General features: G+C 33.1%; 14 protein-coding genes and 1 long non-coding RNA gene across 18 annotated transcripts; 7 read left to right on the top strand and 8 right to left on the bottom strand.

Annotated features, from left to right (window-relative positions):
• Nucleotides 1-5702: 5702 nt before the first annotated feature.
• LOC126664576 (uncharacterized) lies at nucleotides 5703-6499 on the top strand. The gene is made up of 3 exons (XR_007637453.2): nucleotides 5703-5856; nucleotides 5994-6121; nucleotides 6247-6499. It is a non-coding gene; the product is annotated as an uncharacterized LOC126664576 (long non-coding RNA).
• An 853-nt stretch (nucleotides 6500-7352) lies between these two features.
• Nucleotides 7353-10024, bottom strand: LOC126680638 (transcription factor MYB8-like). Its single transcript, XM_050375788.2, has 3 exons — nucleotides 9620-10024; nucleotides 8771-8900; nucleotides 7353-8360 (listed from the first exon to the last, which is right to left on the bottom strand). The coding sequence occupies exons 1-3, from the start codon at nucleotides 9753-9755 to the stop codon at nucleotides 7730-7732; spliced, it is 897 nt and encodes a 298-aa protein (XP_050231745.1). The 5' UTR covers nucleotides 9756-10024; the 3' UTR covers nucleotides 7353-7729.
• Nucleotides 10025-24270: 14246 nt separating this feature from the next.
• Nucleotides 24271-25188, top strand: LOC126674262 (uncharacterized). The gene is made up of 2 exons (XM_050368689.1): nucleotides 24271-24957; nucleotides 25057-25188. Exons 1-2 carry the CDS (start codon nucleotides 24271-24273, stop codon nucleotides 25186-25188), a joined length of 819 nt encoding a protein of 272 aa, XP_050224646.1.
• Nucleotides 25189-31682: 6494 nt separating this feature from the next.
• On the bottom strand, nucleotides 31683-33194 carry LOC126665050 (zinc finger CCCH domain-containing protein 20-like). Its single transcript, XM_050357731.2, has one exon. The coding sequence runs from the start codon at nucleotides 33140-33142 to the stop codon at nucleotides 32027-32029; it is 1116 nt and encodes a 371-aa protein (XP_050213688.1). The 5' UTR covers nucleotides 33143-33194; the 3' UTR covers nucleotides 31683-32026.
• A 10715-nt stretch (nucleotides 33195-43909) lies between these two features.
• On the top strand, nucleotides 43910-50119 carry LOC126677919 (uncharacterized). Its single transcript, XM_050372736.1, has 6 exons — nucleotides 43910-43992; nucleotides 48345-48582; nucleotides 48662-48794; nucleotides 48875-49174; nucleotides 49263-49370; nucleotides 49663-50119. The coding sequence occupies exons 2-6, from the start codon at nucleotides 48347-48349 to the stop codon at nucleotides 50095-50097; spliced, it is 1212 nt and encodes a 403-aa protein (XP_050228693.1). The 5' UTR covers nucleotides 43910-43992; nucleotides 48345-48346; the 3' UTR covers nucleotides 50098-50119.
• Nucleotides 50120-56472: 6353 nt separating this feature from the next.
• LOC126681420 (uncharacterized) lies at nucleotides 56473-61789 on the top strand. 2 transcript variants are annotated; one of them, XM_050376970.2, is made up of 11 exons: nucleotides 56473-57056; nucleotides 57502-58355; nucleotides 58454-58813; nucleotides 58899-59069; nucleotides 59149-59694; nucleotides 59765-59881; nucleotides 59991-60015; nucleotides 60127-60256; nucleotides 60345-60468; nucleotides 60755-61272; nucleotides 61434-61789. In XM_050376970.2, exons 2-11 carry the CDS (start codon nucleotides 57729-57731, stop codon nucleotides 61627-61629), a joined length of 2814 nt encoding a protein of 937 aa, XP_050232927.1. In that variant the 5' UTR covers nucleotides 56473-57056; nucleotides 57502-57728; the 3' UTR covers nucleotides 61630-61789. The 2 variants fall into 2 exon arrangements, with proteins under 2 accessions (XP_050232927.1, XP_050232921.1); XM_050376964.2 differs by having other exon boundaries at nucleotides 59991-60256.
• Nucleotides 61790-62047: 258 nt separating this feature from the next.
• Nucleotides 62048-64460, bottom strand: LOC126674254 (uncharacterized). The gene is made up of 2 exons (XM_050368677.2): nucleotides 62646-64460; nucleotides 62048-62544 (listed from the first exon to the last, which is right to left on the bottom strand). Exons 1-2 carry the CDS (start codon nucleotides 64458-64460, stop codon nucleotides 62113-62115), a joined length of 2247 nt encoding a protein of 748 aa, XP_050224634.1. The 3' UTR covers nucleotides 62048-62112.
• Nucleotides 64461-76429: 11969 nt separating this feature from the next.
• On the top strand, nucleotides 76430-80191 carry LOC126664811 (RNA polymerase sigma factor sigC). Its single transcript, XM_050357371.2, has 7 exons — nucleotides 76430-76782; nucleotides 76887-76975; nucleotides 77056-77598; nucleotides 77688-77918; nucleotides 78776-78916; nucleotides 79012-79212; nucleotides 79637-80191. The coding sequence occupies exons 1-7, from the start codon at nucleotides 76683-76685 to the stop codon at nucleotides 79916-79918; spliced, it is 1587 nt and encodes a 528-aa protein (XP_050213328.1). The 5' UTR covers nucleotides 76430-76682; the 3' UTR covers nucleotides 79919-80191.
• Nucleotides 80192-82573: 2382 nt separating this feature from the next.
• On the top strand, nucleotides 82574-96627 carry LOC126678510 (uncharacterized). 2 transcript variants are annotated; one of them, XM_050373407.2, is made up of 22 exons: nucleotides 82593-83689; nucleotides 85003-85118; nucleotides 86400-86608; nucleotides 87388-87507; nucleotides 87621-87749; nucleotides 87832-87957; nucleotides 88814-88869; nucleotides 88946-89045; nucleotides 89127-89244; nucleotides 89670-89879; nucleotides 90315-90651; nucleotides 91469-91562; nucleotides 92184-92292; nucleotides 92764-93035; nucleotides 93207-93334; nucleotides 93504-93738; nucleotides 94149-94337; nucleotides 94479-94756; nucleotides 95249-95462; nucleotides 95574-95816; nucleotides 95948-96036; nucleotides 96127-96627. In XM_050373407.2, the coding sequence occupies exons 1-22, from the start codon at nucleotides 82854-82856 to the stop codon at nucleotides 96272-96274; spliced, it is 4356 nt and encodes a 1451-aa protein (XP_050229364.1). In that variant the 5' UTR covers nucleotides 82593-82853; the 3' UTR covers nucleotides 96275-96627. The 2 variants fall into 2 exon arrangements, with proteins under 2 accessions (XP_050229370.1, XP_050229364.1); XM_050373413.2 differs by lacking the exons at nucleotides 95249-95462; nucleotides 95574-95816; nucleotides 95948-96036; nucleotides 96127-96627 and adding an exon at nucleotides 94906-95190 and having other exon boundaries at nucleotides 82574-83689.
• A 536-nt stretch (nucleotides 96628-97163) lies between these two features.
• Nucleotides 97164-99526, bottom strand: LOC126666343 (glutamyl-tRNA(Gln) amidotransferase subunit C, chloroplastic/mitochondrial). Its single transcript, XM_050359367.1, has 5 exons — nucleotides 99402-99526; nucleotides 98218-98550; nucleotides 98086-98141; nucleotides 97555-97606; nucleotides 97164-97439 (listed from the first exon to the last, which is right to left on the bottom strand). Exons 2-5 carry the CDS (start codon nucleotides 98415-98417, stop codon nucleotides 97364-97366), a joined length of 384 nt encoding a protein of 127 aa, XP_050215324.1. The 5' UTR covers nucleotides 98418-98550; nucleotides 99402-99526; the 3' UTR covers nucleotides 97164-97363.
• On the bottom strand, nucleotides 99051-112529 carry LOC126666341 (calcineurin-binding protein 1). Of its 2 annotated transcripts, none has more exons than XM_050359364.2 (19): nucleotides 112259-112529; nucleotides 112107-112181; nucleotides 111888-112007; nucleotides 111758-111798; nucleotides 111387-111598; nucleotides 109324-111212; nucleotides 108062-108277; nucleotides 107312-107965; nucleotides 106956-107191; nucleotides 106633-106843; nucleotides 106339-106494; nucleotides 104386-104543; nucleotides 104113-104305; nucleotides 103498-103889; nucleotides 102555-102735; nucleotides 101888-102108; nucleotides 100423-101086; nucleotides 99812-99893; nucleotides 99051-99690 (listed from the first exon to the last, which is right to left on the bottom strand). In XM_050359364.2, the coding sequence occupies exons 1-19, from the start codon at nucleotides 112259-112261 to the stop codon at nucleotides 99554-99556; spliced, it is 5841 nt and encodes a 1946-aa protein (XP_050215321.1). In that variant the 5' UTR covers nucleotides 112262-112529; the 3' UTR covers nucleotides 99051-99553. The 2 variants fall into 2 exon arrangements, with proteins under 2 accessions (XP_050215321.1, XP_050215322.1); XM_050359365.2 differs by having other exon boundaries at nucleotides 99812-99890; nucleotides 112259-112528.
• A 2383-nt stretch (nucleotides 112530-114912) lies between these two features.
• Nucleotides 114913-115664, bottom strand: LOC126664943 (oleosin Ara h 15.0101-like). The gene has a single exon (XM_050357579.2). The coding sequence runs from the start codon at nucleotides 115534-115536 to the stop codon at nucleotides 115093-115095; it is 444 nt and encodes a 147-aa protein (XP_050213536.1). The 5' UTR covers nucleotides 115537-115664; the 3' UTR covers nucleotides 114913-115092.
• A 5402-nt stretch (nucleotides 115665-121066) lies between these two features.
• Nucleotides 121067-123520, top strand: LOC126676194 (serine/threonine-protein kinase Aurora-2). Its single transcript, XM_050370386.2, has 10 exons — nucleotides 121067-121085; nucleotides 121178-121226; nucleotides 121468-121584; nucleotides 121797-121943; nucleotides 122047-122142; nucleotides 122293-122388; nucleotides 122493-122589; nucleotides 122708-122825; nucleotides 122947-123019; nucleotides 123108-123520. The coding sequence occupies exons 2-10, from the start codon at nucleotides 121191-121193 to the stop codon at nucleotides 123207-123209; spliced, it is 882 nt and encodes a 293-aa protein (XP_050226343.1). The 5' UTR covers nucleotides 121067-121085; nucleotides 121178-121190; the 3' UTR covers nucleotides 123210-123520.
• A 1663-nt stretch (nucleotides 123521-125183) lies between these two features.
• LOC126665606 (ATP-dependent 6-phosphofructokinase 6) lies at nucleotides 125184-130923 on the bottom strand. The gene is made up of 13 exons (XM_050358444.2): nucleotides 130731-130923; nucleotides 130580-130626; nucleotides 130443-130482; nucleotides 130290-130352; nucleotides 130058-130195; nucleotides 129601-129759; nucleotides 129420-129473; nucleotides 128707-128775; nucleotides 128454-128583; nucleotides 128118-128383; nucleotides 126819-126867; nucleotides 126517-126671; nucleotides 125184-125602 (listed from the first exon to the last, which is right to left on the bottom strand). The coding sequence occupies exons 1-13, from the start codon at nucleotides 130842-130844 to the stop codon at nucleotides 125432-125434; spliced, it is 1455 nt and encodes a 484-aa protein (XP_050214401.1). The 5' UTR covers nucleotides 130845-130923; the 3' UTR covers nucleotides 125184-125431.
• Nucleotides 130924-133237: 2314 nt separating this feature from the next.
• Nucleotides 133238-140883, bottom strand: LOC130014672 (carotenoid 9,10(9',10')-cleavage dioxygenase 1-like). Its single transcript, XM_056104902.1, has 13 exons — nucleotides 140827-140883; nucleotides 140589-140717; nucleotides 140386-140493; nucleotides 138394-138675; nucleotides 137931-138110; nucleotides 137651-137729; nucleotides 137429-137510; nucleotides 135542-135604; nucleotides 135309-135447; nucleotides 134436-134775; nucleotides 134261-134325; nucleotides 133976-134137; nucleotides 133238-133547 (listed from the first exon to the last, which is right to left on the bottom strand). Exons 1-13 carry the CDS (start codon nucleotides 140881-140883, stop codon nucleotides 133422-133424), a joined length of 1812 nt encoding a protein of 603 aa, XP_055960877.1. The 3' UTR covers nucleotides 133238-133421.
• Between the last annotated feature and the right edge of the window lie 765 nt (nucleotides 140884-141648).

Raw genomic sequence — 141648 nt, 5'->3', positions numbered from 1 at the left:
ACTGAGCAATACGATTCAGAAATCTCTCGTCCTACTTTCAAACTGGCTTGATGAATATTTTTGTTATTTGACTTAACCTAATTTTCCCACACTAAACGTGATAATTTATAAAAAAATTACTACTGAACAACACAACTTATAAGTGATACGCATATTTTATATAGGTTTTTCCTAGTATTTAGTGTAGCATTATTGCATATTTTTTAGGATATTATGCTTGAAAAGGTGTTTGTTTTGTAGGTTTTTGCATATGGAGTGAAGCGGAGCAACTCATAGAAAATTCGTGAAGTTCGGAGCAAAGTGGAGAAAGCTGGAATTTGTGCGGAGTTCCCTAAAGTTGCTGAGTTCCTAGAACTAGGCAACATTGAGGAACTCGGCAGGAAGGCATTTTGACTTCCTTCCGTGCTGAGTTCTCAAGGAAGTTGATGCTAGACACTATTGGGGAATCCGACAAAATTCCCCTACGAGTTTAAAAGTCTGAAATTCTTTTCCAATTCGATTTTGGACCCGAATTCAAATGCAATTATTGCAACACATAAAGGACTTCTCCATTATATAAAGGTATCTCAAAACTATGTATTATTACTTAATTTTCATTGTTTTTATATTTACAAACAATTTATCTTTAGGTTAATTTCGTTTTAATGCTTAGAATTATTTTTCAAGAGTTAAACCTTCGAAGCATCGATTCGAAGGCTTCGTGTTCCGAATAATTTCAGATTTTTATTTAACTATTTTTATTTCAATCTCTTATGTTAATTATGTTTATTTATTGTTAATTGTTTATTTACTTTAAGCATGTCTAGCTAAATTTCTTGACTTGGAATGTTGTGAGTAGTATGGATGTTAGGTTTAAAATCTGAAAACTAACTTTATATCTTTCTTTGTTAATGAAATTCTTTGTTATTGATATCAATGCTTGTGATTATTTGATCAACAATCTCATGAACTTATATTGAATTTTGAGGAGGGAATTTAAGCAATTTAATCGGAAGAGATAATTAAGGCATAATTACAAAATATGAGCGAGACCACCTTGTTTGAATTATGCGGTGTGTGTGGATAATTTGTTCTTAATGCTATAGGTATAATTGTCTGTTATTTTCTATCATTCTGTAAGCCGTGACAGTAAGGATAGTTCGGGGTATTGAATTATAATCAATAGGCTAGCAATAGATAGGAATCATGAGTTAGCAACCTTCGATTTATCCGCCGTTTGCATGTAACAACTAAAATTGATTGATATAAATTAGATTTGTAAGATATCAACAATTCATACGAAAGCAATATGCTGATTTGTTTGTCATTATTATTTATTCTTCAATTTATTATTTTTTGTTGTTGTTTTTATTAGTTTTAATTAAAATTACAAAAAACCAATTTTTGTTAGTTCAAATAATTCTAAATTAACTATTTTGGTACTAAATTCAATTCAGTGAGGATCAACTTTTTTATCATTTTATTACTTGTTTTATCGACATTATTTGAACAATTTTAGGCAATAATTTTGTAGAAATTAGAGGCTTACCTATTGAACAAACTTGGGTGATTTTAAATCTTGATTTGTGCATGATTTAGCTTTTTGAAATTCTTCAATCTTAAAAATGGGTGGTAGCCATTAGTTTTTTATGTATTCATTGCTTAGGCTGTGAAAGAGAAAAAGAAGATGTACTCTAACTCTAAGTTATGCTATATACATTTGTTTATCTGTCATGTTAGATTTTTAAAAGGACACATAATTTTTTTCTATTTTCATGTAAAACTCTATTATTTTTAGTGATTAGCACGGTTCGTTTCAGTCCGGTTTTGAGTGCAAATTACGGCATATGAACTAAACCACCTCGACATACAAAGTAATTTTATGTAGCATTATTTACTCTTTTTTATATATTGGTAAGCGTGATACATACGTATATATAAACGTAGAATGTAAAGCTTACCATAGTTTTGATTTTCTATTTTTACTAATTAACCATTTCTCTTATCCTTTTAGTTTAACTACGATGAAAATTTTAGCGGTGTTTTCCTGCCGTATTAGAGAAAAATTGTTTTGCATTCCATAAAGTCTTCTTGTACTATAATTCATATGCTATTCAATTTGAAATACTAAGATGATGCACTGTTCGTTAAGAGAATTTTGATGTCTTTAATATGGTAGATCCCCTTAGGAGGGTTTAGATATGCATCTATTAAAAGTTATGGTTTGGTTTGAGCTTGCATTCGAATTGGGGCTGTCGAGAGTGCATACAAAATTGTCAAGTGGTCGTAAGTACAAGATTTTTTTGGATATAAGTCATGATTGCAATATCTTTTCGAATCATATATTGAAGTCGATTCATGTTAATTGTTTTAGAGAATGTACAAGAAAATGGTTTCTTATGGTTACGTATAAAATGTTACTATTATTTAGAATTTGATCATTTACTCTTTGTGAGGAATATATACTATTAGAAGTAGCATCGATTAGCTATCAAAGTTTAAAGCAGGTATTTGGCCTAATGTTGTTTATGTAAACATAGATGGTGCTTTTTAGATGGGTTCTATGAATATTGTCCAGAAGCTTGTAAGCAATTGGTTGGGTGCTTTGTGAAGCCTGACTCTGTAACTTATAATTGTTTTATTAATGGATTTTATAAATTTGGTAATGTTGTTTTGGCTGAAGAGTTTAAAAATGAAATGTTGGAGTACGAAACTGGAGGAAATTACACAGGTGACGCTCTTTTATTCAAACTTTATAAAAATACCCACTCAAAATTTTTAATTATAAGCGTGCTCTTTTTGTGGTTTTCTCTTTTCAATTATACGTTTTTTTAAAAACGTCGGATCATGTCAGTCTGTTTGGCCATCTCCTTCTTCAAGCGGCAGTTTTTTTCCAACATCCTTGTAATTTAATTCTGCTTTCAGTGACAAGATTTCTCTTAGAAAAACCATGTCGATGTCTCCAGCTCCTATTGTTGAGGTTGAGGCCGTTAACCCAGAAGTAATTGGTCATATCTCTTCTCTCTTTAAGAAAGAGGATGAACATGTTGTGGAGGACATGAAAGACGGCGAGGGTTACGGCAACGACGAGAATGATGATGATGATGGCGATCTGAAGGATGATGATACCCCCAGTGCAAATGGGAGCTCAAAGCAAAGTAAAACAGAAAAGAAAAGTCGCAAAGCAATGTTCAAGTTTGGGATGATACCATCAATCACATCTTAATTTTTTGAGTTTCATCGACCGTCCTCCTATTTTCGCATATATAGACCTACCCGAAGAGAAAATTATGAAAATTTATTTGATGAAGAGGGTGCATAAAAAACCAAAAAGATGAAGATCTTAGGGATGGGTAAATTACTATGATGACAACTATTATTTTGAAGTATTATTCACATATATTAATATTGATTTTGCTGATGAAATTATAAGTGTAAAATTTGATTTTAATTTTTACAATAGACAATAGATCTCAGTATTACAAGTTTCCAGTAGCATACATTACTGCCAATAATCAAACATAATAATTTGTCCTATATATATTTCTCATAATTTTTTTACTTATTTGATGATGGCAAGAGAGCATAGATATGTTGTTTTCTTTCTTTAGTAAATAATATAGCTATGCCATATGTACAATTCGAAGTTGAAATTTTAGTCTTCCATCTTGGTAACCATAAAAGAATTCTTATAAATTATGCTCCAATTTTCAGGTGTCTAAAAGGAAATAGTTAGAGATTTGAGCTGCGTACTTTCTTCAGAATTTTAGAATCGTGCAAGGGTGTAGTTGCTACGCTTTGGAGTTAAAAAGGGTTGTAATTCAAAGATAATTTTTTCATTGATGAACAACATAAACAAGCTGATGACACTAGAGTTGAGATTTGAGATATTGATCTAGTTATGACACAAATATGAATACCGAGAAGCAAGGTTGTTAAGTCACTTGAGGCACATAATTGAGACCTTGTTAGTGCTATTATGGAGCTTACTAGACAGGTGGTATAAGATTAATTAGTATTCAACCATTTTTATCATGAACACTTGTTTTATGCATGTTCTTGAAATAGTTAGTTAAAAATTATTGTCAATTAGCTCGTTGAATTTTATCTCTTTTTTACCATACAAATGATATAAATAAAAAAGTTTATATATTAAAAAATAATATTTATAAATACATTTCAAAGGCAATATATTATAAGATGTAAATGAAAAAATGAAAAAGGAAATATATGTTTAAATTAAATTTGATTCAATTTCAATTTCAATTTTAGTTGCTTGTTGTTTTTTGTTACTCGTTGGTTGATTTTTTATTACTTGTTGGTTGCTATTTTTAGTTGCTTTTTGATTGCTCTTTTGTTGCTTTTTGATTACTCGTTAATTGATCATTGTATGAGATATTGTTTATTCTATTTTATTAGGGGGGGGTTAAATTATAAAAAATAAAAAAATTGAAGTTAATTTTAACAATTTTAAAATTTTATAGGGGGTCATGACACTCCCATGCCTCCCCCTATCTCCGTCACCGTATATGTAAGAAGTCCAAGAAACTGATCCTAATGTGAGGCCCTATGATATTCTGGCAGATGGTCATTCATGGGTGGCGAGTTTAGAGGAAGTTTTTAGGTTATGTTATAAAATGAATAAAACGGAGGTGTTACTAAATACTTTATGTATAATTCAATTATCCACGGGCTTTCAAAGGAAGGAAATGCCTTCAAATATTTTTTGTCATAAAGGGTCTATGCAGAAATGATTGTATAAATAAAACTTTTAAATTTCACAAGAAATTTTTTGATCAAGACATTGTATGTTTTTTTCCGATTAATTCATTTGGATATTCTTTGATATGTATTTTTGCATAATGTTCTTATCAATTACTTATGCGGAACCAATAATTTAGCAAGAGTTAAGCAATTGCAGGCTAATATATATGTTTGTGGCTTGGTCTAAAATTTGAAAGAGTTTTATTATATTATTCATGTGATTATAAAATTTAAAATAAAATAAATTAAAAAAATTAATTGATAAGCTTTTAAAAGTTTTATGGTTAATATGTAAATTTTATAAACATAATATTTTTCATTTATTAATTAAAAATATTTAATTTCTATTGTTTAAAACATTTTTATTTTACTCATATTTATATTATTTTAAATGTTTAATTTATTTATATTCGTTAAATTATCATATTTGAAGTTAGAATTCTTTTTATAATACTATATCCATAAAGTACATATTATATCAATTATATCAATTATTATATTAAATAATATTTCAAGAGAAAAATTAAAATAACATTAATGTTATGAATATTATTAACATTAATTTTAGCTTCTTTAAAAAATTAATTTAAAAATTAAATTACTAAAAAACATGTAAATTTATTTAATCTCACGTGCGCAACGCGCGGACATCGACCTAGTGGATAGTAATGTGTGATTCCTATTCACTACAACAAAAAGACTATTACGACATTATTGTAGTAACATATTTGACAAATATTGCTTTAAATCATAAAATACTGTTAAACTAACATTCTAATAAATGACACTGTAAATAATATGTATTTTTATATGTGTTTTAGATTTTAAAGGTGATAACTTTTCAATTTTATTTGAAATTCTAATTTCCCGCCTAATTTTCCTCCTAATATTTCTCCACTTTCCTTATCTTTAAATAACCTCCATATTTTGTTATCAAACTCATCCCACGTCTACAAGTTAACCATGTACAACATGTCTCTTCTTTTATGTTGTTTATTTGAATCTATTTTTCAATTGTTTTTATTTTGATTTTCATTAACTCTTTAATTTTGTACTTTTGTTCCAACTCAGATCCTTAAGTGAGGCCGCAAATTGCTACAGAGGTATTTGGATGTAAGCAATTTTTTCTCTTGGATTTTGTTTGTGTTGTTGGTTATGTAAATTCAAGAAGATAACACATAAACTATCAAATGAGTCAGACTGATATCCTTTTATTTTATCAATCAATGTTTTTGAATTTTTTTTTGTAGGAGGTTGATTCTGCAACATGATTTCATATTATTGGAACAGTGATCAACACAGTAGAAATCAATTTGATAATTTAGAATAGGCATTTGTTGTTTCTTAGAATCTAATGTTTCTTTTGTCAGGTAACTAGGTAAGTATTTGTGAGTTTAATATTTTCATTTTCCATAAATTCAGTTTTATTGGAATTTAATACTTAATCTCTTATTTTTATTAATTTTTACTGTCTCTTAAAATTGTTTTTTTTTATTATATTAGGATCGAAGACGACGAAGAAGTTCATCAGAAGACAATTGAAGAAATTTCTAGAAGAATAACTCCAATTAAACTGGAAACGAGAGACGACCATATTTTATAGGAGGAAAATAGTACTAGATAGCAACTCCTAATCAATTCCGAGTTCTACTGAATAAAATTCAATACATGTTTTTCTTTTTTCATTGTAATTTGTTTTTATTTTGTAAAAATGTATGTCAAAATAAATAAACCATGATTAATTTATTATATTAAATATTTATTCTATTGATTGACGTGTTTTATTTTTATTTTTATATTTATGAATGAGGTGTGTGATCACTAATATTTGAAATAAAGAAGGAAAGATTACTATGAATATTATCATAGTACACAAAATATGATAACATTGCAGCAATATATTTTTTAAAATAATGTTAAATGTTGTAAAAATTATTATAGCCAATGCTAATGAATTAATATTGCAACACTTTAGAAATATTATTACAATTGTGTTCTAATAATATATCATAAATGTCACAATTAATACTTTAAAATGTTACTATAAATGGCAACAAATATTTGCGTAAATATATGCGTTAAATGTCATTTAAACACATAACGACACCGGAAAATGTAATATTTTAGGGACGTTTGTAAAAAATATTGATATAGACTTTATACGACATTTTTTTAACCTTAAGTAACATTTAATCAATGTCATAATAGACCATTTTTGTTGTAGTGATTAAACTCTAGTCTAATAATAAGAAACAAAATTTAGCATAGGAATTGAAGTAGATGAGTTGGTAAGGCACTCTTCTAGTTTAAGTGAAGTCGCGGATTCGAACCGTACTCATGTATGCGGCCGTTTAAAATTTGGGGCCAGAGCTTTACCTCCCGCAAGGGACCTACCCGGCTCGAGTGTGGATTAGTCTGACTGTGGAAGGTTTAAAGGTGCAGTCTCATAGTTGAGACCCGTTCAGGACACCTTATATACCTTGTACCAAAAAAAAATATCAAACTAGTGATGCTAAGAAAAAGAGAAGTGTAGTAGTGAAACTGAACAAAACGCACATGGAAGGTGATGCAGTAAAATGAGTATTCAAAGGCATATTACAAGATAAGTGTGAGAAAGAATCTTTTATTGTGAAGTTTGAATAGGCCATACCATACATGCAACTTTCATGACTACTCAACCTCACCAACAAACCAGCAGACATGCTGATGCCATTTTCCCCCTTACTTTACCTTGATTTCAAGTATATAAAACCATACCTTAAAAAAATACATTTATCTTTTAATACATAATGTAATTCCCATATCAATTTTTCCTAAAATCAGTTACTTGAAAGTGATAGTACATGTTATCATCATAAGTAAAGCATCCCAACCCATTAACTCTACATCATCATCTATTATTAATTAATTACACTAATGTTGGATTTCATTCAATAACGCTACGTGTCACACTGTTTTCTAGGTTCATGTAAGAATTTCTCGTGGATCAATATTCAGCGGAATCGTTGCGAAAACCACTAAAGTCTTGATAGTAATTAGCTGAAGGAGCAACTTGATCAATATGATTACGTTCTTCTTGAAACAAAAAGCCATTGTAATTGAGAGGATCAAATGGAAAACTGAATCCTGAATCCAATAATTTGTTATTATGATCCATAACAATAGATTTAGATGAGTCTGAAATGCTTGAACCTTCTTGAGATGGTGAAACAATGTGATTATTTACCAAATTCCCCCCCAATTCAGACATGTCCAAGGCTCCAGGTGGCAGAGAAAACTGAATTTGGTCATCTAAATTTAGGGTTTGATGGGTAGTATTGGCAAAAGGGTAATCATAAGGTACATGATCAGATATGATAGGCAATGTTACTGAAGTTTGAGTCAATGAATCCCAAAAACTGAGACTGGTACAATTAATTTGATCAGATTTTTGGACACAGGGCAGTGTAGAAGATGTTGAGGAAGAATCTGTAATATTGGTGTAATTAGCAGAATCAATATTCTTGTTTTGTGGGCTTGTTTTTTCTCCAAGTAGCTTCTTTTTTAACTTGGTATTCCAATGATTTTTCACATCATTATCAGTTCTTCCAGGCAGATGAGATGCTATTAGTGACCATCTGATCCAAAAAAAAAAAACAAGTTGATGAAGCATTATTAATTATCTAATTCAACTTGGCAAATTGATGAAACGGTAATTATATATAGCATCGTTTAATGGTAGAAATAGGAGTAATTGCAAAACAAAAATCATGATTTTTATTCCGATGTCCGGTCAATATTACTTTTTTATTAGAAAATTGTTATGTTTCGAATTATAAAATAATGATAGTCCGTATTTTACATTGCTAAAGTTCGTATTAAAATTATAAAACACGCAAATTTTAAAAAATAATATATTTAAATTTGAACCTTATTCTATCCGTTATAACTAAATAGATTAATATATATAGACAAGCAACATTTAATTACGAATAAAATAAATAAATTAGATTAGATGATCTGAATAAACATAATCAGAGCAACTTGCCTGCTTCCCATTTGACCATAAAGAGTGAAAATGATTTTGTCTTCCTCTTCAGTAAAACCTCCATGTTTGATGTCTGGCCGGAGATAATTCAGCCACCGTAAACGGCAACTCTTCCCACATCTTTTAAGGCCTATGAATTCAAGAATAAGCTAATTGAGATGTGCATAAATTGAGAATACAAAATTAGGCAATAAGTAAATTACATTTATATACACAGATTTTTAAAGTAATCAAGATTAATTAGTGCTAGCAATAATTAATATCTTGGAATAAAAGTAATGTAAAATCAAGACTGTCAAAGCAGGGGCGGAACTAGGGAGGGTCGAGGAGGGTCGGCCGACCCTCCTCGCCGGAAAAAAATAAAAAAAAATAGATTTTTGGAATATTTTTTGTGTAACCGCCCCTAGAAACCGTCCCTACATTTGTTAGGGGCGGTTTTTCATCTGTAGGCTACTTCTGTCAATTTACAATTTTGAACTGTTTTATAGCCGTTTAATTTTTTTTAAATAGCCGAACGTGAAAATTTCGACCCTCTCAAATTGGAGTTCTGGTTCCGCCACTGTGTCAAAGTCAATTAATACGCAGAGGTTTGTTCTGAGAAAACCTGCAGGTCTTCTTGAGGTACGGACATTAAAGTATATCAAAAGTACTCAGTAACAAGATCACTGGTAAGGAATAATAGAAAATATGTTTGTATACTTGGTCAAAGTAAAAACAGGAATATTTCAGAAACATGCATATGATAGTGAAAGAAAACTGAAAAAAGAAAAATTAGACCTAAACTTCCATTAAAACAGTAATTAAATCTGGAGTATGAAAAAAACAAATAAAAAGAGAGAGTAAAAATACCAGCTTTGTTGGGCAAGGCAATCCAGTTACCAGCAGTGCCGTGAGTCTCAAGGTATCGTTTGAGAGTGGCATCTTCTTCAGGAGACCATGGCCCTCTTTTCACATTAGCTTTGTCACAGCATGGAGCTCTACCCATATCTTAATTAATTTTCAGTTTGCTTTTCAAATGTTAAATATGAAAGAGACAGAGAAATTAAGAAGGAACAAAAATCAAACAATTAGAAATTGACTTTGTGAGGACTTTGGTTGAACGTGTCTTTGATTTTCTACTACTACTTGGGATTATTTAATCAAGCTTATTTGTTAAGATAGTGTGTAATATTTATAGTATAGTAAGCTTGGACGCAGTCAAACTATCACGTAACTCTTTATTCTTTTATTGACTAACTAGCTCTCTCGTACAGAGAGATTAGAACAGTCAAAAAACATTTATCTTACCAAGAGTTTTTACCATACAATTTCTGTAATGACAATCTTTAATTGATAATAAGAACTTTAAAATATTAATTTCAATTATAATTATTAAACTTATATATAATTTATTATTTTTTATAAATATGAATTTGGCAAAACAATTTTTCATATCTACAACTTTGACCATTTTATCAAGGCCTAATTACTTAAAAAAAACCACCTTATAACATTTATTCGTTTATACCCTGACATAAAAAAAAGTTTATTTGTACCCTTTTTTTGATTTTTCATTTTCGTCTCTACCTAAAGAGCTAATTTGACCTCTTTTCATTTGGAAAAATATTCAAAATGATCCTTTATATTTAGCTTATATTCTAATTAAACATTAATATTATTAATCATCTATAATGTGTTCATCCTTTAATTAATTTAATTGTCAAAAATTTAAATTTTAGGGTAGAGATGAAAACGAAAAATCAAAAAAATGGTACAAATGAACTTTTTTCTACGTGAGGGTATAAACGAATAAATATTATAAGGTGGGATTTTTTTAAGTAATTAGGCCTTTTATCAAATATATCCCAAAAATATAATTTCGACATTCTGTTCTGCTAATTTTACAAACTAGTATAAATATATTCAAACTTCAAATTATACCTATTTTCTAGATTTAAGTTGTTGATTCTATAAATAATTGTTTTCCGCAATTCATCTTTAATTTTAGTTTATTAAGGGTTATTTTAGTTTAAAATAAAAATTATATGCCCAAAAATAGGTTTAAATTGATTGTTGAATATATTTGTCCCAATTCATAAAATTGGCATACAAAATGTACAAATTAGTTTTTAAAGATATATTTGATTTGACAATATAATTAAAATTTTGAATATAAAAAATTAGTTTGCCTTTAAATTTTGAATATTTTCAATAACCTATTAATTATTATCATAAATGTATAAAAAAAATATATATATAATATTTTTTTTCGTTTCATATCGTTTCCATTTTTTTTTCGTTTCATGTCGTTTTCTATTTTTTTATTTCCTTTTCCGTTCTACTAGGTTATAATATGCATCTAAACATGCGTTGGTTTTAGTTAGAGGTGTATAAATGCTATTAGAATGATGATATGGAGACATAAACAAGAACAGTAAAACCAGAGGACGCCATAAATTACTGAAGCAAATTTGAATGAAGCTACTTGAGGAGTTGGTTCCATCTTTTCTGCCTTTATTTGGTTTCTTTTCTGCCTTTATTTGGTTTCTGTACCAGATTGAAAAAAATACAGCATTTCATATAAAAAGCCCGAAAAATAACGAAATGAGGCCCAACATAATAAACCCAATTAGCTGAATTGAAACTAGAAAGCCCACTGTTGAGAAGCATATAAATTTGGATTTTTCTAAAAGAGAAAATTAGATAAAACACTCTATTTTTCTAAAATAATGTAAATTATACCTCAACAAGAAAAATATAGAGAAAATACCTCACCTTTTCAGCACTTTTATTTTTTTACTCTATAATCTTTTTTTATTATAATAATACTTATTTCTTATTATTTTTTACTCTAACCATTTTATTTTTACTTTAACATATATATATCTTTTTTTTTCTCAGATTTATTTCTCTCCCTCTCTCTCTCTCTCTGTTTTTTCTTCTTCTCCATTTTTTCTTTTTCTTCTTCTTTATTTTCTTTCTTTTTTTATCACGCCGTCGTCGTTCCTGCAACGATCAGCCATCACTCCGCCGTTGCTCCACCTTCGCTTCATCTTCGCTCCGCCGTCGATTCGTCGTTCTTCCATATTTTAGCGATTTTTTTCTTAACTCGTGGTGATTATTACGATTTATTTTGACTCTCAGATCTAAAAAAATTATTCTTGAATTTTTTCCGTATAAGATCTGAAAATTTGCATTAAAAACGATTTTCTGATGAAAAAATGATTTTCTGCAGAAAAAACGATTTTTTGCAGAAAACAACGCCTGATTATCATATAGTTATCACTATGACGTTATCATAACATTATCATAACACTGTAGCAAAAAACGATTTTCTGTCAAGAAAAGTGTTTGATTATCATATCGGTATCATTAACGTTACTATGCCTATATCATAATATTATCATATCAATATCATAATATTATACGATTATGATAATAGTATGATAAGGTTTATGATAATAGTATGATAAGGTTATGATATAGTTATGATAAAATACGTTATGATAGTGTTATGATAAAGTTTATTATGATAATGCTATGATAATAGTATGATAAGGTTAATGATAAAAGGTTACGATATAGCTATGATAAATTACGTCATGATAATATTATGATAATATTTTATGATACTGTTATGATAAAGTATATTATGATAATGTTATGATAACTTTAATAAAAATAGATGAAAATAGTATGAAAAGCTAACGATAATAGTATGATAACGTACGAAAAATAATTTTTTACAGAAACATTATGATACCGAGATGATAATGTCACTGATGCTTTTATGATAATATTATGAAAAAAATTGTGATACCGATATGATAATATCACTGATGCTTTTTTAGATCTAGATCTAAAAGAACAAATTGCGAGATAAAAATAATGATACGTAAATAATTGGAAATTTTTAAAATAAAATTACAAGATTGAAAATGAAGGAAAATTGAAAAAAAGTGAAAGTGAAAAATGCAGGAAGTGGAAGAATAGGGAAAAAAGGAAGAAAGAAAAAGAAGAAAAATGGAAGAAGAGAGAAAGAAAAAGAAAATAAGTGGAAAGAGAAAAAAAGATAGAAAAGAAAGAAAGTGTCAAGTCATGCATATCATATGTTAGAGTAAAATTCTTAACCTTTTGCCACGTAGAGTAAAATATAATATCTAAAAAGTTGTGATGTAATTTTCATAACTTTTCCGTGTTGAGGTATATTATCATATTATTCTTGTATTTTAGGTAAATTTGTAAGGAGCCCTTTCTAAAATGTACTAGCTATTTTGTTTTTGGAAGGGTTATCAACACACCCACGAAACAGTGGGCGACAAAAGAGTTAAAAACAAAAATAACTAAAAATTATTGTAGTAAAAAATCAATAAAACAAAAAACATAATTTTCATTATAAGGGATGCTACGATTCCTAGCCCGTTAGAAATCAATTGCTTTGCAGATAGCCAGAAAAACCAAGTTGTTAAACACCCGTTTGTTTCTAACTTTCTAAAGATTCCAAACTCCAAAATACCAAATAAGCTTCTAAAGAGTATGATGTCTGTCAGTCGCCAACAAAATCCAAAGTAAAAAAGAAATTCTCGAGAGAGAAAAGAGTCCCCCAACAAATTTTGCAGTTAGACAAAATAAGAGACCAGAAAGTCCAGGCAAAATTGCAGTGAAGAACCATGCAAATCCTGGATTCATCAATGTTAATTGCTTTGCAGATAGCCAGAAAAACCAAGTTGTTAAACACCCGTTTGTTTCTAACTTTCTAAAGATTCCAAACTCCAAAATACCAAATAAGCTTCTAAAGAGTATGATGTCTGTCAGTCGCCAACAAAATCCAAAGTAAAAAAGAAATTCTCGAGAGAGAAAAGAGTCCCCCAACAAATTTTGCAGTTAGACAAAATAAGAGACCAGAAAGTCCAGGCAAAATTGCAGTGAAGAACCATGCAAATCCTGGATTCATCAATGTTGCAAAGAGTGCAAAAGAATTGGTTTTCTTGAAGAATTCAACGTCTAACAAAAGCCGCATTCGAATTACACCAATGGAACCGTGATACTTCAGAACCGTGCATGAATTTGAGAAAAAGTGGTAGTTTGTGCATGAAAATGAGAAAATTTAAACTGCGTGATTAAAATGAGAAAACATGTAAAGTTGGTGAATTTTTATGACATTAACCCTAAATTAAATAATAATTTGATTATGCTTAAATACGTGGAGATTATTTATAAATATCCTATTTTTCAAATTTAATTTCACCTTTTTAAGCCATGTTTTCATAACTTCTCTCTCTACCTAAATGAGAAATTTAATTTCAAAAATAACTCCTATTAATTAGGGTTTCCTTCCTTAACACTCATTCTCTCATTTAATTTCTCCAACACAAAAATATCTATCTCTACACCTTAGATGTACGATTTTTTTTTAGATCTATGATCACGTCGCCGTCGCTGTCGTCATCGCCATGATTCTTACGGTTGCTTCATCATCGTCGTCCTTTTTCATTTGTTTCATCGTCGTCACCATCTTTTTTTAGAGGTTTCATCATCGTCACCGTCTTTATTCAGTGGTTTCATCGGCGTCACTGTCTTTTTTCCTATTGCTTCATCATCGCCGTCCTTTTTCTTGGATTTTTTAGATTTTTTTAAGATTTTTTGTGATAATTTAGATTTTTTTATAAATAGATCTATTGTTTTTTTTGTTTATAAAATTCTTCTATTTTTCATATAATTATTTTGTTTTTCTTTTATTCAAGATTTGTTCTTTTATTTGGATATTACTGATTTTTGTAAACAATAAATTGATTTATGATGTATTTGCAGTGTATTTATGGTGGATCTATATTTTAGTGTATTTCTGTTATTTTTTTGGTGTATCCACGGTGTTTTTCTAGTATTTTATAGTGTATTTGTGGTGTTTTATTGTATTTTTGCTACTGATTTTGTACACAACAAATTAATTTATATTTTTATGATGCTTTATATTGTTTTTACACTAAAAAAACATACAAAAACTCCATAAATACACTATAAAACACCATAGGAAGAACACCAGAAAAACACTATAAAAAACACCATCAGAAAATACAAAAAAATCCATAAAAGAAATACATAAAACGTAAAAAATAAAAAAAATTGAAATTAAAATTTTAAAACATGTATCTCAGATAAAAAAAATGTATGACATATAAATAATTTTAAAAAAAATGCTCATGTAATTATTGTTTCAAAAAAAGGTATTCTATGAAATTTCCTCAAATACATGGGCTTCGACTGGTATATATTTATGTATTTATATAATTGAAGGGACAAACAGATCCATATCATTGATTCTCAACAAGTAGATTTTTTTCATTTATTATCATCAAATAGAGTATTTTCATCAATTTTTGTATTTTTTAACTCACTTAATGAGTGTTAAAATCTACTCCATCCGTCCCGTCAAGATAGAAAAAGTAGCTACTTTTTTGTCGCATAAAGATAGAAAAAGTAGTGTTAGTTAACTATAAAATTATTAAAATACCCTTACATTAACATTAACTAATTTAAAGTTTCAATGTTTGCTTTTTATACATCTAAAATTCTATTGGCTAATATTTATATAGTGGCTTTGGGTTGTGTGAATCACTAATTTATTATAATTTACTTCAAGAAATTAAAAGGACAATTTATAAAAATTATCACAAATTACCTATAATTAACTACTTTCTTAATTCTTGTGAAATAGCTACTTTTTCTATTTTTACGGGACGGATGGAGTATATTAACTTGTAATCTATATATCATAGTTTTCTAATAACTTCTTATCTCTACAAATTATTTATTTTATTGAATATTAATCTTTTAAAGATAAAATTAATCTATAATTTTGACAAGCTCATATTTATATAGAATATTTATTTAATTTTTAATAAATTAACACTATAATTTATTTGATTTTTACCCAATATAATATTAAAAATAGCTAACACTTTTTAAATCATTTATCAAAATTATATATATATTTTTTTTGATAAATGATGATTAGATTAGCTCAACTATAAGAAGTGGAAGGCAAAACGTTGAAAACATTAGCTCGAAGCAAAAAAGGCTAGTGATCTAAATACATAATTGCTATTGTAATGAAAACTAGGATTGTAAAACTTATAATTATTTACACAAACAAAACACAAGTTTGAAAAGTCTTGTAGCTTTTTCGTGAACTAAATTCTTCAGGGCCTTCTAAATCTCCAAACACTAAAAAACCAAATGGTATTCTAAAGATCTCGATAATGAAAAGTCGATAGCTTTAACCATTGATAAGAAAAGCTAAATACATCTAATGGAACCGGACACGCTTGAATGCCAATTTTGCGTAACTTATTACACCAAAAGACTCTAACTGCTTAACGTATGAGCACCCGATTCAGAACACGAGCTCAGAGAACAAAGGTCGGACTCAATTATAAGCCTATCAGAAAGAATCCTGTTTGAATTTCTTTATTTATGTAGCAACCCAACAAAATTTAGGAGGAATTTTATGCTTCCAAATGCCATGAAACTCGGTCATTAAATGAGATGAACCTGCATATAAGAGTCTTGTAAAATCTGCTGAAGTGAAGCCTGCAGCTTTTCCTCTCCAAACAACAAAATCCAACTGATTAGAAGATGTAGACACAATAATAACACTATCAACAATGGGACCGAAACTTTATGCTTCTCCAATTCTCGGTCGTCTTCTCTAAGGGGATGTATGAGGAGAACCCGACATTGCTTCTAACATAACAGCCAACGTGACATCTTTATTCAAAGCTAAAGTGAAAAGCTGAGAATGGGAACAGTTGGGAGGATGAGATTTTTTTCATTTATTATCATCAAATAGAGATTGATTTGAAACAAAATGAAAGTCCGTGCCTTTAAATAGCAACTTTTAAAAGTCATGATTAAAATGAAATTTCGTGTAAAGTTCGTGATTTTTTTAGGAATTAACCAAAAAAAAAAATAACATTCCCGCTAATATTGTTATCCACAAGTCTGATAGTATCAATAATGCATAATAATATTTTTGAAAGCAATTCTAATTTATAAATTTGTTTTTCTATTAACAAATTTTACAGTTTTAAAACAATAAATTTAATTTAAGTATAGGAATTTCTCTATGTAGCATTTTGTCATTTATATGAGTAAATATTCAAAATTGCACACATTAATCAGGGTTAATGACCATTGTGTGTTTCATTTGCTAATTATTTCTCAAATTACCCCCAAAAAATAATAAATTCTCATTTAGTATCTTCCAGACCGCGGAACTGTTCCGCGGTTTGTGTAAACCGCGGAACTGTTCCGCAGTCTGGCTTACGTGGCTTCTCGCTGGCCAATCAGGGAGGAGCCACATGGGCAAAGCAAACCGCGGAACACTTACGCGGTTTGCTTTGTCCAACGTGGCAAACCGCGGAAGTGTTCCGCGGTTTGCTCCACCTGCGTCCAGGTGGAGCCACGTGTGCAAACCGCGGAACACTTCCGCGGTTTACCCCAAGCCGCTTAAGTGTTCCGCGGTCTGCATGACACAAATGAAGAAAAAAATTTAATCGGGGGTTAATTTAAAAAATTTTCTTAATTTTATAAATAAATATGTCATTAACCCCATTAATCAATTAGGTGCTTAAGTGGGGTCAAAAACTTAATCTAGCAAATTCACTTTGGATAACTATTACTTAAAGTAGGCACTTCTATAGTCATCATTTAGAAGATGAGGATTAAAGTTTTCCTGATTAGGGACAGCATATTTCCCTTGAAGAATACAACTCCCTCATGTCCAAACATACCCTTCTATTCCATTAAAGAGCACACAAACCAAGAAAATTTAAGAGAAGCCATTTTCATGGTGATATGTTTAAAGAATAAAGGCAAACAGTCGGAAAACAAAAGCCACAAATTTGTGGAGCACGCCATTAACCTTTGGTTCCACTTTCAACAAAAGATCATTTTGCCCCCATAGGTTGGCACATAATATCTAAGGATGAGTTAATAGCTGATAATCTAAATAGGGGCGAAACAACCTTTAAAAATATACACCCGACCCTCTAATAATTAATACATATAATAAATTAAAAATTTATTAATTATTGAAATTATTAATTTATTGAATTTGTATAGTAAATTATAAAAGATATTTTAAAACATCTATATTAATTGACCTAATATTAATATTATATTATAAAAAAACTAACTAAATACAACAATCATTCAATTTAAAAGAAATTATTTTATATTAATTTAAAAAATATCAATTGGTATCCAATTAAAAAATAATTTTTAAAAAGTTGTATTCATAAAGTAAAATAATTTTTAATATTTTTTATACTAGAGATACTTTACTTATTTTAATTTGTTTATCTAATAACTTCTTTAAAATTTCTCAAAAAGAATAAAAAAGTTATAATTTGATGGTATTTTAGCTTCCACTTTATGAATTAAGGTTAGTATTGCCTCAAATAAATCATCAATCGTTATATATTTATTTAAAAATATCTCTCTAATAATTAATATCCATATAGAATATATTTTAAATTTTATTAATTATTAAATACTAGAATTATTAATTATCCGACGTGGAATGAAGTTGGTTCTCTCAATTTCTATTAATTATTAGAATTATTAATTTATTAAATATTAACTATTAGAGGGTCGACTGTAGATATAATCAGTTTTGATAAAGTGGAATAAATCAGGATATTTAAAAGTCAATTTCGGCTTCGGCTGAAGACACTTTCAATCCAGAATTGCCTCATCTCCTATATCCCAAATCAGATTTACTATCAAAAACTGCCGGGATTAAGTTATAAAGCACATTGCTTGCAAAAAAATTAGGAATACCACGTTAGCCAATGGGCTGTAAAAAACTCTCTGACGAGAAAACATGCACACACCGTATCATCCGTGCTCAACACATATATCTTCCACCAAAATAACTGAACTGGTCAGCTCAGCCTACAATATAGGAGCATACCTACGTGAAAGAATAAGTGAAAAAAAAGTACTCTATATAAACCACTTTATTTTTAAACTCTAAAACCTTTGAAAAAAAATTCTAAACCTTTAAAAAAAATTCCAAAACCTTTAAAAAACAAATTCTAAATAAGAGTTGAAATTTTCCAACCCCTGTTGATCTTTACTAGGGGTGAGCAAAGTTTTGAAAAAACCGACCAAACCGACCGAACCAGTGAATTTTAGTCGGTTTGGTTTGGTGATAAATTTTCATTCGGTCGGTTTGGTCAAACAAATATAAATTTTTGGTTATCGGTTAACGGTTCGGTTAAAAATTTAAAATTTACATTTTAACCGAACCGACCAAATACTTAAAATTTTGAATGCTTATTATGAAAAGTAGGTTGATATATTTTTTGAATTTAATTCTTGCTATGGTATATTGTTTGGATTTGTGAGAAAATGCTTCATTTTTTTCTAATTTTCATAGAATTTAATTATTTGAATTTGTAAAAAAAATTAATTGATCTTTAAAGCATATGTAATTGAAAAAGTCTATAAATACCCAATTTAACCGAACCGACCGAACCGACAAAAAAAAATTCGGTCGAAACAGATTCGGTTAATGTTCTTTGTTCGGTCGGTTCGGTCAAAAATATTACAACGTTCGGTTTAATCGGTTTGGCCATTTTCGGATCGGTTTTGACCGAACCGACCGAATGCTCACCCCTAATCTTTACTGACTCTGCTCAACCCTCAATCCAAACATAGTGATAGGGTTAATCTGGTTCACATTTTGTAGCCCGACATTTTTCCATCTATTCATCATAAAACTTTGGAGATGATAGAATATATGTTCAAAACCTATCCCCGAACAAATTACGACATTTTTCCATTTGCTTTCTTCTCCATTAACTTTTGATGAATGGAACTTCGCAACTCTATTTCTATCGCTCAACGAAGAAGGATGGTAGCACGATTATGTATTGCCGCCGCAAATAAACATTTCCATGATTTATTCTCTTTTCCTTCTTTTTATCTACCTCCCTCTTCACCTATTTCATTCAATGGCTCATCTAGGAAACTTATGGATTCAATCATTTTTAATCTAAAATTTTGGTGATGCGAGATACTTTCCATACCTTTCACTTACCACTGACTTCACACTTTTCACCCCTTCCTTTCCAGAATTATATTCAACTCTATCTTCTCCATATTTCCCACTCCATTTTATACACAATATTATTTTTTTTTGATTCATGATCTACCGCGATACATTCCTCAACCCGTTCTTCATTGTCTAAGCCTTCATTAACTAATTGTAATTTCAGACATTCTTAGCCTTTTTCTCTCCATATAATTTTTAAAAACGGCTTATGTCAGCTCTAAGAACTTAACATGCGCGGAGAGAAACTAAAAAACAATATTTTTTAATATTTTTCATAAATATTGAAACTTCACATAGTAGTATTGTTCTATTAGTTACATTTTACGTTAATTCCATAAAAAAATCACGAACTTTATACGAATTATTTTTTGAATCACAACCTTTAAATTAAAGTTGGTATTTAAAGACATGATCTTTCATTTTGTTTCAAATCTATCAACAAAGTAAAATTCGGTGTATTTTTCTGACAAAAAATTATTAATCCTAAATACTCTAGCTGAAAGATAATAATATTTATTGTCAATTTATAATTTGGATCTTTAATTAATGGTTTAATGAAGAACTTAATAAAAAACAATACACTAAAATGATAGATTTGAAAAAAAATAAAAGGTCATGTTTTTATATGACAACTTTTAAAGATCGTGATTAAAATAAAATTTCGTGTAAAAGTCGTGATTTGTTTATAAAATTAACTCATTTTTTATGACAACATAATATAGAAGTCACACAAAAATACATCACTTACAAAAGTAGTTGTATGAACTATTCATTATATTATTAACTTTTCCTTCTCTCTCTAAAAAACTCTCTCCCTTCTCTCTAAACACATCTCAACTTTTTTAGTTTGAGGAGGTGGTTTCTGTTGCAACTGCTATTTCGGTTTACGCCATGATGTGTTTTATTAATCCAATCTCTCTATACAATCGTATCTCGTGAGCCATTAGACATTTTTGGTGGGGACAGCTAAAAGATGAACGAAAAATTTGTTGGATATCATGGCAAAAAATGTGCCAAAGCAAATGGGAGGGTGGTTTAGGGTTTAAAGATTTAACATCGTCCACTCAGGCTTCGATGGCCAAACAATGCTGGAGAATTCTTCAACACCCACAATCATTACTATATCAGATTTACAAAGGTAAATACTTTCACAATACTGATATCCTCCATGCTCCAGTAGGTTACTGACCTTCATGGGGTTGGCGAAGCCTCAAGTGGGGTTTTGAATTACTTCACACAGGTCTCAAATGGCACATTAATAATGGGAACAATATTAGATGCAGATCAGATGCATGGATCCCAAATTCCTATCCCTTTACACCTCAACAGACTCCAAATCTGGACATGGCTCCTCAGTATGTGGCGGATCTCATTTTCCAGGATACACGCAACTGGAACGCACAATTGATCACACAAGTCTTTTCTCCAGATGACGCAGCTAAGATATTATCTATTCCTCTACCATTGTGATATCCCGTATTTTTCCGTTTGGTTTCGGCGTTGTTCCGTCACCGTATTGATCGGTTTTGGTGTTCGTTGGGCTCCGTGTGTTCCATGTTATACTTTGGGTTTGATCTGTCGTTGCCGTTGGGCCTTATGCAAGTTTTTGTATTTTTATAGCTTTGTGCAGGGAGGCACGATGGAAGGCACGATGGGTCCATCGCGCCTGCCATCGTGCCCTAGGCTTATTTTCATGCTGCTGAGGAAGGCACGATGGAAGGCACGATGGGTCCATCGCGCCTCGCATCGTGCCCTAGGCATTTTTTCCATTTTTCTTAGGAAGGCACGACGGAAGGCACGATGGGTCCATCGCGCCTCCCATCGTGCCCCTCTGTCAGATTTGATATTTTGACCTATAAATAGATCATTAACTCGATCTAACCTAACTTTTCACTTTTCTAAAACCCTAGAGCCGCCCTAGCATCTGAGATACTCTATTTTCCTTCATTCCCTTTGGTTTAATCATTCGGTAAGCGATTCTAATACTCCTTTCTTCGATTAATCAATTCCTTATCGCGTATATCGGCTCTTAACTTATTCGAACCTTTTTCCAGCTTATTGTGGATATTGATTTACTGTTTCCTTTTGATTCGTACGCCGATCTCGAATCATTACGGTATGTGTTGCAATCCTTTAAGTTTTTGCGTAGAGATTCGCGTGCTAATTCGATAGATTGTGTTCTATTGTGTTGTACCTATATTGTGAATGATTTGATCTCTGAAACGCTTAGCCGAATCTGTAATAGGGTGTTTATGATTGAATTATCATGCTATAACATTTAGATTTAAATGTCAATTGTTGGGTTCAAGTGCTAGTTGATTTCGTATGTTAATTGGTTGTTAAATTGCTGTTTTAGCATTGTTATTGATGGCTGGAAATTCATGTTTTGGGGCTGATCTTATGTGTGTGAATCAATGGTATATTTTTGACATGCTTGGTAAATCATAGGTTGATTATATGGCTTATAATGCATGATTTCACCTTGTTGTTGTGTTGATTAGTTTTTAATGATCTAGTTGCTGCCCACTATTGTGTTGGGGCTGTTTTGTATCGTTCTTGACATGTTGGCATTGCTTTGTTTGTGTTTTACTCATTCGTGTTGATTATGCCTGTAGACAAGTTATTGCCATGATTTGATTATCGTTTCAAATCTGAGTTTGACGTTTAAATGGATGATTTAATCCTTTTTGGTTCATTTAAAAGAAGTTTAACATACTTGTGTTAGTATGATGTATAAATTATTGTAAATCTTGATTGGGCATGTTTAATGTTAGAGGGCATGCTAAGGTGATTGTATATTTTATGTTGGCCGTTTGAACATGTTTTCCCATTGAGGACTTTTGTCGAGAACCTTATGAGCGTTATGATATTTTGGTTATTGAGTTCTTATTGAGTTCCTTGTTTTCAAAATGGATTTCATAGTTTATCAAAAGATGACCTAAATATTAAACTCTGGTTTTACTCTGGTTGGATTTTGGTTCGGGTTAGACTTGGGTCGCCCGATTTGTGAGAAGACGCCTTGCAATTGTTGTAACTTGGCTGACTCACCATGTTGGTTTTAAACTTGGTTTATGGATTTAACTAAGTTATCTGAAATGGATTTTCGGATCATGTTTTCAAAGTGGGAACTCAATTTGACTTAACTGATTGTATGACTTTGGTGACAGTCCGAGTAAGTATGATTATTCCACGTTAGTTTATGCTTTGGCATTTTGACTATATATGTATAATGGCGTTATGATGGTTTATACGTTGGCTTGATTGATATATGTGCTAGTCGTATGTGGTGTCTAGTACTCTCTAGAGTTAGGGGATGATATTAATTATTATATATATTTTCTTAGACCCGTCGACTGCTCGTGCTTCGGAGTCGGATCAGGTTTAGTTGCTTGTCAAGTTTTCACGTGGATTTGCAAGCAGTGAGTTTATATTTACTATTTACCGCTTTATTAAGTAAATTGTTATTTTAATATTAAATATATATACTGTACGTATATTTCGAACTGTTTTTATATTATGGCTCTTACTTGGAACGTGCTACCTAATGGGCATCATTAGGACTGCGTGCGCACCGGTATTGATCTGGGTAAGGTATATATGGAAATGTGGTAACTCGGTGTGAGCATAGCTCTCGGGACCAGGTAGAGTAACTCGGTGTAGCTCAGCTCTCGGGACTCTGGTATAAGTGTGGTCAGTGGTAACTCGGTGTAGCTCAGCTCTCGGGACCAGACCTATTGGATTATGATTATTATTTAGAATTGTGGATTAGGGTTCCAACTATTATCTGTAATATCGTTATTAAATGTTTTAAACGATTTTAAAAGGTTTTCCACTTAATAAATGTAGATAGTGGTATAAACTCATCTCAGTATATCTGACCCCGTTGTTTTCCCAATTTTCCCAGGGTTATGATCTGAGAGAGTCTGGTGATCTCCGCATTTACTTTTCTTCGGAGGTTCCATTTATTTTTGATAAACTGTAAAACTGTTTTATTCTTAGACCGCAGTAGTAACTAGACGTCTTTATTATTACTGTATATTTTGTCGGATTGGTTCGACTAGTTATATTGCTTTGGCATGATTATAATACTTACATTGATTTATGATAAATCTATATTAGTCTCGGAATTGGCTAAGCATGTTATATTAATTGTGGAATATTATAACTGCTAGATTTAGGTTGAAGTCTCGGTTGCCCCCGAGCATTGGTTTTCTGCAGGTTTATGTGTTTATATGTTAATTGAAAGGCTAGCTACGGGTTTTGGTACTACATTACCCATACCCTAGCGCCGGTCGCGATTCATGAAAATGGGTCGTGACAACCATGCTGGCCTAGACCAGACAAGCTTATTTGGCATTACACAACGTCTGGACAATACACGGTCAAATCTGGTTACTATATGGCACTTCACCAGGGTTTTCAATCTTACACATCCATAAATCCGGTCTTGGGCAAGAAAGATTGGCAATTATTATGGGGCCTTAAAATTCCACACAAACAAAAAATATTCATCTGGCGATGTATTCATGATGGAATTCCTTCAGGTCAAGCCCTACATAACAGATTGCAAATTGACGATTCATGTGCCTTTTATGGAATGAAGGAGGATCTTATGCATTTACTGTTTCATTGCTCTCGAGCCAAACAGATTTGGTTTGCCTCACCACTTACTCTTAGATTTACGTGGGATCCAACCTCTACATTTGCAATGATATGGAAGCAGATTTGGAAATCAAGAAATAAGAAGATTTTTGAAAGCCAAGATATACCCACAAGTGTTACCATTAATGCTGCTAATCAAGACTGTCAAGAATTCCATGATACAATTTTGAAGACAGATTCAAGACTTATATCGCCATTTACTCGTTCTCCAACTTATCCTTCAGGATCAAATTCCACAATTCCTGAAGGATTTATTAAACTCTCTTATGATGCAGCGGTTAACTCTCAAAAACGTTTTGGATGCATTGCAGTAGTGGCGATAAGCTCTCACCAGTCACGACTCCATAAGTTCTCAGCAGTTTTCCGTTATATTTGGGACCCAGGCATTCTGGAATGTCTCGCGCTTCGAGAAGCTATGAATTGGGCAATTTTGCAAGGATGGAAGAATTGTATTTTTGAAGATGATGCAATCCAAATATCCAAATATGTTAATTCACATTCCTGCCATTCAACTGTTTTGTAGGGTATTTGCGAAGACATATGGCATCTTAAACGCTCCTTCACATCTACAATATTCAGATACATTCCAAGGCAGGAAAATACACTGGCACATCAATGGGCTCAAATAATCAAAGCTGCTCAACATTTTCTTTAAGTTCTGGTCGTATTTTTGTATTGTTTTGAGTTTTTTCTTTTGATTTTTTCTGCTATCTATCTCTGTTAAAAAAAAGGAGCTGGTTTTCCGGCCATTTTAGCCGGAAAACCACCTTCTCCACCATCTTTTTCTTTCCTTTATTTTGATTTGCTCTAATAATTACTCCATGGTTGGAGTTAGGGGTGAGCAACGGTCGGTTCGGTCATCGAACCGCCAAAAATTCAAAACCGTTCGGTTTTTTAAAAATTTCGGTCACCGAACCGCATTAACCAAATTATATCAAAACCGTATTAACCAAACCGAAATATTACGGTTCGGTTCGGTTCGGTCGAAAACCGTAATATTTTTTGTATGGTTTTTAGAAAGAAAAAAAAACAGTTTTTTAGAAAATAAATAAATAAATGGAAAAATTTAACCTAGAAAGTACGTGTTCTTTAAATTAAATCTATATTTATCATTTTTTATTATAAAATTATAAAATTAGACAAGTTTAATATATAAATGTGAGTATATGAAAGTACAAAACAACGTAATTTTTAAATACGGTCGGTTCGATTATTACGGTTATTTTTTTGTAAAAACCGTAAACCGAACCGAATAGTCAAAATTTTAAAAATTCGGACCGTAACCGAACCATATTTTCAAATTATATTTCGGTTTGATTAATTCGGTTCGGTTATTCGGTTTTGACCGTTTAATGCTCACCCCTAGTTGGAGTGAGTTGTGTTTTTTTGTAGGTTCAATTTTGAAAGCACTTAAAAAATCATGTTTGATCTTGATTTTTTGAGTTGAATGTTAAGGATTTATGGTCCAAACTTAAAATTTTGAAGTCGTTTTGGCTTGCATGTCAAAAATTTCTTGTTTTTCTTAAGATACATGAACCTTTAAATATTGGAGTTTTTCTTCCATATTATATTGTTAATTTGTTGTTTTTGTGGTTTATTTTAATATTTAGTTTTATGTTGGTAATCTCTATCTTTTAGATATTCTTGAAGAACATGGATGTAAAGGTTGAAACCTTAAAAGTTCAAGCGGTTTCTCGGCATAATCGATCAAGTTTCAAATTAAGACACTCGCACCGGAACTCAGTTTCGTGTTGGATGCCAAAATGGCAAAAATAGCGGGATTTCGGCTTAATTTTTTTTCCCAATTATTATCATTTGCTTGTATTTTTATTTGTTTCATATATTTTTAGATTAGGGTATTTGAAAGACCATATATTTTTTTATTGTTATATGGCTTTCATTATTTTACTTTAATCTTGTTTTTCAATATATCTATCTTTGATAATAAAAAAAAGTTATTCATTATAACTTTTGGTGAGAAATTTTAATAATTATTCCTAATTATGATTACACTAACAATAATTCTTTTTAGGATAAATCTAACCAGCATCAACCAAGCTGAGCTAAATTCTATCTTGACCGCATCCTGTCTTCGGAAGAAGAATAGAGAGTTTCACATTAAATTGTGACTAAATTCGGTACTAAAAAACACTTTGGTCAATTACATACAAGTGGCCCTAAAAAGATAAATTTAAAGATATTCATGAGATAAGGACTACCTTATCAGTTCAACATCCACATCACCTATCTAAATCTCATCAGATAATACTAATTTAATTAAGGTGTCAAAGTTTATTATCCGCTGCTTAAATTTATCCGCCACCTCATTGTGCCTTTCTTACTATACAGATTCAAATTAATCTCATTCCAAATTCGAAAACTTAACTAAAAGTAGCTAAACTCACGAAGTTAAATTACAGAAAAAAAAATTGGCACATCAAAATACAATTTCTTTTTGGCCAAATGTCGTAAAAAGGCCAAATCTTTTACAAAAATTTCACAAAAGTCCTGACCTTTCAGTTTTGTCGATTTTGGCCAAAAACTGATTATTTGGTTTCACAAAAATTCTGAACTTTTAATTTTGTCGATTTTGGCCAAAAATGGATTATTTGGTTTCATAAAAGTCCTGACCTTTCAATATATGTGCATGTTAATTATCAAAAAAAATATGTGCATGCCACGTAGTCGCCACATAGGCAAATTGAAATCAAATTGAGAGTTGGCCACAATTGAAAACAAATAATCTGTTTTTGGCTAAAATCGACAAAATTGAAAGGTCAGGACTTTTGTAAAACTTTTATGAAAGGTTTAGCCTTTTACGACATTTGGCTTTATTTTTTGATACAAATTTGCTGAGTTTGAAGCCATAATTGCCACATAGGTTGATGAATTAAAAAATAATAGTGTTTTGATTTGTCAAAAAGTGAAAGTTAATGTCAAATTTTATCATGTTTTAAAGTTCACGTTATAATTACAAATTACACTAAAGTTCTTCATTTATATTTGCAACGTGTCAACCTACGTGGAAGTTACTGAAATCCAACGTGTTATTATACGTGACAATTTCGGCTTCCCGCTCAGCAATTTTACATCGAAAAATAAACAACATTTTGATTTGTCAAAAATTGAAAGTTGATATCCGAAATAACAAGTTTAAAAGTTTATGTTGTAATTACAAATCACGGAAAAAGTCGTGATTTAATTTGCAATAACTCCTATTAAAAAGGTATCTTTTTGGTTATTAAAAGTTAATAGTTGAACTTTTAATAACCGAAGAACTATCGATAAGTTATAAGTTAGAAACTAATGTAGCTATATTTATTAAACGTTAAAAGGCTGAAAAACTATCGATTTTTTTTTCAATAGCATCCCGACTTTGTAAACGGTCAATTTTACCCTATTTTGAATTTTTGACTTTCAATAGCACCCCGACCTTATAAAACGGTCAATTTTACCCTATTTCGTATTTTTGACTTTCAATAACACCCCAACCTTGTAAAATGGTCATTTTACTATTTCGTATTTTTGATTGTCAATAACACCTTAAATCATCAAATTGGACTCTTTTATTTAGCACTTATTTGAATTTTTTTTTAAGTTAATTAAATGACTTATTTGAATTTTTCCAAATAAAAAAAATATGATATGACTTTTACATTTAGTCATTTTGAATATTTTCATCATTATATTAATAAAATTATTTAACTTTTTTAATTTAAGGTACTATTAAAAGTCAAAAATACAAAATAATTGCTATTGGAAAAAAAATAAAGGCGATAGTTTCATGAGCCTACTAGTATTTATTAAAGGGTTAATTCCATATAAAATCACCATATTTGCACGTTTTTTCATTTTAATCACGTCCTTTAAAAAGTGTCAAATAAAATCACCACCTTTCATTTTTTTCAAATCTATCACGAATTTGAAAATTCAGTATATTTTTGTTGACTCGACAACCGGAATCAACAAGAAAAGAGTAAGAGGAATATATTTTGTGTGTTAATAGGGCAGATTAAAATATTTATTTGAAAGGAAACGACATCGAATTTTACTCATCGATGATAGATTTGCAAAAAATTAAAAGGTGGTGATTTTATATCGGCGGATCTCAAGGAATTCGGCCACCTTCCTTATACATTCAGGTCTTCCATAGGGAGTCCGGTATAACCTGAGAGTGGATCTCATGTGACTCGGCTCCATTACTAGTGTAGGATTCAGTATCCATCAATACTCGAACACCTATATGTAAGTTCATTTGATCTCTAAAAGTTTGACATAAAAATAAAATTTATAATTTTGAAAAGAACGCTCACATTTTAAACTAATTTTAATTTATATTTACAATTAAAATTAATATCAAGTCATATTGATTTAAAATAGACAAATAGTTATTATTTTTATCTAAAATCAAAAATATCGTTGAATTAATTTTCTTTTAATTCCTAAATTTTATTTTAAATTTAGATATTTTAAAGTATTAATAGAAAATTCATGTTTAAATTGATTATAAAATTTAAAGATCTGCATGGAGAGTTTTAAGAATATTTAAAACACATCAATATATTAAAAATAAAGAATTTCAAATTTTAAAACGCAATCCTAAATAAGAGTTTTGAAGATTGAGTTTTGAAAAAAAGTTATAAATTTTTATGATATCTTTTTAATCAAATACTCCCTCAGTCCCATGAAAATAGGCAAAATATAATTTGCACATAAATTAAAATATATTGGTTAAAGTAGTTATATTTTATTAATTTTCAATAATAACTTTAATTTAGTTATTTAAATATTTTAAATATTATTAAATTATATTATAGGAAATATAATAATTGTGTTGGAATTGTAAGTAAATTTTGAAAAGATAAATTTGTTATTAATTTTTGTATTGTATAAAGTGATGATTAATGATAATTTATATAATATAACAAAAGTGGTTGAAATTGATGAAGGCTAATATTGGTATTATTCTAATTAGTATAGTAACTTTGTCTATATTTTGGGGCGCCTAAAATAGCTATTTTGTCTATTTTTATGGGACGGAATGAGTAATATTTATTGATTAAATAAAATTATATAAATGTTATTCATTCAAAATCCCATAATTTAAATTGTGTTTTAATTTACAATTTTTATATTAAATTGGAGAAAGTAAATAAATTTTATTGTTTAATTATCAATTAAAATAATTTGAAAATTCTTCATATATTACTCCTTCTGTTTCTCACGTTATATTTTAAGAATTATTTATAAAATATATGATTTTCAAATTTATTTAAACTTTTTCCACCAATCTTTCAATAATTTTCATCGGTATCTTTTTTACAAACATATTTACAAAAATATACGATTATATATAAAAGGCTTAAATCCATTTTAGGTCACTTTATACACACACAACTGCACTTTTTTTCTCTCTACTTCTCCTCCTTTTTTTTTCCGTTCGTCTACTTCCCTCAACTCTTTTTTGCATTCGTCTATTTCCGCCGCACATCACTTTTTTCATCTCGTCGTTGCGCGTCTTCCCGTAAATTTCTCGTTGTAGTTTCCTCGTTGTTCGTTTTTTCAATAGATGTCTCATCGCCGCGATTTTTCGATTAAATTTCTCGCCACTGCGTTCCTTACGACAGATTCCTTGATATCGTTTTTAAATTTTTTATATTTTTTAGATTTTTTGTGATAATTTAAATTTTTTATAAATAGATTATTGTAGATTTATTATTATTTTTTATAAAATTCTTCTATTATTCACACAGTTATTTTGTCTTTCTCTTGTTTATATATTTATTCTTTTACTTTAATGCTACTGATCTTATAAACAACGAATTGATTTGTGATGTAATTACAGTATTTTTATGGTGTATTTACATTATAGTATATTTCTTGTGTTTTTTTAGAATATATGTTTTTCTAGTGTATGTTTGGTGTTTTTCCAGTGTATTTATGATGTGTTTGTAGAATTTATAGTGTATTTACAATATTTTGACGGTATAAATTATAAAAACACTACATAAATACTATAAATAGACTGTATATAATAGATACACTAAAAAAACACTATAGATTCATTATAAAATAACATAGTTACACTAAAAAAATTATTTAAATTGTAAAAATACCATAATTACATCAACAAACACGATTAAAAAAACAAAAAAAAAATATCAGAAAAAAAAATCTATAAAAAGAAGCATAAATCAATAAGTAAAAAAATATATCTTTAAAAATAAAAAAAATAAAAAAACAAATACAATCTATAAATTTATTTAAAAACAATATAAAGTTAAATATGAAATATAAAATAATATACTACTCCCTCCGTCCCACTCTAATTGACAAAATATGGAGTTTTTGGTGTCCCATTCTAATTGACAAAACTAACATACTCTCTATATTTAACAAAAAAAATATATTCACAAATTATCAGAAATTTATTTAAATAATAAAAATATTCTCTTTTGGAGTATAAGAATATTTTTCTGTTTTTGGAGTATAAGAAATTTTCTCTATATTTAACAAAAAAAATATATTCACAAATTATCAGAAATTTATTTAAATAATAAAAATAATTTTATATTAATATAAATATATTAATAAATACTCTCTTTTTTATTAATTAAAAGTAAAAAAAGGACAACAGTTAATGTCTTTTAGAATTTATAATTGATAATTATTTTAGTATAAAATTCTTAAAAGAATTGACAAGATAAGAAATTAGAAAAGATAATTCAGAGATAGATAAACAGGAAAAATATCTTTTGAAAAAAAAAACATGGGAGTACGTTCCAGCTCTTAAATATCTTCTCCAAAAGAAAAGACTAACAGTCTGATACATACATGCAGTGACGGATCCATAAATCTTTTATAAAATTGATAAAATTGTATCAAAAAATTATAAAATAAATTAAGTATAATTTTTCTAATAAGATCAGTACTATAAATCTCAAAGTCAAAAAACCATATAACTATATTTTTAAAAAAAATTAAAATAATAAGGTGGCCATCACTTGCATATATGTATCTACTGTTCTACAGGTCAAATAATCCGCTTAAACTGATTGGTAAATGGAATGAAATCAACCCAAAAACAATAATGTTGAAATAAATAAAATTGCAGTGATTAGACATAAAACAAGCCAAGAAGAGCCTGAATTTCCGAAAACAGAAAAATTAGAAGAAATGATACTAACAAATTGAGAAATACAATTCGACAGACAAATTGGATAATTTAAACAAAGCATATAAACCGCCGCTACCCATTTGCAGCAGTTCTCAGAAAAACTCCTCTTTTGTCTGTACACAAAAACAGAGATTCTTCAAATCTCTCCCCCCATGAACTACTACTATTTACAGAGGAATAGCAAGTAAATACAGTAAATCCGAATTCGCCTTCATATATTTACAGCAGTCAATTCAAGATATAGAATAGTTCATCCCAAAAGCAACCAAAATTAATTAATTTACCCATTACTAATGAAAAATGCTTCAACTTCACTTTATTTCACCAGCTCAGATACCCACCCGACATCAGGTGCAGATGGAGCCGGGTCAACTCGATCCAGTGAGTTCTCCTTGGATAGTTTTGCATAAATCTTTGCCCTTAAATCTCTTCCAGACTCCACCCTCTCCATCACTGGTTCTTCATCAAAGCTAGAGTCCCAGAAATCCAGCTGACCTGGTCCGACCCGGGACATCACCCGGGTCGGGGTAGAAGGCAAGCTGTAAAAATTGGGTCGAAGAGATGACACACCACGGGGCGACCCAAACCCATTCTGCATGCCCCAGGAACCATGTCCCAATTTCATTTTACCCAGCTGCATACTGCGCATAGAGACAGCAAGCTCACCGGGTGAATTAAAGGAGCCAAATGAGCCGCCAATCACTTGATGGCTGCTAGGTGAAATTGGTGGAGAATCTGATGGAGGAGATGATGGTGGCGAAGCCAGAATAGATGTAGGAGAAGACCCGAATGATCCAGCCTTCGTCAAATACGACTCCAAATGATGCCTCAAAGGCGACCCGATTTCCATATCACCCGACCCGGATCTGGGGCTCGCCTGAGGCAAAATCCGAAGCTGATCTGGTGTATGCGCGAAAAAACAAACCTGGCGGCGACAAGCCGGGCCATCTTTACAAGGTTGCGTACGATACCGAGCGGGATGCAGCCAGCACTCGAAAACTCCATGAGCGAACTCACAAGTGTCACCTTTCCTGCAACCGCCCTTCCTAAAGTCCGGACAAGCAATACCGGAGTAATGATAACGGCGAGGATCTCTCCGGCGAGCCTTTTCTCCGGGATGAGCGTACGGACATTCAGTCCAGTCATGTGACCTGCCACGTGCGCACCTCCTCACCTTAAACTCATACATGCGGAACTGATCACACGAATAAGCATCCACAGGCAAGTCAAAGTCATCGCTGGTTAGCGAGTCGGACTCGTTTGACGGCAAGTAACGGTGGAGAGCGGTTAAAGAATCAAGGAAAGGAGAAGAACTGGCGGCGTTACTGAATGGGGATGGTAACGGTGACGTTGGCTCGTCGAAGAATGGGTCCCATGATGGGATTTGGACGGTCGGATTTGAAAGCCGAGGTTGTTCTCCGATCATCATCATATTTGGGACATAATCTAAAAAATTGGTGTATGGAATTATGAGAAGAGATAATGGGTGGTCTCTAGAAATATAAACTGTTAATTTTAACTATGGTTAGTTTTTTTTTCTCTTGTTTGTTAACTGCAGTGTGTGGTTAATGAATGAAAAATTTACTGCCGCCTCCGTTTTGTTTCACTATAGTTAAGGTAACTAGGGTTTAATAATAGTGATGTTGAATGTGATAAAAGATGATGACAAACGTATCCTCACCGTTGATTTCAATCATAGTGAATAAAAAGGTCTCTTCGTGGTACAATCATGGGTGACTTTGATGGAAAAATTGGGTATAGGCTTGTGACAATATAATAATAAAATGGATATTGAAACCGACGGCTTACATTTGGATATTTTAGAGGTGATTTGGCATATATCGCGAGATAGTCGTGATAAATATCGTGAAATAGAGGAGAAGTAGCATGCAGGATATGAGAGGAAAGAGGGACAGGTGGAAGAGAGAGGAAATAAGTGGCAGCCATGCGGAAAAGAGAGTATTTTTGAAGTGTTGGTTTGTCATGAAATCCCTGCAAACTTTGAGAACCACTAAACCATTTAGCAGTTAGGGTCCCACCAATTAATGGTTATTGAATACTGCTGGTGCATTCTAGCCCCTTCCCCTTCCTAATGCCTTATCATACGCTGCAATTGGAGATTTCCATAAATAAATTATTAAAATATACAATTTTATTATGTATATTTTAATTTAATTTATTATTTGAAGAACAAAATTTAATTGAACAAAGGGTCAACGCGCCTTCTAAACTTGTGTCACGGGGTTATCTAACCCAATTTATACTTTTTTGAGCAAATAACCCCAAAATTCTTCATTTTCAGGTCAAGTAACCCCTAATTGTATTTTTAAAACGCGTAAAATACAAATCGGAGGTGAGGGATGCAAAAAAATAATTAGATACATCCCTAATTGTTGCGATAAAATTATCTTAAATCTGTTTTTTAAAATAAAAATATAAATTATGCAGTTATTTGACTCAAAAATAAAAAATTTTGTGGTTAATTGCTCAAAAAAGTATAAATTATATTATATGACCCCGTATCACAAGTTCAGAGAACGCGTTGACCCTTTATTCAAATTTAATTCATTAAACTATATGATTTTTCATTAATTTTTTTTGTTAAAGATTAGTATTTCTTAAAAATAAAATAAAAACTCTTTAATAATAATGAATGCGTCATTTTAAAAATAAAATAATAATATCATAAAAATAGTTCACATATAGGAGTCTTAAACATTAAATTGACTGGCCAATTATAATTACAATGTCAAATTAATATTTAATTTTAAAAAATAAAAATAAATAAATAATATTATCCAAAACTACTCAACATTTCAATCACAGAAAAAATTATAATGGATTTATAAAACTGACAATAGATTAAATTCTGATGGTATGTTCTCGTAGGGGCGAAGCAACCTCGCCGAAAATAAGTGTTGCTAAGTCAAACAAACTACCGACCTAAAACCTAGGGGTCACCGAGCTACAAAGTACGAAGTCGAATCAAGGAAAGTTAGCACCTTGTGCCAGTATTCAAAAATTAAGTCAAAAAATATGCGGACGCCAAGTGATGGAACTAATCCTAGGATCTCGGTTTATCTGCAAATCGAATGGGCCGAGATACGACACATGATTCAGCCCGAAATCATACCTCAGATTACACACGTACTTAAGTGATTATTACGACCACAGAAGATTCTCTGACAAGTACAAACAGAATGTCCTCCGCGCGAGGCGCACCTAACAAACTCCTCCAAATGCGGAAGAGCGTGCCACGTAAGCATAACAGATAATGGGGTCCTGAAGAAGGTTAGGAGGACAGCATGACAAAAGTTTGCTCGGGTTAAACTATAAAAGCAACCTTACGTGCAAACCCTAATACTTGAGCGTCGGAGTGAACTCCTGACGACCCCACCGGAGTTCCTTCTGACCTCTATTTTCTAGTGTGTGTCGGTACCCCTGAGCACGAATTTTTTGACAACAAGCGTCGTATGTGGTGTTGTTTGGTGTGGTTTTGTTTTTTTGAGTTTTTCCAGATGGAGGAGGATGGTGTGGTTGATAGGTTGGGAGTGACAGATTTTGATGTTGGAACCACCGAGATTGACGGTGTCACTACAGTGAACCGTAGAATACCATGTTGTTTGGTGGAGTTGGTATTACACCACCACTATAAATAGCCAAGTGGGTAGCACTTTTGCTTCAGGAATTACTGGTCCTCTTGTGCCTCTTTATGGCATGTATGGACATCACATGACTTTTCTTGTTATTTTTGAAACAAATCCAACATTGTTGCATACACCATAAAGCCATATTACCCCTCAAAGTTTCTTACACAATACTTTGCCACCCACAAATCTTGTTTGTTCCGCTCATTCTGTTACGGTTACAACCCCAGGCGTCACCTAGTCAGCTGTTGTTCCCTAAGAAGTTTTACAATCTCAGGAGTACATGGATTACTTAATGAGGCAAGTGCAGTCAGCTCAGCAAGTTCAATAAGCTCTGATTGGCTCAGTATAACCCAACAGCTCCCACTTTGTCACAGGCCGGTTTTGCTCCTCCGGTCAATCAAGGAGTAGGGAAAACAGCCACTCACCGAGATGTTCAGGATGAAGGAGGTGAGAATAGATATGTACCCCCCGAGAGAAGGTGTAGCTCGAATTGTGAATCAAGGAGAGAATGTAACCCCTCCGGCCAAGGATTTGCCTGATCATGTGGTGGATCCCCTAGCTGTGGGGCATGGAGATGTGTTACCCCCTAAAACGGTGCGTAGAGAGCATGCCAGAGTATGCATAGCTCTGGAGCAGATTCTAAATGGAAGAAAACGTTGAACGGGGATGCCGCTCGTAAAGTCAGGGCTGAGTTGAACAAGCTGAAGGAAACAAAGGGGATTCCAAACTTTTTAGACCTTGTGGGATAGGCAGCCCACTATCCAAGGCCATTTGGGATGAGCCCTTTCCAGATAAGTTCAAAGACCCGCCCATAGATCGGTATACTGATCCAATGACACATCTAAGTTGAGAACAAAGGATCACTTTACCCCCCGAACTTGGCGCAAAGTATCAAAAACGTCCAAATTAGCAAAACAGGATCACTTTTACCCTGAACTTGTTAAATTTAGTACAAAAAGCCCCCTCCCCACTCTCACCTCAGAGAGTGAGATACACTCTCCGGTTTTAATAGTGGTTTTGTTTTATAGGGTGGTTTTTTAGTGGTAAAAAGGTTTAAAATAGTCCTAATATTTATTTCACAATATAAATTAATACCTAATAAATTAAAAAAATACAATTTAATCCTTTTAATTTTAAAACTTTATATAACAAATTGACCCCTAAATTTTATATATATGACCAATTAACTCCCATATTAATTTTTTAACAAAAATATTAAAACTTTAACAAAAAAAAATTTAATTTTTTTTATTTTTTTTTAATCATAAACAGACCCATGGGTCTTGATGAACAGACCCATGGGTCTATTTTTTGTTCATCAAACTGATGAACAAAAATGTTCATCAGTTTGATGAACAAATCTGTTCATCAAAAGATGAACAGAGTCGGTTCATCTTTTGATGAACAGAGTCTGTTCATCAAGCTCAGGCGAGGAGGAGTCCTCGCCTGAGCTTGTTCGTAGACACAAACGGGTTCGCCTGAGGCGAACCCAGATGCAAACGCATCTGGGTTCGCCTCAGGCGAACCCATCTCTGTCTGGGTTCGCCTGAGGCGAACCCAGATGCGTTTGCATCTGGGTTCGCCAAAGGCGAACTCAGATGGGTTCGCCTGAGGCGAACCCAGATGCAAACGCATCTGGGTTCGCCTCAGGCGAACCCATAGCGAACCCAGATGCGTTTGCATCTGGGTTCGCCAAAGGCGAACTCAGATGGGTTCGCCTGAGGCGAACCCAGAAATGCGTCTGGGTTCGCCTCAGGCGAACCCAGACAGAGATGGGTTCGCCTCAGGCGAACCCAGACAGAGATGGGTTCGCCAGAGGCGAACCCAGAACCGGCGAGGGGGAGACATCAGAAAATTAATTTTTTTTTGTTTTGAAAAAGTTCGAAAAAGTCCCTGAATTAATTAAGAGTTTAATTTTGGTTAATTAGGTTTAATTTTGGTTAATTAGAATTTAATTAGAATAAATTATTAATTTATAAAACTCACTCTCCAATTAAGGTGCCACATCAGCGTAAGGGGTTTTTTGAGCCGGTTTTGACAAGTTCGGGGTAAAAGTGATCCGGTTTTGCTAATTTGGACATTTTTGATACTTTGCGCCAAGTTCGGGGGGTAAAGTGATCCTTTGTTCTCTAAGTTGATTTCAGGTTTCCATGGGAGTGTAGAGTCTCTTGGATGTAACGGTGTGCAAAGTTTTCCCGGCCACCTTGAAAGATGCCGCTAAAAAATGGTATCATAACTTGAAGGAAGTCTCCATAAATAGTTTTCAAGAGCTTGCTATAGCTTTTAAAACCCATTTTGCGCCGAACATTCAAAGAAAAAAAGATCTAGTGATTTGAAGAAGTGTTTTCAGAAGTAAGGAGGTAGTCTGAAAACCTTTGTAGCTCGTTTTAACGAGGAGGCAATCATGGGGGAGGATCTGAATGATGATATTGCAATTGACGCCATGAAAGACGACACGACTATGCAATCATTTAGTGTCGGATTACCAATCCAGTTGGCACTTACACCGAGTTGATAACCCGAGCTTGGAATTATATTAAACTCGATGAGAGGCAGAGGAAGGCTAGTGTGCCAGGTGCTCCGGTAACGCCTAAGCAGCAAAACTCACCTGGGTCTTGGAGAAATCAAGATCGGTACAGGCTAATGAACAAGTCGTCGGGATATCAAGGAAGTAATAAATTGGGTTGTAACAATAACTACCGCTCAAGTTTGGAAACAGGGGTTAAACCGAGTTTCAGTATTGAAGGAGGGGCGGAGGGTTATTTAGACCGAGGTGGGGTGGTTAGATAGTATGTTCCCTTCAACGCCTCGAGGGGACAAATTTTGTTGTGGATAAGAAACAATAACGAGGAAATTTGTTATCCCCCGAGGTTGGTGAAGGAAAGGGATCGATCTAAGTACTGTGAGTTTCATGATGGCCACAACCATGAGACTGAAGAGTGTGGGCGATTGAATAGCGAGATTGACAAATTGGTATGCCAGGAAAAGTTAAAACATTTTGTTGCCATGGGGCATGCCCGGGAAGGAGGGGAAAACTGACATAACTCAGTGAGAACAGAACACATGGTAGTCGAGAAAACGCCCCACCAGCCAAAAAAACACAAGTGTCAGGAGTAATCAATACCATCTCGGGAGGAACCCCGGAATCCAAACTGAGTAAGAGAAGAAAGAAGAAGAAGAAACTGGTTATGTCGGTTTCGGCAAGAGTTCAATGGCCAAACATAATTTTCAGTCCGAAAAATGCTAAGGGAATTGATTTCCCTCACGAGGATGCCTTAGTCATATCGGCTATTGTGCAGACCAAGTGGGTGAAGAGATTATTGGTGGATGATGGCAGTTTTGTCAATTTTTAACTCTGTCTATGTTCTTGGAGCTACGAGGATCAAAGGCCGAGCTGAAACCAATCAATGTACCTTTTTTCGGTTTCGGAGGAGCTCCAGTTTTTCCGGAGGGAATGGTCGAACTAGATTTGGAAATGGGAGTCGAGATATCTCAGAGTGATGGCAAAGAGGGAGTCATGGCGGACCAACACGGAAGGTCAAATCTTTGTTTATGATAGTTGATATGCCTTTGGTCTATAATGGCATTCTCAGTATATATTTATTGACGAACAAAGGATCAAAAAACCCCCTCAACTTGTCACCAAATATCAAATATGCCCAAGGTCGTGAAACCGGGTCAAACAGACCCACTACTATGTCAAACCGGATCAAACACGCCCTTCCCCACTCTCACCCCCGCGTTTGAAACACACTCTCCATTAGCAAATAAAAAAAAGTTAAAAATAGTCCTTAATATTTATCTCATTCGTTAATTTAATACTTAAAATATTTTAAATATCTATTTAATCCGTGTAATTTTAAAACTTCATTTATCATTTAAAATTGTATTTTAAATTGCAGGGATTTTATTGGACTTTTATTATTTTTATCAACCCTAAAACTAAACCTGATACCTGATATTTAACCCTAAAGTTGAAAGCATAAAACTACCGCCGCCACCACCTCATAACCGTCTTCTTCCTCGCCTCCACTCTAACATCGACTCCATATTCTCCGGCAGAATCAGTAGACCCGACTTCATCTTTTCCGCCATCTTTTCACCATGCCGCCAGATGGGACGACCCCGACCCAAACTATCACCGCCACCACCGCCGTTTCTACTACAGCCAGCCACCAGCAAATCAGTTTTCTCCTCTTCTTCTTCTCCTCCTTTTGTTACAGTTATCATTCCTTCATCATTGAACAATCTGGAGCTGGAAATCACAGGTGAAGACAAGGCCGCAGAAGATCTCGTCGTAGTGAAGGAATTGACAAAATTGCAGATGGCAATCTTAGATTAGGTTTTTACAGAATTGCAGATGGTAATGACGAAGGTGGTTGTACTCAATGGTGGAGGCCGCCGATGGTGGTGAAGGCAGTGGCACTGCATTAGGTTAGGTTAATTAGGTTAGGTTAGATTAATTTGATTAGTTAATTAAATTTAATTAGATTAATTAAGTTAATTAAAAATAAAAATAAAAATCCATTTAAATTATAATTAGAGGTTTAATTAGGGTTAAGTATAATTAATTAGGTCAAATTATTAATCTTACTCTCTTTTGAGGCCAAAAGGGTGTTTTTGACCGATTTTCGCAACTATTGGTGTTTTTGACCCTAAATCGCGAATTTGGACCTTTTTGATACTTCGTGTCAAGTTGAGGGGTTTTTTTGATCCTTTGTTCATTTATTGACATATAAAACCATGGTTGACAGTGTCACGACCCAAATTATTGAGCCGAGACCGGCGCTAGGGAATGGGAGTGGTAGCTCCAAAACCCGTAGCAAGCCTAAAACCACTAATAATTTTTCGCGTTTAAAAGTATAATATTGTATATAAAACATTTTCAGAAAACTCTTTTAAATAATATAATTATAGATATTAAAATATCATATCAGAGTTTACATTAAAATCAATCATTTGAAGTCAATTCACAAATCTGCTACTGACTCCTATTGACTACTGCAGCTCTAGGACCTCATATTTGTGCAAGTCCAACGACTTCTGGCACAATGAATATGGTTTGTCTGATCCGACTTCTATACCTGCAAACATCAGAGTGAGGGGTCAGTATTTGGGAAAATACTGAGTGAGTTTGCAAGTTACTAACGGTATTATTAAATTTACAACATCGCATACTCAGAATATAATTCATGGCTTTTCATTTCATAACTATTGTACTTAACCTCATCCTCTTGACATCGATAGCGAAGCCAACCGATGTATCTTACATGCCTGACATCGATAGCGAAGCCAACCGATGTATCCTATATGCCTGACATCGATAGCGAAGCCAACCGATGTATCTCATACGTCTGACATCGATAGCGAAGCCAACCGATGTATCTGATATGTCTGACATCGATAGCGAAGCCAACCGATGTATCTGATTCAACTCACACAAACCAATCTAATATCTCATGCAGACCATAAACATCACCACAAGGTTGATGTATCAAAACAATCAAACATAACAAAAGCTCATACAAACAAATCATATAAATGCGATGTATTGATAGTACTAATATTCATAATATATGAAAATAACTTTAATAATAACAATACGCGAAAGTAAATTGCCACTCACAGTGACCGCTATTCCTTATATCCAAACGTAAGCTCCTGGAGACTGGTCCGTCAATCCTCGTCGAGCTTCTTGGTTCATTATACTCGTAGTCCGTTACATCTATCATAGGATTCTATCGTTAAAACATATACTTAGAGAATCCTATTCTTAAAAACTGCACTAGATACCTAACACGACAAAAGCACGAAACATAACTGCCGTGCTCTAAACGTATCCTTCTCTATAGATCTCTATTCATATCTTGATTACTCACCATGCTAATGTTCATTGCTATAATGTCTTATTAATATTCATTTTAAGACATTTGTTAGAGTTCTACACCCGTATCATGCCATCGGAAGCCAATTTTCGCTCCCGGAAGTTCCCTGGAGGTCACGATCGAAGTAGGGCACGTCGTGCTAGCTTGGCACGTCGTGCCCCTCATTTTTCATGAAGGGCACGTCGTGCCCTTCCTTGTGCACGTCGTGCACCCCTTGTGGTGCACGTCGTGCACCTCTGGTGGTGCACGTCGTGCACTCTTGTGGTGCACGTCGTGCCCACGACGTTTTTGACGTCTCTGGACCATTTCCGATGCTCCAAAACCCTCAAAATTCATCCTAAATCATACCCAAATCATCTTAACACAAAATCCATCAAGAATCGTCACAAAAACGATGAGAAACGACATGATTTAAGTGTTTCGATGCAAACGTAACAATTTTACTTAAAACAGCCCTCTAAACCTCGATTTCAGTAACCAAAACAACAATATTACCTTGATTTGAAGCTTGAGTATGATAGAGGATTGAATTCCGAACAAATCGATATAAAGAACGTGCAATTCCGTCGAGGAACGAAGAAACGACATCGAACTGAAGTTGATCGTCGATTTTTCCTTCACTGATGCTATCTCCTTCTGCTCCTTTCCCTTTTCTGGAATCATCTGATTCCTTTATGTTATATATATATATATATATATAGGTTGGCTAATGGTCCACTTTGATCCTTTATTTCTTGAACTCAAACCATTTCTCTTTTAAACTTTATAATTTAACGAAATGGTTAAATTACTCTTTTAACTCAATTACTAACGTATTATTTATATTCAAATAAATAATACTAACACAAGATTATTACTTTTCATCAATAATCTTCTAATTGCTATTCTCGATATTTAATTGGCTAATTTGCACTTTGGTCCTTGAACTTTTCAAAAGTTGCAATTTAGCCCAAAACGCATCCGCGCCCAAATTATAAAAGGTCTCCGATTGACCCGAGATTTTTACCACATATACTATGAAACATTTTGCGGACCTTGGCGAAGTAATTTCCCTTTTTGGGACTTAAGTGGTTAAAATACCACTTTAGTCCCTGAACTCTAATTTGGGACTTTTCTTGACATTTTTCCTTTTAATTCAAATTCCAACTTTAGAATTGGAATATGATATTAAATTCCGCATAATTACTTTCCCAAAACCGACCTACTAGAAATCCTTGTTTTTGCGACGGACATTTGCGACGGAATTATTTTCCGTCGCAAATTACTACTTTTAGCGACGGACTCTGCGACGGACACGCGTTCCGTCGCAGTTTCCCTTGAATTTGATGGCGGGAAAGCTCCCGCCAGATTTGCGACGGAAAGTCCGTCGCAAATCCGTCACCTTTTTGGCGGGACCATTCCCGCCTTTTGTTTTGCCATGAAAATTAGCGACGGACATTAATGTCCGTCGCTAATTTTATTTGTTGAATGAAACGCGTCGTTTCATTCAACGTATTTGCGACGGCTGAAGTAAGCCGTCGCAATTTTTTGCGACGGACTGTATCGTCCGTCGCAAAAGGTGCTTTAATGAAACGAACCGTTTCATTAAAGCACCTTTTGCGACGGACGATACAGTCCGTCGCAAAAAATTTGCCCTAAAGCCCGCAGCGCCTTCTTCTTCGGCCATTTCTCACTCTCTTATCAAAAATTAAAACCTCCGCCTCCGTTCCCTCCAAGCCGCCACCGTCGGTCCGTTCCCTCCTCGCCGCGCCATTCTCTCCGCCGTCGTGCCGTTCCTCCTCGCCGCGCCATTCTCTCCGTCGTTTGCTGCTCGTCGCGCCTCTTCTCCAATTTCTTCCATTTTCCGGCGGCTCCTCCCCTTTCTCTGGCTCCGTTTCTTCCCCTCCTCTCCGGCGACCTTCTGATTACTTGAGGTAAGTTTTTTTATTTATTAAATCAATTAATTTATATAGATTAATTAATTAATTTAGGTTTAATTAGGTTTAATTATGTTAATTGTGATTATGTTTGTTTAAATTAGGTTAGTTTAGATTAAATTATAATATATTTTATATTTAATTTTCTGTTTTATATTATTTAATAATTAATTAATTTTTCTGTTTTTAAATTATTTCATAATTAGATTAATTTAATGCAAATTATGTAGAATTCATTTTTAGTATTATTAAACTATAAAATTAATTATTAAATTAAAATTTAAGAAAATTAGGTTAAAAAATGTTTAAGTTAATTATTATATTAATTATAGGTTATTTTAGTTTAAGGGTTAATTTTGTGTTTTAGGTTAATATGGTTAATTTTATGTTTTAAAAATTTTGTGTTTTAGGTTAATATGGTTATTTTGCGTGTTAATATTTTTATTATAATTGGTTGATTAAATTTAGATTAATTTAATGATTATATTATAAGTTTTTTAATTGTTAACAATTTGTTAGTTTGTTGTTTAATTTAATTAGTTAATTGGACTATATAATAATTTAAGCTAATCAATACTATTTCAATTATTTGCGATAAATTTGGTGGTTTTGTGTATTGTTATTTGCTTGCAGGACTTCCCTGAAAAATGGGTGATGCTCATTTTTAGGGGAAGTGCTGCCGAATTTTTTTTTTAATTTTTTTTATTAATACGTGTTTTTATTTACTATGATAGGTCTGACAGTTGCTGATAGCCCTTGATAGTCGCGCACCGTTGTTCCGAGTGATCCTGGTGTTTCACACCTTGTGTTTGCGGTTCTGCCCTTCAACAAGTAGGTTTTATCGCTTATTTTGATTTATTTAAATAATAGATTTTATTTACGATAATCAACCTAAATAAACCTCGATTTTATTCCCACCGAATAAAATCGTAAACCTAGCCGTAGAGTTCCCGTCCCGTGTGTTCAAGAGATTGAACGACACGGGATTGTACAGTTTGTACAGTTCGCAAAACTTGTGCTTCCGTAACTCGATCACGAAAAACCATATATGTCTAGTAGCGGTAGAAAAATATTCGGTTGTTTTCTAGCGTTTGTTCTCCGGGTGGATGTTTAGTATATGTTTTGTAACGCTTATTCCTCGAGGAATATATAATTAGCGTTACAACGCATATACTAAATATCGCACTAAAGGAGAACGACGCCGGAAGGCTGCCGAATATTTTTCTCCGTTGCTAGGCATATATCGTGGCCGAGTTACGGGGCGCCTGTTTTGCGAATGGGATAGGGCCCTACCTTTTCAGCAGTCAATTACATTGACTTTGCTTATCTCGAGTGAAAACCCCACCTCTAATTATCCGCGCTACAGAAATGGAGACGGATCGCAGTTGGATGTACAGGAGCCACACAAACGGGCTGCTAACCACAGGGTATAAGGAGCATGTGAAGGAGTTTGTCCGGTTTGCATTACGGCATCCGGCTTGTATGAGTGGGGTACAGATAAAATGCCCCTGCCCTAAGAGAGGTTGTCGAAATACAAGCTATCGGGATGTCGATGAGGTGGAATTCCATTTATTGAAGAATGGGTTTGTGAAAGGTTACCAAGTATGGGTTTTTCATGGCGAGGGGAGCGTTTTGAACCCCCCTCCCCTTGCACAGTTACCGGAGCAGGATGTTGAGTTCGACTATGAAGATGAGGGGCCAGGTGAGTTCAGTTCCGCTCAAAGAATGATTCTTGATGCGGCCGGTCCAGAAATAACGTTTCCTGAAGATGAGCTCCCGAATGCTGAAGCTCAAAAATTTTATGATATGATGCGTGCGGCTGAAGAAGACATATGGCCTGGGAATAGCAGACACTCTCCATTTTCTGCATCTGCTAAAGTGATGGAGATCAAGTGTCGACATAAGGGTTCAGTAGCTTTAGTTGACGACGTATGCGGATTGATACAGGAGCTGCTCCCGGAGGACAACAAGATGCCAACGAATTTTGCTAAAATTAAGAAGCTGGTCAAAGGTTTGGGGTTGCAGGTTGAGGTTATTGACTGTTGTTTTTATAACTGTATGATTTATTGGGGGGAGGACGCGGATCTAACGCGCTGCAAAGTTTGCAATTATGCGCGGTGGAAACCTGTGACCCACGGAAAATCCACAAAAAGAAAGGCTAACGTGCCATATAGTAAAATGTTCTATTTTCCAATAACTCCGAGGCTACAGAGGTTGTACGCTTCGAAAGCCACTGCTCGGCATATGACGTGGCACGCAGACCACGAGATGGATGGTGATACGATGTGCCACCCGTCCGACTCTCCGGCTTGGAAACGTTTTAGTGAACTGCATTCTGAGTTTGCCGATGAAGGGAGAAATATCAGATTAGGCTTATGCTCCGATGGGTTTCAGCCATTTACCAATTTTGGGCAGCAGTATTCCTCGTGGCCGGTCATTTTGACGCCGTACAATCTCCCCCCAGGCATGTGCATGAAGGATGAGTTTATGTTTTTAACGGTTTTGGTACCGGGGCCTAGAAACCCAAAACACCTAATGGATATCTTCCTACAGCCGCTGATTGCAGAGTTGAACCAACTGTGGGAATGTGGAGTCCAGACATATGACGTTCATAAGCGTCAGAATTTTCAACTAAAAGCGGCTCTTATGTGGACAATAAATGACTTTCCCGCTTATTCTATGTTGTCTGGTTGGAGCACTGCTGGTAGAAAAGCATGCCCGTACTGCATGGAAAACACCGATGCATTCACACTGGAAAAAAGCGGTAAACAATCGTGGTTTGATTGCCATCGCAAGTTTTTGCCTCCGAATCACCAATTCCGTCGAAATGTTACTGATTTCCGTAAGGGGAAACGAGAGGTCGGGAAAAGGTTTGCAGGGGTGAGAACTGGAGATGAACTGTTAGCAGAGATTGATCGACTGGGGTTTAAGAAGGCATTTGAGCCTGGTGCGAAAGTTACTAATGCATTACTGTCAAAAGATCATGGGTGGAATAAAAAAAGTATCTTTTGGGATTTGCCTTATTGGAGAACGAATGTAATACGTCACAATCTCGATGTCATGCACATTGAGAAAAATGTCTTCGATAACATTTTTAATACCGTTCTCAATGTCCCCGGGAAAACAAAAGACCATGCAAAATCTCGTGAAGAGTTGAACGACATCTGTGATCGGCCAGGGTTAGCTAAAGATCCGGCAACTGGGAGATTTCCAAAGGCAACGTATGCTTTGGATAGGGATTCAAAACGAGTTTTGCTTGAGTGGATTCAGAAAATAAAGTTTCCAGACGGGTACGCGTCAAACTTGTCTAGATGTGTTGATCTAAAGGGGCTGAAAATGCATGGAATGAAAAGTCATGACTGCCATGTTTTTATGCAACGACTTCTGCCAATCGCTCTTCGGGAGCTACTTCCGAAAAATGTGTGGGAGCCTCTAACAGAGTTAAGTATCTTCTTCAGGGAGTTAACTTCCACGTCACTGTCACAGGAAGATCTAAACCGTATGGAAACTGAGATCCCAAAAATCCTGTGTAAGTTGGAACGTATATTTCCACCCAGCTTTTTTGACTCTATGGAGCATCTTCCCGTGCATCTTCCGTATGAAGCTATGATGGCAGGACCGGTTCAGTATCGCTGGATGTATCCATTTGAAAGGTAATCAATTAGTCATGGTTTTTTCTCGAATCCATCTGTTCATATTACTAATATTAATATCCGGTTACAGATATTTGAGGAAATTGAAAAAAAAGGTCACTAATAAAGGCAGGGTCGAAGGGAGCATTAGTAGTGGATATCTGCAAGAAGAAATCGCTAAATTTGCATCCTATTATTTTGCTGAAGGCGATCCGATGTTACCCGTGCGTTTGGGAAGAAATGAAACTTGTGATATGGATATCGATGAAGATGCCGACAGACTGGGAATTTTTAAACCTAAGGGAAAGCCGTTGCGTGGTAGCGGCAGGAGATATCTTGAAGACGATGAGATCATCGCTGCTCGGACCTATGTTCTTCTGAATTGTTCCGAAATCGAAGATTATCGAAGGTAAGCATTTAAATATAGTGTAATATTTCACATATTTGCTAGAATTTGATTTAGTTTGGGCCTTTTCCATTTAAAGGGTTTTTGTGGCCGGATTGCGCGAAAGGAACAGTGACATAAGTGAAACAGAAATTGAAAGAGTGCTTGAAAGTGATTTCGCCTCTTGGTTCGAACAATATGTACGTATCTTATAACAATGGACTTCCATTTTAATAATAAGGTTTATAAATCTTACAAATTTCTAACTCCCCACAGGTGAAAGATCCAACTGTCTGTACTAATCCATTTATTCTGAGTCTCGCAAAGGGACCGTGTAGAAAGGTCACCACATATAAGGGATACTATGTAAATGGCTTCAAATTTCTGACTCAGGAATATGGGCAGGATCAACTTACAATGAATAGCGGTGTGTGCGTAAGGGGAACAGAATATGTTGAGGGTGAAAATGACTTTTATGGAGTGCTAACGGACATAATTGAGTTAGAGTATCCAGCTCTACCAATGAAGCAGACCGTCATTTTCAAATGCGAATGGTTCGACCCTACGGATACAGGCACAGACACTACCAATCGATACAACTTGGTAGATGTTAATCACAGACGCAGGTACAATAAATACGAACCGTTCATTTTGGCAGAACAGGCCGACCAAGTTCACTTCCTTCCATATCCAAGTAGAAAACGGGACAAAGTAAATTGGTGGGCAGTTTGCAAAATTAAGGCACGATCAGAACTTGACATGCCCGATGCAATTATCCCGGCCTTTCAAGATGACATTGAAGAAAATCCCCTTATAGTTGAAACGGACGACAATCCCACAAATTTAGCTGACCTGAATGAGGTGGCGGACGAAGATGCGTTGCAAATCCCTCCTGCTGAAGATGAAGAAGAAGAATTTCCGCCATCCTCATCAGACGAAGATGAAGAACAACTTGACTGACGTATTTGATATTTTTGCAGTTTTTGTTAGTTGTATTCATTTATTATTGTAATGAATTAGTTATATTATTAAATGTATTAATTAATTTAAATATATGAAATTGTTAACAATTAAAATGTATTTTTTTATAATGTATTTTTCTGTAATGTTTTGTTATAATTGTTAAATTGTTATATGTGGAACGAAACATATTTTAATGTCTGCAGGTATGAGAGGGCAGGGTGGTTCAGGTGATCCGACTAGAGGTCGGGGACGTCGGGGTAACCCAGCTAGAGGTCGTGGTCGGGGTAACCCAGCTGTGCGTGCCCCTGTTGAGGATATCCCTGTTCAGGATCAGCAGCAGGAGGTGGAGGCGGCACCCCCCGTTCAGCCCCGACAGCCAGGAGAGCCCCCTGCAGAGCTGGATGATCAGGGGAGGGCACTGTGTTTCCCAGACGCCAGCAGGTAAGAATGTAAATTGTTAGTTTAATTTTTTTTATCGTTTTGCTATAGAAAGTAATAAAAGTTTGCTGTAACCTCGCAGGGAGAGGCTGTTGAACTCTGGACCAATCTCCCGATCTATGCGGGAGATCTTTAGAAAGTGCTGGTTCGCGAATGGGCGAGCCTGGCGGTTTCTGACTCCAGAGCAGAGAGATTTCTATTGGGAGGAATTTAAGGTAATAAATTGTTAATTTTAAAGTTTGATTTTAGACTAACGCAAAATTACTAACTCAAACTTGGTGTTTATGTTTTGCAGAAGGAATACTGGTGGGATACGGCGGATTACAGCGACGACGTCATCAAAGGTGTATTCATGACGCATGCTGCCAACCGATACAAGGACGTTATTCACAGGATGAGAGACAAGGACGGCAAACATACCTCGATCAGCCAAGATATCTGGGATTCCTGGCAGGCCGTCTGGGCGTCAGAGGACGAGAAGAAGAAGTCCGATGTAGCTCGCGCTAATCGGATGAGCGAGCCTGCTGGAGCCGGTTCCGGACCAGTACGCCACACAGGGGGATCCCGTTCCGCCATCAGACATATGGATGTGTTGGTTTGTTTCTAGAATTCTTTTTTATTTACAACTATCTTTTATTTTCTGATTTTCTGATGAACTAACAAATTGTTTATTATTCTTTTAGGCTGACGAGCTCGGCCGCAAGCCTACCGCAACGGAGCTGTATACTCGGATGCACTCCACGAAAGCTGACAAGGGTGTCATGGTAGACAAGAGGGCCCAAGACATGAGTGTAAGTCATAAACAATCTAATTTTAGTAGTTGTTTTACTTTACTCAAGTGTTAGATTAAATTAGTGTAAAATGTGTTTTAATTTAAATTGTAAATGTTAGATTAGGTGTGTTAACAGCCGGTGGGTTGTATATGAAATCTATATGTTTGCAGGATGTCCCTGAAAAATGGGTGTTGATCAAATTATAGAGGAAATGCTGCCGAATTTTCGTTAGGATTTATACTTACATTTCATATGTTATACGTTTTAATTAGCCGTTATGTGATATATATGTTTTTCAATCTTTTTGTAGGATGCAATTGCTCAGAGACTTGCTGCTGCATCGCAGCCGCCGACCGGAGAGGGTGGTTCGTCTAGCACAGCAGAAGTCGACGAGACGCAGCTATTTCTAGATATCGAGGGCGTCAACAAGAAGCGGCGTGTCTACGGGTTGGGTTCAGCGACTAGTGCGTACGTGGATACGACGACGTCTAGTAGGGCGAGGACCAGGTCCACACAGTCACAGCGAACTGAGGAGGAGATCGAGCGGCGTGTGCGGGCGGGGATCCAGGACGGACTGCGCCAGATTACCACTGAGGTGGAGGATCTCCGTGCCCAGCAGGCGAGAACCAATGAGAGGATGGCCGAGATTATTCAGGCCGAGATGGCGAAGATGATGCAGACTCTTCCTCCGCAGTATCGCCCACCCCCAGGTCCTTCAGACGATGACGACACTCCGACTTCGTAGTGTCACGTTTGTATTTCTGACATTTTGTATTTTGTCACTTTTATACATTTTGTGTTATCTTGTTTTATATATTTTCTTACGATATGTAAAATATAACATGTTTTTATATGAAATCGGTCGTTTTTGGAAATTGAGTTTTAATGAGAGTTGCAAATAATAGATTTTACAGATTTTAATTGTCGTGAATTGAATAGGAAAAACGGACGGAAAATAGATAATTCTGACCAAACTGCGACGATATTTGCGACGGAATTGGTTCCGTCGCAAATATTGACAATTTGCGACGGAATTAATTCCGTCGCAAAGTTTGATAATTTGCGACGGAATCAACTCCGTCGCAAACTTGTACCCTTTTGCGACGGAACCGATTCCGTCGCAAATTGTCAATATTTGCGACGAAATTAATTCCGTCGCAAAATGGTTAACTCCGTCGCCAATACGTCTCCCTTTTCATTTTTTGGGAGACGACATTGGCGACGGTGTATTTGGTTATGGCGACGGGCTTGCCGTCGCCATATTTGCGACGCTCTGGTCGCTAATTTTTTAGCGACCAGAGGTTTTGCGACGGACCTGTTCCGTCGCAAATCCGTCGCAAATGCACATTTGTGACGGATTATGAGTGATTTGCGACGGAATTGTCCGTCGCAAAACCACTGAAATCCAGTAGTGATTAGGTTAGGTTAATTAGGTTAGGTTAGATTAATTTGATTAGTTAATTAAATTTAATTAGATTAATTAAGTTAATTAAAAATAAAAATAAAAATCCATTTAAATTATAATTAGAGGTTTAATTAGGGTTAAGTATAATTAATTAGGTCAAATTATTAATCTTACTCTCTTTTGAGGCCAAAAGGGTGTTTTTGACCGATTTTCGCAACTATTGGTGTTTTTGACCCTAAATCGCGAATTTGGACCTTTTTGATACTTCGTGTCAAGTTGAGGGGTTTTTTTGATCCTTTGTTCATTTATTGACATATAAAACCATGGTTGACAGTGTCACGACCCAAATTATTGAGCCGAGACCGGCGCTAGGGAATGGGAGTGGTAGCTCCAAAACCCGTAGCAAGCCTAAAACCACTAATAATTTTTCGCGTTTAAAAGTATAATATTGTATATAAAACATTTTCAGAAAACTCTTTTAAATAATATAATTATAGATATTAAAATATCATATCAGAGTTTACATTAAAATCAATCATTTGAGGTCAATTCACAAATCTGCTACTGACTCCTATTGACTACTGCAGCTCTAGGACCTCATATTTGTGCAAGTCCAACGACTTCTGGCACAATGAATATGGTTTGTCTGATCCGACTTCTATACCTGCAAACATCAGAGTGAGGGGTCAGTATTTGGGAAAATACTGAGTGAGTTTGCAAGTTACTAACGGTATTATTAAATTTACAACATCGCATACTCAGAATATAATTCATGGCTTTTCATTTCATAACTATTGTACTTAACCTCATCCTCTTGACATCGATAGCGAAGCCAACCGATGTATCTTATATGCCTGACATCGATAGCGAAGCCAACCGATGTATCCTATATGCCTGACATCGATAGCGAAGCCAACCGATGTATCTCATACGTCTGACATCGATAGCGAAGCCAACCGATGTATCTGATATGTCTGACATCGATAGCGAAGCCAACCGATGTATCTGATTCAACTCACACAAACCAATCTAATATCTCATGCAGACCATAAACATCACCACAAGGTTGATGTATCAAAACAATCAAACATAACAAAAGCTCATACAAACAAATCATATAAATGCGATGTATTGATAGTACTAATATTCATAATATATGAAAATAACTTTAATAATAACAATACGCGAAAGTAAATTGCCACTCACAGTGACCGCTATTCCTTATATCCAAACGTAAGCTCCTGGAGACTGGTCCGTCAATCCTCGTCGAGCTTCTTGGTTCATTATACTCGTAGTCCGTTACATCTATCATAGGATTCTATCGTTAAAACATATACTTAGAGAATCCTATTCTTAAAAACTGCACTAGATACCTAACACGACAAAAGCACGAAACATAACTGCCGTGCTCTAAACGTATCCTTCTCTATAGATCTCTATTCATATCTTGATTACTCACCATGCTAATGTTCATTGCTATAATGTCTTATTAATATTCATTTTAAGACATTTGTTAGAGTTCTACACCCGTATCATGCCATCGGAAGCCAATTTTCGCTCCCGGAAGTTCCCTGGAGGTCACGATCGAAGTAGGGCACGTCGTGCTAGCTTGGCACGTCGTGCCCCTCATTTTTCATGAAGGGCACGTCGTGCCCTTCCTTGTGCACGTCGTGCACCCCTTGTGGTGCACGTCGTGCACCTCTGGTGGTGCACGTCGTGCACTCTTGTGGTGCACGTCGTGCCCACGACGTTTTTGACGTCTCTGGACCATTTCCGATGCTCCAAAACCCTCAAAATTCATCCTAAATCATACCCAAATCATCTTAACACAAAATCCATCAAGAATCGTCACAAAAACGATGAGAAACGACATGATTTAAGTGTTTCGATGCAAACGTAACAATTTTACTTAAAACAGCCCTCTAAACCTCGATTTCAGTAACCAAAACAACAATATTACCTTGATTTGAAGCTTGAGTATGATAGAGGATTGAATTCCGAACAAATCGATATAAAGAACGTGCAATTCCGTCGAGGAACGAAGAAACGACATCGAACTGAAGTTGATCGTCGATTTTTCCTTCACTGATGCTATCTCCTTCTGCTCCTTTCCCTTTTCTGGAATCATCTGATTCCTTTATGTTATATATATATATATATATAGGTTGGCTAATGGTCCACTTTGATCCTTTATTTCTTGAACTCAAACCATTTCTCTTTTAAACTTTATAATTTAACGAAATGGTTAAATTACTCTTTTAACTCAATTACTAACGTATTATTTATATTCAAATAAATAATACTAACACAAGATTATTACTTTTCATCAATAATCTTCTAATTGCTATTCTCGATATTTAATTGGCTAATTTGCACTTTGGTCCTTGAACTTTTCAAAAGTTGCAATTTAGCCCAAAACGCATCCGCGCCCAAATTATAAAAGGTCTCCGATTGACCCGAGATTTTTACCACATATACTATGAAACATTTTGCGGACCTTGGCGAAGTAATTTCCCTTTTTGGGACTTAAGTGGTTAAAATACCACTTTAGTCCCTGAACTCTAATTTGGGACTTTTCTTGACATTTTTCCTTTTAATTCAAATTCCAACTTTAGAATTGGAATATGATATTAAATTCCGCATAATTACTTTCCCAAAACCGACCTACTAAAGGCTTCTTCACTTTAATTTCTTGAAAATTATTTCCAATATCGCCATCCTGGCGAATTAGGACTGTACACATTGTCCAATTAAATACCTAAATATTTTGGGGTATTACAGACAGGTCAACCGGAATACCCATAAACTGAAAAAGGAGTCGCGTCTAAATATCCATAAAACTCATTTTGCTATAAACACTCTTTAAACCCGTTGAACTGGTCGGGTAATCATTGACTCGGGTGAGCCGGATCTGGTTAAATAGGGTTTAAAAGATTATTCTCTTTTATTTTTTAATAAAAATGAAAGGAGTGGGAGTCGAACTCACACCACAACCAACATTTGCTTAATATTTAACCATGAACTAACTTAATTTTTATGTTTGATGTTTCTTTTTATACTCCCTCCGTCCCACTTTAGAAGTCCCATTTGACTTTACACACAGATTAAGAAAACATTAATTATTCTTGTCTTTTCATGTTTTTTCATGTTTTGCCCCTATTAATGATAGTGGAATTTTCCATAAAACTCTTTTAAGATAACTAAAATAAGGGTAAAATGGGATATTCAATGGAAAAATATTGTAAAAATAGTAATGAGACTTTTTAAATGGGATATCCCAAAATAGAATATGGGACTTCTTAAACGGGACGGAGGGAGTATAATATATTAGCTTATTCCATTCTCCCAGTTGTATTTGATTTATTTATAGTATGAGAGTTTAATATTGGTTGAATCTTAAATTTTTAACCCTTTATAATACGAGTTTAATTTCAAATAAAAATTGCTTGAAGTTTTAGACTTAATTTTTTTGATAAAAATGTTGAGTTTATTATTGTAATAACATATTATAATATATGTAATATATAATTTTATATTTGAATATATTTTATTAAATACGATATTTATTTGTCATAGAATTACATTAATAATTATCAGATAAATGTATTATTTTTAACTCTCGGTTGGACTTTGATTCAACCCCGATTCAACCTCTAACTCTTTATCCTTTGTCCTTACCAGTTCAATGGTCGGGTCAGATTTGACAACATTGTATAAAACACATGTAAATTATAATTTTATTATACTCATCATAAACTAATAATTAAATTAAATTAACTATTATGAAAGTTATGTTTTCTATGTAAATTAAAACATAAATCTATCAACTAATATTTAAAACATAAATTTATTAATTATACGTAAATCTATCGTGTATAGAAATTATTTAGATTTCAACCATACACTCTAATTTTACTTGTAAGATAATGTAAACAATTATATGAGTCACATATTATGCCAAATATAATTACATTTCAAAATTTCCAGGAAAAATTGGAGAGTTACGAACGAACCACTTAAGTAGTAACCTCCTAGATAAAATTTAATTATATGTAATACTGTAATAATATGACTTGCTGAATTTTGCATTAATAAGAATCATAACATAAACGCTAAGGATATCCAACACTAAATAATTTCATGATACAATAAATAAATATTGATAAAAAAAACTTATTTGAATTTTCAAGAGCATTTTTATTTGAAGTCATTAATAAAAATTGATTTCTCTATTAACCGAATTTCTTAATCACTCTGGAATTAGAGTTGTGTTTTTGTTGTAAGAGATAGGACTAATTTTCGTGCTATATATAGACATTTTAATTCAATCTGGTACGTCCATCACATAACAAAATTAATGGATCAGATTAATCCACATCCTAATAATTTATACTCCCTCCGCCTCATTTCAGAAGTCACATATTCCATTTTGGGATGTCCCATTTTAAAAGTTTTATTTCTATTTTTAGAGTATTTTTACATTGATTTTTTCTTTTTACCTTTCATTTAGTCATTTCAAATAAATTCTATGGAAAATTCCACTATCATTAATCGGGAAAAAACTAACATGAAAAAACATTAAAAAACAATGATAATAAATATTTTCTTAATTTGTGTGTAAAAATAAATGGAACTTCTAAAATGAGATGGAGAGAGTATTAATTTAACTGGACCATAATTAGGTGTCAAATTAATAGTAGTTTAAATATAGGACACTTAATGCTTAATATGTTAAATATATTTTGTATATTTGACACCTTCTTCCATAATGTGTTAGCCATAATGCCTTAATTATTTGATATATATTTTCCTAACATTATATATATATAATATTTCTAAGGCCAAATATCGTAAAAAGGCCAAACTTTTTATAAAAATTTCACAAAAGTCATGACCTTTCAATTTTGTCGATTTTGGCCAAAAACCGATTATTTGGTTTCAATTTTGGCCAACTCTCAATTTCATTCAATTTGCCTATGTGACGCATACATGGCATGCACATATATTGAAAGGTCAGGACTTTTGTGAAACCAAATAATCCATTTTTGGCCAAAATCGACAAAATTGAAAGGTCAGAACTTTTGTGAAACCAAATAATCAGTTTTTGGCCAAAATCGACAAAATTGAAAGGTCATGACTTTTATGAAACTTTTGTGAAAGATTTGGCCTATTTCTAACAGTAATTGCGTTGGGTTTGAGTTATAGTATAAATTTCTATGTTGATTTGAAAAAAAAAATTCGATACACAAATGTTTTAATTATAGATTGATCATCTTTTAATTCTAATGTTGTAGTATTTAATACTTTAATTAAACAAAATTAGATACTATAATAACTTAACTATAATTAAGTATTTTTTAGGCTTAATTATGGTGTCAAATAATCAAATCTTTTTAACTTTTTGAAAACATATCCAAACCTTTTTAAAGTTGTAAATCTATTAAAATTTGACAAATTATTATAAATATATCCATTCTTCTAAAATTGATTAATTATGCCTACAATAAAAATTGAATGAGCGAAATTTTTTTAAAATTGAAAAAAAAAATTGTCAAATGGGATGACATGATTTGGATAAATCAATTTTGAAAAATATTAAATCGATATTAAAAAATCAGATAGATTTTCAACGAACTAGCCAAATTAGGATAAATTTATAATTTTTTTAAAGGTTTGGATAGATTTTCAATGAGTCGAAAATATTTGAGGAAATTACACTCTATATTTCAAATTTGTTAAATGTATACATTAGTGACTCAAGAAATAAAAAAATGCAGCATTCCCTCAATTGTTTTAATTACTTTTCAGTTATACCTCATTTAATTTTCATTACCCTTTTACCCCTAACTGCCCACTAACACATGCCTTAGCTGTTTATTCCTTTAGCTTCGCCACGTCAGTCTTTCTTCCCCACTCTCTCACGTTATTCAGCTGTGTCCATTTTTGAATTTCCAAAAACTGTAAAACCGCTATTATTTTTCATTTATATACCTGATTGTTTCCCTTGTTTTACCGTTCTTTCCTTCATTTGAGTTTTATTTTCTCCATTAATGGTCCAAACTCGAGCTTCTGAGCTTGCTGCAAAACGTAAACCTCCTAAAATGAGAAAGAAAACGGTGTCTAGTCATGTCACTGCGAAAACTGCTTCGTCTAGGTCTGAATTGAAAGGAAATGTGTCAACGAAAACCAAACCAGTGGCTGAAACTTCGAGGAAACGAAAGGCATCTGAGCCAGGCCATGATTCGAAGAAGAAAAAAGGAGATTCAGTTGTAGAACGACATGAACACGCAAATGCAAAGGTTTGTGACATTATCACTTTCTTAATTATTTTTTTATTATTTTGTTTGTATTTTTATAATTTATTTTGAGTCTTCCATTTTATTAATTAATTAGGGTTTAGTTTTGTTTGATTTTGATTAGCCAAACTTTTTAATTGTAACTTATACTTTTTTTCTGTTTTGTTATGTTTTTTGCTTGTAATTACATTTTAACATTTAATCTTTTTTTTAGGGTTTCTACAACTTACATTTTGTATTGTTGTGTTTGTTTTTAAATTCACCTCTGTTATATATATTCTACATATATTCTCTTGTTGTTTGGTTTATGTTATGTTTAATTGTGGTTGTATTTGTTTCATAGATTTTCAATACATTTTCATGTGATTTGGTTTATGCTAGGTTGATTTGTAGTTGATTTTCTCTTGTTTTAGTATTCTGAGTAAATTCTTTGTTTCATTTTTTTTAGATGTGGCAGTTCAAAGTGAACCCTGCTGATCGTTATTTTTCGAAAGTGCATACCTGTATGAAGTATGAAATACTGAAGGAGTTTAAGGAAAACTTAAATGAACGTGAGTTGGAGTTATTTAGGGAATCCTGTTTTGGTTTTTTACTTGATCTTCCTGAATTTAAAGTTCAAAACCAGATTACACATTGCTTGTTGTTAAGGGAAATTGAGCAGTTGAAAAAAAAAAAATGTGGTTTGAGGTTGGTGGTTATAGACTTAAGTTTGGTTTAGAAGAATTTGCTTTAATCTCGGGTCTTAGATGCATTGGTGATAGTAATAAATTCTCATATAAACTGGACTCGAATCGTCTTTTAGATAAGTACTTTAAGGGTTTAAATCAGGTTAGTAAACAAACTTTAAGTGACTTTTTTAAGAGTCGGAGATGGGACTGTGATGAGGATGGTTTCAAGATTGCATTCCTTCATTTTTTGCATAATTTCCTCCTTGCTTCTCCCATGACTGTTCGTGTTCCTTTTCTTGATTTTGATATTGTTGAGTCTGACAGACGTGACGATTATCCGTGGGGTCTAGATGTGTTTAATTGTACGTTTGTGTGTTTGAGTACGAAGGCAGTTAGGGATGTTGATAGTCTTAGGGATGAAAAAAATGGTGATAAGTGCTACTATTATCGTCTTATTGGTTTTCCCTATGCATTTCTATGCTGGTTTTACGAGTGCTGCCCTTCTATCACCAATACATACGTTCAAGATATCAATTCAAGTGCAATCCCGCGTATCTTGAAGTGGAAACCTCCTTTCAACCCGAAATACGTTCATGTCGATAGAGATTTATTTGTTGAGACTAAAACTGATGAGGTATTTCATATTTATTTATTAATTCTGACAATTACATATATTTGTCTGTCCTAGTTTATTTCTGGTTGATTAACAGTTTACTTTTAATTATATTTTAGGTTATATTTCGGTCGGTCTTTCCTACTGCTGCTGAACGGAGTGCCCTTTTTTTGGGTAACTTTTTCAAGAAAAACAAGGGTAAAGCTAAGGTTTCTGATGATGAACAATGCAGTGATAATGAGGGGTTTGAAGAAGGTTATTGCGCGGCGTATGATATTTCGAAACATACTGATTCCACACAAAGTGCGTTTACGGATGCGACTGTTACTGAAAAGTTTGAAGTCTTATTTGCCGGTCAAAAGAAGTTGGAGGGTGAGCTTGCTGATATTAAGCGCTTAGTCACTTCTAAATTTTCAGAATTGTTTGCCGTTGTTAATTCTTTGAAGATAGCGCCTCATGATCGTGGTACTAATAATCAGGTAATAGTGCTTTACTGTTTATTTTTACATATTTTGTCTTTAAATTAAATTTGTTAATTTAACTATCAACGTTTCATTTCTATAGGATGATAATGTTGGAGCTACAAGTAAGGATAGAGTTTCTAAAAGTTCTTCAAAATCCCAAGATGAAAATGAAGACGACGTTGAATCTTCTGAGGCTGTAAAGGAAAGTCATGATAGTGGCGAAGACTCAAAAGTTGAAGATACAGAATCTGATGATATCTTTATTGTAAAGGTATTGAATTTTGAACTACTTTTTTTTTAAATCTGCTTATCAACTTAAAGTCAACTACTAATCAACTCTGTTTGCACAGCTGAAAAAGAAGACGAAAAACCCGTCTGAAAATACAGAGACATCACATGATGGCGAAGAGGAGTCTATTGAGGATATATCAGTAAAAGGCGATGTGAATGTCGAAGATGAAGAAATTGATAATGAAGTCTTGTCTGAAGTTGATAAAGTTTCAGCTGATTGTGAAGCAACAAACAAGGTTGATAAAGTTTCAGTTGACGCTGTAACAAATGATAAGGTTGAGAAAGGTTCAGTTGATGCTGAAATTAATGAGAAGGTTGAGAAAGGTTCAGTCGACGCTGAAATTAATGAAAAGGTTGAGATATTTCCAGTTCATGTTAAATCAAATGAGAAGGTTTTTTTGGATGCTGATATTATCGAATCTGAACATAAAGACGAGGATGTTGGCGAGGAAACTACTGATGTTGTTCAACCTTCTGAATATAAGGATGATTCTGAACTTAAGGATCAGTCAAATATTGCTGACATTCAAGCTGCTCCTACGTCCGGATCTGCTCTTGAACATGATACAGTTGAGCAGAGTTTGAAAGATATTCCATCTCGTGAGGTATATCTTTTTTGTTATTTTGTATTTTTTTTATGTTTGAAATAAACTTATTTGATTTATAATCTGTTAGGTTCAAAGTCAGAAAACTGGATTTTTTGATTCTCCAACTTTTGATCCGACTGATGAAATGTTGGAAGAGACGGAGCAGAGTGCTATTAGAATTTCTGCTGCTCTGAAGGCCAAAAATGTAATCCTCTTAGTTATTTTTAAATTTGTCTTTTTTTTAATTTTTTGTTTGAGTTTATTTAAAGTTGATTTTGGGTTCATTTTAAAATTGTTTTCCACTTTTTTTGTAGGCTGATTATGTTACTGCTGCTTTTGGTATGGTTTCTCTAAATTCCGATATAGTTACACCTTGTATTCCTAAAAGGACTATTAAGCCTAGTTTTGTCTACAAGTCACCATTCTTAACCGAGTTTGGTTCTTCTGAAGGTGCCGTTGCTGGGAATCAGATAACTATTGTTCGTTTTTGTCCATTTGAAGCTGGCTCTATATTTGTAGATATTAAAAAGCAACAGGATTTCCTGCTTTGGCTTTTGAAAGGAATTGATAAAAGAAAAAAGTTAGTACTCTGAGTCATATTTTTACATGATTATCTTTTTTATATTATGTAACGTTATCTAATGTGTTTTTTTTTTAAAATTTTGTAGGAGTAAGATTTATAATGATAAGGAGGCATTGTTGAATCCTTCCTTCAGGTTTGGTTCTATTTCAATTGATGAAAAAGTTTGGCTTCATACCCTCTATACTCGTGGAAAGGCTCTATCTTCTACGGTTAGTATATTACATTTCTTTGGTTTTATTATATCTAAAGCATAAATCAACTGCAAGTAAACTATAAATCAACTGTCTTTTTTTCTGTTTTGTTTTGATTGTTGTGATGTTATTTCATATCAATTTTCATGATAATAAAACATGTTAACTTGTAGCAGTTTTGATATTTTTTGATATAGATTTATTTATGTTATCAACTTAAAATAAACTGCATGTCAACTTACTAATATATTATATGAAACACTTTATCAATTTAGTTTACAATTGTGATATGATTTACGTGCAGCATGTTGATGTTATCTTGTATTACCTGAGGAAGAAGGTTAAAATTGGTAAAGCCTTCCAGAAAAGTTGTACTTCAACCGACAATTTTTTTGATCGAAGGATACAAGCTTTGTATAAGTTGTATGAACCAACAAAAGATTCTTCTGTTATCTCTAGCAAACATCCAGTTTGCGATTATATTATTGGCGGTATTATGGATTGCAACATATGCTGGTATGATGCCGATGACGTCCTATTTCCGATAAATTTGGAGAATGAATGGCATTGGATTTTAGGACGATTGAACTTCAAGGACATATGCATTTATGTGTACAATTCACTGAGATCAGCAAAACATGACAATGCCGCGCTTGAAGTTCTGAAGTGTTATAGTGAGTTGCTGCCATTGTTTTTTGAAATGATTCATTTGTATGAGTTGCACAAAGACATCGATGTTAATACTGGTCCGTATAAGGGAAAGAAAGGAACCGATCCTTTTGATGTGAAAATTGTTGAAAATCTGCCTATTCAAGATGATAAGTAAGTCTTTTCTTTTTATCACTTTGTTTTTTTTTCCTGTTTTATTGCTTTTCAGATTATTATTTGAGTCAACTGTAAATTAACTGCATGTCAACTCTATGTCAACCTGTATTTTTTTATGTGTTTTGATCAGTTTTATCTACCTTTGTTTTTCTTTTTAGTGACTGTGGAATCCATATGGTTTGTGCTGCTGAATTTTTCATTGATGGAAAAGAAATGGGTCCTGATTTTGTTGCTAAAGAACACCGTGCTCGCTATGCATCCTCTTTGTATGCGTATGGTAATTGGAAGGAAAATTCTAACTTTGTCAGTGAAGATGAATGTCCAGTCAAGTACAAGAGGCACATCAAAAATTGATTTTTTTTATGTAGTAGACTTTTTTTATTGTTGTGACTTTTTATTTTGAGATGGTACCATGGATACTAATACTGTTTTTATTGTGTTTTATAGTTCAGTTTTTTGTGAATGCTTGTAAGAATGCTTGTTTTATGGTTAATTAATTGTTTTTGTTCATTTATTTTATTATTAAATTTATTTTTTCTTACATATATGTTTTTATATGTGAAATCCATGCACTTTGATTTATTTTCAGATTTGCAAATCAACTCCAAATCAACATCAAGTAAACTTTAATTTATTTACAGATTTGCAAATCAACTCCAAATTCAAGCACTAACATAACATTTTTAATAACTTTTTTGTTAATGTTTCTTTGTACATTTATCATGTACTATAAAAAAATTAAAAAGAATATTGAGTGTCTTTACAACCTGAATAAAAAAATTGAAATATAAATGAAAGTAAAACCCCAAGTAAACTGGCAATCAACTGATGCAAACTCTATTTTGTCTTTGGCATATTTCTGCATGTCTTCCTATTGTGACCATAGAGTTTACATCTGCTGCATCTGCCATTATTTGAATTCTCACTTATGGATTTGAACCTTCTCTTCTTAGGCCTTCCAGATTTTGTTCTTCCAAGTGGTGTTTCCACAATCATTTCTGTCACTTCTTCTGGTATAGCCCACATTTTCTGATCTTCTATTGGATATACTGTTGCCTCATAAGTCTTCAACAATGTTTCTTTCTTATAATATCGGGAACAAAACTTGTAAGGTTCTTGGTTCATCTCCTTAAGTATTGCCATTGCATGAGGGCACGGTATTCCATCTAACTGGAATTTTCTACACGTGCAAGTTTTGTCCTCGAGGTCAACAATGAAAGTTGTTGTTTGATCAATCACTGATTTTAAGGTGTCTGTTGAATTTGAAACCTGCATATTTAATTTTAATTTAAATCAACCAGAAGTCAACCTGAAATAAACTGTAGTAAAATTTAACTATTTTACCAGTATAATATTGATAGAAAACTTACCACCAATCTCAGAGACTGAATGTAGTTATCATTCAATATATCTTCTCCTCTTTTTGATAGTGCTGTGAATGTTGACCTTGCCAAAAATCTATTTGAATAGCTCCATTCTTGTACCAATGATCGCAGGTACTCTAGCAATGTTGTGATTGGAAGATCCTTGGCAGCTTGTATTTTCGCATTGAGAGATTCAGCAATATTGGTTGTCATGGTTCCGTGTCTGTTCTTACCGCAATGAGCTCTCGTCCATTTTTTGTATCCAACATCTTTTAGATAAGGTCTCAATTTCTTATTTATTTTGTCTATCTCCTTCATGTAATAGTCGAATGACTTAGTCGTGTAAGCCTTTGCTGCTCCAAAATATGCCTCTCTTGCCTCTGTTGCTGATTTTTTGAAGTGTTTCTTCATATTGTTGTATAAATGGTATGTGCACACTGTATGACTAGCTTCGGGAAAAACTTTTTCAGTTGCTTTCACGATGCTATCATGTCGATCTGACACTATACACATATCATTTCGCATCTGAAACGCGTCTCTAATCCTTTCCATAAACCACTCCCATGACTCATTATTTTCAGAATCAACTATGCAAAAAGCAAGAGGAAATATTTTACCATTACCGTCTTGTGAGCTTGCTGTTAATAACGTACCGCCATATGCCGATGTGAGAAAGGTACCATCCACTATAATGACTGGAATGCAGAATTCCCAACCTTTGATTGAGGCATTCAATGCCATAAACACATAAAGGAAGGTGTTGTCCTCCTTCACTTCCATCTCAATTGCAGACCCTGGATTAGTGAGTGTTATCATGTACAAATAGCTTGTTATGAGATTGAATGAGTCTGCTGGATTTCCACGTACTTTTTCCTCTGCAATTTCTTTCGATCTCCAAGCTTTTGTGTAGCCTATATTAATTCCATAAAGTTCCTTCATATCTCTCCTAATGTCAGCTGGTTTGTAGACAGATTTGAGGTCAACAAACTTTGATTTGATGCAATCTGCAATTATATTTGCTGTCGCTTGCCTTTGATCTTGTGTTCTCTCAAATAATGAGCAAATGTGGTTGACATTTAGTTTCCGAATCATAAACATCTGACTTTTCCCTTTTCTTGACGCCTTAAGTTGCCATGTGCATTTCGAATCCAAACAATTTAATGTATACTGTCTATCACATGATCTTTGCACTTTGAATTGAAAGTGGTTATTAATAGCATAAAAGCTCAAAACAGTTTTCAATACCTCTTTGTCTTTATATATCTGTCCTTCTTTTATTTCTTTTTGTCTTGGATCTGTTATTATGATATCCTCTTTGAAGTTGCTTTGCACTTCATCTTCAATTTGCATCGTATTCTTCGATATCATTTTTGCATAATGTATTAAATCTGGTATCTCCCCCTGTTTATCACTTGTTGATCCAATCTCAAATGTTGACTTTGAAGCATACTCTGAATGTGGAATGTCGGCATTCGATAAGGTGAAAGTTGAATCTAAAAAACTCACTTCCTTTTGAGATGTTGTTGTTGAAATACACAACGGATACTTCATGCAATCTGATTCATTTTTCTTGAGCTCTAAGTAGAATGATAAATTTACATTGTCAGATATTTTTAAAGGTGGATAGTTGCTTCTGACTTGATATTTAATTTCTAGGAGAGTTGACATATGGTTGATTTGCAGTTGCTTATACAGAATTTCTTGAAAGTTGTTGTAGTCACATGCTGTATTGACTACTATTCCAATTGGTTCAAAGTCGATGTATTCCATATTCTGATTCCATCTTCCATTATAATGAACAAAAACCAGAATGTTCTCCATAACTACAATACAAAATCAAAATATTCAAAACCAATAGCTGAAAATTAATAAGCAATTTTCATATGAACAAAATCATATTATTATGTCAACTAATTAACTATCTAATTTATATTGCATAAATTAATAAGAAAATCAATATAAAAGAAACTAGGTTTTGTGCTGTTTATACAATCAAAAAGTAATAAGAAAATCAATAATTTGTCATATCAAATTTATTCTCCAGAAATTGACAAAGCTAGCATTTATATGAACAATCAGACTAATCAGCTAACTGTTTATAATGTTTATTCATATATATCTGTTAATCTAAAACATTCGCGAATTTAACAAACATTTATTTAAGTTATTTGATGAACATTTGTATGATTTTAATTTTTCAATCCATAAACTGAATTTATCGATTACCTTATTGTTCTTGATGATTTGTTGTAGATCGAAGTTGAAATCAACAGTAGATCTGATATTAAGCAGAAACCGTTGATTACTGAAGAATTTTGGAGCTCAATTCCTTCTTTAATGGCGGGTTTCTTGAGCTTGAGGAAGAAGTTGTTGGTTATTTTGGAAAGGGACTCTTTCCTCATTCATTATTGTGTATATTTAAAGGAGGGTAATATTGTCTCATTTAAAGCTGAAACCTCCGTGTCTTTATTTTTGAGACATTTATGAAAATCATTTAATTTTGTTGAGTGATTTCCGCATTTCTTAATTAGGTGATGTATTTATGCAAAGAAGGGGGCCATTTGGGTTATTTGTGTGCTTAGCCCAAAATATTTGGGTTTTTAATAATGTAGGCCTTTTTTAAAAATTGTAATTTAAATCTTGCTTGATTGGAGGTAAACAACATTTTAGATCTATAAGAGATCCAATATGTCCACACTAATTCAGTCAAGGCATATTTATAGCCTTTACACAGTTTTTCTAATTAAGTTAGGAAAGTAATAATAAAAACTCTAAATAAATAGGAAACTAAAATAGGTGAATGATATTCTTTTACAAAAATCGACCCACTTGGTAATTTTTTTGTTAAAGAGTAAATAAAGGGTAGATACCTCATTTTAGATAGTAAAAAAGTGATATGGAACTGAAGCGTCTAATGATGAATTTCAGACAAATTCGTTCGAGTGACAAATTTTTAGTTCGTTTGGAGAAATTGAAAGGGTGAGACGTGTAGCGGTAAACTTGAAGAATTGAATAAAAATCGTTGCAAATAACCATAAAAGTTCAAAGAAATTGTAGATATATGATTGATAAATCAAACTAATTTCAAAATTTTAGAAGTTTATAGATCGATTTGATGAATTGTATGATTTGCAGAAAATCATATGCGAGAATTAGAACTTCGATTTGACATTTTATGGGCCAAAAACTCCAACCGAGCCATAAATTACAGCCTCCGAAAGATGAGTGATGTTGCAAAGTTGAAACTTGATTTTTAGTTGATGAAAAATCAGACAGCCATATGGTTCGAAAGTATTCTTATCTTAGTATGTATAAATTATTGTAAGAATATGTCGATTCTTTTATACTTTAAATGTATGTCAAGATTCAACTTTTAACAGCGTATATTTCATAATTTACATTGCCAACTAATTAAAGACTAATAATTATATAATTAATTTCAGACTAATCAAATACCTAAAATCATTTTATTCAAAATAAGACTTTGTGTCTTAAAGGGACTTACTTTCATTTTTATTCACCAATAAAGACCTAATCGTAAAAGGATTTAGACGTTCATATAACTTCTATATAAATGATTGAGATATACATATGTATATACTCAATTATTACTATTCTACATAAATCCCTTAATTTTTTTGCTCCAAAGACTGACTTTAATATTGGAATATTCATCGGACCATTGTTGTCCGATGAGCAAAATCCTATTATTTTTCAAGTTATGCTCGAAAAATCAGGTTCCATTAATATATAAATTTAATATTAATTGATTTGTAAATAACCATAAATAACTTAATAAATATATATATTATATGAACTATATAAAATTATTATATGTTACTAATGAATCACAAAATGGATCCGAGTTCCGGGTACCTACACACACTAGTAAACAGAGGTCAGAAATTTTTTTGATGGGATCATCGGATTCACTCCGACGCTCAATTAAGATTTTCAGTAAGGGAAAGAAGAAGAAGAGAAAGAAGAAGAAATATTATGGAAAAAAAGAATAATTACCTATGCTTTGCACGTAAGATTTTTTTATTATGGTAGATTCCGCGCGAACTTTGTTGCATTGTCCTCTTCTTCTTATTGTGGTTCCCTATTTTTGTTCTGCTTACGTGTCGTGTTCTTCCGCGTTTAGCGAGATTTGTTAGGTGTGTCTGGTGTAGAAAACATTCTCTTTGTACTTATTAGAGGATCTTTTGTGGCCTCTGAAATCAGTTACATGTGAGTATTAATCCGAGATGTGCTGGATGTCCTATCTCGTTTATGGATGGCACGAGGTCTGAGCTAGTGGTATCCTTTGACCGAGCTGTGATGTCGATTATCATATTTCGAGGAAATCCTTTTCGACGATCTTCGTTGAGTATCTGTCCGATGTATGATCTCATCTTTTATAGCTCAGTAACTCTGCAGATTTTTTGTATTAGTAATATTTATTTTTCGCGAGGTTGCTTCGCTCCTACGATATATTATATTGATAATTTCTTTGTCATCAAAATTATCATTGATATTTATTCAGGGGGGAAATGAATTGTTTAGTTCCGTACAAGGAATACAAAATCCGAAAGTACGGACCCAAGCAAAACAAGTGATAGGTCACGTGAGGAAGACCAAATGTAGCGTAGTCAAAAGCATACACGTGGTTGGTGGCTGTTTGGTGACTATTAAGGATATTGCAGATGCAGAGACACACGCGGCATTTCCTCTCTATCTCGAGATCTCCGTGATCCTCACTTTGCTTTTACTACTCTTCTTTTCTTTCTTCATTTATTCTTTTCTTTTCTTTTTAATTACAACTTCAAGATTATCCTTACCAAGTTGCTTCTCTGTGCTCCCCCGCATCCTATCTTTCTCTATACCCACACTGCTTCAGTAAATTACTTCCAGATTACCTTCCAACTACCCTATTTAAAAAAATAATTATAAAAATTTTAAATTATGAATTGCTATTCTATTTAAAAAAATAATTATAAAAATTTAAATTATAAATTGCTAATTATATTCGGTATTCAGTTTTATAAAATTATTTTTCTTATCCAGTGTTTATTCACAGTAAGTACAACATATATACACCATAAAATAAACTACAATTTTAAAAATTAAAGTATCAATTTATTTTTTATTTTTATTTTTCTTTTGAAAAAAAAGACACCATAATCATTAATTTCAAAATAACTATATAAGGATTTAATTGACTCTATACCTTATTTATGGACCCAGGCTAGATAAATTTTCTCACTAACTATTTATGTTTTAGTATTAAAAAAAATGAAATGCTACCGTGTGGACTTCTCTATTTTAATTATTTTAGGGTTTACAGTTTTGTGTGTGTTTGAAATCGGAGATGAACTTCGTTAGTCAAAGTAATGTGTGTGTTGAAGTGAATTGTTTGGAGTAGGATTAATACATTACTTACATGATTAATCAATTACTTAATTTTCTTTTTGCTATTTCCTCTTCAACTTAAGAGAGGAGTTTAATTTCTTTATTATTCTAATTAATTTTCTTCTTTAATTTACATTTTCTGGATGGGTACTCAATTGGTTCATATTCCATTTGATAATATCTTTGTCGAGGAATTTATACTATATTAAAGTTAACTACTAAATTGCACGGACAATTCACTCAATCATTATTATTTTAATATATTAGATTAAGGTTAAAGTAATATTTAAATAATATCATATATAATTGCGTCTGAAGCATCAATGAGTCATAAAACTCGAATAACCATATAAAATTCTTAGCGAGCTTGATCGGAATGTCTTTTTTTACTACATAACATTTCTCATAATTATTATAACTTTAATTAGATTAAGTATATTCATATCACTAGACTACTATATACGAGAGTGATAATTGATTATCATGTTAAATAATGAGTTCTTTTTATTGGACACATAATTTAATATATTGATATTACAACATATGAGCACTTTGCTTACATATATATATAATTGTGTGATCTTATTAGTCATTATGTATTGGTTTTGGCTTAGGATCAAAAGACACCCAACATCGTCAAATAGAGTGTAGCAGCTTTGAAGGGAAAAACAAAAAACAAATACAAGTTGATATTTTTTTGGTCAACAAATGCAAGTTGATATTGTTTTAATCCTATATAATTGAGTTTTCTATATAAACAATTAGATTTATGCCCTAATGATGCCTTTGGATAATCATTTAAATGTAATCAAACCTCTTTAAACAAAAGTTCATAATTATATTGGATACCAGTCATATACTCACGCAGTAGTATAATCATTATTCTTTTTATTTTTTATAAATTCTAACTTAAGTTAAGTAATAAATCTAATAATAATTTTTTTTTATAATTAAAAAAGAAAGAGCGCCTGTGGAAGAAATTGAACCCACGACTTATCAGTTTGCTGAGTGCTTATACCATTTGAACTATAACTCATTGGTTTAATAAATATTTTATTCAAATTAAAAATTAATTGAATATTTATTATAATAATAGTTTATAGAAATTAAATTAATATGTTATCCATATTAAAAATAATAAAAATTATCTATTAATAATAACTTTTAAAAATTAAATAAATGTTTTATCTCAATTAAAAATTAATTAAAAGTTATCTATTAATAAAATTTATCTATGAATAATAATTTTTAAAAATTAAATAAATATTTACACAAGTTGAAAAGTATTTTATTCAAGTTAAAAATTATAAAATTGTCTATCAAAATTAACTTTTAAAATTAAATAAATATTTCAAATTAAAAATTCATAAAAATAATGATTTGACCTCTCCGTTGTACAAAAAGAAACTCATACTATAATAATTTTTAATTGTCTACACATATAATTTAGTAGCAGAAATATTTGTTAAATATACTTTATTTTAAAATATTATATTTCACGTGAGAGTCGAAAATCTCAAATTTGATTTTTCAGCCTTCATCCAAATCAAAATAATAATGTTCAATGACCCACAAGTAGGTTTTACTTTTTTTTTTTGAGGAACCACAAGTAGTTTACTGTTTACTTGGAAATAATAGAAATGCAAAATAATATTCAATTACCCACCACAAGTAGTTTAACCGGCAATAAAAAAAATGCAAGTTGTGGACTAGATCACTGATTTAAATTTCAATCTCTCTAACTTATATGATGTTTTAGGATTAATTGCTATAGTTTATAATAAGGTGAGTATATTTTTTTAGATCAACATGAATATTATTGAATTAATTCATGAATAAAAACACTGTATCAGTATAAAAATGCAGAGTAAATTTGTAAATCTGGTAAAAAAAAGGGATATTAAACTCCCTAAATCACTCAAGTCTCAGAATATTTCAAAAAAATTATTAAAGTCAATTTTCTTATAAATAGGTCACTAAACTATACCTTTTATTACAAAAATATTTCTATTGTTACGAAAAGAACACTAAATTTTTTGTGAACTACAAAAAAATCATTGGGTTATTCTTTTTATTACAAAAAGGTCACTGAACTATATTTCTTTTTGTAATTTTGGCTTGCCACGTAAGCAAAAATGTTATGTTTTTATGTCGTTTTATATGGGTGAACCCTTTTGTAATAAAATGTATAATTCAGTGACCATTTTGTAAAAATATTAATTTTAATGATCTTTTTGAGATTTCCTGAGACCTGAGTGACTCAGAGTGTTTAATATCTAAAAAAAAGAGTAGCATATACTACAATTATAAGCGACTTGACCGCAGATCTGCCTAATGAAAATGTTTTAAACTTGGTTGCTTTCATTGAACATAGCTTGCAATATTTATACACAAATACATTTGCTATAACACTCTGTGTTGGAGTCTATAACTACTCTGATAGTCTATCACTAATCTGATCTTATCATATAATTACAATTACTTACAAATATTAGAGTTATAAATGAATACAACAATCACCAATTCAATTACCCTTGTTATTCTCCCTTACGATGAACTGCATTGTTAGCAATCTTCACCTTGACACAAAAGTGCTGGAAGCGAGATGGTGATAGTGCCTTGGTTAAGATGTCAGTTATTTGATCTTTTGTAGAAATGTAAGACACTTGAAGTTATTTTTTGCAACCTTATCACGGACAAAATGAAACTTAATCTCGAGATGCTTGGACCGAGAATGGAAATTAGGGTTCGCCGTTAAATAAGTTGACCGGTGTTATCACACCATAAAAATGGTTTCGTTGAACAAGGAACTCCAATCTCGCGAAGTAAAGAAACAATGCAATTCAGTTCTGAAACAACAACAACAATGGCACGATACTCAGGTTCTGTTGACGATCTTGCCATTGTTCGTTGCTGTTTGGAACTCCAAGAGACTTAAATTTGAACTGATATAGATTGCATAGCCCATAGGAGATTTACAATCATCCGCAATCGGCATCGCTATATAACGAAACGTCGGAGGATAAACTATTTTCAATAACCAGCCCTCTGGACTTTGTAGCTTGGAGATAACGAAGTATTTGTTTGAGTGCACTCCATTGATTTGACGCTGGGGCAATATATGTATTGAGAGATACGGTTGAATGAATAGGACACATCCGGTCTGGTTAAAGAAAGGTATTGAAGCATACCGACAACACTTTGAAATAGCATGTTGTCATCAAAAGGGTCACTGTCCCCTAGTTTCAATTATTAACATGGGCTAGAAGGAGTGAAAACTCCATTAGCAGTATGCACATTGACCTTTGTAATGAGATCATGAATATATTGTCTTTGAGATAAATGTATTCCATTAGGTTGGGGATGGACCTCAACACCAAGAAAATACTTGAGAGAACCCACGTCCTTTAGTAAGAAATCATTGTATAAAGACCGAACCAAGTTTTCCAAGAAGAATGTGTGACTGCCTGTGAGTATAATGTCATCCACATAAATAAAAAAAATGCTTGAACATTACTGGGACTGTGGTAAAATAAGGAGGAATCAATTTTAGATCTCATAAAACCATGCAAAAGTAATTTCTTGGTCAAGCAAGTGACCAAGCACGTGGTGCCTATCGAAGGCCATATATGGAACATTTGAAATGACAAATGAGATCAGGTCTGGATTTATCAATAATCAAGGAGGTTGTTCCATGAATACATCCTCAGTAAGCATTCCGTGTGAAAAAGCATTACTGACATCAAGCTGTTTGATCAACACATTACGACTAACCGCTAGAGATAATACTAACCGTATTGTAGTCGGTTCAATAACGGGACTAAAGGTTTCTTTGAAATCCACACCCAGGCGTTGATGATATCCCCTGGCAATAAGGCGAGCTTTGTAGCCTGAAATTGTACCACTGCATTGTGCTTAATGCAAAATATCTATTTGCATCCAAAGATGTTCTGTTGAGGAGTTTCCATGTCCCAATGTGAATTAGAGCATTGAATTCCTCTTCCTTTGCTTTTTGCCAATGAGGAATTTTCATGGCATGTGAAAAACTTGTAGGTTATTGATCTTCAACTTTGCATGCAAATCGTTTTAGTGTTATACAATTAATGAAATTTTTAGTTTAATTTTTTGTTAATATAATATTTAAAAAATTTATTTTATTAATATTTTGAAATATTATCTCTGCATGTTATTTTATTTTTAAATTATACTTTTTAGCTTTTAGTAATTGAATTTTAATTGTACTTTTAATTTTTTGGAACCGCCCAAAATCCAGAACTGGGTCCGGCCCGAAACCATCCCTTAGATGGGTCCAGGACGGTCTCCATTTTTTTGAACCGCGATCCGGCGGGTTATGAACCGTGGCCAGCTCTAATTATATGTTTGATTAGGATTAGGAAAGTTAAGAAAATATGTAGATAATTTTTATTTTCATGGAAATGTTTGAGGCTGATTAGTATTAGAAAATATTTTTAATAAGAAAAGTTTATTAGTTATGGAGAGGGTATTTTTATTCATGAATCCCCCACTAATACGCTTTTATATTATATTATGTTATATATATATATATAGATAGATAGATAGATATGCTCCTAATTGACCGGGGTGTGGAAAATTAACAATTGAATTATTTATTTAAGGCTAATGATTTAAAAATGTTAATTTTATTTTTGATTTTTTAAAAAGTTTATTCAAAAGATTAGAATTTAAATTTAAAATTTAACTCTTGATAATTTACTTGTAATTCTATCTAATTTTTCAATTACTCTAATTTTGTCGAATTTTCACCTACGTACATATCCATTTATTATTATTATTTAGCTTAAAACTTGTTTCTTTTTTACTTTAACCACCGAAAGATTACAATTTTGGAAAATAAATTCGGCTTAGTTATATGAATTAGTATAGAAATTTAATTAAAATTTAAACTATTAAATTGATTAATTTTTTCGGGATGAAATTGCTACGTAATTATAATAAATTTATAAATTTTAAATATCTTGAATATATTTGCAAAATTATCGAAAAGATTTATTTTTTTACCTTTAAGCCTTTATTTAAGCTTGGGACAGTTAGAAGTTAAAATAATAGGACTGATGTGATGCACTAATAAATATTATCTACTCATAAAAGATAAAATAAAATACAAATTTATGCAATCTTTTATTAGTGCACCCTTGTATGGATATTAAACAATAAATCTTGTTCTATTATTAAAATTAAATTAGATAACTCATGCCACCAAATCAATTTGCTATAATTTGGTATTATTGTTGTATTAAAACTAGACAACTCGTCACATAATCAATTGAGAAAATTACACAAATGGGCTAATGGCGGGTCTTTCTTACATTTTTGCTAAGGCTCTCCAAATCTTTCATCAATACTAACTTTTTCTTTACTTTTATAAGCTAAAAACGGTAAATTATTACATCTATTACATAATTGATGCTAGCCTTACACCTGTCATATCTTTGATTCATTTTTTTACATAAATCAACACATGTTGCTTCTTCTTCCTTATTCCTCTTTCTATTTTCATATTTCTTTCGGCCATGGTTAACCTTTTCATTAGTTTTTTTTTAATTCTTTTTAATTCTCTATTTATTTATTTTTTTCATTCTTTTTGATTCCTCACTCCTTAAATCAAAACCTCATCTGTTCTTATAACCTAAAATTCATCAGTTCTTTTTGTTCTTTTTAATTCTCCATTTATTTATTTTTTTCATTCTTTTTTAAGATGGGCATGGTGATGGAATTGAGTATTTTTCAGATGTGACTATCTTTTTTGTCTCTCTATATGTACTATATTTTAATTTTATATATTTTGGCACTTAAATTATGATGAATCTAATGACTCAGGTTGAAGTAGAAGCACTGTTAAGACTAGCCACAGTGATGAACCAAGTGAAAAAGCTAGATGTGTCTGTCCTTGTTCTAGGCTAGAAAAAACCCTCTCCCCTTTTCAATTGGTGAGTCCAAATCTACCCTTAATTTATCTCTAATATTTCATCTGTAATCTCTAATTGGTGTTTTTGCAGTCTCTGTAGAACGAGCAGTAGTGAAGAGTTTGTGGAGCAATGCATAAATAATGTAGAGTGCTTAACAATTGAAAATGAAAATGGAGGCTTTTTCTTCTATTAAATTTAAAATGCTCAAGGAATTGAAGACGGTTTGTGGGGTTGGTTCGATTTGTTGTAAAACAATTGCATTTGAGAATGACGAGGAAATAGATTGACTTTGTATATTATTAGTAGAAGTAGTTTGACCGTTGAAGAAAGTCATAAAAAGGGTGATTAACATATTGAGATTGGCTTCATCAATTTAAAAAGTGTATGGATTTTGTGCACTTTATATATATTTATTATGAGATATAAAGATGGCAAGTTATATATATATTTTATCAGCGAATCGACTTCATCTTCAGTTCTTAATTTAATAGCATTAGAGGCTAATTGAGAATTATAAGAGCCGTAGTGAAACAAAAGGAGGATAATTTTGAAAATTTTCAGTCTGAATTGGCCATAGTATATGTATTATTAAAATTATATTTGACATGTATTATTTATATATTTGAAATATATTATTTATATATTTTTATGTGAATATATCGTTTTTTATATTGTTACTTTTTTATAATTATAAGATTAAGTATTAAATGTGTTTCATAGATGTATTTGAAATATATTTTTTCAATAAGTTTCATTAGTAGTATGTGACTGTTTTCGAGACACATCTTGAATACATATCTGATACATATGTTATACATATCGGATACATGTCAGAATCATCTCAAATATATTTATTTTTAAATATATATTAATTCATCAAATGTGTTTGACAAGTTTAGATGTATTTATTAGATAAATTTTTAATATATAATTTATACATGATAAAAATATCCTTAATATGCGTCTTCTCGTCAATGGTGGTACCTTAATGTTTTCGAGATACATTTTCGGTACATCTCCTATACATTTTCGATACATCTCGGATACATCATCAATACATATCAGAAACGGTTTAAAGAATATTCAAATATATGTTTTATAAATATATATGTCTTTTAGATGTATTTTAAGATACATATTTCATATACAATTAAAACATGATAAATATATCCTTAATACGTTCACTGATAAATAATTTATACAATTTATAGAGCATGCGGCATATTTTTTATTTTAATATATGTTATAGATACATTTCAAGTAATCGTAAATTATATATTCAATGCGTTAAATATATAACTCAAATACAAATATTATACATATTCTATACATCTTTTGTACATAGCAAAAATAGTTAGACGTATATTTTTTTATTTTAATATATGTATTATGTGCGTATTTTGGAATGTGGTATTATCGATAGATCTCTGATACATTGTGGATAGAAGTTGTTGTAATTTATTAGAGCTGGCAAATGAAAAGAGTCGTGAAGTAAATTGTGTCAGTTTGAATAGTTTTTGAGATACATAAATAATACATATTAATAATATAGTTTTGAGACGCATAAATAATACATTTTAATAATATATATATAGTATTTTTATCAATGGCGACAAATTTGATGAAGTGGATAATATTATTATTAGTTCTTTTTTATATCACATATATATAAAGATATTTATATTGATAAAATTTGAGTTAAGAAAATCATAACTTATTATTTATATGATATCAAAATGTTATTAATATTATTTGATGAGTGAACTTTTAATTAAATCACGTGATACATATATCTTCTAATTTAAAGTATATCATACATACACCTTAGAAACACATAAATAATACATATTAATAATATATTTATTTATTTATTTTTATCTTAGAAATATGAAAAAATAATAGTCAGATATGTTCTTGATATATATCAGATACATAACAGATACATAAATGATACATAAATGATACATGTTTGAATAGTTTGACGAACTGACGCGTGACTGACGCACGGTTATGACGCGCGTGTCAGACGCATGTCAGACGCGTTTTTGACCTATTCTGACGCGTTTTTGACTTTTTTCTACCATTCTTTCCTTGCAACGTGTCAGCTTCTTGTGAAATATGTATTTGATGTAATTTTTTAAATTTTATATGTGCTGATGTAATTATTTGGCTGATTAAGTAATGTTGTTATTTGCTTTCTTTTTTTGTATAGTTTTGTCATTTTCTCTAATCAATTGTTATAATCTTAGAAAAACGAAACACCCTCTAATCTCTACAGTAAAGGCCCACTGAAATTTTGTCAAATTGGAAAGTAGAAGCATATGAAAACCGAAGATGAACGCAATGGGCCTGTTTTTCTTTTTCAGAAAATCCCAATAAATTTAAGAAAGCCCAAATGGGCACAGATAATTTGTAGGTGGCCAAACGCTGAACAGAGAATTCATTCAAATTCAATGACGAGAAAATAACAGAAATTGATTTTGAAGTTTTGGACGTTTTCACTCTATTACTTTGTCTGTAGACACATTTAACTACGAAGATGAAGAACCGGTGGTGTAGAGATGATCACACTTTTCACTTTCAATTACGTACACCAATTCCATTCACTCTTCTTTTTTTTACTCCTTATCATTTTCATGGACTCTTCTTTTCCATTTCTTCTTCCTTTTTCCTGCTTAAAAACTATAATTAACCAAACTAAATTATGGGTTTGGGTTTTAGACTCAATCTAAAGCCGGGTTTTCCTTTTCTCTCTCAATCTCTCTCTAATTCGCCTTCCAGACTCTCTTCGTCATCATCTTCTGGTCAGTTCTATTTTAAGTTTACTGATTTTAAATTTATTCAGAGTGATATGTGCTCAATTTAATTAGGTAATGACTAATGGGTTTTGCTTATGAAATTGATACAGTTAAAGGCAGGGAGGGTTTCAAGACATATGTTTATTCGTCTGCAGTTCAAATTATTGAGAATGATTATTCTCAAACTGAAGGGTTTAAGGTTTGTGATTGTAATTAGTTATTGAATTTAACTGTGTACGTTTGCTGTAATTAAATACTGTGCATCATAATCTTTTTTAGGTGAATGTTGGCAAGAGATCTAATTCTCACTGTGGAGGCATAGGTGTGATTGATGATGGTGAAGTTTATGTTAAAGAGAAGATTTTGAGGTATAGTTTGTTGTTGGAAAATCTTTATAGTTTAGAGGAGTCATTTGCTGATTCGGATGCATTGAAGTTAGAAAGGGATATTCTGCAACAATTAGGAAGGCTTGGAGCATTGAAATTATTTAATTCTTGCCTAATAAGCACCCTTGAAATCACAAATGTTGCGGATTTATCGGATGTTCGCGCTGAAAATATGGGCGAATGTAGAGTAGGAGGTAGACAAACTAATCATGTGAATGAGGAAGTTATTATTCGCTCAACGAAGAAGGAACAACGAAAATCTAGAAGAGAAAGAGCTGTAGTGAAAAATGAACGTAAAGCTGCTTCTTTGGCATTATGTTCGAAACCTATTGCTTGCGGAAAGCTTATGGTTTCTTCTGTTAAGAAAGTGTCCAACTCAAAGAGTAGGAGGTTGATGATTGCTAGAAATGAGGCGGAAATGGCGAAAGGAGTCAAGGTCATTATAGTTTTTTGTCGGACAATTTGTGGTTCTTTTTTTCATTTTTTGAGTGTTTTCTTCAATAATATTATCCGTTAATTTTACAGGTGCTTGCAGGCTTGGAAAAGATCCGAGCAATTCTTGAAGAAGAAAGTGGACAAGCAGTCGGCATGAGTTGTTGGGCTGAAGCAGCTGGGCTTGAGCTGAAGGTGCTTCAGCATCAATTGAGTTTTGGTTGGTATTGCAGGGATGAGCTCGTCAAGAGCACTCGTTCCTTAGTTCTATATTTCGCTAGAAATTATAGGGGTATGGGAGTAGCTTTGGAAGATCTCCTTCAGGTATGTCTACTATGTCTCATTTTATTTTTAATACGCATGTTTTGTTGTTAATTTACTTGCACCCTGAAACAATATGCAGCGTTGTTTGAAAGACGAATGATGTCCACATTTGCTGTGGTCATTATAGAAACATTTTGTTGATTGGGGTATCTTTCTCATAATTTCAGCCGAAGGATTAATTATTTTACTTTTAGGAACTAAAGTTAATTTTATACAGCAGCTTCACTTATGGTCTATGTTGCACCAAAACTTCTCGAGCCCTTTGTTGATGTTTACAGAAATAATTTTGGAACTCCGAAACTATGTACGTTTAATATATTCTTATAAAAAATGTTGTTTGGACTGTTTTTCACTTTGGCGGTTCTCATTTCAGTATTTCCCATTTTCATGTAGCTTATGGTAAGGTGAGTTTACTTTCATCCTGGATAGTTAACTTAGCGTTACTCATGCAGACTCGGTGATTGTCTAGATGAATATTGCCTACAGACCAAACTGATTTACTGACTATATGGCACGGTAGTTGACTTATTAAAAAGTCAATTCTGGTGTTTGGATATCTATCAATAATGCATATACTCTCCATTACTTTTTTTCCCAATTCCAACTCAATTTCACAGTAGATAATTGCTGGTAGAATATCATTGTGTCCATTTATCAAAGGTTAGTCGATTACCTACCTTAGGGTCAGCCTTTCAGCTGCTGTAACCTGTAAGTTGTAACTAACCATGGTATGAATTTTTCATGGAATGGAAAAAGTAGACAGAGGAAGATATCAATTTAGGGGACATTCTTAACATATGTTTTCTGATTATTAGTTTTACTCAAGAACAAGATATCAATTTATTTGCAATTTTCAGGCTGGAAATATGGGAGTCTTGCAAGGTGCAGAAAGATTTGATCACACAAGGGGATACAGATTCTCTACATATGTACAATATTGGATACGCAAATCAATGTCAAGGATTGTGTCGCGACTTGCTAGAGGGATCCAAATTCCTGTATGTTCCTCTGTGTGCTTAAAGTGTATTATTGTATTTGTAAGATTCAGAATTTGTCGTCGTGAAGTTGACATGTTTTGTGTGGCTCTTGACAGTGCACACTAAGCCGGGCAATAAACCAGATAAAGAAAGCTCGAAAAGCATTAAGCACCAGCCACGGTAAATACCCAGATGACAATGAAATTGCCAAGTTCACAGGTCTTTCTCTGGCTAAAATTGAATCGGCTAGCAGATGCCTCAGAGTTGTGGGTTCTATTGATCAGAAAGTCGGAGAGTCTTTCAATGCTAAAGTCTTGGTATGTTTTTAATGTCTTTACGAACTCATTCTCTTTCCTTGTTCCCCTATCCTTCCTTTTGCTGATCTGCTATTTTACTACTAATTATTTCAGTGAGATACTTAGATTTAGGACTGCGGATTCGGTAGCCAATCTAAAACTTTGATTTTTTTCCAAATTCGAACCCAACCGAACTAGTCATCTTAGTTGGTCTTTTAGTTTGGTTCGGTTTGCTCCAAAAGAGAACTGAAACCTTTTTACTTTCAAAATCGAACAGAGCTAATAAAACCAATTTATTTTATAATGCCATCTGTTTTCGTCGGCTATTCGATTTAGTTCAGTTTTTGGCGCACCCCTAGGTAGAATAAATGACACTTTATTCTTTCTAATGATATACATATGAGGAAACTTGTAGAGAATGGTTTTGATCGAGTTGAATGTGCAGGAATTTATCCCTGATACATGTGTTGAGAGTCCTGAAGGAGTTGTTTTAAGGCAACACATGATACAAGACATACACAAACTCTTAAGAGAGTTGGATCCTAGAGAGAGGCAAGTATTAGTTCTTAGATTCGGAATCAAGGATTATCAACCTAAGTCACTTGAGGAAATTGGGAGGCATTTCCATGTCAGCAAAGAGTGGGTGAGGAGATTACAGAATAAAGTTTTGACAAAACTTAGGAATGAAGAAACTCGCAGGAATTTAAGACACTATATTAATTCTTAGTCTCCTACAATTCCCTGGTTTTTGAGTAGGGGTTGAAAATTTTGAGTCAGGTGATGTTGGCTTGTTGAATTTATACAGTAGAATTTTTCTTTTTGGCCTCATAAGTCATAAGTATATAATTTTATTCCTTTATATTTCAAATAAGTGCATCTTTAAATTCCAACTTCTGTTTTTGCTTAGCACATGTATATGTGAAGAATTCATCAGGTATTTTGATTGTATTGGACTTTCAGGATATCATATTCTTTGAATGACACACTGATGTTCTGTAAATTTGTACATTCTACCTTAGTTATTTAATTTCTAAAACTCAGCTGTTTTGTTTCAATAATCCTATATTTATGGATAATTTTTATAAGGGCTATTTACGTATTAAATCTCAACGTTTCATTTTTGTAGCGGTTTAATTTCATTCTTTAAAACGAAACCATATTGATTTATGTATTGGATTACAAATCGAGAGAAATCGCGGCTATTGTATAAAACCAACATATAACTTTGTCAATTAGGCGGATTTTGCGGCTGTGATAACTTCCGATCTGAAATTTATATATATCATGTTTACTGTGCTCCTTCAAACTATTAAGTTTGTTTGTGAGTTGTGAACTACCCTTTGTGGGATATCTTTGGCTTTGTCAATTTCTTTATCTTTGCAATGTCTGCACTAACCCCTTCATCGTCTCAACACCAACATGCAAACGTGGACAATGAACCTGGAGAGATTATTCTCGTTGAAGATTCTGATATTATCGAGCAACACAGTGATGTGAATAAGCAAAGTGTTTATTGCAAAGTTATAACTGATAAACTCATCAACATTTCTCTTCTCCAATTTGTTATGTCTTCTGTTTGGGGCATTTTATCAGGTATAACCATACGTCCAATCAGTACTGGCTATTTTCAAATTTTCTTTAATGATGAGTATGAGTTATTTAAAGTTTTGAATGGTATATCATGCATGCAGTTTAAGAACAAGAGTATTTGAGGAATTATATCATCAAGTTAGTCAACTGGACTAGAAATGAGAGATGAACAAATTCTATATGCAATGAAAAGAAATATGTATGAAATGTGTTTATTTCAAAGGACATGCCTCAGTTTCCAAGTTTTCAAATTCAGCTATAAGACTTCTTCTTCGTCCTCTGCTAATAGTTTCCCCCCCAATATAGAAATAATTTCTTTCAAAAGGCACCCAATATGAAATTATTTTCTTTCAAAAATGCACCAAAAATCAAGATATTGAATCCAGATCTTGGATCAAAAAACAAGAAATAACATGAGCAAAGGTAAGCTTTGAGACAAAATATCAAAACATTTAATGAAAGCAGTCAAAACGGGAAATATTCACAGTAGTTTAAACCGTCAAATATAATTTTACTTAAACATTCGAGCATCTAAAATTAGTTGCGCAATAGGCTGTGAAACGTTTTATTTATTTATACAAGTTCCACAAAAAGGTAAAAATAATAATGAACATATGGAGATTCAACACATTAAACATTGCAGCTACAAACACAAAACTTAGCACTCAAGAGCAGTTTTGATAGATTTTATTAGAGGTATGACGTGGGTCTGATGCAGAAATAGCCATTTTTTATATTAAGATTTTTTGGTAAATATTTTTAGAGAGGGTAAGTTGAAGCAGAATGTGTGCCACGTGTGTGCGGGTTAGTCATGGAGATGAAAAGAGTATAACGGCGTTAACACGTGCATTGACGGAAAGACATCAAATTGATGAAAAATGAGAGTGGAAGGATTTAATGAAAGAATATATTAGGGTAGGGTCCTCATGTACAAAACGAGTAAAGTGCAGGGACACGCTAATGTATTAAGACAAAATATATATGACATGTATTAGAAAATTGCATTTAAACTGAAAATGTTATATGTTATGGCTGAATTTTAAAAAGTATATAAATTGTGTATGTTTTTTGAATAAATATTATTTTTAATGAATAAAAATATAAGATATTATCATGAAGCTAAGAAATTTTCAAAATTAACATTTCAGCCCTTTTGTATGAACAACAAGTTGTCTTATTTCAACTAATTCCATCAATCATGAAAAATTAAAAAACAAGTTGTCATAGTTTTAATAAACTAATCAAGAAAACAAAAAAAGGAAAAAAAGAAAACGTAGTATTACTTAGCAGAATTTTACTGCACGTGTCGACTGCTTGCAGCATCAAGTAAAAGCATCAAGAAAATCAAATCTGAGAAAATGACTTCATCACCCGTACTGTTGCCGCGTTACAAACAACCAATTCCACTCAAAACTTAAAACGACATCTCCTTTCACTGTTTGCTGTTGCGTTTACTATTGTTTTCCATTCCCACGCGCTCTTTCCCCGTTTCTCATCACTGGTTTTAGCTCATCCACGTTACGTGCCTGTGCCACAACACGTGCCCTCTTATAGCGCGTGTACATATTAAAAATCGGTATCCTTTTCAGACTATTCCCATGTCCGTCTGATCTTGTTACTAAATTAGCAAGTGATGTAAACGCTCTTTAAGATAGCGTGGGATTTACTCAACTTCGACAACCAGAAATGGTCATTTCTATCGTATTTTCCAGTTGAACATATCCCATTGGCTCAACTTTAGAAAGCCCGAAACGTTTCAGAGAATTCTTCCAATAGGAACCGCCGCGGAAGTAATCTCACGTGAACTTGACCTTATCTTATCATAACCGGAACCTGAGCCAATAAACTTGTCGCTCTCTTCCCGTTCTGTGCCTTGGCCATCTGCAAGAAGAGAGAGAGCACTTTCTTCTTCTTTTCATTTTCATTTTTGTTTTGTTTACATTTTCTCTCGAAATACTAAAAAAATCTAATTGCAGAGGAAAACTATCAGTTTATTTGCTAGGGTTTCTTCGAAGCTATATCAATGGTGGTTCTAATGTTGAATAGAATCTAATGACTTTCACAATTAGTGAATGGCTCGATTTAACTCTTTTTTTATCATCACTCTCCTTTTCAATTTCATAATACTGATCGCAAACCCTATTTTTGTTCTTAGTAAGAATAGTGATGGACGTAATCCATTGTCAATAATCGATTACTACGATTCAAATCTCTTTCACCAAGACTATTCCCCTCCTTCACCGCCGCCACCGCCGCCGCACGCTCCGTCTGTTTCTTGCACCGATGATCTCGGCGGAGTTGGCTCATTGGATACGACTTGTCGTATTGTCTCCGATGTGAATCTCAATCATGACGTGTATATATCAGGGAAAGGAAATTTTTATATCCATCCTGGTGTTCATTTTAATTGTGCTTCTCCAGGTTGTGAAGTGACCGTTAATATAACAGGAAATTTTACTCTTTCGATTAATGCGTCTATTTTAACTGGTAGCTTTCAACTTGTTGCTTATAATGCGAGTTTTTTTAATGATTCGGTTGTGAATACCACTGGATTGGCTGGGAATCCGCCCCCGCAGACGAGTGGCACCCCTCAGGGTGTTGATGGAGCTGGAGGTGGACATGGAGGGAGAGGTGCTTGTTGTTTAGTTGATGACAAGAAGCTTCCGGAGGATGTCTGGGGAGGAGATGCGTATTCGTGGTCTTCCTTGCAGAATCCGAGTAGTTATGGAAGCAGAGGTGGGAGTACTAGTAAGGAAGTGGATTATGGAGGCGGCGGTGGTGGTAATGTTAGGTTTATGATATCAAAGTTTTTGGTTGTCGATGGCGAAATATTGGCCGATGGTGGTGATGGTGGAAGCAAAGGAGGTGGTGGTTCTGGCGGCAGTATCTTAATCAAGGCTTATAAAATGTAAGTTATTTAAATTTCTGATTTGTTTGATTATGGCTTTGTAGATTGAAGTTGCTTGTTAGGAAGCTAGTGAAATTGTTTCTAACTCATTTGATTGTTATGGGAAAATTTTAGATGGTGTACTAATGACTAATTTGTGCTATCTGAATGAGTATGGGTATTTGACTTTGTCTTTGTACAATGTTAAATTGTTAATTCTTAGGCCTTATCTGATTTTTACATATTTCACTCCTTTTTGCTGTAATTCTAAAACAAACTTTTAACCCGAAAAAAAAAACTTGTAATAAAGTGTGGATGAACTCTACTTGTTTCCAGAAATATCTTTAGGAGGAAACGAAATGCAAATTTGTAGTGTACTTCTTGTATTTACATCATTGATCAATCACGATAGCTAGGAGGAGCAGGAGCAGGAGACAAGTGTTTAGCAGGGAAAAACCGAGTTCATCTTGTGCTGTCAATTATTATTATAATCTTTGCATTTACTAATTACATTTTTAGGGAATCTTGGATAATTACGACACTAGCATCTGCATCACACAGTAACCCTTTTTCTTTCACTTGATACGTTTAAAGATAATTTTTTTTACGTAATCATACTTCAAGTTTAAAATAGCAATTTATCATCATCTGTCCAGTCTATGATTTCTAAGCATGGGTTAAAGCACCACTAATTTGGCATTAATTTCTGATAAAGTTATGCTTTATTTCCGAAGCCTTTGCGGGGTGACCATGTCAAGCCATATACTGAAGTTTCTAAGTCTAGTGTTTACATAGTACACAAATAATTTTTATCATCTTGTTTCCAGCTATCTGAAATTCCTGTTGAAAAAAAAAGGTGTAACTACATAAGGGGCACACGATACAGCCACATTATACATAAAGGTTCTGAGCATTTGCGCTGATGTTTCTTGCTCATCTTCAGTTGTATACGTTGCTTTACAGTTTTTGCCCTTTGGGAAGTAATGAAAAAAGTAATTTATGATGTTCTTGTGAACTTATCTGCGGATTATGTGTGAGCTGTGATCAGAGGAAAACTGATTTTTTTTAATTACCCTCCTTTCACTGAGTGATAGAGCCAATGCAATGAACGCCTTCTTCTCTTGATGTTTCTATCTGAAATTGTCAAGGCGAGGACAGGGAAATTTGTCGCAACCAAGGTTTCTCTGACTTTAATGTTGACGGTCATCAATTAATTTGAATTGGATGGGAGATTCAGAAGTTATTTGATTTTGTATCTTGATTTCCTTTTCCTGTATCAAACTTATAGTAATATAGGTTTTAAGTTTCTGTATCTGTCTCTCTGTGAAGAGCAGGACTGGAAGTGGAAGAATAAGTGCTTGCGGAGGTAGTGGTTTTGCTGGCGGCGGTGGCGGAAGAGTTTCAGTTGATATTTTCAGCAGGCATGATGATCCTCAAATTTTTGTCCATGGTGAGATTTAAATGTTCTTTTTCCTTTATCTTTGTATTTTGCTGTCTCTTGTGAACAATTAATCTGCCTTACAAGTGAGAAATTTCATGTTTAACTGCAAAGAGTACTTTTTCTATCTTCTATGGATGTTCATTTGTAGTAATACAAAATATATTATTACTTTAATTCAAAAGGCATACATTCTTTGGAGTATGGAGATCATGCATGCAGTACAGATATTTAGGTCGCTTCTAGCTGCTGTAAGCACTTTTTAACTAGACCTTAACATAATTTTGCAGGTTTATTTGGATATATGCAAATTGTGCATTTGGGTTCATTTACAATTTATGTCTTATAGATGAAATAAAGCGATATGTATTCATTACTAAGTTACTAACTTCACTGAACCAGGATCACAATTTTTTTTTATCTCAGAGAGAATGATTTTTAACTATGCTGTATACTAGCTAGCTACCATCATTTAGGTCTGGTAGATTAAACTCGATAGTTTTCTAATTTGCCAAGGCCAGGTTATGACTTTTTTTGGTTTATGTATATCTGGTCACTGTTGGTGGTTACGAGTGCATAAAGAAAGCAGGCTTTGATAGGTTGACAGCCAGCATTAAAGTAGTAGAATCGCTGCACAAAAAATTGATTGGCTTTTTTTTAGAGATTGTCAAGAGGACCTCAATCATGGACCATTAGACCATTTTCTTATTTTCATTATGACCACAATTATCATTACTATCTGTAGTGTTTGCCTTCATGTCTTCTATTCCTGCAGCTTTTGCCTTAATATTAACACCCTTTTCTGCTCCTGTTCTTATTTCTATCTTGATTTTTATATCTTGTATTCTTGTCCAGATATTGGCTTCTGGGTATTTTCATCATAGGCGTTACCTTTTTGCTTTAGATCTTTGCAATTTTATTTTGTAGTTTTCAGCTCGTTTGTTGCATTACATAAAAATTGTTTATTTCTCTCCTTCAGTATTATGTAAAAGCTTATGTCGTGATATTGCTACTAAGTGGTGCGTGTGTATTTGAGCACTGAAAACATGGAAGTGCATATTGCGTTTATTTATAAGCTTAGTTTATGTGTTTCCAACTCATGTTTTGCTTGACAATTTGTTTATTTTCGACTTTATTATTATGTATATGCTTGTACTCTGACATTGCTATTAAGCGATGCAGCTGGTCTGTGGATCTCTGAAAACATGGAAGTTTGTGCAACTAATTTTTTTTATTAATTTATGCTTTTCGTCGACAAAACATGATTACACAAGTTTGTTATTATATTCGCAGGAGGAAGTAGTCGTGGCTGTCCAGAAAATGCAGGTGCTGCTGGTACTTTATATGATGCTGTTCCCCGGAGTCTTATTGTTAGCAATCACAATATGTCAACAGATACTGAGACACTTCTTTTAGACTTTCCTTATCAGCCTCTTTGGACAAACGTTTATGTTCGAAATCACGCCAGGGCAACTGTACCCTTGCTTTGGAGTCGTGTCCAGGTTTCAATAAACTTGAATTTGAATTTGTGCATCCTGTTTTCTTTTTTTCCTACATTGGGTTCATCTTTTTCACGAGTGGCCTATGTTCTTGTTTTCTTTAGTTTTTTCTGGCATGCTGGATAGGATGTGTAGCTTGTGCTCTAGAGGAAACATAATTCATGGTTGTCTTGAAAAATATGTGAGGGGCACACTTTAATTTATGTTATGAAGCCCTAATCTGGACTTCTGAGAAACTGATGTACTGGAAAGGGTTCAATAAAGCACCTGGGGTAGGCAGTGTGTGCGTGGTGGATAATCTGTGTAGTTTATTTACATATAGGAATGGGCTTGGGTTTGTATCAACATTAATATAGTGTCTTAAGGAAATGCAAATTTAGGATATGTAATCCTAGCTCCATCTTGTTGTTGATTACTTCAAGAAGCATAATGTATTATTGTCGTTTCTGCTTTTAGAGGAATTTTTTTGTACTCTTTTTTTTCCCCTAAAATGAGCTTATTCATTATTCCATTACATTTTCTGTAGCACCTGTTGCTTTAGGTAAATCTTTTACAAATCTTCTCTGTTTTGAGGTGTTGGACCAATTTTTGTTGGAGTGGTTTTGAGACTAATGTCTTATTGGCTTACCATTTAGTGGGTGGAATAATATAGTTATGCATTCTCTTCTGGTCAGCTATTGAGGGTCTTGGCCAAACTCCTTCCAATTCAGAGTTTTCATCCATGTTAAGTATCACTTGATGATGTAATTTACATTTTTAGCTAATTCTGGTGCCATATGCAGGTCCAAGGACAGATAAGCTTGTTGTGTCATGGAGTGCTGAGCTTTGGGCTCGCGCATTATGCTTCATCTGAGTTTGAATTATTGGCAGAAGAACTTTTAATGAGTGACTCTATTATTAGGGTTAGCTCCCATTCTCCTATTACTTGAATAATCCTTATTAAAAGAGCTGCTGCTCTCAAGTTTCTTTAATTTGATTATAAGCGTGTATAGTGACTCTGTTTAGTACGTGTCAGGTATATGGGGCTCTACGGATGACTGTAAAGATCTTCTTGATGTGGAATTCCAAAATGGTTATAGATGGTGGCGATGATGCAACTGTTACAACTTCTTGGCTTGAGGCTAGTAATTTGATTGTTCTCAAGGTAACCTGTTACCTTTTTCCCTCCCTTATGTTATTTTGCTTATTAGGCATGCTTATAACTTGTCCACTGCATGATAAAACAGGAATCGTCTGTCATACAATCTAATGCAAATCTGGGAGTTCATGGACAGGGTTTATTGAATCTGTCAGGACCAGGCGACTCAATTGAAGCTCAACGTCTGGTTCTATCATTATTTTACAGCATTCATGTAAGCCACTGTTATATTGTATGATGGCATGTTGTCATGATGGCTGAAGTGTTTCTTTTGATTGTGTGTTTTTCTGTAGTTTTAATCTCTTGTTTTTTGTATATATTGGGGGTTGCATTATAGTTAATCAATATATAGCTTTGCCCTTACTTCTAGGTAAATAATCAAGGTGGTTGGTAGCTTTTCCCTTTTCATTTGGATTATTGCGGTCTTCTTTCTAAATTCTGATACCTTTTATCGTTCCACATTAGAAAGAACAATTCTTTTGTATGTGATAATTTGGTATTTCTTTGGTTGCATTGAAAAAAAAAACTAATTTTAAATATACATTAGTAAGAGCGCAATTTGAATTGTTGTATGCTATTCTATTAACCTCTAGGACGTTCTGATTTTGCTAAAAGTTATACTTTTAAGTTTGAGAGTGAAAGGGTCTATATTCTTTTTCAAGCGCCACAAGTACAACCGACAGTCTTCAACATTTCCTGAAAGAATACAGTTTCATTTTATTGCTCCTTAAGAGCAGGTAATAGGTTTTGAAGGATTTTGAACCAGCACGTCATGGGCAACAATGTTATGGGTCACTTCAATCCGAATTGTTTGATAAGCAGCTTGCTGCTAGTCTTTGTTAAGATCCAATCTTGACTAGATTGTTCATTGTTGATTATTTTTCGTGGATTATTCTGCAGGAATATAATTTTTAGTTTTTGCCATTTTACAATCTAGAAAAATAGTCTCCAGCACTCAAAATAATTTATCTTTACAAAAACCCAAATAAACTTAAAAGCTACAATACAATCTTTTGGAACCTTTATGGCTGTATTAACTATCCATTTTATATTTCTTTGTGGTTCTATAGGTTGGACCTGGATCTATTTTGCGTGGTCCTCTGCAGAATGCAAGCAGTGATGCTGTGTAAGTTACAATTTCTTTTAAGTTTCGCTTAAGCTTATGTATGAATGGCTTAATGTCTGTGCTTTTACATCTTTAGCACACCAAAGCTTTACTGTGAACTTCAAGATTGCCCCGCTGAATTACTTCATCCTCCTGAAGACTGCAATGTGAACTCATCTTTGTCTTTTACTCTTCAGGTGATCCTTGAATAGAGGTTGTGTCTTATATCCTTTAAAATATACTTGTTTAAGTATCCTTACCTGTTATGTGTGATTTAGGTTTGCCGAGTGGAGGATATCACTGTTGAAGGACTTATAAAAGGATCTGTCGTCCATTTCCACCGTGCAAGAACTGTATCTGTTCCTTCTACTGGAACAATTAGTGCATCTAGGATGGGTATATCCTGTCAAATTCTTTTTATAATTATGACTTGCTCAGATCTCAAATATCTTTCCCCCTCCCCAACTCCAAGATAAAGCCAACTCCAACAACAAACCCACACATTAAACGTCTTCCCATTGTGCAAGAACCGTATCTGTTCCTTCTACTGGAACAATTAGTGCATCTAGGATGGGTATATCCTGTCAAATTCTTTTCATAATTATGACTTGCTTAGATCTCTATCTCTTTCCCCCTCCCCCTCCCCAACTCCAAAATAAAGCCAACTCCAACAACAAACCCACACATTAAACGTCTTTTCCAGATATTGCACATGCACACAATTATTGGATGGTCTGGCATATGCTTACGTGCATGAGTTCTCATACATATAGAGTTGTGCTTTGAATTGTTCTACGGACTAACATATTTCGTTCATGCAGGCTGCACAGGTGGTGTGGGTAGAGGTCATATTTCAGAAAATGGTATCGGCAGTGGTGGTGGCCATGGTGGTCGAGGTGGGCTTGGATGTTACAATGATAGCTGCATTGAGGGTGGTATTTCATATGGAAATGCAGAGTTGCCTTGTGAACTTGGTAGTGGAAGTGGAGATGAAAGTTCAGCGGGTTCGACTTCTGGAGGTGGTATTATAGGTAAGCATATAACAGATCAAGTAACCGTGGCCACCATTTATAGCAATTCTAATACTTACCTGTTGGTCATGGTTACTTGTTTGCTGTTGGATATCTTTTTTTGTCGGTTCTTACTCCTGTTTCATGGTTATAGAACTGCTACAAATGCAATGGTCAAAATGTATCTGCTTGAGCATTTTATAGCATTTGAAAATGGTTACTTTGTGTTCAGATGTAGGTATCAGTCTGCTTAGTCATCATATCTCTTTATGATTTGACTATGCTTCTTCCATTGTCCGCATGATACTTGATTGTTATACAAATTTTAGTTTTGATGCTTTAACTGTTTTTTTTTTTTTGAAATTGTCATTGTTTACACTGCTAAATTCTTATACATGAGCATCACCACTTTAATTTGTTTTCGTTCATTCCACTTATCCACTTATATATGAGCAGTAATGGGTTCACTGGAGCATCCCTTGTCAAGTTTGACTGTTGAAGGCTCAGTGAGAGCTGATGGAGAAAGTTTTCAAGAAATTGTTGAAGTGGGAGAGTTCACTGTAAAAAATCATACCATTGGTAATCCTGGAGGTGGTTCTGGAGGAACTATACTCATGTTCTTGCATACACTAGATCTTAGAGAGTCGGCTGTTCTTTCAAGTGGTGGAGGGTATGGAAGCCCAAAAGGAGCTGGTGGAGGAGGCGGTGGAAGGATTCACTTTCATTGGTCAGACATTCCCACTGGAGATGTTTACCAGCCTATCGCTAGTGTGAAAGGAAACATCCTTTATGGGTTCGTATTTTGTCTTTTTATTCAGATACTAGATATCCTTACGGTCATCCTGAAATCAGTTCTGTGGTTTTAATCATTCTTAACAACATAAATCATTTTTGACCAAGGTCTACTTTTTATATTCTTCACTATTCTATTTGACATGCTTAACTTATGCTGGACTCTTATTGTGTTTTCTATAGCATTTCTGGTAGAAGCACATGTATTAGATTAAGAAAATCATGATTCTGAAAAAATTGTCTTGTACCTGGACAATTAAATTATCCAATAATAGTACTGTATGAATTTTGAGAAATTAAAATCTAATCTGTGAACCCATAATGACAGTCAGAGGCATTGAGTGGACATGCCATTTTAATGCCACAGCTAGCTCATTAATGATGCAGGAGTTTAGCATTTTATTATTTCCTCTAGATATAGGATTTAATTATCTATCTGTATTTGCCTTGGCAATTCCTTGAGCATATTAATTGGAATAGAGTATATTCCTCTTTGATCAGCATTGCTGTATGGGGTCATGCAGGAGTTATTTTCAGGGAATTCCCCTAATCAAAATTTAAAAGACATAGGTAGCTGCAGTGCTGCACTGTCAAAGTTTAAAGTGTTATTCCTGGATTCTTTTCTGACTACCTCTAGAATATAAAAGTAGAATATTTTGCAATTCATTGCATCTGGTGCTTGGCAATAAGACTATTCTATTAATTTGAGTTGACTGAGTCTGTTTGAGTGACTAGAATCCCTGCATAGCATTTCTTTAGCATAACGTAGTATAAAAGTTGAATTTTTCTGGTGAATTATGGTGTCTTGTTTCAAGCAGGGGTGGGATGGGTAGCGGCGGGAGTCATGCTGGGGAAAATGGAACAGTAACCGGAAAAGCTTGCCCAAAAGGGCTGTATGGAGTATATTGCGAGGTAGTCTTGCAATTTTTTCATTGCAATGTTTTTGGATTTATCTAATATTTTGGCCTATTTGTTTATATATGATGGTCGTCAATAACATGTGACCCTTCCATCATGGTTTTACGCTATGGCTGAGAAAAGGTGGTATTTTATTGTTAAATTGTTGGAGTTGCTTTCCTCATATGGATTATGGAATTTTGGAAGTATTTTGCAAGTCAATTTCGGAATTGATTTTTTTTTTTATTTTGAACTCTTGAATAAGAAAAAGAGTAGAGGTCCTTGGGACTTTGGCTCTACTACAGGAGATTTTGGGTCCATTAGGGGGGCCATGAGACTTTGGTTACGAGAGAGTAGCACTGACATCCTTACCAAGGAGGCAAGGCCTACTTGATTTGCAACTCCATATAGAAGTTGCTGGTCTGGATAATTTATCGATGAATTTTAGTGCTTTCAAAAACTTAATTTTGACTCAATAACAATTTAGCTACTGGCTATATTTAGGAGTAAATTCTACACTTATTTTATGCTGATAATTGATGGCATTCTGTTTTGAACAATTGAATTCATAAGCTTTGTTATGGATGATGTTGGAGTTTAAATTTGTTCTTATTTTCTATTTATTGAAACCTTCAGGAATGCCCTGCTGGGACGTATAAGAATGTTACTGGGTCTGACAGAGCTCTTTGCCATCCTTGCCCTGCCAATGAGATTCCCCGTCGTGCAGTTTATGTGGCTGTCCGAGGTATTTCCAAAAACAATTGCCTTAAAATGGTCTTGAGAATCCACCCCGCCGACCCCAAACCCTCTTCCCTTTCTCTTCCTTACATACACTGCTAATTCATTATTTTAAATGACTAATATATAGAATTTCAAGTTTATCTATTTGTGCCTCTTTGTACAAATACAAGAGGTTCTTAGATTAGAAACCTCTGAACTAAGTATGTGCAATGTATTGCACTGATAGCTATGACTACTGGAATTTGTTCATTGAAAGCAACAAATGATATTTTCTCATAAAGGTTAAGATATCCTGGAAGAAATAAAAATTCAGAGTTAGATATGCATAGGCACTTGTATCCTAGAAGAAATAAAAATTTAGAGTTAGGTATGCATAGGCACTTGTATTTTTGTATTTGTCATGCTAACGTTGAAAAGGTGAGTTCTTGTAAAACAATCATCAATTTTTATTTTGTTATCTACTTATCTTAAACAGGTGGTATTGCTGAAACACCATGTCCTTACAAATGCATCTCAGACAGATTTCACATGCCACATTGTTATACAACTCTGGAAGAATTAATTTACACATTTGGTGGGCCGTGGATATTCTGTCTTCTTCTCGTTGGTCTTCTCATCCTATTGGCCCTGGTGCTTAGTGTTGCCCGGATGAAATTTGTTGGTGTTGATGAATCGCCAGGCCCAGCTCCCACCCAACATGGCTCTCAAATAGATCATTCATTCCCTTTCTTGGAGTCATTGAATGAGGTTTGAATTTATTTGCATTCACCTATGATTTTGTATATAAGTGATTGTATTTAATACCCAGCTCCAGTAGTTTATGTTTTGTCCTTGTCTTCTGCTTGTTTTTTTTCATGAACATTCAGGAGGTTTGTGTTCGTGTCACAATAGGTTGACCAGTGTAATTTGACTTCTCAGGTTTTGGAAACAAATAGAGCCGAGGAGTCCCAGAGTCATGTGCATAGAGTGTATTTTATGGGCCCTAATACGTTTAGTGAACCTTGGCATCTTCCACACACTCCTCCTGAGCAAATAAAAGAAATAGTGTAAGTTAGATGTATTATTTGTATTTTTTGAACATGATGTTTCATTTTTGTTGGTCGGACTGTTTTCATCACAATGATATCTGATCTTTAATTGTGCACTTTATGGTTTTTGATAATGTGCTACTATTGTCAAGCTGATGTGTTCATCATATATTTGGTCTTGCTTTAGATATGAGAGTGCATACAATACATTTGTGGATGAGATAAATGCCATAACTGCTTATCAATGGTGGGAGGGTGCCATGTACAGCATTCTTTCTGTTATGTTATATCCACTTGCATGGTCTTGGCAGCAGTGGCGACGAAGAATCAAACTACAAAGGCTGCGCGAGTTTGTTCGATCCGAGTATGACCATGCATGCTTACGTTCTTGTCGTTCAAGGGCTCTCTATGAAGGACTTAAGGTTTGTATTATCTGCTCATAGTCTATCTATTTAGAAGGTTTAGAATAATGCAACATGAAGTTCATGGCATTGTTATTTTGTTACCTAGATATTCCTCGCAATAGAGAGCTGGTAGGAAAGGGCTCTCTGTTCAGTATTACTTTCTGTAGATCACCTTTACAATTACAGCCATGTATCATTTTGCAGTTCGTGTTGGACCATTCTATTCGCTGTTCACTAAAGTAAGAAAGTTCAGTGGGGAATAGGATTCGATCTTAGTTTACTGTTGTACATATGGTATTGTTCTTTGCATTATTGAAGATGAGCTATCGTAATGCATTTCTCTCCAAAAACTAAAACCTTATGGCAAAGCATAATATGTTGACTACAATTGTCGTTGATCTTGGAACTTATATTTTTGGTGTCCCTAGGTAGCTGCAACTCCTGACTTAATGCTTGCATATCTGGACTTCTTCCTTGGTGGAGATGAAAAGAGAACTGATCTCCCTCCCCGTCTGCATCAGAGATTTCCAATATCTATAATTTTTGGAGGTGATGGAAGTTACATGGCTCCTTTCTCAATCCAAAGTGATAACATTCTCACAAGCCTTATGAGCCAGGTTTGCTTTCTAAACTCTATGAAATTAGGTGAAATTTGTCAAATTTTTAAAGTTTAATTAAAGCTTAGGGAAGAAGTTTGCATTCACCGATATTTTTCTGTGTCATCTCCATATTCATCTAATCGTACGTCTGGCTTGTAGATGGTCCCTCCTACCACGTGGTATCGAATGGTCGCTGGTTTGAATGCACAACTGCGACTGGTTCGTCGTGGGCGGCTACAGATAACATTTCGATCTGTCATTAGATGGCTTGAAACTCATGCTAATCCTGCTATAAAAATCCATGGGATACGTGCTGATCTTGCATGGTTTCAAGCCACAGCTTGTGGTTATTGCCAGTATGGGATCTTGATTTATGATACTGAAGAAGAGACTGTCAGAAGTATTGATGGTGCTAACCAAACTCATTATGAGTCGCGGTAATGACTTCTTACAGTATAATTTTCTTTTAATCTGATTAGACTCGTAACTATCACTATTATTAGTAAATAGTAGTACGTTCATTAATGGTAATTTATGATATGAATTTAGAATTCCTGTGATATTTTTTTCGTTCTGCATTCGGCAGCGTGGTATCATCCAATGATGGTTACCTGTTACATATCACTATTTTCAAGATTTTCACCACCATGGCCCATCAGCATATCATCATGGTTGAGGAAGATTTAAAATGAAACTTAAAACTTCTATTCACAAGCACCTCTTCAGATAGGCACAAGCGCAGTGTGTGAATAGAGATGCACACCCTTGCATTGAACGGATGTTACAGTAACGTGTAGATTTACTGCAAATGGATTTGATCTGTATTTGAAATGTCTCTTGAAATTTATTCAAATAGGTTTATGCATAGATATACACATTTGATACTGGATGGAATATAACAGTTTTTTCACTGACCTTATGTTTAACAGTATGAATAATGCACATAGAGGGAATACATCTTGTCAGTTGGGAGTGGATACGCTCTCAAGCCGACTTCTTAGAAGCAGTGAAAGTTACACGGGATGGAAAAAGGGTTGTGGGAGGACTTTAGATACTAACAACTTACAAATGCTTGAAGAGAAGAGAGATATACTTTTTGTTCTTTCTTTCATTATTCATAATACTAAACCCGTTGGCCACCAGGTAGCACTCAAATCAATATGAGTTTAGTACTTTCTTGTGCAGTTAACATTTTGATAGCAATTTTACATTTGGTTTCTCGCTTTCTCATGTGTATCTGATTTTCTTTTGAAGGATCTTGTTGGTTTGGTCATCTCAATGCTACTTCTAGGAGATTTTAGCTTAGTGTTGCTTACATTGCTCCAGTTATATTCAATTTCGTTGGTGGTCGTCATTCTTGTTTTGCTTATTTTACCTCTTGGTATTCTTTTGCCGTTCCCTGCCGGAATCAATGCCTTGTTTACTCATGGGCCCAGACGTTCTGCTGGCCTAGCACGTATCTATGCTTTGTGGAATATTACATCCTTGATTAATGTTGTGAGTTGCCATCTGATCTAATTAATCCATGTTTCTTTCATATATCAAACAGACGTTTGCTCCTGAAAATTGTGTTCCGTATGTCTTTTTTGAATGTGTATCCCTTTTTAACCTTTCCTCGGTTTTTTCAGGTTGTTGCATTTATCTGTGGATATGGTCACTATTACGGCCAATCTTCCTCAAGTAAAAAGTTCCCATTTCAGCCATGGAATATTAGCATGTGAGTTTCTTTGTTAGCTTCTAGGAATTTATATATTGGTTAGCGTTTGAAAACCTAACACGGAAAATTTTGGTGGCGGTTTTGGTGCAGGGATGAAAGTGGTTGGTGGATGTTTCCGGTTGGGCTGGTTGTGTGTAAGATGTTACAATCTCAACTTGTTAATTGGCATGTTGCGAATTTAGAGATTCAAGACCGATCACTGTACAGTAGCGATTTTGAGCTTTTCTGGCAGTCGTGATATCATGTCAAAAGACCGTTCCACATTGACGAGGTTCTTTTTGTTCTCGTTCCGTATGGTTTTTGAGAGTAGTAGGAAAATGGTTGACATAGAGGTAGAAATAGGAAGTAGGAAAAGAAAAAAAAGAATATAAATAGAGAGAGCATTCTTCATTCATGAATTCTCTTTGAGCATTGTGCAGCGATATTTTTTTCTGGTATTATGTATAATGCTGATGTAAATATCAGGGGGTTAACAACCGTGCTCATAGGTATTGCATTGAGTTACAGGTTGCTATCTTCAGTGAAACTTGCTTTGAAATGAGGCACACTTAATGATCTAATTGAACATAATTGATATGGACTAATTGCACATATGCATATAATTTTGTTATACAATAATTGTTGCATAAATCGTTTTGAGGAAATTACAAAAGTTTGTATTTGTGACATTTTTTAGCAAATCTGTCGGAGTTCTATGAAAGTTTACATTCTGAAATCAATACTATATCAACTTAAGTTGGACATAAATGTAAATTTTATTTTAATTTTAGAGTTTGCACTATAAAAAAAAATATAGTGAATGTAAATAAAATAAAAAAATTACACATTTTTTAAAACTTTTAAAGGAATTTTTGTGATTTAAATAACTTGCAAATTTGCTGAAGAACCTTAACGTGGTGAGTATTCCTTAGAAAATAGATTTTGTGAAAGTTTTAAAATTGAAGTTCGCATCACGGTTGGTGATTAATTTTTATTATTAATGTAACTGATAATTGTATGCCCCCCTAAGAACCAATTGGTGGCATCTGCAAATCTTAATAGTGTGATTTGTTTGTTATACCGCGGAGCAGTGTTATTTTCTAAAATTTCTTACATTAAAAATGAAGTTTCATATTTATAACACTAAGTTTTAACTCTGTGAATTAGCTTTTAAGTAGCAAAAAGTGTAGTTCTCAATAACCTCCCTAGTCCATGTCTCGAAAAGTTTAAAGTTTAAACCATGGCTAGTTGGATGTGAGGTTTTAACAATAAGAGAAAGCAAAAGTAAGTAATAGAGTGCTTTTCTTGCACAAGACATCAATCAGAACAGCTGCGAGTAGTGCAAGTTCTAGTCCCTGTTCAAAACTTTGGGAACTTTGACATACGGGTCTTCATAGCTTGGTAAAGCACCAATAATAGCCTCTCTAGGAAACATCAAAACATTCATTTCATCAGACTTTTAAGCTAACCCCTCTCAAATGAGGACATAAGAATAAAACTATATCTGTTTATCAAAAATGAATAAAGCATATCTCTCACCTTTCTTTAAAGCTTTCAGGAACGTCGTCACGCAAGTTCTCACCTTCGGTATCTGTACATTTAACAAATTTTCTGAGATTAAAAACTAACTTCACTTCATTCCTTTCATTTTTTTAATAAATTCTGCAAGGGCGCCAAGTTCTTTGTAACTACTAACAGGCAGACTCCGATCGCTAATTTTGACTTAATATCATTGTACATAAGGTGTGCATCGGTCAGTTTGGCAGTCTAAATATCAAATTGTTCGGTTTTGAAGAAAATAAAAACTAAACTGAATTTTAGAGAAGAGTTTGGTTCGGTTGAGTTTAACCTATATAGAAACACATTTTTTCAATTATTAGATACCAAATGTAAGCTATTATTCTTTCAAAAAATAATATTATATAATAACTGAACTAAAAATTTAATAAAATTACAATAATTAAACAAAACCTAGTATTTTCTAATTTTTGCAGGCCCTAATTGCAGATGGCGGAGAGCAATAGTGGGCGTGTGAAGTGCTGAACTAAGTGAAAGAAGTGTAAAATGTACCTGCTCTTAAAGCAGCCTCAACGCTATTAAGATCAACAGCTTGAAGTTGTCCAAACCTGAGCATACAACCAAAATCAATACCAAATAAACAAAACAAAAGCTGCATACGGCGAGAGAAAGGGAGAGGCAAACCAGTGGACGACTTGTCGAATTTTAGGAGCAAATTCTTGAAGCTGATGCGGGTTTAATGAGATGCGAGCAGTTTGAGCCAAACGCGGGACATCGGGAGGTTCAAGGGAAGACCCATTAGCTGCTGCTTTGATTGACAATCTTCCAATTTGATGCTTTACTGGTGACGCTATTCTCACCGCTGATAAACATCTGCTTCCCATTTTCTGTTCAAGAAACTACACTATCCTTTCATTCCCCCATCAATTACCCCACTTCTAACTTCCTTAATGGGCCAGGCCTTTCTCCCTCAACCCACCACCGTTTTTCTTCATTTTTATAAGCCGAAATGAAAACCTGACAATGCAAACAGATAATTATTTAGATTTTGATGAAATTTTTGGACTTAAAACAAAATTTTGAAACTTAAGGTCTTTCTGATAGTTTTATGATTTTCCTAAATTTAATGTAAACTATCATATAATTCTATATTTTCAGAGTTTCATGATGTAATCGATTTTATTTTTCGTTTATTCACTTCAATTTTAGTCAACTTTATCAATCCCCAAAACCAAAATGAGAGACTTCAATCTTTCAGGAAGTAGTTTACCAGGCATCATTTTTGCCTGAGGAGAACTTAGTTATGAACTTATGATAGAACTCTTAAACGAACATTCATGCAGATTTTTTGCTCAAAATCAGCATTGAACAAAAAAATATAATTTAAAACCCGCTTTTAGAATAGTGGAAATGAAAAAAATTGAGGGGTACAAACATTATCATCTCATTGATCAATCAGCTGCTACCTTCATTTGGGGACATACCATCTCTTTGAAATTACCTCACTCAGACCTTGATAACTTGGGATCATCAAACTTATGACTGTTATAGCTCCTTTTAAAGGAGAAAATCAAAATATAAAAAGATGATTGACGCCCTTGGTTCACAGTAATTTGTACTTTTCCAGACCAATAACAAGAAATTTACAGTATAGATGTACATTAACTAACTATTGCCTCAGCTGATTCTACATCATTGCAAAGAAGCAAGTCCTATTACAGATTGTTGGATTTTTCATTAGCGCCTCGACCTAGATGGGCGAGGTAAAGCTGCAGAAATGGACGGGTTTAGAAAAAAAAATCGACCATTGGGCTTTCTATGTACACTTGCATAACTAGATAGCTGTGAACTAGCCATGTTAATGTTACCTTGACTTGCTATCGCCTCGCTTATTCTACATTGCCCATCTAAAACGTGCTGAGAGTGTTAAGACTATCCGGACAAAATCTACAACACATCGTATTCTGGCAAAAACTAGAACTCCGTTCAGCAAGCATTGTGTTATTAACAGGATTTGGCTTCAAATAAGCTCCTTTTTGTTCTCATTGGAAGGCAGCGACGGATTCAAGCATTGTGCATCACAGGATGGGCCAGGTGTCACTGAAGTAGTCTCCTGTTCATTGCCTCCAACATGGCTCGCACCATCTTTGGCACCACCTACAACCACATGAATTAACAGCGCTAATCAATATTTAGTCTAATGTAGAAGAACTGATACGAATCCTGAAAACTTCCAACACTGGAAAAGTAGAGTTATTATGACGTAGACGAAAACAACCTATATGTATGGCAGTCGCAGTTGGCAAACTTGTATTTAGAGGGCTGTATGAAGATCCAGCTCCCTTTTTCATCTTCGGCTGCTAAAAACAAACAGTTTTGTGATGACAATTAAGTTTAATGCTCATGCGGACTAATGTTTCTGATTTAGCAAAATTCATGAATTTAAAATCATAAATTGTGAAGTCCATGAATTTAAAGAATTTACCGATTGGATTAAATATAAAATCATTAAATTTACACATATAATTTTGAAATGATATAATATCATAACAACCCATCATCCATAAAAAGATGATGGATTCAGACTTTCTCACCTGGAAGGTGAGATTTTAAATAAAAATTTACGGAGAAATATGAATTTTCAATTTATGGATTCTTGTAACTTTTAACATTAGCAAACGATTGATTTTATTGTAAATCTATGTACTTTCCAAAATTCTCCATCTAAAATCCCTCAATCTAAACAGTGTCAAAAAGTTTTTTCATTGGACAAGGGATGAATTAAACGGGTTATGATGTAGTAATGCTATTCACGGATCCTTTAAGAATACAATTACATATTTTGTCAATCTGGAAAATATAACATTGCGGATTAAGTTAGCACCATACCTTAACATTTTCTTCACAATGTTTGAGAACAATGGCAATATTTGCATAGAGGCCATGCAATAGTGTGTAAGCCCATAAAAGCAATTTCCTCGGAATGCTCAAATCCAGAATTTCAACCCCATTTAAGCCAGCCCGAAGTTCTGTTCCCATTAACAATTGAGTTGGTGCTAAATAAAGGTAGAGACCCGATGGAAGCATTAGGCAGGAACTCTCCCGAAAGAAATTATAAGAGCTTTTAATCAAAGAGTTTGCAGCTTCAAAATTTTCATCTGAAGCTTTCTCTACAATTACGTTCTTAATTTTTGTCAGCACTGGGTTCCATTTAGTTTCAAGATTTTCCAAAGAGATGGAATCCTCAACTGACAAACTCCACAGCTCATTTGTTTGCAGATCAACACAAAGCCTGGGACCACTTTCCAAGACACCATCTGACGGATTATGGGCCTGACTCTCAATTGAGTTTCCACGTTGCAATGGTGTGATCGATGCTAAACTAATTATAAGAGATCGACACCAAGAAACAGAAGCATGCCTACAAACTTTTGCACAGTTACTATTTGATAACTTAGGATTCTTAAACCGCTTCCGAATCTTTTCATTTATCACTTCTATAGTCTCGAGCTTTCCGTTGCTCTCCAATGATGCAATATAAGTATGCAAGAACCTGCAACAAGGAGCACATTGTAAGACATAAGTAACTGGAGGATAGTAGGAGGAATACAACTAGCGGTAGCATATAAATGCACAAGTCACATAGCAAATGCACATAAGTGCCTCTGAAATTTTTCTATCCATCAGTGGAAAGTTCGGGACTATGAAATACAATGAAGTTCACAACATTAAATATTTGTGATTTGATGTAGGTATGACAGATTCTGAAATAACTAAGAAGTAGATCATATAGATGAAGTTTGAAGAACATTTTCCGAAATCCAGGTAAGGAGGGAGAAGATTTTTCATTTTAGAGAAGGATGTTGGGTCATGAAAAAATGCAAACTAGAGCAAACAAACGCATAATGCCAAAAATTAAGAATAATGTATTTTCGAAGTAATTGTCCAAGTAAATTAGTGATTTCATATAATTGTTAAAAAAAAGTGATTTCATAGACGACTCGTGAGCATATTATATTAAGGAACTTAACCCTTGAAGCTTGCTCAAGTGATTTGGAGCAGTGGGATATGGTAAGTTTTAGTTGTAAGGCACCCCAGTTGGACTAAGAAGCCGAAATGTGATGATATGCAAGATGAATTCATGGGGAGGAAATATACAAGGAGATGATTTAGAAGTTGATGGTGGCAGCTGGGTTAGGAAGATCACCAGAAAATTGGGCTGATTACGCAGTAGTTATCTAATTTTGTAAGTAGTTACCTCATATCAAAATGATACTAAAGAGAACACTAAAAGAAGATTACCAAAAACCAGTGCGTCATACTACGCTTCTTATGAGATAAGAATGAAATTTACCCATATAAACTTCCCTCTGATATTTCTGGGCTTCTGATCTCAGGCAAATGGAATATTTCCGGCCACAAATTCCCCTGTTCCATGAATAATGAGAACAGTCTCTCAAGCTGATGCTCAGAGCTGCTGGGGCCACTAGAGCCAGTTTGGTGCATGGATAACACAAGAGCTTTGATTAACCTCCCCAGAGCTACTGGTACGATATCTTCAATGCACAACGAGAACTGGATTTAAATCAAAGTTAGATCCGAACTAATTTGGTCCAAACTAAGTAATAATACCTAACAAACTGTATACGAGGAAGTCACAGGCATGTTAGGAATTGATTATAATATAGCTAATTGGAACTGCACTCAGCATAAAATAATTTTTAGATCGGCTATGTACATCCTTTTTTCACAGCAAAAAGTCCCCCCCGTCCACCAGTAAGAATTATTTCTCCAACACTCTTGAACACCCAAAAATTGGATAGGTAAGGGTCAAGGGCATCTCATGTCCCATCCAAATCTTCTTGTTTGTTATATAGTCAACTGAAGCATGAAAGACTTGAAAGGGAAATGATCACATGCAATAAAAAATCTAACAAAGCTCGTGTATGGATTGAATGAGGCTACGAAGCACCTGGCAGGCTACTGCAAAAAGTGAATGTCTAAAAAGTTCGAGTTTTTACCCTCTTATCTGCCCGAAGAGAATTAAAGGCACGATCAAGAGTACAAATATCTCCGGTCTCCTCCAATAATTTCAAATAGAACAATATATACTTGCGAATACAAGTAATAAATTTTCGAGAGCTTTCTGGTAAGTTAACTTCGAGGGCCTTTTTGTTCCCTGCAATACCTGATGTTTTTCGCCTGGCATACACATAACACGGCCATAAGATAAGACAGTCAACTTAAAGGAGGGTAAGATTGAAATACAACGAATTGCTAATAAGGAGATTCCCAATACAGATATTGGTTCTTGTTAAGAGGTGAATTCAAAAATTTCATTAAGAAGATGTGCGGCATGTGTGCTGTGATATTAGATTATAGAATTAGAAGACATCATCATTTCATATTTCTACAACTTCCTTCAATAACATTCATCCATTTGTGATGTAAATCTAAACCTCGCAGGTATTTTCTCCTACCTGATAACCCATTAAAATTTCTTCAACCTTTAATATTCATGTGTTGGCCAAATACTCGAGCAAACATTATTAAATAGGATTAATTCCTAAAAAAATCACGAACTTTACACGAAGTTTCATTTTAATCATGAACTTTAAAAGTTATCATTTAAAGGCACGAACTTTCATTTTGTTTCAAATCTATCGCCAAAGTAAAATCCGGTGTATTTTATCGAACCAAAAATTCCTAATCCTATATACTCTAACTAAAAGATAATAAGATTTAATGTCGATTTATAATTTGGGTCTTTCATTAATGGTTTATTGAACAATTTAGTCAACAAAAATACACTGAAATGATAGATTTGAAACAAAATGAAAGTTCGTGCCTTTAAATGGCAACTTTTAAAGGTCGTGATTAAAATGAAACTTCGTGTAAAGTTCGTGATTTTTTTAGGAATTAACCCTATTAAATAGGTCTTTGAACAGTTTAAATTAGTCATACCTCCCTTTTTTAGCCATGCTATCAATCTCCCACATATTTATAGTGAAGGATGAGCGTGATGATTTGAAGCAAAAAGAAAGTTCTTCCTTTGCCCTCTCCAAATCACCGTGCAAACGCCTTCTGTACAGTCCTTGAGCAAGCATATATCTAGCCTTGTGAAAATGTTTAAGATCCCCTTCAACACAGATTTCAAGAGCAGAAAGGCAGTCATTGTAAAGCATGTTCCACACATCTTCCATGCAATTTAATTCCTCGCGCTTTTTCTCCTCAGAAATTTCTTGAGCACTTCTGTCCATATCATCTGGGGAGTTGGACCTTTCTGGTGCCAATTTACCAAGGATGGTCATGGAAGAATCCTTAATTGATACACTAAAGGAAAATCCTGATAGGACCTGTGACAGTAAAAACTTCAAAACATATAACATCTTATTTGAACAATTCTCAACACCCATTAGATGATAAATTGTTTCAACACAGGTAACTTCAGAGGAAGCTACGTATACACACATTAGCATTTAGTTAAAAAAAGAGAGAGCAATGATGTTTAAAATAAAAATCATAGAAGTTTGAGATTCTTTGCTTTTTTGTGAAGCTCGAGTAGGGATGTAAAGAAACCTTTAAAGCCTCTAGATTCTGTTTTCCACACATGCAAAGTAACTTTAATCGTGAAGCATGCATCCTATAGATAGGATCAACAGCCGATGGATTCAAAGCAATAGCGTTATCATAATGTGATAAAGATGTATCATATGAGTACCCAAGCTTCTCACAGAGTTTCCCCATATAGAATGCATGCGACCAATCCTGCCTGTAACATAGATTAGTAGGGTTCAGATGCCATCTGTTAAAACATACTATGAAGTATGGAAAGAAGTAAAGTAAACATACTTATGCAAGGAGGCTTTTTTAAAATGCTTTAGCGAGTTCTCACAATATGCCATCCATGTTGCGTCCTTCACGGGAACAGCAGATCGCTGGTCATAAAATGGAACCACATTCTGAAGGCCGTCATAGTATACCAATGCCAGCAACTCGTGTATCTCGCACTAACCACAGAGAATTCATACTTGTTATAAGAATAAAATATACTCCCTTTGTCCTATAATTAAAAAAAATGTTTCTATTTTCGGTTGTCCCATAGTAGAAAATTTTCCATTTTTAGTTATGCTCTTATTTAGTGTTAGATTCCATCTTAAAACCAATTGGTATCAAGTGGAAAGGCCCAACTCATATATAAACACATTTCCATTCACACTTATAACAGATGTGGGATTAGCCCACTTTAACACTCTCTCTCACGCATCACGTGGGCTGGGCCAGATACAGATTTCGGATTTCGGATCGTGTGAATGGACAAGGCTTTGATACCATGTTAGATTTCATCTTAAAACCAATTGGTATTAAATGGATTATCCCACTTTAACATATAGGTTTTTGACAAAAATATCCTTATTTATTTTTATGGGTATTAACAATTATGGACTAATATTGGTAGTTCCAATAAATTTCTTAATTCTAGCCAATTAGAATATACTAACTGGAGTAAACTTAAAGGATTATTTTAGAAATATTTTAAAAAAGTATGTAGCATTAATGATATTTCTTAATCCATGTGCAAATCAAAAGGTGGCAAAAAAATTCTATAATTAAGGGACAGAGAGAGTACTACTTATAGAGGCAAAACACAATCCTTACTCAGTCCTCCCAAAGAAAAAGGAAAACCAAAACCAATGCTATTTCAAGAAATCTTTCTGCGTATGGGTTTTATTGTTCTTGATAGGATAAATCAATGAGTTCCATCATTGTAAGATTCAAAAAAGTAAACGGGAACTGCAGTAATTAGTATTTACACTAAAGGAACTGTCTGATAATATATCAACAAATTAAACAAATGACCCCTTTCCTTTCATCCTAATAAAATTATGCACTTAGTTGAGTTAAATAAAGTTTTAAGAGACTCTAGTGGAAAAAAGTATTCGATTAAGGTTTCGAACTCCTAGTAAAATGTTACAAAAATGGGATGAGTAAATCCCATTCAACGGGCAGGTGAATTACTAAAATCTTAAAACACACTGCCGAATGATCCTGGAATACCCTATTTCTGAAATTTCCTTCCATCTCAATCATGCAGTGTCTTTTGTCTTCTAAATGAAAATGCACAATCGGCATCAAAGGCATTTAAGCATAAATAATAATAAAACATATTGTAAAGTTTGCGTAGTTCTAAATCCATATAGTCAGTCTCAGCGCGTAGTTCTAAATCCATATAGTCAGTCTCAGCCCATTTAACGAAGGAAAACTTGTTAGAAACTTCTCATGTTAGACTCTTTTTCTTATGCAATCCACATTGACCAGAAGTGTGCATTTAATATATTTAAGGACTAAGACTCATAAATGCCATAAACATACCTAGATGTATCATAATAATTAGGGGTATTGGCAAAATAAATCCTAACGTTTCACTTTCTTTGTGATTTAAGCCTAACATTTAAAAATTTACGAAAAAAATCCTAACCTTTCCAATTTTTGCAAATTGTAGCTTAAGCCGTTTTCCGGCCATTATTTGCTTATGTGGCAGCCATATTATATTAAATCCCAACGTTTCGCATTTTGCAACTTGTAGCCTAAAAAAAATGACAAAATGGCTGGAACTTAGAACTTGGGTTACAATTTGCAAAAATTGGAAATGTTAGGATTTGTTTCGTAAAGTTTTAAACGTTAGGCTTAAATCGCTAAAAAGGTGAAACGTTGGAATTTGTTTCACCAATACCCCTAATAATTATTAGGATGACAGGATAAGATGTAATTTTTCACAAGGATAATTAAGGAAATAGGATAAACCTGTTGAGCTGATGTCTTAGCCAAAGCCAAACTCACTAATAGACAGCGCCTGCTCCTCCTTCGACTTGTTTCAACTCTCTGTGGCAGGGTAGTATTCTTTCTCCATCCTGCTACATTAATGTGCTTACTTCCATCATTCAACAGCAAATCAACCTCCTGCTTCAATCAAATCGAATAAAAAATATGAAAAAAATTGTGGCTAGCAAAAATTTTGAATCTCAGAAAATCAATCTTGTTTTTTTATTTTTTGTGCTAGCACTGATATATGAGTTGAATAATGGGAACAAAACTTGCCTCATCATATATATTTGCAAGTCGTTGCCAACTCTCAAAGCGTAAAGGGTTGTACAGAAGATCATATTTGAAGAGATTTGCATTCTGCTGTACAAATTCTTCCCCTTCCTTGGTAAGTACAAAACCTGGCCACTTATCAGTTGTGCTCATTTCCTCAGACAGAGCCAGAAAATAATAGAGATTGCAATATACATCAAAATATGGCTCAGAGCTGCAAAAAGTAAATTGCCACATGTTGAGCCATTCCAAAGGAATGAAAAAAAAATCAATAATCTCAACCACTGAATGAAAGATATGGAATAGCTTATGAACCAAACGAACACCTTCTAATCATCATTGACTTGTGCTGTTTGACGCTTCCTACATCAGAAAATATCTTCTTCATTATGGTCTCCAGAAACCCTTCAGATCCTGCTTCCTCTGAAAGTTTGTCTTCATATAACTCAGGATCATCTAAGAACTTATCAATTGCATTTCCAGTTAAAACATCTTCTGGTGGTTGTGGGAAGTGTTTGCGTATTGCTCTTAACACTCTACGGAGTTTTACTAATCCAGTTTTCTGAGATGTAGCATGCATACCAAGTTAATAAGAAGTAGAAAATTTACATATACTTGGTGAGGGGTGAGTAAGAGAAAAAGAAAGAGAGAGATAGACACGCAGAGAGAGAGAGACTCTTACAGAAGAAGCCTTTGCATATGGCAATATATAATGAAAAACATCAGCACATTGTTCCTTAGTTTGATAATCTCCCCGACTAGTATTTCTGTGCATAGCTAGATCATCCTCAAAGGATGAATCAGGTCTAAGGTTGAGACCATATAAGCAGAAAAAGCACTGATCCAAAGCATTGTCGATTATTAGCTCAAGTTCCTCCCTTTCATCTTCAGTAAGTTCAGTTCCAAGCTCAGGGAATTGTTCAGTCGTAATTTCTCCCATGATCTTATCCTCATCACCACCTTGCTTTTCAAATCCAACAACTTCACCGTCATTCTCTAGGCCTTCTACAGAAGACATGCCTTTGGAGGCAATTCCTTCCGAAACATCAGTCTCTACATCAGTCACTACAGTAATTTCATTTCCACCCATCTCCACATCCACCGTATCTGATTTTGATTCCTGTCCACATGTTTTACCTTGACTATGAGGAGAAAGCTGCTTATTGCCTGTTTCGCAGCTTGAAGAATTTAAATTGGATTTGAGCTTCATATCCAGTGCCAAGAGGTGCTTTATTGCAAATTTAAGAAATGTTCCCTCCTCCCCTTTCCCACCCTCGCCCGCACAGCACAAGCCATACTCAGCAAGCAAGTCGTGGATTGCCATAACTAATTCAACCTAAAACAGAATAAGAAATTTAAATTGGAAATCCACAAGGAAAAGAAACCAGCATGAGCAATATAATATTCAACCTCCTCAGATGCTAAGACTCACTTGGGTTTTTACAGTGACAGTAGGGATGATGTGCTGAAGTTTGCAGAACGCAATGCCTGCATCAACAAAGCTGAATCCTTGTTTTTGCTCTGTTTCGTCACCCATCGCTATTGCAGAGGATTGCTTGGAAAGGAAATTTATTGCAACATGGCACATGAATGCCAGCAGCAAAGTCTGAATATTGCCGATGCTGGCAATTGGAATGACTACACCATTCTGCAAGCATTATATAATCATACTCCAAGTTATGTGGTGTTAGAGATTATAAAGCTATTGTTGGACTCTCACCTAATAGCTTGAACTTTTGAATGAATTGGTTGTTTGACATGGTATTTGAGCCTCTATAATCAAAAAGTTAGAGTTCGATTATTGGCAATCAACGTTTTATTAATTAAAAAATTGAGCAAAGGTAAAGTACGCCTATACTTATTCATGCTTCAAATTCTACGCGCCTTCATTCGCAAGCGAGAATGTATTAGAGATAATAATGCTATTTTAGCTTGAACTTTGTGTGGATTATTTAACATAGGGTGAGCACGGTTCAGTTTAATTCGGTTTGATTTAATAATATCTAAAAACAAATCAGGATAGAATAAAAATCAAACCAAAGCACACCAGCTATTTATTTAAAATTTTAGCTCGGTTAACCAAATTTTATAATTATTTCAATTTGGTTTGGTTTGATTTGATTAGTATAGGTTTAGACCAAAATTACATATAATAACTAAATTAATTAATTTGTGTCAAAAAAAAAACTAAATTAATGTATATTTATATGCACATGTGCATATATATATATATATATATATATATAAACAAATATTTACATGATTAAATTATATATGTATTACTTACACATATTAATCAAGATAACATCTTTTTGAAGTTCAATTTTTCAGTCGTTTTTGTTAATTAGTAGTAGTAAAATCAAACTAAAACTGAAAACTAAACTTTCTACTAATTCACATCCAAATCGATCTTTTTAACCATTTTTACCAAATGAGAATGGTCTGGTTTGGATTAACAGTTAGGTTCAGTTCTTGCTCAACTAATTTGACATGTGGCATTACAAGGTAGGCTAACTGCGCAAGGACTGGAAATAATTAAAACCAATAGAATATTTTATCATAAGTTTTTTAACATTATGACAGAAACTATCTGCATTCTGCACTAATAAACTCTATAATGCACAGATGTGTCATAATTTATTTTTTTAACTTTAAAATGTATTGTGAGTGTAAAGAATTTCAATTTCTACTCACAGAATCAAGAGATGGATCCATCTTCAGTTGTGACACACTTTGTGAAATTGCTTTCACCTCCTTTGCCACCAAGTCATTCCAATGACTGCCTGGATTTTCTTTTGACATGACATCAGAGGCAGAAAGTTCCTTTAACCCATATCTCAGTCGTAAAGTTTGATATTCATCCATGCCAGCTGCTAGCATGAGCAGTTGCAGCTTTCTCCGTTGGCAATTCAAATATACCTCAATGTTTATTGGCTTTGCCTTTTCACATGCTTTGAGTAATAAATTTATTGCTGTTAATTCAGTGCTTGCATATTCTTCACCTTTCTCATCCGAAGAAGGTGCTGGTAGGACATCTATGTGAGAATGTTCTGTAGAGAATAGAAGTGGAGCAAGCAAGTTTATGCATTCCACATACATTTCTTTATCAATCATCTCACCCAATGTCTTCTCCAGCAAGAAATCAATTTTTAATAAATTAATTTCATGAAGAACACAGTTTACAGTTAAATCTTCATTAGTCTTTAGGTACGGCAGGTGAACTGAACGTAGAGAATCATTCATTTCGTCCATTTTCAACAAAAGTGATAAACAAATGCAGAACTCTTCATGAGCTTTTGCCTTGTTGCAGTCAAAGATTGACAGTTTTCCACTCAACCAGAAGTATCGAATCCAAAAGGGAATTTTATCGGTCACCAAAGAACTACTAAAAGATGACTCCTGGCAGCTAGAATCTTTGGCAAATATTTCATTATTATCTTGAGAGCTGTTCAGCAAGGAGCAGCTTTCATTCCCAAGGATCTGATTCAAGGAAAAAGGATAATCCAATGCAACTGATTCAATTATCTTACAGAGCTGATATGATGCCTCAGACATGAATTCTGGCAGCTTTGAAGCATTGGAAGGCAAGGATCCGAGTTCATAATACAGCTCAGCAAGAAAAAGGTTACATCCTTGCGACCTATCCTGCCCCCAGTTCCTTGTCAGTTTCTCCAACTCTAAAAGTTTGACAAACACATCTTGATATGCAAGACCTATAGTTGCAGCATGTTCCAACAGCAAGTGGCCCATATGGTAAGCACCATAGTTTTTTGAAGTTTCTCTTAGAAATGCAGAAACGTCTTTATGTTCTGTATCCATAGAGTTAGCCCGACTAGAACATGAAACTGAATGACCAGCTAATTTATCAGAATCTGTATTTATAAGTTCACCGACAACAAAAGGTTCTAACAATTGAAGCACAGCTTTGGCAAGATCCTTACTGGCAGCAAAATCCAATTCTTCTTTACCTGGTTTACGACTCCTAAGCCTTTCAAGGCGAGTGCTCCGCCTCTCATGAGGCTGTTCTTCAAGTGTAATTGCTTCTTTATCTTTAAACAAATTGGCTTTTTCAGAGTTACAAGCACCAACAGACAGGCTTTCACCAGACATGGGATTTTGCCCTCTATCTAAAGTAGATCCCACAATATTATTCATAAAAGAATGCAAATGTATAGTTAACCTGATGTCCCCAGATCTAAATTCTTTTTCAGCCCCCTTCTTAGAACCACATCCATTCAATGGAAGTAAGATTTCCAGAAGGGCGTCAGCAAGAGCAGCCCATGAAGCCTCAGGCAGGTATAATTCTATGCACCGGTTCAACTTTTTACAGGCAATGGCCTCATTTTTATTCTCATCTGTTGCTTTTCTCTTGTCGAGAAATTTGAGCCTCACATGTTTGGGTTCCAGCTTATCAATTCCTCTTGGAGCAAACGGAACTGGCTCATAATCTTGAATAGTACTTTTGACACATGAAGCACGAGAATGTGAAGGCCAATGCCTCAGAATCAACTCTGCTACAGAGAGGCAAGCAACCTCATCACCAATGGCGATAAGAACTTCCAATAGTTTTTCCATGCAATTCCCTGAGTACATCATAAGTGGAAATGAATACATCTATATCATAAAGAGATAAATCATCCTAAAGGACATAAAGCAGTTTGAAGCCCCAAACAGTTTGGTGGTTAAAAGAGGAGATAAGCACCAAAGAAAATGATGAACTCAACAAAGCCCTTGAAACAACTAGACAAAATGCTTACAATTATTAGGGCTACAAAGAAGCCCTTGCTCAAATGCCCAGCGTGATATACTCAGCATACCCATAGAACATGATAAAGTTCCGAGCTGATTCCAAACAACAGAATCTTTGCTATCAATCTCTACAGCTTGAAGATAACAAGTAAGAGCACTCTCATAATGAGCTGAACCTTGTTCAAGAAAAACAGTAGCAAGGTTCTTAAGTGCCAGAAATCTGCCACCACAATAAAATAAAATAAATAACAGAGGCTAAAATCACACCAAAAGCATACATACTGCTTAATTTGCCAAAGTAAACATCAAACTAACAGTAATAACAACGGAAACACATTAATTACGTAGCGATTAAGTGAGAAAAATAACAAACGCAGACCTTAGTTGTTGCAAATGATCATCCCCTGCATTGCTTTCGACCTAAAAATTAAAAAATTACATCAACTGATAGCAGTAACTAACAAACAAGCAGTTTTAGGTTGTATTAATAAAATCAAATAAATAGAAACCTGAGGATTAGAAATAAGAGGATCTTTGAGCACGGATTCTAATAATTCCCGCGCTTTATCATAACTTTTTGCTTGCAACTTAAGAAGGCCGTCGTGATAAGATTGAGTAAGATGAAATTCCTGATAGAAATTGAACATAAACAAGTAAATAAATAGCTTCTTCCGTAAACTATTTACGATTAAGAATAAAGTTAAAATTATGAACATTAGAAAATGTACCTGAGCTTCTTTAGTAGGAGCTAAGGGTTCCCATTGTTCTCTAGAGTCTGTATCATTAATTGCTGCGAATGAATACTGTCAACGGAAGAAGAAGAATTGAGTTAAATTGTAGTGTGAAATGCATAAATTATGACGAATAAAATCAAAGTTACCATTCTTCAGCGTAAGGAATTAGGGTTTGCAATCGTTTATTGGTTGTTTGGCGTCAGTTCTGCACTGTGATTTTAGGCGGGTTGTTCTCAGCTTAAAAGAAAAAACGAGAGTTGAGCGCTTTTTTCTGTCATTTGTGCTACTGGAGTTTTAACAGCGAATAATTTCATACTTTGGATGCTGTAAACGACGACGTTTCGTTGGGAAATTGTCAATTGGATCTGAATTCTTTTTATTTTATTGGGGACAATGATGGAATTGCTGAATTGTTTTAGATTGGCTGCCATAAATTATGTTTTGTTGTTAGATTGCGAGTGTAAATGAACTAACAGATTGTAATTTTGAGGAAAAAACGAACGAGTATAGTTTAAATGGTAGAAGCACTGAATATCAAATTGTTAGATCGTGGGTTTAAATTCAACCACATATATTTACTCTCTCTAATTATATAAAAGAAAAATTGAGGGAACAAGTGAATGATGCATGGTAGAGTAGGGTTGTTATAAGTTGATATTGTAATTTTGCTGATGTGCAGATGATAATAAAAAGCTACGCAGAAACAATGTTATTTCTTGTTTCTACTTTGTTACTCCGCAATTGCTGCTTCATTTTCCTAGCTTTTTCTTCTGTATTCAACCCATTCTTAATCACTCTCATATGTTTACATGTTTTTCTACTTTAGACTAGATTGAAGCTTGATGGAACTTAAAAGGGATAATTAGAGAAATGTCTAAAAAGGAAAACTAGCATTTTTTAGCTCTGATTTTCCAACTTTATTTCTCTACCTCAGCGAGTTATACATTTATCTTTTTACTCTTCCCTTTTATTTTTGCCCTCTATTTTTACTTTATATGATTTATTCACAACAACTTCATAATCATCTTTTGTTTCTTCTTCTTCTTCTTCTTTTAAAAATAATAATTAACAACTCAACAAATCAATTTTAAATCTTCATCTCATAACATTTCAACAAATTGATTTCTGTGATTCCATTATTATTTTTTAAAATTTTATTGTTAGTTTCAAATATAATTTCCGATCCGCTCGAATTTTTAATTCGTATTCAAATCGTATCAAATTCTACTTCGAATTCAAATCCAACGATCATAACTTTCTTCAAAAACAAAAAAAAACTGTAAATTATTAATTTATTATTACATTAAAAATCTATCAAAAATCTATTCAAACGGTTTCAAATAGTTTCCAACGCAGTTTCAAACAGTTCCAAAAGGTTTCTAAAACACATTTTTATTGTCATTTAAAAAAAGTTTATACAATGGTTGCAGACAATTTACATGGGCTTAAAATAGCTTCAAACAGTTTACAGATGTTTCAAACAGTTTATAAAGGTTTCAACAGTTTCAAAAAAAACACAATTTACAATCTTTATCTAAAAATAGTTTCAAACAGTTTATAAATGTTTCAAACAATTTACAAAGGTTTCAAACAGTTAAAAAAAAACAGTTTCAAACAGCTTATAAATATTTCAAAAATAGTTTACAAAGGTTTCAAATAGATTACAAAAGTTTCAAACAGTTTCAAACGGATTTTAAAAACAGTTTCAAACATTTCATAAAAAAATTAAATTAGTTATAAAAATAATTTGAAATAATTTTCAAAAGTTTCAAACAATTTATAAAAATTTCAAGCAATGTAAAATGAAATCTAAAAATAATTTTAAATAATTTATAATAGTTTCAAACGTAGGAACAAAATTATCAATAAAAATTAACAATTAATACATAAAAAATGAAAAGAGGAAGAAGAAGATCCAGAATAAAAAGATATAATGATTGCGATCCAGGGGTCGCGGACCGACCATAGAACCCTGTTCAAACAGTTAAGTGGAACGCATTAGCTGTCCGCTCTTAGGTTGGGCAGTCGTTGCTTTAAATTCTTTGAGACGAATACGATTGATTTTTTTATTGTTGATTTATTATTTGTTTCAGATCTTTGATTATTTGTGTTATAGATCGAATACATTAAATAAATTATAAAAGAATTACATAAAATTTGCTAAGACATTTCATTAATGAGTTGAATTTGGACGCAGCTTACGTGGCCGGTCATAATTTAAATTATGTGAATGAACCAGGTTTTGATACCATGTTAGATTATATTTTCAACTAATTGATATTAAATGGTGGTGTCCAACCAATTGATATTAAATGGAGGTCTCCAACAAATGTATAAACATACATTCACACACAACCAATTCACACTGGAATCCCACTAATCCCATATTCAACCATTAATATATTTCTCATATAAAATCTCTAAAGAATTGAGATATTTCTTATATATAAAATTTAATATGTATTTGTAATATATTATGAAATATTTCTCATATAAAATTTCTAAAAATTGAAATATTTCTTATATGAAAAATTTGATATGTATTTGTAATATATCTATAAATGTGATGTTTATTTGTAATATATTATAGATGTATTAGGTATAGATATTTTAAATGATTTCAAAAAAAAATGATTTATAAAAATTGAGATATTGCTACTGGCGTGCTGGAAAGACTGGTGAGTCTGATGCGCATGTTACATTTTAGCTTCAGTTTTTTTAAATTTTCCTAAAACTCACTCTCAATTTGAACTAACTAAACCACATTGATATAGAGATAAGAAATGAGAAATTGACAATATTCTTACAACAAACTAAACATTAATTTATTAACCCAACAAGATCATCCTCAAAATATCTAAAACACAAGAACATTATCAAAGCACCAAACCCAAAGGAATTACATCAATGCTGCGACACAATCAAGAACATGCACCAACCAAACACATATCTAAAAAGAAGTTACAAAAACAACGTAGGATCAAGACGGTTGAGTCTGAGTAGCTTCTTGAGCCTTTTGCTGAACATACTGGCCATACTCCTTAGCTCTGTCTTTCATATCCTGAGCCTTTCTTGCTATCTGTCCTCTCGCATAATCCAACTGATCAGCGCCAGGTGGGTGCTTCCCTGTCATGTAATTATACATCCATGTCAAAGCCATTATGGCCGCTAACCCACACCCTCCTGAGAAAAAGAACCCACAAATAACCAGGAATATGACTATAGCAGCCGGCACTAAAACCGGACTGCAAAGCACCAGAGCCGGAGTTGCTATGATCAGAGCTACCACAGTCCCGGTTAACGTTAAACCGGACAAAAACAAACAAGCAGCACCGAGGGTGGCGGCCGTCAGGAACTTGACCGCTTGTTGAGAGGTTGGTGCGGTTTCCCGGGTCATCTGAGCCATTCTTGATTGATCAGACATTATGAAGAGAATGAATTAGAGGTAGAGATTGAAGGGGTGAATTGAGAAGGTGGCGATGAGGGTGAGTATATAAGGGGTGGGGAAAGTATGGGGGATGAAATGAAGATGATGATCGTCTCGTGATGTGTACAAATGGGAAAAAGAGAGTCTAGAAGATGCGGACGTGAACTGAGCAGTGTGGTGCGTTGGATGGTTTTGCATGGTTATGATTTGACACGTACGTTCCAGATGGGATTACAATGAGAATTGTGATAGACTATGTACCAGCTAGCTCTCGGTCATTTTCATTTTAATTTTAACGATGCAATTAGAAAGGAATGAAGGATCAACTCGCCACGAAATTAAAAAACAGTTTTTTTAAAAAATCGATCAGAAATACCTAAAAGAGAAAGAAAATATTAGATTAAAAAAGTTAATTCTAATTTTATATTTTTCATTTCAAGCATAAATATATAATGCTAGTTTTGTATTTACATTTTTAATGAAATTAATTTTAAAATATTTAAAAACTAATTTTTAAAATAAATAAATATAACATTGATAAGAAAGTTGATAGTATGTCAAAATATTTTATTTTAATTATGTAGTTTATTTTATTTGTTTCTCTTTCTCATCGCTTACTACAAATTTATTCATCTAAAAAGTATTAATATAATAAATTTATATATATATATATATATATATATATATATATATATATATATATATATATATATATATATAAGAGGCAAGGATCAAAATTTTAAGTTCAACGGGTTACATATTTTATAAAAATGAAAAGAATAGAGTAATTTAATTAAGATTAGACTTTTTTAATTTACACTATATTATCTTATAAAAACAGTTTACATATGTTGAATTTAATTTTTTAATTAGTTGATATGTGATGGATTATGCCTTCTGATCTAGTGGATTAACCTGCAAAACAAGGTAGAAGTTAATCAGACGGTGGTTGTCTGATTAATTCTCTAATGCTAAAGTCAGTATTAAACTTTGGATAGCGTTTTGAGTATATAAATGTAATTGTGTGTTTAGACATATCTCAATCTCTTTATATAGTAGTTGAATGTATACCTTGTATATTTAGAATAGGAAAGTCAATCTTATTTAGTAGGGTTGACCCTGATTAGGAGCATGATTCCTTTTTTGTTGATAATTGAGGAGGGGGAAGCGTTTGTGGGAGGAATTGAACCCACGATCTTAACACTTTGTAGGGTTGACCCTTACAGCTCGTTGGTTAGGAGCATGATTCCTTATTCAGACATGAGTCATAGTTGGAGGTTATCTTTCTAAGTTGGAGGTTGTATTCAAATAGAAAAGATATTTGAGAATCCTTATAGATCTGGTGATCCGTCCGAATTCGAATTCCAGGATCGACACGTTTTGTCCGAGTCCTCAGAGATTCGGTATTATCCTTGTGGATGAAATTGTATTACAGTCAGGTGGATCTCATAGATTCGGCCACTGATTTCGTCTGGCTTAGCGCTTTGGGCAGAAATCTGATATCGTTTGAGAGAGGATCTCCTGCGACTCGGCTTCAGAGTACTTACGGTAGGATTCAGTATCCATCAATATGAATTTGATAAAATTTCAGATTAAAAAAATAATTATAAGAGAACATTTATTTTTCAAATAAAGTAAAAGTTTATTTAATATTATTCTTTTGTATATTCTTTAAACTTAACTATTAAAAACAAAAACTTCATATTTTTAATTTCTTTTGTTTATATTTAAAATTTTTAAAATCGATAAATTTATCCCTTTTTTAAACTTCGAATTTCAATTGTACTCATCTTTTTCAAATTAAAGTTTTACCACTTAAGAAATGTTTAGATATCCTTCATTTTTTATACATAATCTCAACTTTCAATAATAATTTAAAAATATTAAGAGTTTATTTATTTTATGTGTCAAATATGAAGTACATATCTAAATTTTAATAAGAGTAAAAAAAATCCAATTTATAAAATAGATACATTTGAAAATAAAATAAAATTGACGATTTAAAATATTTAGAATATAGATAAAAAAAAATAAAGTGACGTATTTTTAGATGATTAGGCCTTTTTACATATTAAATTTATAAATATAAATATACTAAATAAAAAAGGTGATTATAAAGTCTGCAATATATTAAAATAAAATAAAAATATCATAAGTTAAATTTTGAGTACATGAAATAAATTTTAATTAATAAAAAATCTAATAAAATTATATTTAATTATAAAATTAAGATCAGACTCTTTTTATTTATATCATATATTTGGTAAAAAAAATTGATGCAAATTTATTGAACTAGACCTCTTAAATTGAAGTGAATTTGAGGAAATTTTAATCTAAAAATAAAATTAAAATATTGTGGATATCGAACTATGAGTGTTTATACTTTGATAACGAACATTTCATTTATTAGAGTTTGGTAACTTAATATTTATTTTCCTCACAATAAAAATCTGGTATTTAACTTTGTAAGTCGCTGAATTTTTACCAAATTTGAAAAAAGCATTGTACTTTATTTTGTTTTTTTTAATACTAAAGTTATCATTTTCGTTTCTTTTTTAATATCAAAGTTATCATTTAAACTCATATACAAATTCAAAAAGATCATCGAACTATGCATTTTTCTTAAAGGATACTAAATTATAAATTTAGTCACAAAAAGGATCCTGACTTTGATAACCAAAAAAAAATTGATAACTTGACATCTATTTATGATAAATGACTTTTCAATGAAATGAAATAGCAACTTTGATACTTGCTTTAAACTTAGTGAAAATTCAATGACCCACATAGTTTATCTCCATGAAAGATCACTTATTACTATTAGGCGAAGTTTTACTTACATGGCAGTATAAAATTATTTGCTAACCCATCTTTGCCACGTAAAAACGTCACATAAGTGAAACGAAAGGAACTAACTGAACGTAATAAAATCCCACTTCGATAAAGAAAGAAAAGACCCACATGCTTGCCTATAAATATAGGGCCCAAATCCACTCTTTAAGGTACGTCTCGTTTACACATGCCAATACATTTTTAATATGCCACATACCCTTAACCGACTTAAGCATCAGAGTGGACTCGGTGCCCTGATTTAAGACCCATCATCTCTTCTATCTTATAGGAAGAACCAAACAAACAGGTAAGAAACTGACCTCATTATTGGATCCATCATTTGGCACTGTCTATGGGAACCAAAGTTCTAAAAATAAATATATTAATGGAAACAGGATTGAATGACAAAATTGATAAAGCACTCACACCACCAACCAACCACCAATCAGATCTTAAGGAAATACTTATACCCCCACAAACAGACAAAAGTCCACGAGATGTGAAACGAGAAGTGAATCACAAGTGGTACAAAACAAGAAAAACAGAGCGCCCCAGTAACATCATACAACATATGTACGGATGAACAACAGATAGAAATAAAGAAAGAACCATTGGTGATCAAGGCGGAGACGGGAGGAACAAAGGTACGGCGAATATATGTAGATCCAGGAGAAGCGACACATATTGCATGCAACGTGGGACGCCTACCGAACCTCGGGAGGAAGTATGATCCGGATAAGGTTACAATCAAAAGAAGTCAAGGGAACGGGAGGAGTAAGGCTGCATTCAATGGGTACTAAGTGTCATCTGGCTGTTGTTCGGGAACGGTAAAGGAATAGGGAAAATAGTCACTAACTTATTACACATAGTAGACATGAAGCTACCCTACAAAATGATATTGAGGCGACCATTCTTATACGAATCTGGAGCGATATTAGACATCAGGAATTTGAGGATGATGCGCCCCGCAACGGAAGGAATGATCAACGTAACCTACGATCCGAAAATGGAAAAGGAATGTTGCAAGACCACCATGGCAGAACTTTTACCAATAGACGAAATACTTAGCCTCCCATGTCAACAACTGATGTCAGAATCAATGGGAGATACAAAAAAATGGGAAGTTTGTACAGGAAAAACGGCGAAGCTTGGGACTGGAGTTTTCGAGGACACAAATGGAGCTATAAAGGAAGTACTCAAAAATCTCTCACAGGCCTTCGCGACCAAAGCTTCGGAGATAAGAGGAGTAGATCCAGAGATCGCTTGCCATGAAGTTAACATGGACCCAACATCCAATCTTTGCCAGGTAAGCAAAGCTTATCTTAAAATGAATGAGTAACCTCTTATTGTAGCAAAAATAAAAGTTGGGTTACCAAAATATAACAAATAAAATAATGGTTACCAAAATGTAAAAAGTTCATAGGACGGTAACCACAAAATATTTTAACCCCAATAAAATAATTACAAACTGTAATTATTATTATTTTCAAATTAAATAAAAGTTTATTTAATGTTATATTTACAAATATGTTTAGGCTTAATTATTGTTGATTTTTTTTTCCGGTTTGGCATTTAGTTCTGGATGTGCTTGGGAGGTGAAACAATGGTGTCAATCTTGGTTTGATAAGCTGAACATGGAAGATTGTGTTCTAGCTGTTATCATCTGTTGGAATCTTTGGCACAAGAAAAATTCGGTGTTTTAAAAAAAAAAAGTTGCAGCATAGATGAGATTGTGAATTCTGCAAGTCATCATTTAGTAGTCCAGTGTCATGCTCGGTCTGAGTTTAAAATTTTTGGTGGCCATACTATTCATCATAATGACGGGGCTGATATTTGAAAATGTCCTCAGCGAGGCTTCAAGAAGGTGAATGTTGATGCTTCTATCTTTTCAGTTGAAGGGCGTATTGGGATAGGTTGCTTGGTTCATATTGAAGCTGTAAATTTAATTCAAGCCAAGCAGGTTAGTTTGCTAGGCATTTCAGATCCAAGAACTACAAAATTGGTGGGAATCAGAGAAGTATTAAGCTGGATAAAGGTTGGAATAATGGTAATTGTCAAATCGGATGTCATGATTTTGGATATCTGTAATCCACAGTCGAGCGAGAATGATTTGTTAATGGATAATTGCTTTATTTAGCGAAACAATTTTCTAATTTATTCTTTTATTTTTGTAAGACGTTCTATAAATTAGGCAGCACTTCTATTAGCGCGTAACGCCCATTTATTAATATAAGATTCATTTTCGAACTTCTCCGAATATCTTAAATTTGTAACTGGCTCGCATATTTCTTAATGAAATTTATAATTATAAAAAAATATTCTTTACTCTCTTAGTGGCTGCAATACTTTGTTCCATTAAATCAAGCCGCAACTTATTTGCTTTAATAATTTCTTAATCATTAGTAGTATGAAACAATACAAAAACTAAGGTAAACATATCTAAAAATCAGTTAGTGGGCCGTAAATCTTTAAGCCCATGATGAACTATTGCTTTTAGGCCCACAAACTGAAAGCAGTGACCCACCAGCTGTCACAGCCACGTGAGGGCAGATATTCAACGTCCTCGCTGGCCTGCCGTCATCGAAGACGCTCCTCTTAAAAAAAATACTGAGAATTAGATTTGAAAAGAAAGTAGAGCGGGATTGGACCACGTGGCGGACCGTACTGATTCGACCGTTGTGGAAAATAACGTTTATTCACTGAAAGTTTCTTCGGTTCTTAATTACTTCCCTTGTTTGTTTCTCTTCATATTTTCCACAAAAATCTCTCCCATTTTTTTCATTTACTAAATTTCTCTGTCTTTTAGGTTTCTTTATCTCATGGCGATTGAGGCAGAGACCCAACCCCAAGACAAGGTAAAACAATTCAGCAGGGACCTAATTGACCTATTTTTTCCATTTCTTTCTTGCATTTTTGGTTCTTATTGAAGAAATAATTGAATTATGTTTCGATCGCTCTTGTTTTAAGTATCATTATTGATGTTTTATGGTCCAAATTGAAAATTATATCTTGTTTTTCTTATTTGTTGTGTTGATTACAAAGAATAGGGGGTTTCTTTCCTTATTTCTGAGAAGTTGTAATTTTAATTGGAAACAGGCTAGCTCAGAGGTGGCGGCGACAGAGAAAAAAAGATGGACGCTTAATGATTTCGATATCGGAAAGCCGCTGGGACGAGGAAAATTTGGCCATGTCTACTTATCCAGAGAGAAGAGGGTTAGTTAGTTAGTTAGTTCCATTGAATCAATTTCACAATTGTATTTGTTTATTTATTGAATTGTTTGATTCTTGATGCTGTAATTGTCCCCATTTAATGCTCATTGTAGTGTTTAAATTTTGAATGGGAAAATTCTTGTTATATGTACAATTTGATTTTACTGTCTGTGAGTCTGTGGCTTAATTAATTGGGATCTTTATGTCATCAACAGAGTAATCATATTGTGGCCCTTAAAGTGCTTTTTAAGGTCCAGTTGCAGCAGTCGCAAGTAGAACATCAGCTCCGACGGGAGGTTGAAATTCAGAGTCATCTTCGACATCCCAACATTTTGAGATTATATGGTTACTTTTATGATCAAGTATGTTTGTAGGATCCTTGTGTTTGTTCTGCTATGAACAATTGAAAATGTGCCAGGAGATTGCAACAATTAATGTCTCTCGCTTCTGATATATTTGTTTCAGAAACGCGTTTACTTGATATTGGAGTATGCAGCAAAGGGTGAACTCTACAAAGAGCTGCAGAAGTGTAAATACTTCAGTGAAAGGCGTGCGGCTACAGTGAGTCCTTTTATGCTACTTCTATCATTTAATTTTAGTATACTTTGTTCTGTTAATTCACGAATCTGATAATGTTACCATTTCTACTTAAAATTGACCTTGTTATGGTTAACACAATTAACAGTGTTTATAATGTTGTGAATGTGGCAGTATGTTGCATCATTAGCTCGGGCTCTGATCTATTGCCATGGCAAGCATGTAATACACAGAGACATTAAACCAGAAAACCTTCTAGTTGGTGCACAGGTGCTTACAAATATCCTAAATAATAAATCATCTGCATCTATAATTCATAGATAACTGTAGTAATAGACAACTAATGCGCTGTGAATCTCTGCCTATCTTACCAGGGAGAGCTCAAGATTGCAGATTTTGGTTGGTCAGTACATACATTTAACCGGAGACGAACAATGTGCGGCACATTGGATTACCTGCCTCCCGAAATGGGTATGTACATATAACCATCGAGAATACGACTATGATCTTTTCTGTTATTGCTTCTTTGAGGTTTCCTGACACGCCAGTCCAGACTCAAAGTGGCCTGATAATTTTTTTGATGGTGCAGTTGAAAGCGTAGAGCATGATGCTAGTGTTGATATCTGGAGCCTAGGTGTTTTATGCTATGAATTCTTGTACGGCGTCCCACCTTTTGAAGCCAAAGAACACTCAGATACATACAAAAGGTAAGCACAATCTGAAAAGTGAATAGATGACTGCGGCATAACCGACCTTTTGCTGTGTTGAACTGCAAAGTCTTAGTCTAATGCATTAATGGTATTTTCTGATGTGTTCGTATTGTGACAGGATTGTGCAAGTGGATCTTAAGTTTCCTCCTAAACCTATTGTTTCGTCTTCTGCAAAGGACCTAATTAGCCAGGTTCAATAAAGCTAAAGCCTGTTGCATGCGTTTACTATTTCTTGATTCCTTGAAATGGTGTCTGACCTTTGAATTCTCTTTGGTACAGATGCTTGTTAAGGAATCGTCAAAGCGGATGCCACTGCATAAGCTACTTGAACACCCTTGGATTATTCAAAATGCCGATCCCTCTGGCCTCTATAAGTGTTGATTTGGACTCATAAATTGTTTGATTAATCAAGGTTGTTGAGTTCAAGTCCTCAAGGTTGTTCAATTCCTTTTGTTGGATATGAGGAATTGAATCCCTGTGAACAGTCTGATGACTCTGATCGAAAAATGGTCTGTGCCAGGCCAGCTTTGCTTCTGTCACTTCACTGCTCTCAAGCTTAGTAAAACAAGATTTACTAAATTGTATCAATTCATTCGTATGTTAATTTCTACATTCAGTAATGCTTTACTAAACTGTTTTTAATTCATTCGTATGTTAATACATTCAGTAAAAGCGTATATTACTTTTTTTCAGTGTTTGCATTCTTCAGTATTTATCTTAACTAGGTGCCCTTTCATCTTTAATAAATTTTTATGTCATTAAATTCTTACTCGCTAACCCAGTACCTAAATTTAAAAAAGTGAGGTAAACAAACCCTTCTCTAACGGGAGAAATAAATAGGCTAATAGGCTGAAAAAACCATAATCTTTGTTTTAATTTTCAATTCCACCCCGACGTTGCAATTTTTTCAATTTTACCCTATTTTGCATTTTTTGTTTTCAATTGCACCCTGAGATATTCAATTGAACTCTTTTTATTTGGTTAATATTCAAAATAGATCCTTTATATTTATCAAAAAATCTAAATACTTTTTATAGTTATAAATTATATAAAAAAGCCATCTTCTCAATAAAGTAAAAATAAATAAATTAAATTTAAATTAATTAATTTAATTGTTTTTTTTAAATTTTGGAAGGAGCAGATTTGCTCCAACGGAGGAGCAGATCTGCTCCTCCGTTGAGGAGCAGGTTGCTCCTCAACGGAGGAGCAAATCTGCTCCTCGGAAGAGGAGAGAATTTGACGTTAAAAATATTTTTTTTCCCGGTAGTTCCCGATGGTAGATGATAAGCGGAGTTCTGTCAATTGGTCCGGTGATGGTAGGTCCGATGAAAGCGGAGTGAAGTGTATTAAAAATTAATAATGAATTGTAATTAAGATTTTATTATGGATTATTTTGAAACTTTTTTAAGTTTAAGGGTTTATTGAATTTTTTCCATATGAAAAAAAGTATGAAATGATCCTTCAATATAATTGTTTTATATATTTTAATCCTTATAATAATACAATTATTTAATTTTTTTTTTATCTCAGGGTGCAATTGAAAACCAAAAATGCGAAATAGGGTAAAATTGAAAAAATTGTAACGTTAGGGTGGAGTTGAAAAGTAAAAAAAAAATGTCTGGGTTTTTTCAATCTATTAGCCAAATAAATATGTTTGGCGTGAAGGGTTGATTTTCACTGATTTTATAATTTTAAAAGACAAGTCATACCAAATAAAATTTTAGAAATATAAATATAATTTTATAAAAGCTTAAAGGTGTATCTTCCAACCGAATAATTATACAACGCAACAGAGGGCAACAACACAATGAGGCATTTGTCACGTGTAGATATTTAATGAATAAAAAAATACTATAAATAAAGATTCCGTATATGTTTATTGAAATGACGTGGCATATCCGTTGTATGAGATAAACACTCCAACCAACCAATCTGTCCAATCCAATTTTAAAAATATTATTAGCAACTATATTTTTTGGAATAATTTTATCATTCATTATATTTAAAATAATTTCCATTTTCACCATGGAAAAGGTGTAGATGCGCCCTTAAAGTTTAAAAGAAGTACTTTCGTATCTCTATATTTTAACTTTCTGCTACTCAACCCTTAAAATTATAAAATTTATACAAATCAGCCATTCAAGCTAACTTGGATTTTTGTTTCATTAGAACAAAAAAAAGGCTTATTTGCACTTGTTTATAAGTTTTAAGAACATGGTTGAACCGATTAGAATTTAGGACAAAATATTCCTTCATCAAAAATTAAAGGGCATATTTACACCCTTTGCCATAAGGATTGTGCTAAGTTCGAATTATATGCTTCAAAAACAGAGTAAACCTTCCCAAGATAGCCACTTTGGTATAATACAACAACCTTTCATTTTCTGGAAAAGTTTTTTGAACAAAAAATAATCAGCTGAACACAACCTCGTATATCAGAAACTGACAAAGTCAAAAAAATGTATGTCTCACAGCACATAATATGATCGTGACAGAAAAAACCCGGAAGACAGTTATGCGAGGAGTATCTGGTTAGATGTGTAAATGCACTGAGCTTTCCCGTATGTCAAATGTCACCAGGAGCCTCGTATTGTACTATCAAGTTACTTTGGATTTTTCGTACTACTGTCGTCTACCTGGGCTGGAGGATCTTTCTGTTTCTTGACCTTAGTGGCGGCTTTGGGGATCAAGAAACTTGGCTGGCCAGTTGAAGATAGGAGTCTGGCCCACATCCTGTCCGTAATAACAACCTTGTTCTGCTTCTCATTTATACGCTGCAAGGAATTAAAATAAGAGAACATCAACGAGAATTGGAAGCATATGACATTTATTTGGTGCTTGCAGGCAATTCTTAGAACGAAATGTTCCTAACCAAAACTGTGCATCAAAATAATTTGATTCCATTCATTAGCCCCACCGAACAACAACAGATTTACTTGTTGACGAACAACTCAAAAGAGAAGATTCATCAAGCTCATTTAATAAGTGAACAAAGATTAGATAAAGACAAAATGCTCCAACTTATTTTCATTTTGGGCCTTTATACTTGAAAGGTGAATTACAAAGCTGTGTATCCATATAATATAACAATGTCAATCTTCATGTTCTAAAATTATTATATATGTGCTACAAAAATAATGGTTCAGTTAATGGTTGCAATGGGCAAATGAGGTGTTTTTCCTGTTCGGTGAGTGTTTCTAACTAGCATCATGATATTTACCCCAAATATAGGAATATCTAAATGGATCTTTAACATATTCCTATAGTTTGTTTGACAATATAGCTTCACTCTAACAATGAGAGATTCACAATAATAAAGATTCAAAATGGATCAGCACCATACATTATCTCGATGTAAAAAGCCTCTCCCTCGCATTTCAATGTGGCTGTTCCAATGGTTTATAAGTGTTCTCTAAGCCATAATGGAGCTAACCCTTTTCCTGCACTAACCCTTGGTGCAACTCTAGGGTTTTTAAAGGAAGCATATGCTGAGACAGCACATAAAGTCATTAAGGTCCAGAGCATTTGAGGATTTAGTGATCAAATAACATGAATATGCAGACAATAGCAAAATGGCAGGCACAGTATCCTGGAAGCATGACCAAAAACTGTAGCAACTAAACCAATAAAATTACCAACTCGCTTCAAAGCATTGAGTAGAAAAATATTTTGGGTCACAGGAACATACATTGAAAGGAATATAAGCATGCCGTCCATTGACAGGTCCGACGGTGAACCCTGTGTATCCAGCCATTGCCCCATGAACAGCACTATGGGCAAGGAGAGTGCTGTAGACATTATCTGATGCATTTCCTGGAATTGCACGGATCATGTATGTAGGATCTGCCATTTGGTTTGGTAAGTTATCCACATTTAAATAAAGATGAGATCAAATTGGAAGATAAAACAAATCTAATGAGCATACCAATATTCCACATTTAAATTAGGATGAGATCAAATTGAAAGATAAAACAAATCTAATGAGCATACCAATATACTTCAGTGTTATGTTCATCTTGTTTCCTTTAGCAAAATGGTCCTACAACAAAGAAAAAACGAGGTAAAAAATGCTTGTAAAGTAGCCAACAGAGATTCCTTATAAACCCTATAAATTAAAAAGAACTACTTTTATCATTACATTTCAACTAAGAGTGCATATTCTCTAATCTCATTCAAAAACCAAATTCTATTATGATGAGGACAGTCAAAGATAACTGGCATTCCACTCAATCATACCATGGGGCATGGGGGCTAACTCTCATTCTATAATTGATGTTACGCACTTACACTTTACATGCTACAGACAGAAAAGAAAATCAATAAAGTACATAACAGTAAGCAATAACTATCATGCATAATTACTATTTTCCCCCAGACATTAGGTCGTGGTTACTAGTCTCCCCATGACCTTTAAATATTCAACTGTTTACCCTCTTAACGTTTTATCAAAAGTTACTAGTAGCCCCTTCTTCAAAAAATAAATTAATTTGGACCCTAAACTTTCCTTCAAAAATCAATAAAATCATAAAATAATTTAAAGAATTTTTCAAAAATCGTTTCTAATGATTAAATAAACAATAACACATTTTTAACTATTTATATAATTCTTTTAAAATAAATATATTAAAAAAATCAAAATTAATTTAATATTTTTTCTAAAATCAATTATATATAATATGTTTTATTTCAATTCTAATTACAAATTCTACAATTTAATATTTTTTGATATGAATTGATTAAAATCATAAATTATTAAAATTTTAAACTAAACAAGAATATTGAATAATAATTTTTTTTAATGAACCGAAAAAAGTTAATTTTAAACTCAGTTTTTAAATATTTTTAAACTAATTAAAAAATTATTTTTAGATTTATTTTAAAAAATATTTTTTTTATAAAGTATTATGGTTTAATAAGTAATTAAAAGTTATTTTGAATTTGTTTTGAAATTTAAATAATCTTCTGGACTTTTTTGAAAGAAATATTAGTTTAGGGATCAAATTGAGCTTCATTATTTACAATCAAGTTTTTTTTTTTTTTGACAATATTTACAATCAAGTTAAAGTAACGAAAGAGGATGCTAGTTAATTTAATGAAACGTTTTAAAAGTCAGGAGATAATTAGTAACCACTACCTAATGTAAGGGCAAAAAGAGTAATCATCCCTAACTAACTATAGTACTAGTTCGTTATAAGATCTAGAATGTGAGTATGATGTAACAAGAGAAAATGCTCCGGACAGTATGGAAATTAAATCAATAAGACAATTATCAAAAATTAGGATAAGTACCTTGATTTTCTGAGATATCCATAACCCAACATCCTGAAGCAACTTATTACCAGAAGCATCTTGCTGGTCCATGGATTGCAGACTCTGTGAAACAAGATCTTGTCCTGCTCCCTCAGCAATAACAATAACCATATGCCCATTTTCCTTAAGTCTTTTTCCGACGAATTCAAGTAGACCACCTGGTCCTTCAAGATAGAATGGTGACTCTGGAATCAAACAACAGTCAACATCTCGGCTGGCAAGAGTAGCATACATTGCAATGAATCCTGCACAAGCAAATCCCATTAGACGAGAGAGAGGCTCTGCAAGGGTAGTACACAAAGTCATAACACTGACCACTATATCTCCCCATAAGCTTCACGACACCAATACCATTTTCAGTACTTTGAGCCTCAACATGTGCTGCATTAATTGCACGCTGAGCCTCTTCAACTGCTGTGTCAAATCCAAATGACTTGTCAATAACCTGATTCAAAAAAAAAAATTACTTAATCCAAAGCTATTTTAAGAGCTTGTAAATAGTTTCCAAAAAAGAAGGCTATATATATTTAAATAGTCTTAACAAGTAAAAGCAGTTGAAGTTAAGTACTGGGATGTCATTGTCAATGGTTTTTGGAATTCCAGCAACTGCAACTTTTAAGCCACGCCGTCGGATTTCCTGCGGAGCAAAAAACGTGTTGCATATAATTAGGTGGTATATAAAATCATACGTAAGAAACAGGAAATCACAAGTGCTGAGACGGAAAAGTTTATATGAATTAAATGAGCAACATATTATGCACATAAAACACGGGGTTGCCCTATCCTGAATATCTTACAGATGCAATTGCTTCAGATTTACCCCTTTGATATATTCTATTTGATCTTTCCGGGAAAAAAAGTATGCATTGGCATTTGACGAGTGTGGAACATTTCAGTAGGCATTTGGTTATCGGACACGCAGAGTATAACCTTATTACTTTAGTTGTTAGATCCTCGTAAACTTTCGTTACTAGAAAGCAGATCATATAAACAAAAATTAAGTTCATTTTAAGGCCAAAATAGGAACCTCCTAACCATCAGCTATTCATAGGTGATTGATGACATAAAAATAGTAATTAAGTTGATTCAACTAATATAAATGAATGAACTTGGTAATGATGTACAAGGAGAAAATGAATGAAAAAAGAAAATAACTTTTTAGCACACAACCTTCTTAAGGTTGTCTTAATCCTGTTTCTGGCACACATTATATAATATTATTCACAAAAAGGTTGTCAGATTGTCATTAACTTTATCTCAAGAACAGTTTACAAAATTTACCTCAAAAATGACTGCTGCTCCTTTTTGTGTTCCATCACCTCCAATTATGTAGACCTGGATCATTACAGTGCACAATCAAGACCTACAACATAGAATTCAAATGCTAGAACAATTTCAATTCACAAAAGTTCAGAATATCTGTGTCAACTTAAAGTGAATGATAAATTTTACCACAGCAGACCTGATTAATCCCGCGATCCTGAATGCTGTCAACTATCTTTGGTTTATCGTGGCCCCCTCTTGATGTCCCGAGGATAGTACCACCACGCTTATGGATGTCATTGACAACCTTAGGTGTCAAAGAAACAGTGTTTTTGGAATAGAAACCTTTGTAGCCTCCCTAAAATTTATCAAACAGAATGTCATGGTGATACCTAAAAATCATTAAAATACAGGTCTATTATGTTCAAAAGGAAATAGGCACTGAAATTACAACAAAATCTGCATGAAAACTTAGACTGATAGTACTAAAGGTATAGAATGGGGAAAGCGATTGAATACTTCTAAACTGATTAGGACAAAACATATCTGTAAATATTGAAAATAAGAACACAAGTACTATGTTTGGGCATCACACTTCAGATAGCACAGCTAGCAACAACGAACTGAGGCAAATTAACAGAAAACCATGTACTCACATCAATGCCGAGAACTCTGGTAACACCATATATATGATAAAGGCCACAAACAATCTCCCTGATCACTGTGTTGAGACCAGGACAAAGACCGCCACATGTTACAATACACGCGTGTACTTCATCAGACTTAAAATACACCTAAGCAGCACAAACAAGTAAAATAGGTCAACACACCACCACAATTACTCATTCAGAATTCACACATTTAGACTACCGTCTTAAAAATGAATACCTTCTCACGAGGTCCAGCACGTCGAAAATGAGTCCCTCTAGGACCATCCTTGTGGACAACAATCTATTAATCACAAAAGTAAATACAGTATTATCCAAACAATCAACAAATTCACCACATAGAAAAGAAAAAAAACACATCAATCAATTTAACCTTTTGCGCAACAGTGTCATCCACATCAACAAAGTACTGCCTAAATTTAAAAAAAAAGTAGGATCAATGTAAGGAACACAACAAGAACTATTACAAAAATACACAATAAAGAGAGAGAAAAAAATTTATGTGCTTACTTGACTGCAGAATAAGCAGGATTATCTTGTAACGGATTCGAATATGTCTGCATAATGCAAACAAAAACCAGTGCAAAAATAAGTATATAAAAGAACCAAATGCATAAATAACGAGTAAGAAGAAAGAGGGAGGAGTTAGCAGCATCATTACACAGAGATCAGGAATGTAATCAGTTAAATGAGGGACGTCTTCGAGTACATAACCAGCTTCTCCGGTCACTAATTTCATCATTTGCGACTGCGAGTCGACGGCGGTGCTTCCCATTTCTACTAATGCTCAGGTGACGACGACGGTTATTTTCACACTTGGATTTGAAAGAGAAAGGAAAAAGAAAAAGAAAAAGGAAAGAAATGAAATGAAATCTGATGTGTAGCTAAAATGAGTAAAAAAAGTATTGCGTGTAATTTACGAGCCATAATCTCGACGCGTTTGTAAAGATATGCGACGTCGTTTCTGGGTTGACTAGAATTAATAAGAATAAATAAATAAAAAACATGTAGCGTGGGTTTACCATGTTCTGGCTTTCGCCCACTGGTTTTGTTATTCTTCTTTCTTTTGCTTTTCGGGATCTCAGAGGTTGTGTGCCTATTTTTGATATTTATCTAATCTTTTAAGTTGGTCAAATTTTCAGAAAAGGCTAAATTTTTGAAGAAAAATTTAGAAGAAAAATTTACAAAAATTCAAATTTTATTGAATTTATTCTGAAATGTATGATTTCGTTTCAATTTTGTCCAAGTCTCACTTTTGAATTGATTTTGCATATGTGGCACATATATGCTGCTGACAAGGCATGCCACCTTGGCGAATGCAAGATAAAAAATCCAAATAATTTTTAGATTTTTTAAAAATAACATTTACACCCTCAAACTTTTAATCGTTTTAATTTAAAAATTAAAATATTATGTTTATAATTTTTTTTAAACATTTAACTCTCTTCTTCATTTATTTTATCTATAAATAAATAAAATATATAAATTAAAACTAATTAAATAATCATTCCGTCCCCCTCGCATACAACAATTTTTTTGACAATTTTTTTTTCCGAGGAGCCTCCTCCTCATGGAGGAGCAGCCGCTCCTCCGCTTTCCGAAAAATAAAAATAAAAAATTATATAAAAAAATTAGTGCATAAAATTTTAATTTTTTAAATTAGTTCGTTTAATTTAAAGTGTTAGACGTGGAACGATCAGAAAAGACAAACGGATTTTAGTTATTTTAGAAAATAAAAATTAATTTATATTTAAAAATTAATTTTGATTATAATTTTGATTATTTAGAGTATTTTAAAATTTGAAAAAAAAATAAGGTGAAATGATTTAAAGTTTGAGAGTATAATTTTTTTTTAAAAAAAAATAAGAACTTAAATAAATATTTAACCTACTAATGTGCCACCCCACATCAGTACCACATAAGCATAATTATGTGCCAATTGAGTCTTGGACAAAATTAAAACGAAATCATGCATTTCAGGACAAATTGGATAAAATTGAAAGATTTGGATTAAAAGTTTGATCTTTTTTAGTTATTTGGCCTTTTAAGTTTTATAAATTTTATCAAGTCTAATAATAATACGATTAACTGTAGAAAAAATAAATCGTAAATTTTGATCAAATGAAGAAACAGTTCATTTTTAAAAGTCACTAGTAATTTACAAAAATAAATAAATAATTATTTCTAAAAACTGATTGGCTTCATTTAATTTTCTTTTGGTTTACTCATAAAGAGGTGTCTTATGAACTATATTTACATAAAACTGGTCTTATGATTTAAAAAAATTTAAATCTTTTACATGTTTAGCAAATTTATCTAATTTTTTTAAAGTTTGACAATTATACTAGAAATTTATCCAATTTTTCACAAATAATTAAATGTCTCAATTTTTCAGTATAATATTCATTTATTTTTTTTCTGTTCAAACCTGTTTTTTCTACTTCAACAATTGAGAAGTAGAGTATTTAAAATGATTATTCGCCAAATTTTATTTTTTCACCTTTCACGTTTGTAAATTTTGGCAAGGCTCGCCCTTTCATTTTTTTTAGCATTTTTCGTGCACTGATGCATTTTTTCCCTTCCCTTAATAATGTCGTTTTGATTTTTTGATAAATGAAACGACATCATATGGTGAGATTTTGAGCTGTGAAATGCTAAAAGATGAAAGCCTGTAGTTTTTTTAGTCAATTTTTAAAGGTTGTATTTAAATCGCCGTAAACGTGAAATGTTGAACTTTTTTTGCGAACTTTTTTTTAGTAAGAGTTAGATTTTGCACTTCTAAAAATGACCTTTGTATAGAAAATCAATTTAAAAATGATGTCTAAGCATAAAAAGATTGACACTGTTAAACTGATTGGACAAATTTAGATAGAATTATAGCAAAATTATCAAATTGGGAAAGTTTGCAAACTTTAAATTTTTTGAATAAATTTACAAAAGGCCAATAAAATTTAACAATTGACTTTTTTAAGCCACGATACCTATAAAATAACTCTATTTGCTCTATTTTTTTATGTTATTTTATTACTACCACTCGATGTGATAATAATATACAAAGAAAGAAATTTGATTACTTTATTTTTATCATATATTACAAAATAATATCATATCAAGCTGTAGCTCAAATGGTATAAGCGCTCCCTCCTCCCCAATTATCAATAAAAAAAATAAAAAACAAATATCATATCAATTAAAATAAAGTATTAGTATTCACATAGATTTATCAATACTTAATCTACTGATACTTTTTGCATCGAGCTAATCACAAAGTATTCTTTTGATATCTTTTACAACTCAGATAACAATTGACAAAGTTTGGAATTAATAAAATGAACTTGATACGAATCATAAGTTATGATGTCAAATTTGGCAATTGGACTGGCATAAAAACTCCATGGAACCCATATGGAACTCTGCAGGGCAATGTGATTTTGGCAACAGCTTCACCACTGAAGTTTCTCGAGTCCACTATATAAGCCTGCACAGCTTAAACAGTCATTTATAGCAAATCTACTAAAAATAACATAGAAATAAAAGAAATGATTGGATCTTAGAATATCGAGCTAAATACAAAACAAATAATGAGCTTTACAATTTAACATAGATTTTCAATTTTAAAAATATAAATATAACTTTTGTACAGTTTGAAATATCGAATAATTTTTGATTAAGAAAATATTGATGGGGATGCCGAACACTGACACGATAATACATATTATACATTCATATTATTGTTATTTTATAAAAATTGTGTTTAATTTTTAAATAACATGAAAACTTTAATTAAAAATATAAAAGATGCTAAAGTTTATAATTTGTTTTTCAACTAAGCGAAAAATAAATCATTTGAATTTTTCATGAGATAATCCCTAAATATCCTCTTAGTTAAATACATTACTTAATTACCTGAGACACATTAGTATCTTCATTGTGAACAAATGTAATGAGCCAACCATCATCTTCTTCAAGGCTATCAACTTTAGGTACAAAAGCAGCTCCAGTGCAGAAGGTATTCTTCTCAAATTTATGGTACTCTACTCTTAGCACCTCATCAACTTGGTCATCTATCTAACTCCAATAATAATAAAAATTAGTCAGCACTATTCATTTTGCATATTAGGAAATAAACTCTAATTGTAAATAATTATTCACATTAAATAATAATAAAAAAAACTAAACTAATTATAATACCAAAGTGGACTTGTTGTGTGGCTCTTCAAAGTACAATTTGGCTAGACCTCCATATTTTGCCATGCCTGAAACAATTATTTAATCATCAATTGTTAATAACAATAAATAGGTATGATAATCCTAAATAAAAATAATAATAATGAATCTCTATAAGAACAAGCCTGAATATTATCACCTGAAATAGAACTAGCCTCAGAGTCAAGCACTTGTGTATAGCCAATTTTATTTTTGAGACCAGTATAATCTGGATTGATGATTGGAAAGTCCATGGAGAATCGAGTTCCGCTTAGATATCGCTCCTTAACCTCTCCGGTGTGCATGTTTAATCTCCATTCATGACACCGACTGAACAACAATCCTTCTTCATTACCATTACTATTACTATTACTATTTGCTTCACCTGATAATGATGATTGTTTTGGCCTAAACCTTCTTGAAAACCATTCAAATTTATTTAATCCCATTTCAGGTCCTGGTATGACCGAATCAAGAGCCTTACAACCCCACACTACTATCTGTTCAAATAAACAAAATATAATTCCAATAGGGCCATGTTTGGTTCATGGAATAGGTGCGGAATGGAATAGCTATTCCGTATATAATGAAAATTCTTTGCTTTGATTCATGGAATAAGTATTCCACGGAATTGCTATTCCATAATTTTGTGGAATAAGTACTCCTCTCAAAAACTAAAGAATGGCTATTCCATTCTTTATGGAATAACTATTCTATTCCATGCTATTTCATTCCATGAACCAAACATGGCCTAGATTGTATAAGTCAGATTTGGTATATTTTAAAAATTTAGTACATAACTCTCTAAAATAAGACAATTACATCTTATATCAATTTCAACATATTTGTATATCTTTTAATATCTCATGTCAATTCCAATATACATAATACCCTCACGGCACGGTTGCTTTTTACATACTATATATGATATTTTTTACTAAATTGTTAAAATAGGCAAAATTTAATTTATGAACCTGTTTTATAAGTTAAAGGACCGGAATGACCCTTTTCTCTAATGTGATTAAAAATTTACCTCATCGCCATGTTCGAAGCAATTAAAGACGTGAAATGTGCAACTGGGTTCTACTTCAAACCACTTGATTGAGTTTGCATCACCATAGCGAGGCATTATTCCTATCCTTGAGTAGTCTTCCTTGTTATATTGAATTAACCTACATTATATTACATTTATACACATTCATTTTTTTCTTTATTTTGTGACTAAATTAAAATTTGAAGTTGAAGAATTTAATTATGTATACTCACGGGCCTCCCTTAATTAGCCGGTGAATGTCTATGGTTAATGGGAAATCTAAGATCACATTGTACCTGCAAAGTATATACAAACTCATTTTCCTCAATTAAATTTTCTTTAATTATTTTAAATTTTTCTTTTCGTTATAAATGCACGGAATTGTTCTATAGTATTGCCCAAGTGATATCGAAAGATTTAAGTACCATTTTGCCTCCTCAACTTGTAAGCAATGAGCAATTAAGCACACAAATTAATTTTGTGGGCAAATCAGTTATGAACTTGAGCAATTAATTCCATTTTGAAAAATTAGCTTACATGTTGAGGAGGAAAATTGTCAAGATTGGGCTAATTGTCTATAATCAGCAATTTCATGACTAATTTGCTCACAAAATTGATTTATAAGTTAATTGTCCATTGCTTGAAAGTTGAGGAGGCAAATTGCTATTTAAATCGATATCAAAGTTATATCTGCAACTGCAAAAATACGAGTTTATATTTATGTTGAACAAAGTAAGAAATAGAGGTGGCAATGGGCCGGGTCAGTCCGTGAACCGGTCCGGTCAAACCCGGCCCAGAACCGTACAAAGGGCAGTTCCAGGTCGGTTCCAGATTTGTTAAACCGTGAATCGGCAATTCCGGGTCGGAACCGGCGGTTAAAGGCTCGAACCTGTTGATAAAAAAATTATATATTATATATTTAATATATATATTATATCTTTATCATATAATATATTTTCTTTTGCAATAAAATGTATGTTATATTTGTTTTAGTTAAATTTTTAGTTAATATTTTAAATTTTAAAAAAAAAATCTTTATTTTTTTATAATCCTATCTCCGTGAGTTATTTTATTGTTAAATTATATTTTTTGTAATTAAATTTTAATTTTTTTTAATTTTTTTCTAAACCGTCCTAAACTGGAATCAGAACCGTCCGGTTCTGAACTGTCATGGAACCGTCTCTTAGGCGGTTCCGGGCCGGTTTCACTTTTTCTTGAACCGTGATCCAACGGTTTTGAACCGAAACCGCTGGGTTATGAACCGTGGCCACCTCTAGTAAGAAATGCTAAAACATGAAATTTAAAGGTATGGTCACTTAAAAACATAGTATAAAAGATTCCGACTTTCTAATTTATGGTACGAATTTTTTAAAAATTTATTTCTAACATAATTTTGATAAGACATTTTCAGTTACAGTTACACTATTTAAAATTTTCAAGTAACAAAAAGGGCAAACATTTTTAAAAAAATTATGATCTAATCTTTTAAAAACTTTGATCTAATTTTGGTAAGTATATTTTTCAATTGTAGTTAATTACTCAAAATTCTCAAATAAAAAGGGCAATGTTTTTAGATCTTATTCATTCATTACCAAATTAATTCCATCAATTATAACCTTATTTTGACAACTTGCGATTGGGAAAAAAAGTTAAATTCGGTCATTAATGAAAAATTCGAAAAGGATTTGTTTAGGGTTTAGGGTTTAGGCAATTAAGCCAAATTTAAAATGACAATTTAGGAATACAGTTTTTTCTTTTATGAATTCTAAAAATAGGTTATACATATAAAATTTATGAGAATTCAATTTTTTATTTTATAAATTTAAAAGTACTTTCAAAAAAAGAAATATAAATAAAACATTAACCATAGTTTAATTCGACATCAAATAGACTTAACCTATGAAAAATTATTGCACGCAACCGTTGTGATCCGTGCAACAGACCAATGATACATTAGTCATGTGGAAAAGTTAATGATAAAAAAGTTAAATTATAATCAAAAAAATTCATATTGTAAATATTTATTGGTTTGTTATAAATTTGACTTGGCAAAATCAATATATGAAATAAACACTCGTAATCTATTACAAAAAGTGTGTGCAAGGTGATAGATAGCTAACCTTTGAGTAACTCCAATATCATGCGAAAGGGTGCATCTGTTAAGTTTTAGATCCACTTTATGAACTAATCTTTTCCCATCAGCTGTAAATAATTGCATATTAGTTTTATGCATAGTAAAATTAGTACAGAATATCCGGAAATAAAAAATACTATGTACCAGAAATTAAAATTAGAACAGAATATCCGGAAGTAAAAAGGAATTTTGAGATTAAATTATGTACCAGAAACTACTCCTAATTCCATGAAAGGTTTTGTTGCGTCGACTCCCATTATTACCAGCTCCCCACTATCCGGAGCTCTCTATGAATTAGAAAAAACAGCTTAAAATAAGTAAATTCTATACTGCTCGGAAATTTCTCGAGTGCTACGACCTCACAGTTTTATTTTTATTTGTGAAAATAGTTTACTGAAACTAAAAATCTCTATATTTATAAAAAAATATTTCTCTTTGAGCATTTCCGTTTTTGTAAATTTCTAGTCTTGTTGGGTTGAGAGAAGAACCTTTGCGTGGCTAGTGAAAGGTCGATTCCAGGATCCATTAACATCCCAATTGCCTAAGGTTTCAAGGGTAAAAATGTCAATTTCTTGAGGAATGTGATTTTCAGCAGCCGAGAAAAATCTGCCTGCATGCTCAAATACACTGGTGTTGCTTAGGTATTTGTTCACTTTTCCAAATCTCAGCTGAATATACACATCCAAGAAGAGAGATATTAGTCAATACAGCCCCTAAATTTACACTCATGGAAATTAACATCAAAATTAACTTTTTTTATATCCATTAGATTCCTGAACTTACAAAATTTTATCAACTAGTCCAAATTTTTGATATGTTAACCCAAATTTTTGATCGATCAGCCTTTTGCAGTTGTTTTCAAAATTGACACATTTAATCTAATTGATAAAAACCGACAAATATAAAAGTTATTTTTTAGATGAGGAATTTTGGGTTAGAATGTAATATAACCTGATTGAAAAAGAAAGCTGATAATACAGCTGCTGAATCTCCTTCTATTGCAGGAAGAAAACATGGTTTGTTTCGTTCATTTTCGAGCTTGAATGTTTCGGTTTCGACATGTCGGTTATTGTAGAGAATAGTCCAGCCTCCATCACTGGCTTTGTCAAAATACAAAACATGAACCATTCCTTCTCCTTCTACCCAAATGTTACTTGACCTCCCAAACATTGAATTTGTTGATTTTAATCCACCAAATAATGGATTTGGTCCTGCAATTACACAGCAGCCAAGTTACTAAAAATACACTTAAAATTCTTCAAATCAAGATATATAAATTAAGATAATTTTCAAAAAAAAAAAAGGTACAATCACTTTTAAAATCTGAATCTTTGTATTTTTTTATCATTACAACCGAATCATTTAGTTTTAACAATTATATCCAATTTGTTCAAAATTTTGACTTTCACTTTTAAATCCAAACTTTTATATTTTTTTTATCAATTATGACTCAATTAAAAATGTTGTTTAACTTTGTTAAAGAATTATTATGAAATTTGGTCGCAATGGGTAAAAGACGTAAAAGTTTGAATTTAAAAAATAAAATCTAAAATTTTGGACGTAATTACAGCTAGAAAAGCATTTTAAATTGGACATAATTATAAAAATTAAAAAATTTAGTCATAATGAATTACTATAAAATTTGGATATAAAAAGTAGTTTGGCCTAGGTAAAGGCCATAACCATGTACCTACACCTTTATTTCAGGACATAATTAAACGCCCGATTATAATTAATAAAAAAACATAAAAGTTTGTATTTTAAAATAATTAGTCTGAGAAAGAATTGTAATTTGACATATGACAGGTCTGACTTTTATCTTATTTTATTTTAATGGGATATCATATAGAAGGTTGTTTAACATAAATCAATTTGACCCGGTCAAGAATAATAACCCTTGTATGGTTTTTGTAGTGTTATTAAGGGCATAATCAAATAAGAAGCAGAGAGAATCCATCTCAAACACTATTCGTATAGTTTGACTTACAACTTACAACTATCAAAAACTGAGTGTGTGACAATGAAATCTCACACATTAAGCCAAAGCAGCTAATGTTCAATTCTATGTATTGTTCGATGGTTCCTAAGAAATATGCCAAATTAATATTCCAATGCTTGTTTCTCATCATAAAATGGAATTTACTAGTGTTTGATTTAAACAACACCACATAAAATACTACTAATTGTAAAGACCTAATATTGTCAAAAACTAAATTCCTTTGACATTTTAGCAATTTATTCAAATCTTTTAAAGGTTGTGAAAATTTATGCCAATTAACCGATTCGCTTAAAATCTATCTAATTTTTCAAAATCGATTTTAATTGTATCTATTTAGCGTAAAATATGAAATTACAATTTACCTAGATCACATGACATTTTAATCGGCAACCTTTTCTCAATTTTTTTTTAAAAATTCACATTCAATTGTCATATAGGCACAATCAAGCCAATTTTCAAAATTGAATAGATTTCCATCGAATTAGACAAAGGGTAATGTCATAAAAATTCACCAACTTTACACGTTTTCTCATTTTAATCACGGCGTTTAAAAATCATCATTTTTATACACCAACTACCATTTTTTTCTCAAATCCATACGTACCGTTCAAAAATCCGGCGAAAATTAATGACGCGTCACTATCTGATTTATTATGGCTAGTCACTATCTGATTGCCAGCTCGTCAATTTTTTACCGGAATTTTGAACGGTGTCTGGATTTGAGAAAAATTGGTAGTTCGTATATGAAAATGACGATTTTTAAACGGCGTAATTAAAATGAGAAAACGTATAAAGTTGATAAATTTTTATAACATTAAGCCTTAAATAAATTGAAATAAATTTATATAACTTTTAAAAGATTTAAATACATTTTCAAACAAAATGGGAAGGATTTTGCTTATCGGAACCATTAAGCCAATCATAAAACTATATATAATGCATACAATACCATTTCTGATGTAGACACCCTCGGAGAAACTATGTGGAATCTGCCCTTCAATGGCGGTGACAATAACAGCTCTCTTTAATTCATCAACCGGAGCAAAGTTGCTCTGCATGCAATTCCATAAAATCATATAAGCGATCTCGGTGGTAATTTACATCTATATCACTGCAATTGCAAACATAATATGAGACTGTATTGAACCTGAGACGGAAGCAATGGCTGTTCCACAAATTCGAAAACAGAATCAACAAAAGCATCCAACAATTTCAGTGAAGTGTTCTTTATGGTTTTCTGGAGGAGAAATGATGACCCCAACTCTCTACAAAATGGCTGCCGATCGACAGTAAAAAATTAATTAATATTTAGACATAAGAAATATAATGATAAGGAGATTGAGAGAGATGACTTATTACTTTGAGGAGTTTGGATTTTAAATTACTAAATCTGTCTGCAAATGAACATCTCTGTAATGAGCAATTAGCTTGGAATGTTGCATTTAGTGAAGATGCCATCCTCTTGTCTTGCCTTGCTTGTTTTCAACTTCATGGCCGGACAACTAAATATTCACAATATATATATAGTGCATCACTTCAAGGTTAAATTGAATTATGTAATAATTATTCTCTCTCTTTTTTACTTTCTTAAATAATCTATACGTATGACATGACAATTATTTTAGGCCTTATACTAAAATGTATCCAAATGTTCATGGAGTACTATTTTTTTTTTCAATATTTACTTTTCTACTACTCCTTTTAAATTTTTATATTTCATAGCAAATTTCTTTTATTTTATACTCCTTTTATAAAAATTTACTCTTTATATTAATCCAAAATTTTCTTTTATCATTTTTAATTTTTTTACTATTATATTCATGCACTTAATATTTATCATATATTATTCTACATAACATGAAATGAGTATTAGACTCTTTAAAGATGCTCTTTATACATGTTTAAATAGTGAAAAAACAGTAAAAAAATAAATAAATTACAGATCTGAAAGTGAAAAAAATAGATCTAAAATCAAAAAGATCAAAAAAAAAAGATGGCAGCGAGACGAAGACAGAACGACGGAGGCGGAACAATGCACAAATCTGCGAATTGTGTAAAAGGTGAGTTCAAAGAGAAATGAAAAAAAAAATCTGAGAAGAAAGAAAATAATTGTAATAATAAGGGTTTGTGTTATTAGTATTTTATTTATTTAAATGGTTCTTGTATGGTAGTTTTGAAATGTCAAACATGGTTCAGTATAAAAATAA

Source organism: Mercurialis annua, linkage group LG1-X (genome assembly GCF_937616625.2).
Source record: "Mercurialis annua linkage group LG1-X, ddMerAnnu1.2, whole genome shotgun sequence".
NCBI lineage: Eukaryota > Viridiplantae > Streptophyta > Magnoliopsida > Malpighiales > Euphorbiaceae > Mercurialis > Mercurialis annua.
This window is presented reverse-complemented; position numbering and strand designations above follow the sequence as displayed.

What these genes read in the sequence shown, in the direction of transcription:
- LOC126680638 (XM_050375788.2), bottom strand. Translation starts at nt 9,755, where the DNA reads ATGGGTAGAGCTCCATGCTGTGACAAAGCTAATGTGAAAAGAGGGCCA. An exon ending in TGCCTTGCCCAACAAAGCTG is followed by an intron (nt 8,901 to 9,619) that starts GTATTTTTACTC and finishes TTGAATTCATAG; the next exon opens with GCCTTAAAAGATGTGGGAAG. An exon ending in TATGGTCAAATGGGAAGCAG is followed by an intron (nt 8,361 to 8,770) that starts GCAAGTTGCTCT and finishes TTTTTGGATCAG; the next exon opens with ATGGTCACTAATAGCATCTC.
- LOC126674262 (XM_050368689.1), top strand. Translation starts at nt 24,271, where the DNA reads ATGGCACTTCACCAGGGTTTTCAATCTTACACATCCATAAATCCGGTC. An exon ending in TTCGAGAAGCTATGAATTGG is followed by an intron (nt 24,958 to 25,056) that starts GCAATTTTGCAA and finishes ACTGTTTTGTAG; the next exon opens with GGTATTTGCGAAGACATATG.
- LOC126665050 (XM_050357731.2), bottom strand. Translation starts at nt 33,142, where the DNA reads ATGATGATGATCGGAGAACAACCTCGGCTTTCAAATCCGACCGTCCAA.
- LOC126677919 (XM_050372736.1), top strand. Translation starts at nt 48,347, where the DNA reads ATGAGAGGGCAGGGTGGTTCAGGTGATCCGACTAGAGGTCGGGGACGT. An exon ending in TCTATTGGGAGGAATTTAAG is followed by an intron (nt 48,795 to 48,874) that starts GTAATAAATTGT and finishes TATGTTTTGCAG; the next exon opens with AAGGAATACTGGTGGGATAC. An exon ending in TCAGACATATGGATGTGTTG is followed by an intron (nt 49,175 to 49,262) that starts GTTTGTTTCTAG and finishes TTATTCTTTTAG; the next exon opens with GCTGACGAGCTCGGCCGCAA.
- LOC126681420 (XM_050376964.2), top strand. Translation starts at nt 57,729, where the DNA reads ATGTGGTTTGAGGTTGGTGGTTATAGACTTAAGTTTGGTTTAGAAGAA. An exon ending in TTGAGACTAAAACTGATGAG is followed by an intron (nt 58,356 to 58,453) that starts GTATTTCATATT and finishes ATTATATTTTAG; the next exon opens with GTTATATTTCGGTCGGTCTT. An exon ending in ATCGTGGTACTAATAATCAG is followed by an intron (nt 58,814 to 58,898) that starts GTAATAGTGCTT and finishes TCATTTCTATAG; the next exon opens with GATGATAATGTTGGAGCTAC.
- LOC126674254 (XM_050368677.2), bottom strand. Translation starts at nt 64,460, where the DNA reads ATGGAGAACATTCTGGTTTTTGTTCATTATAATGGAAGATGGAATCAG. An exon ending in TTCAGTCTCTGAGATTGGTG is followed by an intron (nt 62,545 to 62,645) that starts GTAAGTTTTCTA and finishes TTAAATATGCAG; the next exon opens with GTTTCAAATTCAACAGACAC.
- LOC126664811 (XM_050357371.2), top strand. Translation starts at nt 76,683, where the DNA reads ATGGGTTTGGGTTTTAGACTCAATCTAAAGCCGGGTTTTCCTTTTCTC. An exon ending in CTCTTCGTCATCATCTTCTG is followed by an intron (nt 76,783 to 76,886) that starts GTCAGTTCTATT and finishes AAATTGATACAG; the next exon opens with TTAAAGGCAGGGAGGGTTTC. An exon ending in CTAGAGGGATCCAAATTCCT is followed by an intron (nt 78,917 to 79,011) that starts GTATGTTCCTCT and finishes GGCTCTTGACAG; the next exon opens with TGCACACTAAGCCGGGCAAT.
- LOC126678510 (XM_050373407.2), top strand. Translation starts at nt 82,854, where the DNA reads ATGGCTCGATTTAACTCTTTTTTTATCATCACTCTCCTTTTCAATTTC. An exon ending in TCCTCAAATTTTTGTCCATG is followed by an intron (nt 85,119 to 86,399) that starts GTGAGATTTAAA and finishes TTATATTCGCAG; the next exon opens with GAGGAAGTAGTCGTGGCTGT. An exon ending in TGCTTTGGAGTCGTGTCCAG is followed by an intron (nt 86,609 to 87,387) that starts GTTTCAATAAAC and finishes TGCCATATGCAG; the next exon opens with GTCCAAGGACAGATAAGCTT.
- LOC126666343 (XM_050359367.1), bottom strand. Translation starts at nt 98,417, where the DNA reads ATGGGAAGCAGATGTTTATCAGCGGTGAGAATAGCGTCACCAGTAAAG. An exon ending in ATTCGACAAGTCGTCCACTG is followed by an intron (nt 98,142 to 98,217) that starts GTTTGCCTCTCC and finishes TTGTATGCTCAG; the next exon opens with GTTTGGACAACTTCAAGCTG. An exon ending in CCTGAAAGCTTTAAAGAAAG is followed by an intron (nt 97,440 to 97,554) that starts GTGAGAGATATG and finishes GATGTTTCCTAG; the next exon opens with AGAGGCTATTATTGGTGCTT.
- LOC126666341 (XM_050359364.2), bottom strand. An exon ending in CTCTTATTTCTAATCCTCAG is followed by an intron (nt 111,799 to 111,887) that starts GTTTCTATTTAT and finishes TTTAATTTTTAG; the next exon opens with GTCGAAAGCAATGCAGGGGA. An exon ending in AGAATCTAGAGGCTTTAAAG is followed by an intron (nt 103,890 to 104,112) that starts GTTTCTTTACAT and finishes TTACTGTCACAG; the next exon opens with GTCCTATCAGGATTTTCCTT.
- LOC126664943 (XM_050357579.2), bottom strand. Translation starts at nt 115,536, where the DNA reads ATGTCTGATCAATCAAGAATGGCTCAGATGACCCGGGAAACCGCACCA.
- LOC126676194 (XM_050370386.2), top strand. Translation starts at nt 121,191, where the DNA reads ATGGCGATTGAGGCAGAGACCCAACCCCAAGACAAG. An exon ending in AGACCCAACCCCAAGACAAG is followed by an intron (nt 121,227 to 121,467) that starts GTAAAACAATTC and finishes AATTGGAAACAG; the next exon opens with GCTAGCTCAGAGGTGGCGGC. An exon ending in ACCTTCTAGTTGGTGCACAG is followed by an intron (nt 122,389 to 122,492) that starts GTGCTTACAAAT and finishes CTATCTTACCAG; the next exon opens with GGAGAGCTCAAGATTGCAGA.
- LOC126665606 (XM_050358444.2), bottom strand. Translation starts at nt 130,844, where the DNA reads ATGGGAAGCACCGCCGTCGACTCGCAGTCGCAAATGATGAAATTAGTG. An exon ending in ATTACATTCCTGATCTCTGT is followed by an intron (nt 130,627 to 130,730) that starts GTAATGATGCTG and finishes TGCATTATGCAG; the next exon opens with ACATATTCGAATCCGTTACA. An exon ending in ATGCTTATATTCCTTTCAAT is followed by an intron (nt 125,603 to 126,516) that starts GTATGTTCCTGT and finishes AATTCCTTGCAG; the next exon opens with CGTATAAATGAGAAGCAGAA.
- LOC130014672 (XM_056104902.1), bottom strand. Translation starts at nt 140,883, where the DNA reads ATGCAACATTCCAAGCTAATTGCTCATTACAGAGATGTTCATTTGCAG. An exon ending in TCTACATCAGAAATGGTATT is followed by an intron (nt 138,676 to 140,385) that starts GTATGCATTATA and finishes TATTTTTAGTAA; the next exon opens with CTTGGCTGCTGTGTAATTGC. An exon ending in TGAGGCTAGTTCTATTTCAG is followed by an intron (nt 134,326 to 134,435) that starts GTGATAATATTC and finishes TAATTGTTTCAG; the next exon opens with GCATGGCAAAATATGGAGGT.